Raw genomic sequence first — 136,617 nt, 5'->3', positions numbered from 1 at the left:
GGGTGACAAGATAAAACGTGGTGTTGTACTTCAGTTTCTTAGACGTCACTCCCCTGATATTGTCCTGTTACAGGAGACCCATCTGATAGGGAATGCGTGCAGGGCTCTGGATAGACGCGGCTATAGATTGGTAGCTCATGCCGGATTCACATCTGGCTCTAGAGGGGTCGGCATCATGATCAAATCCTCCCTGCCCCTTGAAATAGACGAAGTCACACTCGGTGATAGTGGCCGGTACGCCGCTGTCTCAGGGCGGTGGGAGGGGAAGGTGCTCACAATTGTTAGTGCTTACATTCCCCCGGGTCTTCAAGCTACCACCTACGCCGTTCTGGGACAGACTCTCCTAGGGCTTCCAGATGGTCTCCTTGTATTGGTTGGGAATTTTAACTCGGTGGTCTCTGGTGATTGTGACCGATTTACCCCCAGAGTCCTGCCGGCATCTCAGCTATGGCTTTCTGAGCTGCTGGAGACCTTTGGATTGATAGACGTTTGGCGGATGCTACACCCTAGGCATATGCCATATACATTCCACTCTGGAGCACACGGTAGTCTCTAGGATCGACTATTTTCTGATGCTGTCCGCCCACACTCCTTCGGTGCGTGAGGTCCGCCATCTTCCCAGGGGCATTTCTGATCATTCACCCTTGTTGCTCGGGGTCTCGGTGGGTTTGTTTAGCGAGAGCAGGGTTGCCCCTATTCATCCTTGGCACTTAAGGAATCCCAAGATGCGTTCCGAGCTTATCAAGGCTGTTGATTGTTACTTCAATGAAAATGTGGGGTCTGTTTCTTCGTCTGTTTCCTTATGGGATGCCTTTAAAACTGTAATACGAGGTTCTGCACTGTCATTGATCGCTGCCAACAAGAAGACCAAACAGGAGGAATTAGTGCGCCTCGAAGATGAAATTACTTCGCTTGAAAGCAAATTGGGTGGTAATGATACTCCTGCAGTCCTACACTCCTTGACGCTAAAGCAGGCTGACTATAGAGCCCTGGTGACCGACGCTGCTAAAGTTATGCATAGGAACCAGTTGGGCAGACTCTATGATGTGGGTGATAAGGCGAGTAAGCTTCTGGCGTGGTTAGATAAATCTGAGAAAATGAGCCAAGTGGTGCCGGTGATTGAACGGTTGACTGGTGAATGTGTGTCTGACCCAGGTGAGATTGTGGATTGCTTTGTGGATCACTTCCAGACGGTCTACCGATCGGTAAGCGATAGAGATGAGTCTGATTCCCGTTTGCTCTTGCGTGATATCGCACTACCCTGTATTTCGGAAGAGGACAGGTCCATTCTGGATGCGCCTATAACGGTGGATGAGGTCGCTACTGCTATACGATCCCTTCGATCGGGTAAGGCTATGGGGCCAAACGGTCTGCCCATCGAGCTCTACAAGTTGCGCCCTGGCAAGATGGCGGCAAACTTGCGAAATATGTTCATGGAGGCCTTTGAAACTGGCCTCCTCCCTCTTGATCAGCGTTTGGCCACTATTGTTGTCATCCACAAGGACGGCAAACCCTGTGACCGTTGTACCTCCTATCGCCCATTTCTTTGCTTAACGCGGAGCCCAAGATCCTGGCTAAAGTGCTTGCTACTCGTTTGCTAACGGTTATATGCGACCTGATCCATCCGGATCAGTCCGGCTTTATCCCCCATCGAAATACTGCATTCAATCTTCGGAGGCTTCATGGAGTTCTCGCGAGAGCTGCGACGTTGACCGAACCCGCCATCTTGGCTTTCTTGATGCTAATATGGCTTTTGACACCATCGAGTGGTCTTATCTCTGGGTGGCTCTCTCAAAGTTCGGTTTCAGCCCTAATTTTATCGCCTGGGTAAAACTCCTTTACGCACAACCATTGGCCCAGGTGGTGGTAAACGGCAGGGTGTCTGGTTCGTTCCTGCTTGGGCGTGGTACCCGACAGGGTTGTCCGCTCTCCCCCTGCTTTTTGCCCTAGCGCTGGAGCGGTTGGCGGAGTGGCTCTGGTGGGAGCCCTCGATCAGGGGCATCCGGTGGGCCCCTGATCTTGAGGATCGTGTCTCGCTATACACCGATGATATTCTCCTTTACTTCACCTCACCCCAGAAGTCACTCAATGTGCTCTTTGATGTCCTCACCTCCTTCGGGAAGAATTCGGGTCTCGTCATCAACTGGACTAAATCCTGTGTTTATGTCATAGCGGGGGAGCTTCCTCCACTGCCTCGTAGATTCCCGATCCAGGTGGTTGAGACTGGTTTCAAGTACCTGGGGATTCAAGTCTCCTTGGACTCCTCTGTCCGTTATGATCGCAACTTGTATGCTCCTCTCCGGCGACTTAAGTTGGACGTCCAGCGGTGGCGCCGCCTGCCCCCATCCCCATTGGGGGTTACGGCTCTTTTCAAGATGATGTCGCTCCCTATATTTTTGTATGCACTGCAAAACTTTTTGATCCGAAACCCTCCGGATACTTCCGTGAGGTTGAGAGCCTTCAGAGACAACTGATCTGGGATGGGAGGGCGCGTATCTCCTTACCCAAACTCACTTTGCCGTGGTACGATGGCGGCATTGCCCTCCCGGACATCAGGCGCTACTACTTGTCCTCCCAATTGAGCGCGGTTAACCATGTAACGTATTCCCCAGGTCCTGCTCCTGCTTTCGCGATGGACAAGCTCCTCCTGCCGGGCGGGAATTTCAACAGGGCACTGTATTCCAAGTAGCCATTCCGCGTTCTGACTGGACCCACGAAATGTGCTGTGCGTGTGTGGAGGGATGCGAATACTGCTATGGGCTGGGGCGATAGGTTGACATGACTGACTCCATTGAATGACTCTGATAGATTGGGTAGCTTGTGGAGAACGAAAGCGTTTGCTAAATGGGATACAATTGGTATCAGTAAGGTGGAGGATCTCTAGTCCAAGGGCACGGTTAAGTCCTTTGACGCCCTTAAGGTGGAATATGAACTTGGTGACAAGGAGTACTTTCGGTACCTTCAGGTGCGGCACGCCTTGATTTCGGTTTTCCCTCCGGGGACAGATATTCCCCAGTCGTCGCTGCTCGAGGATCGGATTCTAGATGGCCACGTGCCTGACAGCACAGTCTCTCTGATCTACAAAAAGCTTATTAATAACAGGGCTGACCTCACTGTGCGACTCAGGGCTTCGTGGACCGCAGACGGCCTGGAATTAGATGACGAGGATTGGCAGATGGCCGTCGCCTCCCCCAAGGAGGTGGCCATTCCGGCTCGCCTTCGTTTTGTACAACTGAAGATCCTCCACCGAGTATATATGACCGGTACGCGACTGGTGCGGATGGGTTACTCGATTGATGGGCTGTGTAAGCGTGGTTGTGGCATGAGTGGTACCTTTCTACATATAATTTGGAAATGCCCTGTGGTGTCCGCTTTTTGGTCTAGAGTGCATGCAATAATGGAAAGGGTCACCGGGGTCTCTCTCTTGCCTGAGGCCCGACGGTGCCTGCTCAACGTTTGGGAGCCCACGGACTGTACTGCTGCTCACACTTTCTGGGTCACTCTTGGTAACATGGTTGCCAAGAGGGATATTGCTCAACTGTTGGGTTCCCATAGACCGCCTGGGATAACAGCTTGGAAGGGGAACATGGACTGGTGCACCATACCATTAACTCAATACCACTTGTCTTACCCTCACTAAACGTCTATTGGTTCTAGTCTCTCTCCCAAAATTGACAAATATGCGGATTCTGCAATATCAAAAATTATATGTTCCATACTGTGTAGCACACCAAACACAACCACTCATAATGTCCAACGGATCATAAAACTACCAGTATTTTCTGCATATATTCATGATATCCAAAGAGTGATTTGATTAAAAGTAGTGGACAATGTCTAAGAGGGAGTGGGCGGAGGGGGGGGGACAAAAAAAGCATATCAACAGCGAGACTGTCGGCCCCTATGGCATTGGCAGCGAAAGGCCTGATGGTATTGACCCTCAATGTTAAAGGTCTGAATAACCCGGTTAGGAGGAGGGCAATCCTTTCATATCTGGAACACTCACAAGCGGCTGTTTGTCTACCACAGGAGACGCAGCTACAATTTAGAGACTGGCCCAGGCTTAAATCCAGAGCCTTCCCACAGCAGTACTTTTCCTCATTACCACACAAGGCGGCTGGTGTGGTGTTGTTGTTCTCACGCTCCTTTCGTGGGAAGGTGGGTATGAAGGTAGCGGAGATTAAAGGTTGCCTCCTGGGATATCGCATCCACTTTGGTTCTCACTCCATAATCCTAGGGTTCCTCTATTCTCCCAATGAGGGTCAGGAAGTTTTTTACATAGGGCAGTGGCGGATATCATGTCTACGCAGAATCGATGGGTGGTACTTGGGGGAGACTTAAATCTGGTGTTCCACAATGAGCTAGACCGCTTGAACAGAGGCAGGCAGCCACGGGGGTTGTCTGTCCGTAGGGTGGGCCTTCTGGTTACAGGAGATGGTATTGCGGGACCTATGGCGGGACACACACCAAGAGTCATGGGATTACATCTTCTATTCCCACGCACATACATCATATACCAGGCTCGATTATTTATTGGGATCCCGGGAGGTACAGGAGGCAACATGTCAGTGGAGATCGAGCCCCGAGCCCTGTCCGATCATTCCGCAGTCCTGATGCACCTCGCCGTCCCACAGCAAGACCAGACATCCCACCACGGGCGGTTCCATGAAACCCTACTCCGTAAACTGGAGATCGTTACGCAAATAGAGAAGGTGATCAGGGTCTACTTGGGGGTCAATGTCACTACTGAAGCACCGATTGCTATGGTCTGGGATGCAATGAAAGCGGAATTGAGGGGGGTATTCATCGCCATCTCTGCGGCGGACAACAAAGTCAGGCGGGATAAGCACACAATTACAACAAGTGCTGGAACACAACGCATACATCATCGTACTGGGGCACCTAGGGTCGGGCGACAATTGGAGGCTAGCAGGAAACAGATGGCTAGGTTGGACTAAGGTAGTGCAGAGTACTCCATGTTATGCCTCAAACACGCCCTTTACGTGGGGGGAAACAAATGTGGGAGAATGTTAGCGAACAAACTCGAAGGGTAGCGCCTGGCCAATGCGGCCAATGCCGTGCTGCCAGAAGAGAGGACTGTGGTTGGGGGAGACGAGATGTGGCAGACAGATTTGGCTCCTTCTAAAGGGACCGTTATTCAGCACAAGATCTCCCCCCCCCAAGACATCTTGAAGTATTAGGGAGGAGCCAATGTAACACGTTTAACAGCAGATTAGGCAGCATGCCTAGATAGCCCAATTAGGATACAAAAGGTCATATCTGCAATCTCCTGCTTCACCAAATCTGGCATTTATTGGGGATGGAGAGGCTCTCATCATCACTTACACAACAGAGGGACAGATTCTGGAAGATCTGGCAGCTGTTCATTACACTCCTCTCCCAGGAATTACCAGTACTGACCTGCCCTAGGTATCTAAAATATCTAGGCTTGATCGAGCCAACAGTGTAACTTCACCCGGGGTCTACCTCTGGGAGATATTTGCGTCATGACCTATGTAGAGATAGTAGTTTGGATGGGCACTCGGGGGAGGTAGGGTTTTTTTTTTGGGGGGGGGGGGGGAATTAGGGGGAGTTTGTTCAAAAGTTGCCAAGGAGCTGGCTGTGGCTGAATGTTGACGCCGCAGCGCCGCAATATAAAAATGCTAGATATGCTCAATATTGCAATAATAAAGACACATTTAAACATAAAAGTAGTGGACCTGAGTATCAGTAAATGCTGAATTTAGGGGCATTAGGGGAGTGTAGTGTCCCAGAATTCCTAAGTATGCCATAACAAAGATGAATACTTCTGAAAATCATGTCCACGTCAGTTTAGCCCACATTAGGGGTGGTATAAGCCTGGAGGTGGCAAGCCTACCTGACAAGTTAAATGTCCCACCTGTCCAGCTGCCAAAGGAGCTATGGACTAAGGGGGTCAGCTTCCTCTCCTGAGTGAGAAAGTGCCATCTTTCTTGCATTGGTATGCCCCCACTTTTTTCTGAACTGCTGATGTGCTTTGGCTGAGTGTGCCCTGGGTTCCTGCCAACCAGGTACCCAGGGCCTGTGTTCCTTTCCTAAAACTGTGTTGAAACTAAAACCCAATTGGCATCTCTGGCCACCTATCAGCCCATAGTAAATGGTGACCAGAGAAGACCCCTGAGGACTGCAGCACTAATTGTGCCACCCTCAGGGGCCCTGTACCCTGACACCCACACCCTGCCTTTGCAGGCGGAGTGTCTAAGTACAGAACTAAACAAAGAGTCAACATGGCACACATCGGCTGTCCTGTGATTACACCGACGTGGGCGGGGTAGGTGACTAGATGCCCGATGCCAGAAACTAGCAAGGTGAATTCCATATAGTCCTGGCCCCACCAGGTCAGTCTGTGGGATCTCCGACCGGGGACTGTGGTCCCAGGGAGGGCCTCAATGAAGGGTTGATCCTACGACATAATCCAGGTCGTATACTCGATTCCTCCAATCACTGGGGAATCGGTAGCAATTTTATGAGCACTTTGGTCCTGATGAATTGCCTTAGAGGCATGAAACATGTCGACCACACTTCAACTGAGGGTTGAATGAGGCTTGATTACCTTATCCGTCACGCCTCGATACCCCTCATTTTTCACTTTTAATAAAGCAGTGAGCCATGCTATTAAAGCTTCGCCTAATGGACTCTACTGACTTTTTTTAAAACTTCACTCACGCTCACTATTGCACTTTTCTTCCAGGCCCCTCACACTCACACACCCATTGGCAAAGGAATAAAAGAACTCCGCCAAAGTGCAGCACCCAGTGCTGCCCGACGTGCATTGCACCGCCAGCCTGCCGTAGGAGCAGGAAGCCAATGATGACACTGGACGGTCATCGGGTGGGATGACAACAGTTGTCCAACCGTTGACTTGTGTGAGGTATCCTTAAATTCCGCAAAGGGTGTTTCACATTCACTTTTTCGTCACACTCATTTAGAGAGAGGTTAGATCTAGTCACTCCAGTTGACCTTATCTGGGGAACTCTGTACAATTGTTGTTGATCCACACACCCCTGTGTGCCATGCCCGCAGAACCCACTGCCCTGGCATACTTCAGTCACCCCTCTAGCTGGGTGCCCTATGCCAGAGGTGTGGGCACAGGTGCATGAGCCCTGTGCCCCTACAGTACCCAGGGCCATTCCTGGGCACTGTAAGTGCAGTGATGCCATTAAGAGTATATGGAGCTGGGAGGTAGTCATTACAAACTCCACAGCACCATAATGGGTACACTGAAGACTGACAAGTTTGGTACAAAACTTCTCAGCACATTAAACCCGCACTGATGCCAGTGTGGGATTTAATGTAAAATGCACCAGAGGGCATCTTAGAGATGCCCCCTGAAAACCTAATCTACGATCAAAGTCTGGGCTGAGTGGCTGCAGAGGCTGCCACACAGCAGACATGTTGCTGGACCCCTTGGTGGAGAGCCCCCCCCCCTCTCCTGGACCTGCAACAGTGCACATCCTGGGCGAGGTGCTAGGTCTCCTCCATCAGGATGGGCAGGGGGAAGCTTCAAAGGCATGCCGCCTCTGTGAGCTTCTCCAGACCATTTGCTGTACCCAGCAACTGGCCCCCATCAGTCCTGACCCCCACTCTGGCGGGAAGACTGGCGGGAAAAACTACGTCAGGAAGGGGGGTGTGCCAGCCTGTGCCAACCCCACCCCTCTGGTGGGGGAGACCAGGTGAAGAATGAACCCGGGCTCCGGCCATATTGAAGATGGGGAGCCCTGCCCAATCACAGCTAGGCTTCTGCCCCCCTCCCACAGGAGAGGAGCAGGCTAGGGGGTGTATCCACCCCAGGACAGGGACCTATTGGTCCCTGCCCTTGCCCTACCTGTAACGCCCCTAAATTCAGTATTCAGGGGCTCCCTGAACCCAGGAGCCAGTCCTGGAACTACCAAAGTAATCTGCAAAGTAATAAACTGTGTTTATATAAGAAAATCCATTGAGCTCAATGCTAAATTGTGTGTAGAATTGTGTTGCCTACTGCAACCCCTGTACCTATTGTGTTTACAAAGTTTATTGCCTTTCTGAAAGTACTCATCTGAGACCTCTCATATTGAGAACAGTATATTTTGATACCTGTCGGTTCTATAAATAAAACAACTATATCTTTGATATAAAAACAATTGGTCTGGAGTTCAGTCTTTGGGTGTGTGAAACCTTTTGCTGACTGAGTGTGTACAACAAATGCTTTACACTGTCCTCTGGTACTGCCTTACTGCTCGACCAAACTACAACTTTAGAGAGTAAGGTCACACCTGGCTTTACCCTCTGTTATACCTCTGGGCTTTGTGGACTTTATACACACTGTACCTTATTCTGGTCCAGTATATATAGAGCCACTTTCTCACATCCTCTGAGGGGAGAAAGATTTCATTTCCAATGCGGCAGGTCTTTGGAGCTTGCCGGCTTAGAAAGGCTAATCAGCAAGTCACATATGGGAGGGGGTGTGATACCCTCTTCCTGGATAGGCTCTTGTTCTGGGTCTCCTGAGAGCAAAAGGCTCTCATCCTAGGAGGTACAACCAGTGTCTCGGGTGGCAGGCTGGCAGAAACCCGTCAGCGAGCACACCAGAGGCTGGTAGGTTTTCAGGGGCACCTCTAAGGTGCCCTGTGTGTGCATGTATTGGTAAATTCAACACTGAAATCAGTGTGGAGTCATCAATATGAGATGTTTGATAACAAACATCCCTATTTTCATTGAAGCCATCATTTACCTGGGGAATTCGTTACACTAGCAGTAATGAAACTGCCTAGCACAGGGCATATCTGCTCATGCCAACTAAGCACCCTGCAGTAGGGCTGTAAGGCCTGCTGTAGGGGTGACCTACAAGTGCTACATGCAGTGTTAGGGAACTCGGCACACAGGGATGTGTGTAAGGTCGGGTTTTCACTTTTGCCTGCACCAAAACACACAGCCTGCTATAGTAACGATGCATTAGTTTGGTGAGGGGACCCTTAAAGTGGCACAATATGTGCTGCAGCCATAAGTATCAGGTCGACCATTTACTAGACATGTATAGAGGGTGCTAAAGGCATTGCCGATTGGGGGAACAATTTACAATTTTGGGAAAGAGCTCTGGCACTGGGGACCTTGTTAGCAGGAACCCAGTGTACTCCCAGTCGAAAGCACATCATGTACCAGGCAAAAAGTAGGGGTGACCATGTCAACAAGAAGTGCGTTCCTACAGTACCTTAAGGGGAACATCCTTTACAACGTGGATGTTACCCCGCAGTGCTGTTACGACGCGTCTTTTACAACGCAAGTCGTTACTACGACTTGCGCTGGATGGCGCTGTGGGATAAGGAATCTTGTAATTTTATATTCCAACACCTTCCCTACTGTTACGGGGACTGGTGTTGGAATATAAAATTATAAGATTCCGAAATCCGCACCCTCCAACGCAAGTCGTTGTAACGACTTGCGTTGTAAAATCTGCGATGTAAAGTACCGCATTGAAAACAACCGCGTTGTACTGACATACATCCGTTCCTTAAGTATTTGATGACCCTTTTGTCATCTACTTCTTCTAGAGCATCGATGAAATCATTGAACGTTTCAATCTATGCAGTCCACCGGGCTCCAATATTTTGCTTTTTGGCGGTATTGAATGGCGGTGTGGTTTCAGACAGAAGCATTGCAGCTTGTGTTGGGACTTACTGACTTTGAGAGTATATGCTGTCCCGACGACAGTCGCTGTTCACTTGGACCTGCACCTTCTGTAAGCATCAGCTGATGCTTAGGTCTGGGTCATCATGCCCAGGCTGATGTTGTATGGGGACATCTTTTTTCTTGACGGTTAGTAACAATTTTGCTTTTGCAGATGTTTATCACTGCTTTCCACTTTGTGCATCGTACTTGGTTGTCATTGCCTTGAGCGCTTCTTTTCACCTGTTCATCTCTGCATTTAGCACTTTTGCTTTATATGGATGATGGCTCTGTGTTACGCTTTGGCGCAATATCTCTTTATTTGGCCTTACCAGTAGGCTTCCGACGGCCTCTCTGACTCTGCTTCTCATTTAGGGCCTTCACCTTCTTCGAGGATCTTGTAAGAGCTAGAGCAGAGCGTTGACTCCACATAGGCCAACTGTAGATTACTTCTTGTAGGCACATGGCACACAAGCAGTTTGCTGGACCATGGCAAACCCTCAGAGAGAGCAATCATTTCTTTGGGGTGCATATCCCCTTCTCATCACCATTTGACGCATCTACTCCAACTTTGGAGCACAGGAATGATCACGCCACACTTGGAGAATGGTAGCACACGTCTTTATTCTTCAGTATGCGATCATTAACTGAATGCATTACGTCATAAACTTTATTGCTCACACCCAGACACACCCCAACTAATTATGTTAATCAGTAAGGAGTCCGCAGAGGACCACAAGCGTCCAACTGCACACAATCATGCAACACTACAACCACATTATGCAAATAATTAACACTATTATGGCTGCCTTAGCATTATGTCAGAAATAGGTACTATAGTACTGAATTCCTGGGCCAGCATTACGGTTGGTGTAGGCCAGCATCATACCATGAATCTCCACAGTATGGCAATGATTGCAACAAGTATGCCATTGTTAGCAATATTCTAGCAGTGGGCACCATCATGAGTGCTATCAACAATGCTCCCAAATGCCAAGTGCAGCATTATGCCAGGTTGGGTACCTTAAAGCCACAGCCAACCACAATACAAAAAGATGTACCACCATCTTGACGGCATATAGACTACACAAGGAGTGGGTGGCATCATGTCTCAAATGCCCTCACAATGGTGAGAATTACAGAACTTTTGCCAAGAATCTTCACTATTACGCCAGACCCCAATTCCTGGAATCCATATTGCTGTGATTTGGGGTGTGATGTGGGCTGCCCAGTTACTGACAATCTGGGTGGAGGATGATTCAAGTCATCGAGGCTGGGTGCCACAAGTGCCGTGGGTGCTCTTGCTGCAGGAAAAAAGTTGGCTCTAGTGGATCATTTTTGGTGTAGTACTAAATGGCCTTATTCCCTGCAGGGCTTCATTGTGGGCGGTGATCCACAATTATATCGGCACCACCCTATGACAAGAACCCCAAAACCTTGCAGGTGTCACAATCTGGTAGATTTTCCTCCAAAGGAAACTGTGACGTATGCAGAGAGTAAGAAAACCAGGAAGTTTTTCTATCCCTTACTCTGAGTTGTACTTAACAAGAATTCATTGGTTTTTGAAGTCCTACAAGCCTGTCAGAGAGGGTCTTGCTTTTACCCGTAAAAGATAATAGGACCGTGCCTCTTTCCCCCTAAACAGTGCAATAGACACAAACTTTAGTTTTTTTTAATAGTATTTAATATGTACCAATCTTCCTAAAATCATGTGAATAAGCATTACCATTGTGATAATATATATTTCAGCAATTTCAAAACTACGGCAATCCAGCCTCCTGCATTACCTCCACACAGCAGTGCGAGGATCTCGCCACCTTCTTTATAGATAAGGTGAGAAAAATCTACGGTGCCTTTTCACAGGACTCCTCCGATCTCACTTACTCCTCTAACCCTTCTATCAAAGGCATCAGGCTATCACTCCTACCTGAAATCTCCCATGGTGATCTAGCCAAACTCTGTAGAAAGGTTAAGTCCTGCTCCCCGTCAGATCCCATGAGACCGGCTCAATTTCTTGAGTCTTTAGATTTTTTTCTCCCCTCCTTTGCCACGCTACTCAATCTCTCCTTCTCCTCGGCAGTGGTCCTGACTTGTTGGAAACAAGCATGGGTCACCCCTATTCTTAAAAAGCCGACCTTAGACCCCACAAAGTTGGAAAACTTTAGGCCCATCTCGTTGCTCCCCTGGGTGTCCAAGCTAGCAGAAGCTCACGCGAATAATGTCCTGTCACACCACATGGTCCAAAATAACATCTTAGACCCATCTCAGAATGGGTTCAGGCCAGGTCACAGTACAGAGTCTGCCCTTCTGTCCACCACTGAACATCTCCGGAAGATATTGGATGCCAGTCAGAGTGCTGCGCTGATTCTGCTTGATCTCAGCGCAGCCTTTGACACGGTGTCCCATAACATCTTGCTTAAACGCCTGGAGGGTATGAGGATTAGTGACCTGGCCCTTGACTGGTTTCGCTCCTTCTTGAAGGACAGATCCTTCCGAGTCTCAGCTCCTCCGTTCATTTCCCGGTCTCACTCCATCGGCCAAGGAGTCCCTCAGGGCTCTGCACTCAGTCCATCCCTTTTTAACCTTTATGTGCAGCCTCTCTCGGATGTGGCCAGAGAGTGGGACCTCACGCTGGTGTCGTACGCTGATGACACTCAGCTGGTCATCACCCTCACTGAGGGCCCCTCAATTTCAGCCACGAGATTTAGGGATGGCCTGGCTGCAGTTGCTCAGTGGATGACGGGCAACTGCCTACAGCTGAACGCAGGGAAAACGGAGGTGCTGCTCCTCGGAAAAAACTCCAGTTTTTGGAGCGACCACTGGTGGCCTTCCTTGCTGGGCCCCATCCCATCACCGAAAACCCTGCTAAAAAACCTGGGTGTTTGGTTGGACTCCTCACTGAGTTTTCAAACCCACACAAAGAAGGTGGCTGCTACCTGTGTGGGCCTGCTGAGGAGCCCCAACCCTATACTTAGTTTCTTTGATCCCAAAACGCGCCAGCTCATAATCCTATCCATTATTCTCTCTCGGTTGGATTACGCCAGTGTCCTATTCTTAGGCACCAATAAAGCAGAGACAGCAAGGCTGCAACGGGATCAGAATTCAGCGGCTAGGGCTGTAGTGGGTCTTCCCAGGAGGTGCTCCGCTAGAGCCACTATACAAAGACTACATTGGCTTCCTGTTGAATCCAGAATCCAATTCAAGACCCTCACCACTGCTTTTAAAATTCTCAAAACTGAAGGCCCTGAACTCCTTCGCCCGCTTTTAGTAACCTACACCCCTCAACACAATCTGCGTTCCTTAGGTCAACATCTGGTGGTTGTACCTCGAACGAAACTTTGTCGTGTTTGGGGTCGCTCCTTCAGAGTTTTGGGAGCGAAACTCTGGAATTCCCTGCCACCGAACATTCATTGTCTGGACAACTTGTCCGCCTTCCGGAAGGCAATCAAAACCCATCTGTTCCCACTGTCTTAGGCCATCTGTTTCCTCCTCCCCTCCCACTCAGTAGGTATTTTTTGGTTTCTCAGCGCCGGGACGCCTCGTTGCTGGGGCAGCTGTTTGCGCTCATTCAAACTCATAACATAACATAACATAACAATTCCAAATAATATTAAGATGAATGAAAATACAAGCCAAACATTGTTTATCGCACATCACTAAACTGTTAGTCTTAAACGTTCTGTCTGCTTTGTGGATTGAATTATTATTGTTTAGATTATTACCAAGATATGTTCCCACCCCGCGTGCCTCCACCAATGATGCCTGCATAGTAAGGCTTTAATTTGACCAGTACAGGGTCACACACTCTGAGGCACCAACACCGGAACATGGGCATGAGCAGTAAGCTGAGGGCTAGGGCGTGGCTCCCACTGCAGTGGAACTCCTGGAGGCCACAGGGGTCCGAGTTGTGCTGGGGGAAAGATGGGCTTGTTGGCTACCAAGATGAATCATTTATGTATGGATCTTTGTTAGGTAGTGGACTGAACAACGGCTGTCAAAGATGATGTAGACATCTGAAATAGGAGGTTAAGGCACTGAGGGACTCAGTGTCTAGACTTATGTGTAGTGCTACTTACGTGGAGGGGCGCCTGGAGGATTCTGAGGGGTGTTCCAGGCAAAATAAAATACATCTTATGGGTTTCCTGGAGCGTGCGGAGGGCCCCTAGGCTAAGCTATCCCTGGAACATTGGCTAGTGAACAAGCTTAAACCCCACTGACCCTCCAAGTTTTTTATAATTGAAAGGGCTCACAGGGCACTGGCGGCAGTTCCAAGGTCTGGGGCGCCGCCTAGAGCGATCATAGCCCAGCTCTTTAATTACTGTGACTGGTACATCATTTCACAGCATTTTCGCACACATAGCCCCTAGATATGATGACACACAAATATTCATATACCCCGACTACACCTGCAGAGTCCAAGATTCATGTAAAAACTTTCAGCCTGTCAAGAAAAAACAGAGAGACCGAAATATAAAGTACCGCTGGGTATTCTCTGCTAAGCTTGGAATTCAATATGATGGCCGAGTCCACTTTCATGAATCCCACCAAAAGATTCGATTTAGGCTGGACACTTTAGGCCAGAGCGGTACATCTGGATCCCCCAGACGGGAAGAGAACCATAACCAGCATGTGCGGTATTCTAGCAGGAACAGGGAAACTCCCCAGTGGCGAGGGGGGGACCGGAGGATTGTGAAAGAGGTTGGATCCTGGTATGCTGGGTTGGAACCCTGAGCCCTGATGCGCCAGGGTCATCCGACCTAAATGCTTTCTCACAAATCTGGCTTGTACCAGATAAAATGAGTGACAGTACAGAGGCTGGCTGGATACACTTGGCCTTAATGCGGGCCTGGTTGTGTAATGGGGGCCCGTCTGGAGTCACTTGCTCTATTGAATAGAACACTTGGAAAGAGTTGATGTCAGCAGTACTGTAAGTTTGGAGAGGATCTTGAGGTGCAGGTGGATGCTAAAGTTAGAGTGGGGGGGAAGTGGAGGGATCAGCATGCAGTGATGTGGGAATATGTAGCTTTTTAATCGCATATGTCTTACACCACATTGGAGTAGTTGTTTGTTGTAATGTCTCGTCTTGTTGATGTGTTTTGGTGGAGTGATCATGATCCTCATGACAGATGGCACTTTGGTATTTTACAATGGAAACCAAGGCCCAGGGGTAGGGCCCTGATGCCTACTGCCCCTAGATGTGTAGAACACAGGAAGTAAATACAAGTTCCTTATGTGGAACGTTAGGAGGCTACGTAAACTGGAAAAACGCTATAGAGTGCATGGCTACTTAAAAAGATATGGAGTTTCAATTGTGTTTCAGCAGGAAACTCACTTGTAGGGTGACTGAATTGCCAGTTTACGGAAAAAAATGAGAGAGCAGGTGTATTTCACATCTTATTCTGGGTACGCATGGAGGCCCTCATTTGGATAGCCCCTGGGGTCCCATTCTGGAAAACACAGTTGTGTGTGGATCCAGAGGAGAGGTATGTCATATTGTGTGGCACCCTGGACGCTCATGAACTTTTTTTTTTTTTTAATCAGAAGGTAGGGAGGAGGAATTGGTGTCTAGTCTGTTCCCCAGGGTAGTATTATTTATCATAAGTGGACTAAGACACTTGTAACTGCGTTGCACACAGTCATGTAGATAACCCTCATAAACGCTATGTATTAAGGTGATGCAGTTTATCTTGATTCTCCGCCCCACATAGACGTTATGGCATTTATCATTGGGTCATCTATTGTGCTGTATGCCTGCCTCAAGCCTGAGGTCAACTCTGGAGTAGCGCAGTAGTGTTCAGAGAAAAGGTGAAGCCACAAAGGAGGGTTAAAGTTAAAAGACACACCTACACCCAAAATTCACTTTTCTAGAGCGGATGTGGTCTGTTGTTAAAAGTAACATATGGGTATACAGTTGGATCAAGTTACTGGGTCCTTGTATATCACTCAAAGACAAACTGACAGCAAGGCTACACCCTGAACCTAGGATGGGCTGTTGCAAACCTTCACCCCTCTCTTAGGTTCTGGAACACCTTGAAACTCTCCCTGATGGGGAAAATGGTGCTGATTAAAATGGTGATGTTCACTCCAATTACTTTATGTGCTGCAGGGCACTATATTTGAGATCCCCCGTAGAGTATTCAGATAATTAGATCAACTCCTGGTAGAGTTACTAAGGGCAGGGAAAATGTGCGGAATGGAACTCTCCACACTTTAAGTTAGAATGGGGCAAATGAGGGATGGAGGTCTCGGACCTGAAATTGTACTACTTAGCGGCCCAGCGAGAATAATAAATCTATTACAAGTGATTGTTTTTAAAGATGAATTTAGAAACGTTCAACCCCCCCCCCGCCCCCCACCCCACGAGGACAATACTGTAGTAAATTAAGGAGCAAGTCAATTGTCATATGCACCCAATGAATGGCCTATATGTGGCCTATATTGCTATTATACGTGGAGCTGCATTATATTTTATTTAATGAATCAGGAGGGGTGTTTGTACTGAAAACATCCTGAAAGTCACATCCCTGAAGATACAGTCATATGTGATAATGAAGAAACAGTAAGCTCGGCGAAATAACAGAATTGCCTAGAATCACACAATTTAGTCAGCAAGGCAGCCCGGGTTTGATTGCGGATTTTCTGGTTTCACATTGTGCAATTCAGACACTAGGTGGGCAGCTTTTTCTCTCTCCCATATCATATAAATGTGTAATGCTTGCTTTGGTTATACTTATACATTTTGGTGAATGCGGTTAGAGCGTGAGAGGCAGCCAGAAGCCACATGAAAGCTTGGCTCGTTTTGGGATCGAGAGCACAAGAGGACTTCGAGCTGAGGCAAAGCCAAGCATCTGGCTCGATTTTTCAGTGGCTCATCCACCATTACCTGAATGGAGTGCAGGCCACAGAGCATACTCTCAATGGCACAGCTGACACCCTTTCGGCGACCTCATTAGGTGCACAATACTCCTTCAAGAGTGTATTGTGCCCAGTGTGCCCATAACATTAATTTAAACATAATGACACATGTTCACTGCTTGTTAATTATTATCCAAAACAAATGAGTTTAAAGTTGAGTTTATTCCTCAATAGAACACACGCAACTAAGCCCTGGGAGGCAAAGTTTGCTCCTCTCCCTTGACGCAGCCTACTGACTTCTCAGAGCTCCTCAAAGCTAAACAATCCAGACACTGAGAAAAGTCTTAAAGAAAAACAACTAAACAGAACAAGTGTGCCTGCAACCATATGAAAAGCATAACACTGTTTTGTTTAAACAGTGAAGACACATACATCGTTTTCATTTTGGCAGCAAAGTCCGTTTTCATTTGAGATGCAAAATGTATGCTCAGAAAACTAACATTTTTTTCATACAATTTCCAGACTCTTTTTTTCTGTATTCAGTGATACTCATGTTTTACAAATTACTTTGACGGTGTAGATTCTTCTACTGAAGTTTCACCAATCCGCTTCCTCGCTGGACAGTCCTCTGCGGCTCAGCCATTGGCTGCTGCCTAGCAACGCGCCCGGACGCTCACTCCGGTTTCTTAGACAGCCGTCTCCTTGACGCCCAGAGACGCTTTCTCCCCGCTCCGAGCTGTGGGCGCGCTCGTTTCTCGCCGCCGCGTCCAGAGCCGGTCTTTCCCCGAAGCCATGTCGGTGTGCTGTGTGCCGCCCCCTAGCGCTCCGTGCCCCGTGCCTCCGCGGCCGGTGCTCATCTCCCGCCCTCCAATCCCCCAGAGTGTCCCCCCATGCTCCATCCCGCCCCCGGGACCCACCGAGCCCGCCCTGCCCCTGCCCTCCTCCGGCCTGGCCACCGCCGGCTTCCGCACCGCTAAGTACCTTCCGAGCGAGTGGGCGGTGCGGTGCCAGGCCGGCTTCGCCCAGGCCTACTCTGACCGGGACACCTCGGAGCGCGGGCGGCATGACTCCAAGCGGATGGCGGCGGAGACCGAGGCGCGGTCCCAGCGCAGCCAGGCCGGGGTGACCAAGGCCCTGGGCGAGCGGCTGCAGGACCTGCACTTCTGGCGCTCCGAGCTGTGCAGAGAGATCGGGGATCTGAGGTCCGAGACCGACCTGCTGCTGGCCCAGAAGAGGCGGCTGGAGCGGGCCCTGGACGCCACCGAGACCCCGGCCAGCATCGCCAGCGACAACCTGCAGTGCCGGGAGCGCCGGCTGGGGCCCGACCTGGTGCGGGACGAGGTGGAGGTGGAGCTGATTAAGGTAGGTGGATTGAGGCGATAGAACGAGGCAGAAGCAGGATCTACGCTGCTTATCGAACATATCCAGTTCAAGCACGACACTGCTCTGATGTATGCCCGTTCAAGAAATGTTTTTAACTTTTTAAGATAAACTCGGTCACTGACCAAGGAAACTGGAAGTTCCCCCACAAACTAAACCAAGATTGGAGAAGTCCACCAGCCATTCGCCACATAGTGGTTTAAAGATTTTCAAACAGCTGGCATAAGGAAAGCTGGGGTGGTATCACTGACAAATAAGGAAGAGAAGAGGCCTTCCGTCACAGTTCCCCCTTTATATTAAAAAGGAAGACCGGTAACCCATCTCCTGCAGCCAGGACCAGAATCAATACACCACACCATTATTGGTGCCCTGCCTTAAACCCTCACGAAAGGGTGTCAAGCAATATTCTTTGAAGCCGGTGACCCCAAAGAAACGGCAGTCCTGAGGAAGGTGCTACAGTATTTTGTGTTCCTTGCACCGAAACGCGTCAACGCATTTTTTTGATATAGAATCCAAGAAAGGTCTAGTGAGCAACTGATATGCACATATAAGTTGTACTCTTGCCGTCACTCCTTGATCAATTTATGACCTCTGGATCCAGTAATTAATGGTGGTAAAGACATCAGCTAACCACATTCTGTTGGGGGTTGTGTATGTTCCTTATTGTGACTAACTGTAATTTTTATCTGTAAATTTCCTTTTACCTTGGATGACTAGGATGTGTAATACTTCATTTCAATTTTAGAATGTATGTGATGAACTGTAATGAACTGTTATGATTACTTGCTTTTTGTTTTACAAACATTTCTTTCAAAGATTTTTCTTTGAAATTTTAATTTGTCAATTGGTGTAAATTCTTCTATGTTTTAATTAAAAAGACTGTGAACGTTCGAATTTTAGTGCGGAAATTTAAATCCCTTTTTTATTCTTTACTAGTTGAGTTCTCTAAATTAGAAGATTGTATGCTTAGACAGATAGGTACGGAAGTATAGTAGTCCATACTTGAGTGTGCACCCAGGGATTTCCCTTTGACGGATTGACTACCGTAGACAGGGTAGACACGTCATTGATGGACACCTAGGTGTGGGTAACTCTTTGCAAGGACTCGAGACATCTGTACCGGGCATACCGTGCAGAAAGGAGGCCCACTAAAAAAAGCACATCGATTTTCAATGGTGTCAATGCAATTTTACTGACATATAGCTCACTAAAGCCGTTTGAACGATGCTATTCTATGTTGGTTGCATGCTAGTTATATTATGGTGGGTATAGGACGGCAAGTATACAGTTGACTACTTCATCAGTGATGCCTGAAAGAAGGAGGCTGCCTGTCATATTTACTTGGTTAGATGCAAATTCGTCTCTAAGCTTTCTCGGTTTTCAGTCCTATTATCAGTCGGTACTGATTTCTCGAAAAAGCTTTAATTATTAAAATGCGAGGCTTCCATAATCATTTGGCACAATAATTCCAATTAATATTGAATTCACAATTTCTGTGGTGACATCATCAACCTCACGCTCGCGATTTTTGTCAAATTCCCATCACTCTCTAATTACTGTTCAAATCTTGTCCTTCTTCAATCTTTTCTGACACTAAAATCGGTCTCTGGCAGTGCAGCTCCTATTGAACACTTAAACACATATTTACATCCAAGCGCTCCACTAACCGCAGTAGCACAATCAATCACGTCATCCCTCCTAGGTTAGACTTCGACCTTTCCTTCTGTACGAAAATAACGGCATCACAATCAGCACCTTAGAGCAAAATATGGATAAAACGTATGAAGAAACCATGACATGATACTTTATCACACCTGCATGGAGGACGATGCCTCTTCTGTGTGTGAAGGCTGACAACTGGCGCAGTTGAATGACACCTTGAAAGTTAGTATGACGTAATAACCATCTCTTATCAACGTCATAAAACACCTGCACAGAAACCGTCCTTGCAGTGGAAAACCTGCCCACTCTTTTTCCACAGTGACGTCATAACCGTCAATTCCACCATATAAGCAGGATTTGTTATCCCGTTTTTAAAGTCTGCGTTATTAGTAACCTTTTGATTTTACAAAAATTATACATAGGATATCATTGCTTATAGGGCTTTCAGCCAGCCTGCTTCATCTATTCTTCCGTTGTTGCGGTAATCACATTTTCTACCGCCCACTATAGCATACAGTATGTGTCAAGAGTCAGTCCACTTCTGCCACTGGCTAGCTTCTTTGTGAGTCACTGGCATTCTGTTTTTAGGTCGAGCATTCAAGACCTCTTGTCTTGTATATACTTTTGTATATACTTATTATATACGTATATGTGTATGTACTTTGTGGGCTCTGGGGATTAGCCCTATCCCATGTCTGCCTCTGCTTAGGGACTTTTTTTCTGTTCAACTGCCTCTATTTAACTGTCTTGATAGAAAACGACCAGCAGAGGTCAGTAAAATACCAGAATCACTTTAGCATTCACTAGATTCCATTCCATCGAAATTGTCTTGCACGAGCATCCGTAGACAATAATGTTTTTTTCAAATCTTATATTTTCAGTGATATGACCACGAAGGCCCTGATTTTATATTAAAAAGAGAGCTTTGGACTATACCATTTCCCGCTGAAAGGCAATATTTCCCTCCATGTGTTCCCATACCTGGTGTATCACGCAGTTTGGTGCTAACTTTCCCTCCATGTTAACCGCTTCGCTGCGGCGCAAATTCCGCCAAGGTGTGGCGGAATTTGACGCATGCGCAGATTGGAATGCCTCTGGCCGTCCGACGCACATGCCCACCGTGACGTCGGACGGCCGGGGGGCGTCCGACGCATCGTAGAGGTTAAAGGACAGTAGATGTTTCAGCACCCAGGCTAATGTGCTGCACAGCTAAATATATATAAAGTCCCAAAGGCGAGATCGATTGCATTGCAAATGCTTGTTTCACAAGCGGCACATCCACACGCAACGTAGTTCTCGTCTATCTAGGGACTTCTATAGCAAAGCATGCTTTTTGTGCCCCAAAAATGTTTTTGCTCTCTCCCATTGATAATCTTTGTATGTATATATATCCTGTCTGACATCTCGCACCAACTTTAATAAAAGTCACTGCAGCCAGCAGTGAACAAGTTAATTTTGGAGTCCGTGTTTTTCTCCGTTTGGTGGTTTCAATCGCCGGAGCGGTAATTGAATATATATATATATATATATATACTGGCAGCCCGCCCCAGCGTTGCCCAGGACAGAAGGGGGCTGGGGGCAGCATTTCAGGCTTGCGTGCACTCCCGCCCCAGCCCCCGCCCGCCACAACATTGTCCATGTCCCGGAGTCTGAGCCTTACCTTAGCCGCCGGTCCCGCTCCAGGCGCTTTTCCTCCTGTAATTCACAGTTTGCTACCTCCCGCTTCCCGCGCATGAAGCTGCGCCAGTCACTCCAGGACTCACCCCCGTCCGCGCACTAAGGGATTGTCCGGTCCCGCTCCAGGCGCCCTGCCCGCACAGGCCGCCACTTCGCCCAGCAGCAAGCAGGGCCGCGGCAGTCCTCCCAGCAGGTCGGATCTTTCGTCAATGGGCACGATCCGCAGAGCTGCACAGCCTCGGACACCCCGGGCAGCACGATTCGTCGCCATTTTAGGAAGTGTTGCCAGGGAGCGCAAATGATCTCAGCACGCACGTGGGCACGATCCGCAGAGCTGCACAGCCTCGGACACCCCGGGCAGCACGATTCGCCGCCATTTCAGGAAGTGTTGCCAGGGAGCGCAAATTATGTCATCACGCAGACGTCGCGGCCGGCGCTACTTGCAAGGGACTCCTTTATTTATTATTTCTAAATTTTTTAAACAACGTATATTTTTTATTTTTAATAGCCTATGTCCCTCTGCCTGCCCTGAGGTTTTCAAATATGTCTTGGGTGTTTGGATTGGTGGTGTACTTTTCGAGTTTACCTGGCTCAAAGGACACAGTTCTCTCTTTATAATAGTAGTATAAATATAGATGAAAATCAATGAAATTTTTATTGTCTCTTATTTAATTACATTTTTTAGAGATTTTAGTATTTATCGTTTTAATTGTATAATATCAAAGTGTCAATATATATTCAACTGATGGGCAGCCAAACTTAATACCAGTAATTGTATTATCATCCAAACTTAATCCTCAAACTTGAACCATCTACTTGATGTATTATGAAGAAAATCATATAGCTGGTTAGAACCACCCTATTGTTGTTATCATTACCAAGCACAGGAAATCAAGAATGATCAGCATGAATAAATGTATGAGACTGTATTCAAAATAAGGAAGTAACTAGTGAACAAGAATGATCTATATATGGTCTTCCATTTTCTACCTCTGGTTAATAATCAATTTTAACATTCATAACTGTATTGAGGCCCAACAGGGAACCTTAAGGGCATAATATGAACACAATGCAGAGGGAGAGGCAACTATAAGCAGCAACTAAGTAAAATGATTGAAAGGTCTGGGCTCAGTCCTTTTCAGTCATATTAAGTCACACATATTTTTAACAGCACAAAATGCACTTTTTTTGCACATTTACACATTTTGTCTTAGCTTAGTTGGATGGGTAAGGGTCATCATGTGACAGAATGGAATTGTAATAGGATTTAACCCATCATTTGAACATACTCAATGATAAAAGCCATATCGGGATTTAACCTGTTATATCTTTTTAAATCATGAAAAGGTGTTTTAAGCATGATTTTAATGCAAATATAAATATATATGCATGTAATTGTATTTTGCATTGATTCCGGTTACTGAAATGCTCAGAATTATTGTGAGTCTTTCTTCAATATTCATGCAAATGATGACCCAATCAGGAAGTAGCACTGTGCACTTTAAATATTCACTGCATATGTTGATGCACTGTCATGTGATCAAGGCTTTGTGCCGAAACGTTATGGCGACAGCTGAATAAAAAAGAACAGCATCCGAATTACCTGGTCCGTGTCTGAAAGGCGTTGTCGTGGGAGGACGATCGCGCAAAGGAGGCGGAGGTCGTTTATATATATATATATATTCGTGCCCGACGTGAGGAGCGCGGGGAGGAGCGCGTCCAGGAGCGCGAGCTGGACCGGCAGACATGGCGCGGGGAGAAGCGGCGGACAGGTGGTGAGGAGCGACGGACAGGCGGGGAAGAGCGGCAGACAGGCGGGGAGGATCGTAAGCGGCGGATGAGGTAGGTTATTTATTTGTTTATTTCGGAGCGGTGAGCGGCGGAAAAATGATGCAAAAAATGAAAATCGGGAGCAAGAGGAAGCAAACGGAGCATTACAAAAGTGAGCCAAATGGTGCATTACAGGAGGAAAAAGTTACGTGTGCAGGTTACAAAAGCGTACATCGTGAGCAAGAGGAAGCAAACGGAGCATTACAAAAGTAAGCCAAACGGTGCATTACAGGAGGAAAAAGTTACGTGTGCAGGTTACAAAAGCGTAGAAAGTAAACATAGAGGTATAGGAGGAAAAAGTGACGTGTGCAGGTAGCAAGAGGAAGCAAACGGAGCATTAAAAAAGTGAGCCAAACGGTGCATTACAGGAGGAAAAAGTTACCTGTGCAGGTTACAAAAGCGTAGAAAGTAAATATAGAGTTATAGGAGGAAAAAGTGACGTGTGCAGGTAGCAAGAGGAAGCAAACGGAGCATTAAAAAAGTGAGCCAAACGGTGCATTACAGGAGGAAAAAGTTACATGTGCAGGTTACAAAAGTGTACAAAGTAAACATAGAGGTATAATACTGCAATATATGGAGGAAGGCTCCGGGGGACCCACGGACAACGTCGGGGCGGGCGGGGGCCCTGAAGCCTAATTGCTCCCGGACAACGTCGGGACGGGCTGCTAGTATATATATATATATATATATCTTCAAATCCTGCACAGCCGCCACGTCTTGATTCACGCGATGCAGGCAAAGTAGGACACGGACCCAGATTTCGTGCTCGTTAGATTTTTATTTACCCAAGTGTCAGAGACGCGTTTCGCAGCGCGAACGCCGCTTGTTCACTCGACAGTTTGTTAATACTCAGGAAGCATTTTTAAAGTGACAGTGCATGAATTGGTGAATCACGTGTGTTCATTTCACTATAGAAATAGACAAAACACTCTCTCTGTATTTCGCAACTACGCTTTGTGCAAATTAGGCTTTCAGTTGATATACAAATATAAGTAAAATACATTTTTGTATATAAATCAACCATTTTTGTAATCACTAAATAATCATTATTCGATTAAAAATATATATATGTATATATCTCCAAACCGGTTCCAAACACTGCTACGGCAGGACAAACGGGTCTCACTCCTGTGGTCGCTTTTAGCAGTTATTTCATAACGCAGCAAAGGGCAAATCAGGATCCTGATTTGCCCTTTGCTGCGTTATGAAATGTAAAGAAAAATAAAAACTGCTAAAAGCAACCCCTGACACTATGTCAGGGGTTGCTTTTTTCATTTCAGGTTGGCTTGAGTTGGTATTTGACCAAATCAAAGCTGTATTACTGTGACTGGAGTGGTAAATGGCTTTTGTCATTTTACAGCTCGGCAAGGACAGCACTGTGCTAGTCCTATGCTTAAAGACTTTTCTGTAGAAATGGCAAAAGACTTTGTCCTTTTCTATCTCAGCGTGGATAGCACTTTGCTAATCCTATGCTTAAAGACTTTAATAGAAAAACAGACATTTGAGGTGAGCAGATCTAGAGTGTCGCTGGTGTTGAGAGTGCTCTAACAGGAGCTGCTTTCCACCTAAACTTGAGAACTACCCAGAGTCTCTCCTGAGTGCCCATCAGCTCCCCCATCAATAGAGTCAGTAAATAACATGAAAAATAAGAAACAATGACAAAGCCAAAAGGCTGGCATCCAACACCTGCAGTTGTTTTACTATCTCTCTCATCATAATCCTGCTCTTCCTGAGCCTTATGCCCTTTTCCCCAGACCCTGTTTGCCGAACAGAGATGTACGCGGGCAGTCTCCTGAGTTACCCGCAACACCCCGGCCCACTGCTGCCCAGGACAGTGTTAGCCCCCACGTAGCAGGGGCGTAGCTTCCATTTGTGCAGCAGGTGCAGTGACACACAGGTCGGGGTGCTTGAGGGGTCTACGAAGCTTGGAATATTGGTGTAATTCACAGCTCAATCAGCAGGCAGGAGGGATGTTTCCTTCCTTGTGCTAGGGCCTATGACCTACTGTCGCTGACCTGCAGATATAGGGCCAGCAAAAGTAATTCTCTACCATAACAGAAAAAGTCCGGCAGGCATCTTCTTTCTAAATACCCCTCTGCACTAGTTGAACACCTGCACAGTGTAGTATGAGTGCAGTATCTGCTTGACCTGCAAGTGTGGAAGGGGTTATATGACATGGGTTCAACCGTGTTTCAGTGCCTTAAATTCAGGACACAAGTCCTAAACGAAGAAGTGGCAGGGCTAACCAAGGTATGAAATTGACATAATGGCGTGTGATGGGTCAGCGCATAATGTCAGGGCACGTGACATCGCACATGGCATCACAGGAAGTGGCCTCACAAGAAGTGACATCAGATAATGAGACTTCATAGATATTTTTAGCAGGTTTTTCATGAGTATATTTAGGTGCATTTTGAGATTTAACAAATGAGATTTTGTGCTAGGATTATGCTAAAAAAGTGGCACAACCCTGATGCAAAATCTGGGCCTCAACTAATACATTTAAAAAAAAAATCTGCCACAAAGTAATTAGCAGCAATGAGAGACGAGGCAGTAGATTTGTTCTACTTAATTGGTTGCAATGTCTTCGTTTTAAAATATTGTATTGGGTTAAGGCACCTGCTGCAGAGATCCTTGTGTGCCCAGTAAGTTTCAGGGAATAATACTAATGGTAAGATAACTCTGAAGGTTAATGCATTTGTTGGAGTGACCTGTGTTTTGTTTAATCCCAGTTTTGAAGCAAGTAGCATAGAGAGTTAATGTGCCACCTACTAAGCACAGAATGTAACATGCAGCTGACAGCTTTTTTATGTTGTAGGTAAGTGTGTTACTGGTTTTAACACAGAGATGTTATGTTATGTTATGTTATGTTAATTATATATTGTGGAGAAGTGTGGCTCACCGGTTAGAGGTGGCAGACCCAGAAGCAGAGGTCGGCCCGGGACCAGGGTTCAATTCCCGGCGCGGCAGGGTACGGAACCAATGTCAGAGGGCTCGATAAATCTTGCCTCGGTGCCTCTCTAACCATGGGTCCCACGCTGCAACTCTGGGCAATAGCTTGCTTAATCTCCACAGCGGCCCCCTCACTGCCGGGCATGCCTGGTTTCACCTTGGGGATGCCCAATAGGGACCATCTCACAGGGAAAGCCCAATAGGGACCATCTCACAGGGAAAGCCAGGACGGGTTCCCCAGCGGTACACAGCGCCAAGAAACCCCAGGGTGAACGTGCGCTCTACAAATTCATACTAACATACTAACATAACATAGCGCACAGATCCCTATGTTACTTGCAGTTCATAAATTGTAGTCCCTCTAATACAGCACAGTGAGCTATGAAGAACGTGTGACTCCCACACATTGTAAACCTCACTTGTACATTGATTTACACACTTACATGATTTATTGTTAATGTATAATGTTTGCGTGTGGTGTAAAGCGCTCAGACACCCTGCGCTGGGGTGAGTAGCGCTATAAAAGAAATAAAATAGTGGTATTTTAATTCTTGTTTGTGTAAATACTGGGAGAGGTCCAGACATCTGACATTCTTACAGTACATGCTTATCTCTTGGATGTATGATGGAACCACACATGGAATTACAATGCATGCCTGTACAACACGTCCACTACCGAGCAAATGCCTTTATCAGGCGTGCCTTTACCACGCAAATCTTTACCACGTGTGTGCCTTTACAATGTGTTATATATATTATAACTTGTTGTAAACGCATGCATTGTAAAGGCATGTGTGGTAAAGGTATTGCATGGTTCTGACCATTTGATAAATATGTTTCCATATCTCTTATACCCAGGGATTGAAGAAAGTCAAACCATGCCTCCCTTAAGTACTTGTGAAGTGATGAGCTGTGTGCCTTTGTTTCCTCTCCATTGCATTTGAATCACAGTGTGAGGCACCAGGCCGCGCCCAGCAAGGCTACAGGAACAAAGAGGCCTGATGGCCCACTTACCTTTGGCCTTTATCTATGGCCCAGCTGGAGGTGAAAATAACAAGCCCCCTCGCCTGCAGTTTGCTGCTAGGAACAAAGCAGACAACTTGCAGGCACTGCTGAACGTGTCCCAGTGTTTCAAAATTACATTGGGACAAGGTTAGCATATTTCAGTGGGGCCCAACTTCTTGGCTGGGTGGACGGGGTCTACCCTGTGAAAATATTGGGTAGACGCTGTGTACAGCGTGTACCCCGTGTACCCCGACTTGTGCCCTGCTTAAATGTATTGCTATAAAACTCAATGAGGCTTTCAACAGCCCTTTTTATAGATGTAATGTAATGTAATGATGTCTTGTAAAGCGCAGGAATCACCCCACATGGGGTATCTCCGCGCTGTAGACCGCTGGGGAACCCGTCCTGGCTTTCCCTGTGAGATGGTCCCTACTGGGTATCTCCAAGGTGAAACCAGGCATCCCCGGTGTATGTGGGGGGCCATTGTGGAGATGAGGCAAGCTAATGCCCAGAGTTGCCGAGTGTGATCCCTCGTTTAGAGTGGCACCGAGGCGAGAATTATCGAGTCCGCTGACCCTGGTCCACGACCCTGCCGCGTCGGGAATTGAACCCTGGTCCGGGGCCGTCCTCTGCTTCCGGGTCTGCCGCCTTTAACCAGTGAGCCACACCACTCCACCACTGTTAAACTTGTTTCCTACTTTAATCCTACAACTAAAAACATGAAATTACTCAAACAGTTTGCTTTTAGCTTAATAGGAAATTGTGCTTTTGTCTGCAGGAAATGGAACTGATCCGAAACGTGCAGGAACTTCTGAAGCGAACTTTAGAGCAGACCGTCATGCAGATACGGTAAGGCACTCTGGGAGGGATCTTTTGTCCTCCACATGCATTGTTTAACATGTTTATCTGTTCCATGGTTACAAGAGCTCAGTTACCAAGGACTGCTCACTGTCAACCTTGGAGACCGGTTTGTACATTACAGTTTCAGGAGAGTGATGAGGTTAATTAAATGACTACATGCACACAGTGGATTCCCTGCATATTTGTGGCACCTGTCATCTAACAACAAGCTAGTTTGCATTCATTCTAATATGGGAAAATAGGTGAAAAACAACCCTTGGGTAGAAAGTTGAATCCTAGCCTCTGTACTTCACTGGCCCAGCCATTGGAAGAGCAAAATGTGGTCCATGCACCACCCATGTCTTCATCTTCATCAAGCTCTACATCACCCCCTCCCCCCCTTCCCACGGTCTGTGGTGGGAGCCCATGGTCCTCCTTTACAGAGGCTTCAATCTCCAGAGAGCGGTGCTGAAGTTAAGAGCACTATGGCTGGCCTGCATTTTCACCCAACACACACACCACAAATTCAGTCAATGTCTGTGGCCTCTTTATCTCAGCTGGGGCTACAGAATTTTACTCAGTCAGCCAGAAGGCAATTCTGACCTGATCCATCAACCCAAGGAGGATTCTAGGACCTAACCAAATATGTATCATTAATATTACCTAACTACATTATTTGGTAAGCTATAGCTCAGAAGCATTTGAGAAATCGTGAAAAAATGACCAGTAGAATGTTACATTGAAAAGGACATTTACAGACCCGCCTTCGACTCACCTACGTTTCACACAAACAGCCCTTTCCTAATTTTTTTCTAAGAAACAGTCAGCCACATTTTTTAATTTGAAGGTCCAGAGTTGTTTCTCTCTTAGCAAATGATTCATCAGGTGTAGCACCTGTTTTGTTACTGTCCATAGGGTGTCAGAGTTGCTGATTCCGTAATCTATGTGACTGTCTAAGGTACTGTGCATAGCAACATGTTCCAAGATTGCCGCCTTGGCATAGTAGTCCATTGGCATCATGCATATATCTGGGCCTCCCCCTCACTCAGTCATTTAACCCCTTCACTGCGGCGGCAATTCCGCCGCAGTGCTAGGGGGTGGGGGCGCGCGGCTCACCTGCGCTTGTGACGGAACCGCTCCGTCACGCGCCTCGGGTGAGCTGTGCTAGTGACGGAACGGTTCCGTCACAAACGCACCCGCTCAATAGAACGCGCCGCGCAGGCGCGAAATCAGCGCTGCGCAGGCGCGGCGAGCGGGCCGTGACAGAACCATTCCGTCACTAGCACAGCTCACCCGAGGCGCGTGACGGAACGGTTCCGTCATAAGCGCCGAACGGGTTAAAAACTAGTTTGAGGTGCCACCTCATGTGATTAGAAACAAAATAGTGATTCCACTCATCAGACCAAACAGTAAATATGTTCATTGTTCAACTCCATTATGTATCAACCGTCTGTATTTGCTGTTCCCATGACACACAGCACCACCGTAGTTTAATACCGCAGCCATTCATTTGGCGTAGGTTGTCCAGTCATTTTTCCCATCATAATGTGTAATAACACTGCCATAATGTGCAACATTTCTGTCAGAAATAATATTGCTGTATACTCAAGAATTAAGTAAAAAAACAAATAGGTATGTGGAAGTCTCATTCCATATTGTGTGCCAAATAGCCAATGTTGGTTGTTTAGGGGTCAGACAAACGTGATTGTTACCCTGTGCAGAGTATGGGGCGCCACTTAAACCTGTACTTTCTATTATGTATAAAGCCCATCTCCAGTTTTTACATCACTTGTTAGATAAGATGATCAGCGGACAGGGAAACAGTGTAATAGTGGCTGTGTGAGTAGAAAGAATTCAGAATTCATGCTTGGCAGATGTGTGGTAGAGTCAGGCACATGCATCAATGTTGGCTTTTACAATTCCTTAATTGCGATTTTTAAGGAATCGCAATTAAGGAATCCCAAAAGCCTATGCATGTAGAAACCGCTTAAAAAATAGCGATTTCTAAACCTTCCTTAATTGCGACTCGCAAATTGCGAGTCGCAATTAAGGAATACCTCCCCATTCATTCCTATGGGCCTAGAGGCCCATAGGAATGAATGGGAAGACATTCTCAAATTGCGATTCTCAATTAGAGAATCACAAATCGAGAATGCAATTTCAAGGGTGCCAGGGTGTCAAAACAACACCCTGTTGCACCCCTGAAATTGATCTGTGCACATATGTTGTGCACACACATGAAATGCATTTTACAAAGTTTTTGCAAATTACCATGAAGTTCAACTTTATAGTAATTTGCTCCCCCTATAGCAAAAGGGCAGATTTTTTAACTTTAATGCATTGCATGTAAGGAATCACAAAATGCGATTCCTTAAATGCATTCGCAATTTGAGAACTCGCAATTAATTGTGAATTCCCAAATTGCGATGGCCTTGACCCTTGATGCATTGCAAAAGATAATTTTGCGATCGCAAACGGCTGATTTTTGCGAATCGCACCGTTTGCGATCTCAAAAGGCTTTGATGCATGTGCCTGTTAGTGCTTAGCACACATGCTCACGTGAAAATGACACAGAAATGTCCTACTGGTGGAAGGCTATATTTTATGAATTTAGAAATAGGAATTCATTTATAAATAAATATTAAGGAAGAATTGAATGTATTTTATAATGGGTAGAAACAAAATAGGTAACATTCATACAATATCCCCAAACATTAATGGATTAAACACAGGGACATGACAACTGTTTACAGTAAGTTAAATAGAGAGAAGGGTTTTGAGCCTACGAGAAACTGACATACCCTACTGCAACCTGGATGGTTTGATGACACTGCATTTGAAGTGCAATTTTTATGCACCCACTCAAGAAGGTGACACGGACATTTTTGTAGTTTCAAATGATTTCTTGTTAGTCAGTTAATACCAACTATAATTCCAATACACAAAACTGAACAGAATTGGTACAGAATATAAAAAAATCTTGTGCATAAAAATTGGCTAGTATCCTACAATTCAGTCAGTCAGAATAACTTTATTTCGCCGACATGATGAAGGCATAAAGGTATACTACATGTATAAAAGGATAAAAGATAAAAACATTCCACATCCTTACAGTACGATAATTATTCTACAATTCTTAATGCAATTTATATGTATATTTATATGTGACTTAATAAGTCACCCTGTGCTCACCAACTAACTCTCGACCACAGACTTAGTGGAAAGTTAGTTACAGTGGTCTGCGTATCAGTAGCCCCACATTAATTTATATTTAATTGAGATAAACATTTTTGACAAAATCCACGATGCCCTTATCAAAGCCAATTATTGATGGCAAAGGTATATCACTTGGCTTGTCTGTCGCTATATAAGTCATTCTCATAATTTCCATCATTTCAAGACTGGAGGCCCAACCAGTTTTCAATGGGATTCTGTTTCTCAGATTAGGGCAACTGTTGCCGCCCTGTCTTGGTATATTCACTCACAATACAGGCAACAGTGTCCAATACCTTGTAGCCTACCTATTTGACTTCTGCGGTTCAAAGTGTCTTCCATGACTTTTTTAGGCGAAGTATGTCCTTGCTTGAAAATATGATGAAGTTAAATGACTTTTCCTGCTTTACTGTAATTTCACGTAATAGTTGCATAGCTTTAAAAAAATGTGATTTTGTTCTTCTTGAGGTCTTCTGGCACCCACACAACCTTGGGTAGCTGCACGCTCTAGAAATCCCTAAATCAATCAATCAACCAATCAATCAATCAACCAATCAATAAATCAATCAATCAATCAATCAGTCCATGGGGTTTTAACTTCAGTACACAACACTACACAATTCCAACTTAATAGGTGCACTCACAGTAGGTACATTTACAAAACGTCAAAGTGTAGCTAACTTTAAAAACAGGATATTTTCTCTGTTGATCTGGGATTGTCGCCTTTTGTTTAGGTCTTGCCTACAGACAGCTTTTTGCTGTCTGTTGTCAACGACCTCCTATGAACAATACCCATACTTAAAGTGTGCTTTGAGACAGTTTATACGACAGCCCATAACCTACCATTGGTTCACTTTCATATCAAACTCTCTTGTTTGTTTCATATTTGATATCTGGCCTTACTCTTTTTGTGTTTGTCCCTTCCCCGGAGCATACATTCTTTATCATCTTTTGGACGGGATGTCTTGTATTCTTCAATAGCTTCACATTGGGCATCAACATATTTTTTATTTCCGCTCTGTATGATTGAACATGTGTTTTCTTGTTCTCTCACCTGTGTGTTGTTTCTTTCTTGACATACCCAACACCTCACGTTCCTTATGTTGCTTCCTCTTCACAAGAGTGCCTATTTCTCTCCGCAAACCCCCATCATGCTTTGCTTTTTTGATCCCTTTTTTTCTGCAGCATGGCCCAAAAGCATTGGCAAAACCAAAAAGCCAAACCCCTACGTTTGTAAATGCTTGTTCTCACTTTGGGACTCATGAAGGGCATTTCTTTGAGGTGAAATTGGGCACATACTGATCTGGAAGTGCAACGAAGAGGAGTCCATTGATTAAATGAACTATATTAGGAACACATCTACGATAAATGTGGAATCATACCCCTACAAAATCAATTCTGCGTTTTCATGTTTGTTTATTACAGTTTTGTTCTGGCAGTCTATCCCGGAAACAGAACAGCTCTTCTTCCGGGCAGAATGTCCTCAGTCCAGAAGCGTTGGTATCAGAGTTCTGGTACTTATACCCATTTTAGTCTTTGGAGTAGGGAGACTTCAAAGAAAGATCTTTGCAATGCACAAGACCCTGCCCTTCCTGGCCCTGGCTCCAGACACACTGCAGGGGATATGCAGCTCTTTGTGTGGGGACAGGCACAACCCTATTCAGGTGCAAGTGCCAACTCCTCCCAATGCTCTAGCTCAAGAAGACCCCTCAGCCTGGTGATGTGTCATCAGGATATGCAGGACACACCTCAGCTTCCTTTGTGTGTGACTGTCTAGAGTGAATTCACAAAGCCCTACTGTCACCCTGACCCAGATGTGCATTTTAGGCACAGACAGAGACACAGACTGGCTAAAGTATGAAAACAACTTTCTGAAAGTCTAATTTTCAGACCTGCAATTTAAAAACCACCGTCACTAAATGATGTGGTTATAAATTGTTAGTCCACAGACACCAAAATTAATTTTTTTATCTGCTTCCAATTGGAAGGCTTTGCTGTAGTGAAAAACGAATTTAGTAGTTTTTCACAACCAGGGCATGTAAAACTCAAAAGCACACCTCCAAACTTTTAAATACACTGCACTCTGCCCATGGGGCTACTTAGAGTCTACCTTAGGGGTGCCTTACATGTAACATAATGGAGAGTTTTGGCTTGGCAAGTAGGTAAACTTGCCAGGTCAACATGACAGTTTAAAACTGTGCACACAGGCTCTGCAGTAGTAGGCCTGAAACATGTTTCAAAGGCTACCCATGTGGTTGGCAGAATCAGTGCTGCAGGCCCACTAGTAGCATTTGATTTACAGGCCCCCTCCACACGTAGTACACTGTACCAGGGACTTACCAGTAAATCAAATATGCCAATCATGAAAAAACTAAATGCAAATATATTTGAGACACAGAGCACATGCACTTTAGCACTGGCCATCAGTGTTAAAGTTCCCAGAGTCCTAAAACAAGCAAAAACAAATTCAAAAACAGAAAACAGAGGCGGAAGAAGGCAAAACGTTTGGGGTAACCCTTCAAAAAGAGCCATTTCTAACCCAAATGATTATTTTGAATTAAAACTGAAAGGGCTGTGACACTTCCCTGTGCATCAAAGGTAGGGTTAATATCCTCTAGAAAAAACACTGGACATTAATATACGTTTGAAATCCTAGAGCAGCTAGGAGCTAGGACTTTTGTGTGATTTTATGTAAAATCCTCTATGCTTATTCTTACCTTTAGTTCTGCTTTTGTTTACATTACTGATCATTCGCAATTACTGCCAACATAGCTAGAATACTTTTAAAGCGGTTCTATCTCACATTGTATATGTTTACATTTCAAAGCAAAAAATACCACCTTTTGAGGATTTTTCCCATTTTTGTTTAAAGGGCCTTAACATAGAAATGACGGCCAACAAGTTAAATACCAGCCCGGTGGAACCTAACAAGAGATAGCTGCTCTGGATGAACAGTGGACGAACTTGTGCAGCCTCTCATGACCTTCTAGTACACAGTAACTTTCTTTCTCCATTCTTACGCAGTAAAGAGATTGGGTGAAATATACACAGGGTGCAGTGAGGCTTCGTGCAGAAGGATGCAGACTCAGCACAGCACAAAATGTGTCTAATGGGCACATACATACTTTCGAAGATTTTATTAAGTATTACTTTTCAGTTCTTGAAAATCCATCTAGCCCCCCTGGAAAGTCTTAGGTACTCTGCTTTGCTCACTTACTCAGCGACACTGGTTTTGCTAACTCCTATGGCATTTATGTGGGGTCACCAAAGGCCAGCATTCCCATGTTGAAAATTGTTCCTTTTCCACTGTTCCAAGGTGTTGTTTCCATTGGAAGTTTCTCCAGCTCTGATCCAACCCTTTACCACCCTAGAAATTGTCGTAAAGTTACTCCCATCAAGAGAACCCCTTCAGAAGATGGAATGGGATTTTGTACAAGGGGCTCCATTCCCTTGTGCGGAACTGTCCCCTCTGTGTATAATTCCAAACAGAGGGGACAGAACCCTCACACTTCCACGTTTAGCCTGTAAACCTGAATCTGGCTCAGCTTTCCAGATGCACGTCTGTGATTCTACGTGAATACCTGAGTTGGGGACCATCAGAGGGAACTCAGGTAGAGATTCTGTTCTCTCGCCATAGTTGTAAATTTCATGATTATGACCCCATATTTGCTTCTTTCCGTAGTCTCTCTTCATGTCTGCCCCATCTACATGTCTGACCCACACTTCCTGGCATTGGAAGTTTAGCGTCTGCACTGACGGGCCATTACTACTGCACCACTCATAATCAATTCTCCAAATTATTGTTCCTATTATTTTCACATCCTCCCCAGCCTGTTAACATGCACATGACCACGCCACACACGTAGCACTGTAGTGCCCGTCTTCGCTCTTCAGAGTGCAACTGTTAATTGCATGCACTGCACCACACCTAGACACACCCAACCGATTACGCCATTCAGTGGAGAAGTGTGGCTCAGGGGTTAGAGGCGGCAGACCCGGAAGCTGAGATCGGCCCTGGACCAGGGTTCAATTCCCCGCCTCGGCGGGTCTTGGGCTCAAAAATTCCACGGACTCGATAATTCTCGCTCCGGTGCCTTCTCGACTCACGGGTTCACACTCTGCGACTCTGGGCAATAGCTTGCTTAATCTCCACAACGGCCCCTCGCGGCGGGATGCCTGGCTTTCACCTTGTGGATACCCTGCCGGGGTTATCTCACAGGGGAATACCAGGACGGGTTCCCTAAGCAAGCGCCGGGAAACCCTTTGTGGGTAGCTGTGCGCTATATAAGCTCAAATACATTTACATTTACATTCTCCTACAGGGTCCATTAAGGACCAGTAGGGTCCCTCGTTTCATATTCACAAGACACTACATCTCCCCCTTTGTTAAATAAAAAGTACAAATATTACATATAAACATTATAGTTCCTCAATGAGTCGTCAAGGTGTTCGATCCACTCTTCCTGATCTTGGGTACAGGTGATGCAGAGGCAGGTGTATAAGTGTGGCTGTCCGGACTCTCAGATGGAAATTTCCCACTTCTAACATCTGGAGCCAATGAACATCGAAGAAGGTGCTTGAAATGTGAAGTGTCTATTGTGATAGACTTTCCGGGATGTTGAGCTGTCACCATATTTCCTTTGCTTGTCAGAACCCTCAGTAGCCAAGATCAAAAGGAGCCTCAGACGTACATTTCCATTTATGTTTGACCAGGACCCGGTCTCCTTCCTTAACCCCTTCCATGCTGATGACGAACCCCAGCCGTCATGCACTACGGTGCTCGTGTGCTGATGACGGCTGGGGTTCGTAACGGCCCGCCCCTGTTCGTGTTGTTTACAGCACACCAGGGGAATCGCGGCCACATGGAAAGGGTTAAAAAACGTGCACCAAGCACAATGGTGTTGTCCACATTGGTCTTCATTCTGGACTTGTGAAAGGAATACGTTGTCCAGATCTCGCCAGCATCTGTCGCACTATTAGTGGTCCATTGTGGCAATTTTGTTCACATGGCTCTCCCAAACATTAAGGTGGTGGAATGTGAAATTGACCTGTAAACATGAAGAGTTGAACATAAAGCTGACTTGAGGTCACTTCCTTCTAGCGCAGCATGCTGTACTGCTCTCCAGGGTGCCCATGAATCATTCAACAATGCCTTTCGGCTGTGGCCAGAGAGGTGTACGTTTCGGATGTTTAACATTTATATCAGTGAGAAAGTACCTTCAACTCCAGGCTATTGAAAGGTGGGTCATTGTCAGACGTAAGAAGGAAGGGAACGCCCAATGTTGCAAAAATTTAATTTACTGTCCCAATGACTTTGTCATGTGTGGTTGATGATAATTCTTCCACAAGGGGAATCGAGAGTACTCATCAATGACTACCATGAGATGATGTCCATTGTTGAGAGGTCCAAAGAAATCCACTGCAATCATCTCCCACACTTTCTTTGGAAGATCAGACATAACTTGTGTGTGACGTGTTGTTTTGGGAGATAAGCAGCAACACAAATGACAGGCCTTTAATTCTCTTTCAACTCTTTCATCAAGGCAAGAAAACCACACTCGGTCTCGGCGAGCTCTCTTAGTGTCGACAATCCCATGATGACCCTTGTGTCTAGTTCAATTACTAGTTTTGCCAAACTCTCGGAAATGATAATTCTCATAACATAATTCATAATATAATGCCTTATTGAGTATCAGAAAGTTCCTCTCTCACATTTTTGACCTTTTGATATTCAAAGTAATCCATAAGAGGTTGATTATGTTTCCCCCAGGATTCCTGTGCAATAATGTCCTTGAGAGCAAGCATATCTCATCGGTGTTTGTAGCAGCAAGAATTTGTTCAGCAGATATGGCTGCAGGTGTGCTTCACTTCAATATGGAGTTAAGATATGCCTCAGCTGTTTTAGACGTTGTACTGTGACACTGCAGAGGTACACGTGAACAATAGTCAGCTAGATTCTGATCTCTCCCTGGCCTATGCACAATAGTGTAATCATACTCTTGCAGTTGCAATTACCACCTCTCGATGCAAGGAGGCATCTTGGCTTTCGGATTTTCAAAGATTGTGAGCAACTCCTGGTGATCAGTGACGCTGGGGATGTGCTTTCCACAAAGAAGTGTTCACAAGCCCACACTACAGCTGGGCCTTCTTTCTCAGGTTCTGAACAAGCATGTTCGATCTGCAACAGACTCATGCTCACATAAGCCAAAAATGTGTCTGTTGCATTGTGTCCATTTTCCATTGTGCAGGGCAAGGATCGCACCCAACCACACTGGACTTGCATCTACAACAATCTCAGCATCTCATTTTGAATCAAAATAGCCTATTTCAGTTGTGTTTTCAATTTCATGTCTAATTTTCGTAAAGCTCTGATCACATTCATGTGACTACTTCAACAGAGTGTTCAGTTTTGTTAAATCTCTCAATGGGACATTGATTGTGGCAAAGTCACAAATGTACCTGGTATAGTAACTGGCCATGCCAAGGAAAGATCTCAGCATGGCCATATCCTGTAGGGGACAAGTGGATGACAAGGCATGCACTATAACTGTATCTTGTGTCATCCTTTTTTCAGAGAAAATATGCCCGAAGAATTTGAGTTTTATTTTGTGAAACTCACACTTTTCTGCATTCAAAGTGAGACCTGCGTCAGCAAGTAAATGGCATACTTGTGCAAGGAGTTGTCATGTCCCTTTCGAGTCACCCCAAATAGCGGTATATCATCACTGTTATTAAAATCCTATGTGACAGGCTGTAATATGCTGCAAATTTCATCCTGAAAAAGCTCTGCAGCTGACGATACCCCAAAACTTAGGCCATGATTTAGATCTTGGCAGACGGGTTACTCCGTCACAACAGAGATGGATATCCTGTTTGCCGAAATATAAATACTATAATATCCTATGGGATTTACATTTCGGCGGATGGAATACCATCACTATTGTGACGGAGTAACCCGTCCGTGAAGATGTAAATGAGGCCATTAGTCTTTTATATCTGAACAAACCAGCATGGGTCGAAAAGGTAGTAATGTACCTGCAGTTTTTTTCTAGTTAGAGTTGATAATACCTCTTGTGAAGATCAAAGCGGGAAAAAACCTTGGTGCCATTGAGTTGTGTAATTATGTATGAAGTGTTGGGACCTGGATGTTGTTCTCTCTCAATTTATTTGTTATCTTGATGCATATCAGCACAAATGCACACATCCCCTCCACTGTCCTTCTGTGGCACTACCACTATTTGCGAAACCCATGGCATGAGACCAGTAGAGTGTTCAATCACATCATGCTTCAACATCGTTTCGAGTTCTTTCTCAACCACTCCCTGTAGATATAAAGCAATTCAACGATGTCTTTGAGTAACAGGATGAATGTTCTCATTAATGTGAAGGTGCTCTTTCATTGCCTTACGCTTTCCTAGTCCATGAAACAATGACTGGAACTGAATCCCTCTTTCAGCAAGTGCTTTCAGGTTATAATTGATGGAGATCAGCACAATGTCAGCATCAGCACTGAAAGTGAGTAAACATGCACTTGATGAAGTACCTTGAAGAACATGAATTGGTGCTTGTTCTTCAATCTACTTTGGTCGGATGGTTGCTGCAAATGATCCTTAAATTTGCAATGGCTATTCCAGCTTCCATATCAGCAGTTTGTCGATCTGCACTTTCCTCTGCTCTCATAGCCATCAGCATCTTCTCTAGACTGAGCGTCTCTCTCAGCATAAATCGTCTGAATGATTCAGACAGGCAACCATCAATGACTCTGAGACTTATGGATTCTTCATTAATGACTTAGTTGACCCTGCAATGCTTGATGAGGGCATCAAGTCTTTTGAATATGTCATCCATTGTTTCACCAGCTGGCTGTCTTGCCTGTTTGAAAATATACTTTTCATAGTCGACATTCGGCATTGTATTGAAATGTGTTTCTAATGCCTCCTTAATTTGACGGTAAGATATTCCATAAGCTTGTGGTATTTTCTTTACCACTTCTTTCACTCCGTCACCTGCAAGGCTCTTTAAGTATTTAATTAACTTTTTGTCACCTGACTTTTCTAACACATCGATGAAATAATAATATGTTTCGATCTGTGCAGTCCGTCTGTCACCAGTATTCTGCTTTTGGCGGTATTGAATGGAAGCAGTAGTTCCAGAAAGGCGGTGGTGCAATATTTGGCATTCGTCTCGGCAGACATTGGGACCCTTCGAAATCTTGAAGACTTTTTGAGTTGTGCTGAGCGTAACCAGCGACCTCGATTATTGCCGCTTCAAGTACCACTGGCTCTGTGCGTTCACTTGGATCATTGTGGATGCTACTTTCCACTTTGCACCCACTGTCCTCTGACCAGGGCTCGTCTCAATGTTGGACAACTCTTTCTTCTTTCTCGCCAATGAGTGCAGTTGTGTTCTTCACACTTGGTTGTGACTGCCTTTAGCGTTTCTTTGTGCCTGGATGCTTCTGCTTTTTCCACTCATCTGCACCTGGCTGTCGCTGCCTTCAGTGCTTCTCTGTACCCGGTTGTCGCTGCCTTTAGCGCTATCGTTCTGTACATATGATGGCTCTGTGGTATATTGTGGTGCCGTACCTCTTTATTTGCCTTACCAGCAGGTTCCTGGCTGACTGTTCATAAGCTTCTCTGTAGGACCTTAGCCAACATTGAAAATCTTGCAATGCCTGGAGTGGATCTTTGATTTCGCATACACCAACTGTAGGCTGCTTCACTTCAACTGAGGCGCATGTTTGCTTAACCATGCCAAACTCTCAGGGAGAATGAATGTGCGTGGGTACTGCACTCAGTATTCCGTTTTTATCAGAATTAATCCGATATGAGTGCTACCTTCGATTGGTGCCTGCTAACACCTATTGAAACATGTATTTAGCCTGGCACCTGAGTGGCTGCCAGGGCTCTTGGGTGCACTCTTGAATGAGTAATCTCTTAGTCAGCTTTTAACATTTCATTTCTTGTTTAATCTATTGTTCATACGATGTATTGCATCAGTGTATCAATCATATTCAAACATTGCATACATTTTTCGCCATAACTCAAAATAAATTTCAACACATTCAGTTAAACAACCAAAAAATGTACAGTATAAAATACATCAACCCAATGCATTTCGGGACCTTGCGGCCCCTTCTTCAGGGGTCTGACGAAGGCAAACATGATGAAAACAAATTAGTAGGGAGAAATAGAAAAAAAGAAAGAAAGAGAAAAAGAAAATTCATTACTCTCGATGCTTAGAGGTTTCACAGTTATTTGATATTCATCATTGTTATTATTTGCATGAGTTAAGCTCACGTGTCTTAAGATGTTATCTCCTACTATATTTCAATGGAAGTTGTGACAAGGAATAAATTATGTTTACACTAGTTTGCTTAAAACGTATTACTAGTTAAGCGCTAGACTTTCACTCAGCCTGCCTACCGTTGTTATGAGGTTGTTCACGATGAGGTACCGATTGTCTATAGAAAAACGAAAGATAAATATAAAGTAGCTTACTACATTGTACACAAAATCTTAATGTTAACTCGCGGTCGGTTCTCGACCTTTGCGGTTACCTGCGAGTCTAAAGGTGCTGCTTCTCACTCGCTTCCGTGCTCCGGGACAACAAATAATTTCTGGTGAAAAAAAGAACCTAATTGAGTTCTAGGTATGTAAAAGGCATACCTAGTTCGCACATTTGCGTTATATATCATAATTTACCTCTTTACGAAGTTTTAGTTGCGCCTTTGTGTTCTTTTGCTTGGCCAGTCTGCAACAACCTGTTTAAAAGTTGAAGACGCTGTTTTAGTTCGGTATTACTAATGAACGGAAACGCTACCTATAAACATGTGGGTTAGCAGATCGAAAATTGATGGCATCGTTTGTCTGGTGGTTTTTACCTGGAAGTTTTTACCTGCGTTCCTAGGCAACAAAGCTTCGGTTCCGCAGAGTTTGTTGGAATTCGTGGCCTGTAGGAATACAACCGTGTGTTACAAGGTTGTAATTTTAAACTCAAAAATAGAATATCTAAAGACATTTTAACGTTTTCAGGAGGCGCTCTCGCGTCTTACCGGGTTGTGTGCTGCAAGCTTCGTTTTGCGGGGTTCTCTGCTCGAAAGCTTCGTGTCCTCGTCGGGCTCTTAGTCCTACCTCTATAATAGAGTCGATCATATCGTAAAAACAATAGAAGGACTTTCAATCATTACGCGGTGTCCATCTTTGAATGTCTGGACTATAGTCCTCCATCTATGCTAAAGTCGGTCCTATCATAGAAACAATTGGAGGACTTTTGATCAATACGTGGTGGCCATCTTTGAATGACTGGATCATACATTCAACTTTGTTTTAGGTTAGCTCTGGAGTTAATTGTTTCTATAGGAATTATGAGTTTTTGCAATATGCGTCATAAATAGAAGAGAAACAAAGGGTTAGGAAAAGTAACATGTGTTAGTACAGTAGTTCGCTCAAATAACAAAAATTAACAAAAATTACAGAATGTTGCTAAGAATCTACCTCATGCTCAACCATAACAAAACTAAAAAAACTTTTTGCTTTGTGCCTGCCTATTTACAAACTAGAGCTCTACATATCACCCTGTGATTTCAGACCCGCGTTATATTGAATAATGAAACACACACATAAGGTTCGAGGAATAACATACAACTACACTTTATCTACACTCAAACAATTCATATAAAATAACCATATGTAGAGCTCTAGTTTGTAAATAGGCAGGTACAAAGCAAAAAGTTGTTTTAGTTTTGTTATGGTTGAGCATGAGGTAGATTCTTAGCAACATTCTGTAATTTTTGTTAATTTTTGTTATTTGAGCGAACTACTGTACTAACACATGTTACTTTTCCTAACCCTTTGTTTCTCTTCTATTTATGACGCATATTGCAAAAACTCATAATTCCTATAGAAACAATTAACTCCAGAGCTAACCTAAAACAAAGTTGAATGTATGATCCAGTCATTCAAAGATGGCCACCACGTATTGATCAAAAGTCCTCCAATTGTTTCTATGATAGGACCGACTTTAGCATAGATGGAGGACTATAGTCCAGACATTCAAAGATGGACACCGCGTAATGATTGAAAGTCCTTCTATTGTTTTTACGATATGATCGACTCTATTATAGAGGTAGGACTAAGAGCCCGACGAGGACACGAAGCTTTCGAGCAGAGAACCCCGCAAAACGAAGCTTGCAGCACACAACCCGGTAAGACGCGAGAGCGCCTCCTGAAAACGTTAAAATGTCTTTAGATATTCTATTTTTGAGTTTAAAATTACAACCTTGTAACACACGGTTGTATTCCTACAGGCCACGAATTCCAACAAACTCTGCGGAACCGAAGCTTTGTTGCCTAGGAACGCAGGTAAAAACTTCCAGGTAAAAACCACCAGACAAACGATGCCATCAATTTTCGATCTGCTAACCCACATGTTTATAGGTAGCGTTTCCGTCCATTAGTAATACCGAACTAAAACAGCGTCTTCAACTTTTAAACAGGTTGTTGCAGACTGGCCAAGCAAAAGAACACAAAGGCGCAACTAAAACTTCGTAAAGAGGTAAATTATGATATATAACGCAAATGTGCGAACTAGGTATGCCTTTTACATACCTAGAACTCAATTAGGTTCTTTTTTTCACCAGAAATTATTTGTTGTCCCGGAGCACGGAAGCGAGTGAGAAGCAGCACCTTTAGACTCGCAGGTAACCGCAAAGGTCGAGAACCGACCGCGAGTTAACATTAAGATTTTGTGTACAATGTAGTAAGCTACTTTATATTTATCTTTCGTTTTTCTATAGACAATCGGTACCTCATCGTGAACAACCTCATAACAACGGTAGGCAGGCTGAGTGAAAGTCTAGCGCTTAACTAGTAATACGTTTTAAGCAAACTAGTGTAAACATAATTTATTCCTTGTCACAACTTCCATTGAAATATAGTAGGAGATAACATCTTAAGACACGTGAGCTTAACTCATGCAAATAATAACAATGATGAATATCAAATAACTGTGAAACCTCTAAGCATCGAGAGTAATGAATTTTCTTTTTCTCTTTCTTTCTTTTTTTCTATTTCTCCCTACTAATTTGTTTTCATCATGTTTGCCTTCGTCAGACCCCTGAAGAAGGGGCCGCAAGGTCCCGAAATGCATTGGGTTGATGTATTTTATACTGTACATTTTTTGGTTGTTTAACTGAATGTGTTGAAATTTATTTTGAGTTATGGCGAAAAATGTATGCAATGTTTGAATATGATTGATACACTGATGCAATACATCGTATGAACAATAGATTAAACAAGAAATGAAATGTTAAAAGCTGACTAAGAGATTACTCATTCAAAACTCTCAGGGAGAGCAGTCTTGCTTCTTTGGGGCACGCATCCCATACTCGTCGCCAGGTGTCCCTTCCTCCCCAGCCTGGTAGCATGCAAATGACCACGCCACACACACACCCAGGGCTCGAGTCGGGGTACCACGCGGTTGGACCGCATTCCCCCACTTATTTTAACAGGAGCTCGATTACAGGAGCAAATGGAGCCACACATTCACTCTTTGGCCTCTCTGGGGCGAGTTCGGAGCTCATTCAAAACGCTGGTCACGCGCTGGCTTCTCCGATGCAATCGCATCTAAGGGGTGAGCGAGGGGAGGCAATGAGTCTGATGGTGCTAGCCACCTTTCGTGACATCAGCGTCCCCCCACTTCTTTTTTTTAGGACTTGTGCCCTGGACACACCAACCCGATTGTCATTCTCTTGTGGGGGTGCATCAAGGACCAGAAGGTTCCTGCTGTTCATATTTGCAAGACGCTACAGTTATTATGCGATTGCAAATTTCATTCTCATAGGCGTGACAATTTGTAACATTCCTTATGTTATGCTGCCTCCCAGTGGCAAAATACGATCGCAGCAATTTTAGACTGTGCTTATTCTGAACTGTACTTACTGGTTCTTTGTAGTCAGTCGTTCTGCGCTCTGTCATTATTAACTGGTTGCATTTGTTTCTCCTTCAGTCTGTTTTCGTTTCCATTATGTTCTCAGAAGTAACACAGGCCTTAAATGGCACATCGGTGTGTGTGTTTAATTTGTATTTAGTGCAGGCCAGAACAATGACAGATAATGGGCCAGGCGCACATTAAGTTTGTAAGTGTATAAAAGCCCATGAAGTCAGAACAATTTGTAGGAGAAGAGACAGCTTTCGCATCAAGAAGATGTGGTTAAAGCAGCACACCTCAGACTAAAAATTAAAGCAATTTTAACCAGGCGGTGAGGAAAGCACTCTTTCAAAGCTATGAAACCTCCTTTAGTTAATTTGGGCATTATTATAGTCCTGTATTACATATGGTATGAGACAGGCTGCCGCAAAATGTGTAAAGAGTTTTCAAGATAAAATAGGTGCTTTCAAAATATATATTTTAGTAATACCCAGTCAGACTGTACACAGTGCGAACATTTATATAGCTCTCTATAAAATGGACCCACGCCAGCACTCATCTAGTAGCAACTTACTTGAATGTATGACTTTCCAATGCATGCAGCCCCTTTAAACGTTTATTTTCTGAGGGACCCCCAATCATCTGTTCTTAAATGACTCTTTACCGCCCTTTACCACTAGTCACATATAAATCCTAAAGTTACACTTACCTCCCTTTCCTGCTACTCACCCCAATCCCTAAAATTATCTTTACCTCCCTTTGCTACTCACCACTAAACCCTAAAATTACCCTTACCGGCTTTACCTCTACCCACCCCTTAATCCTAAAATTACCCATACCTCCCGTTACCCTCCCCTAAACCCTTATATTACCCTTACCTCCATCTACCACAACCCTACCTCAAAACCTAAATTGACCCTTATTTTCCTTTACCACTCTCCACACTTAAATCTTTATTTTTAAACAGCGTAATAATTGTTAATACAATAAATACTTGCCTGGTTGTTAAAGGTATGCGCTAAAAAAGGGTACAAATACTTACCTGTGTGCTACTTAGTAAAGACTGCGTTGTAAAGGCTGTTTCTTCCCATATATTATCTAAAAAAGAGTGAATCTTTGTATCCATTATGACTCAAGTGACTTCATCAGTTATTTACAGCCTCTGCTAGTTCCCCAGGAACCTTTGCATTGCTGATTAACCAGCTGAACACATTTACATATCTGTGAGGTAGCAAGCACCCTGACAAGAAGGGTTATTGTTTCTTCCTCAGCTCGCTGTCCCTTCCTTGATGTCACAGCACAGACGAGTCCCCCTCCTTTCACTTTCATCCAGAGACACCTCTGGTTCAGCATTAACCGTCCACCAACGGTTGCTTCTTTACAAAAAAGTATGGGGACCATTTTCATAAAATTAACAAAAGCTTGGGACACCATTCCATATAGATCCCACTCACTTCGACCTCTCTGTAACAACAGAAAACATCTTTTAGCTATTCCCAGCTAGGAAATTGCTTTAATCCTGTAGAGATTCCTCTCTGTAGAGAAACATTGGCTTCAAAAAGTGACTAATAGTAATAGTGCTGAAGGTGTAACTTGTTAGATTTCTTTATAGAAAGTTTAGGTGTAAATTGTTAGATTTCTTTATGGAAAGGTAATTAAAATAATTATATTTTATAAACAGCATTTGTACCTATGAAATAACACTTAAGGCTCTTGTGAAGTTGCGCCTATTTACTTCTCTTATTTACAGGCGTAGCTTGTGTCTGACTCAAGGGATGTTCCAGCATGTTTACAATTCAATAGAAATAGATATGCATGACTTTTCATAGTCCTACATGTGCATATTTCTTGATTAAGATTGGGAAAATTACACATTTTTAAATTTTTTTTTTAATGCTTTCTACTCTAACTTTAAACTATTTTTGCTTGTGTCCTTTTTTTTTAACTCAACACAGCCCCCCTTCCCTTTGAGTACTGAAGTAATTTGTTCCCTTTCAACACTTCCTGCAGCAGTTCGTCTGAATCGTTCACAATTAACTTCAGTGTGCAGTTAAGTGTGAACAATGTAATAAAACAATGTAAATTTAAAAAATGTTTCACAGGGGGGGGGGGGGGGTGCCTCCTTTGGGATTTCCCTAACACCGGTCCTGACTCACGCCTAGAGATTTTTAAAAGTGACTCTTAAGACAAAACTTCAAAGTACATCAGTTTCTCAGGCTTAATTTATTAATTTACATTGGTTTATGAATATTTGCACAAAATACAGTCACTATTACAATAAGCTACTCTACAAAATGTACTCAGCAGCATGAAGTCAAATTATGAAAATGATTATTCTCTAAGGTGAAAATAAAGATTTCACATAAATGCCCAAGGTGCTTATTGTTGAATATAGGAATGACATGTATATCTTTTTAGCCACAAACATGACTGTATTTATTCGAGGGAGAGAATAAGCTGTCTGTCATTGGCGGATCATATGGAACCATGCTTGACCTTAATATCTTTGCATACAATAAAAGACAGCCACCCACCCATTTCATGAAGACAAGCACATGTTTCTAGCTAGTGATAAAAATGTAGGACGTTTTATATAGCGCGAACTTGACCCGAAGGTATCCGAGTGCTTTACATAGCACCAGTTCTATTACATGAGAGAGCAAAAGAACCAACTTGTACTTCAAATAACTTTGCACATCAGGTCAGCATAAATAATGAACAACTACCACCTTCCAATTGGAAAATTCTGTTCCTTTCTGTTACATTTTGTGCATGTTAAATGCAGAGTCTGGGATTCCATTCCTGGCTCAGTATATTTGTCCAAACTGGAGATTCTACGGTAACTGGCCCATCCCTAGCCCAGTATATGTTATTAAACTGTAGATTCTCCATCTTTTGGAAACTGGACTAGTGTTTTCTAATTTGAATTTTCGTGGAAAGTGCAAAAAGGTAGTGTCCTTCTGTCAAACAATGACAATAAATAACTACGGAAATTAATATTGTAATGATATGTTCAAGAAATAAATGTAATTGTTCTTTCATTCAAAAAGTGTAAATATGTTTTCCTTTTTTGGACTCTCCACCAAATTGTAACATTTATTTTTAGAGTGCCTCAGGAAGTTTTGGCACTAGGGTTGTTTTCCTAGGGGTTTGACACCCTCTGGGTTGAGTCCAGCGGGGCCATATTTACCGAAAACCCCTTGGTTTTTGTATTAAAAAAAAATGTATTTATGAAGACCGAGGCAAAATGGGGGCTGATTCTCATATTGATTTTTCGAATTATTAAGTGTTTGAAAGTAGGTTTTTTCGAATATTTTCATAACCAAATATTAATGAACGTATAGTAAGGAACAGTTCATGGAACATAATGTCTATCACTTTTGGAAAAACAGGACAACACTCATTTAATTTGAATTATTCTAACAATATGTAAGTTAGGTGTTTTTTTTGTTACATCTCCAGACTTCCAGTTTATTTAAATAACGCAGGTACTTTTATTTAAAAAAAATTGTCAGCTGAAGATGCTTGATTTTACAAGTTCTAAATAAATAGGTGAACAATAATAGGGTAAACACTTCTAAAACAAATATTACAAAGGCATTGTTCTCGAATGCTGTATTTTGCACAGAATATCAACCTGAAGAAATTATAAAAAAAAGTTGTACAATGAATTATGAAGAATGTGAATTTGCATTATTGAGCCCATTTTTCCTTTTGTAGTCTAGTAAGGAATTTAAAGAGAATGAAACCAGATGACCTTGATTTAAATTCCAGCCTCCCAACTTTATTAGTTTGTGTGATCCTTATGCTCTTTAGGGCACACCTGATGCTTCAGTGATCATACTCATTAATTTAATGTGATATTTTAGGTTTTCCTCATTTTTACTCCAATTAAATCACTGTCAATATCATTTAGTTCTTTGTATTTTTACCTCTCTATTCCGACCATCTCGAAGCTCCCAATGGTGGCATTAGATGCTTTTTAACTTCATAAAACATGTCTCAAAACAAATTATTACCATTGAATCTACAATTCTTTTGTTTTTCAGGTTGAACCGGGATGCCAAGGAAACTCTTGAGATGGACTGGTCGGATAAGGTTGAAGCCTATGACATTGATGACAAGTGTGGCAGATACAACAACCAAAGCACTAACATCCAGTTTCATCCAAACTCTTCAAAGTTTGAGGACTAGTAAGATATATATGCTGTCTTTTGCATGTTCACAGTGAGTGACAGAGTTTGCTTGAATAATCTTAGGGTTTACAATCTTTCCTTCTTAACACCTTAGCTGCGTGTAAACATTTCTCCCCAGTGCTGCGCTGTCCATTAGAACTAGTGCTGAATGGACGTTCAATGGTCGTGCGCAGCACTGGGGAGGTAGCGCTGCTGACGACCATTGGCCGTCAGCAGCACTTAAGGGGTTAAACTCTAGAATGAGCCGATGCAAGCTTTCTATTGTGTATCTAATGGTGTCTCAGAAATGGGTTAAATGGGATTCATCAAGTCTTCTCTACAGTTGTCCCTTTCAGGCTGTGCCTGAGGTTATAACTTTTGTAGCAGGCAATGAATATTGTGGTCTTTATTTCTCTAGGGGTATTTGTTTTTCCCAAGAGGCCCATTCTTTCGAAATTCCTACCTTAACCCCTTGCATGCTGCCGCGATTCTGCGCCTGAGCGGCAAAATCGCGAGTGGGCGGGTTTATGACGGCCCCCAGCCGTCATCAGCACACGAGCGCCGTAGTGCATGACGGATGGGGGCCGTCATCAGCATGCAAGGGGTTAAAACTGTGTCAATGTCTAGAATTTAAAAAGTATTCATATTGATTCTTAATCAATTTAGAATGTACACATTGGAGCGTGCTTTTTAAAAATTATTGTTATTTTTTTTAAAGTTTAAATTTTTCTAGTTTTCTAAATTGAAGAGTTATTTTTCCAAAATTTAAAGCATTTTATTCCCCATCATTATACAACAAAAGATCCCAGAGCGCTTTTGGAGCGATGCTTTGATGTTTACAAGGATGTTAGAGTTGACTCACTGCAAGTAGTTCACTCGTGCCAGCCTTTCCATGAATATTCATCGTATTATCAATAAACTCCAACTATGAATATGTTTTCATTTTTTATTTTGTTTCCTTATATGGCATGAAGTTTCCAAATCCTCCTAATCCTTTTCGGGCAGTGGGGGTATGCCTTCCCAGAGTGGGTCAAACACTGGTTGTAGCCCTGTGCCAAGAGGGTTGTTCCATTAATTTATTATGCTTGGCTCCACTGGGAATCAATTCTGCTTGGAGATTGCAATAGGAGTGCCAGTTCTGAGTAGAAATCCTTTTCGAATAGAAATTGGGGATGTTGATTTCTCAGACTTTTTCCATTATCTGGATCTTGGCATAATATGGTCCAATGTTTGTTATAGATTTTTTCGAATCTCACCACTTTCCTAGCTGTATGTAAGGATTAATTTTATACTTTATTATAATTTTTTCCTAAAATTTGTTCTCTCATTGTTATCAATCCCTCTGTACGTTTTTTCTCTTTAGCTCTATGATCATATAAGCAGTCCAAAAAAAAAGAAAGCTAAGCCATCACTAAACATTATATAAAGTACCACGTGGGTGACTGGAGAACTATGAGAATTCTATGGGATTGATTTGGCTAGGAAAAGTGAATGAGGCAGAGACAGTACACAAAAACGTCAACAACTTGAAACCAAATACATTATCAGACTAAGGACAAAGACTTCATATAGACTTACCAATGTTGAGGAGCTTTACGAGCATTTATAATTGAACACAGATCAAATTGTATTCTTCAGTATAATTAGGGTGACACTTGAAACTCTATGAATAATCTACATTATTTAATTACACACTTATGTTTTGAAAAATGAGTAAAATGGGCAGCCACTGAGGCCAATCTCTTAGGGACTATCAGGCAAATGCATCAATATTGCTTTTTGCGATTCCTTAATTGCAAAAAATAAGCAATCGCAATTAAGGAATCTCAAAATGCAATGCATCAAGAAAACTCTAAAAAAAATTGCGATTTCCTAATGTTCCTTAATTGCAACTCGCAAATTGCGAGTCGCAATCAAGGAATACCTCCCCATTCTAGAGGCCCATAGGAATGAATGGGGAGACATTCTCAACTTGCGATTCGCAATTAGCGAATCGCAAATTGAGAATGCGATTTCAAGGGTGCAGGGGTGTATAAAGGACACCCTTGTTGCACCCCTGAAATCAATCTGTGCACATATGTTGTGCACACACATGCCGTAAGGGCATGTGTGTGCGCAACATGAAACTTTGAAAAATGCACAAAAGAGCATTTTTCAAAGTTTTCGCAAATTACCATGAGGTTCAACCTCATGGTAATTTGCTACCCCTAATTGCGAAATCGCATTTTTTTTAAAGTTTCATGCATTGCATTTAAGAAATCGCAAAATGTGATTCCTTAAATGCAATCGCAATTTGAGAATTCGCAAATATTTGCGAATTCTCAAATTGCGAGGGCCTTCACCCTTCATGTATTCCAAACGCAGATTTTGCAATCGCAAACGGCCGATTTTTGCGATTCGCACCGTTTGCGATCGCAAAATCCTTTGATGCATGTGCCTGTATGATCTTTCCAAAAACGTTATAAAATACAACACTGACGCCGTTTATGATTTGAGGGAAGGGTAAAATCATGATGTTAGAACTAATAATGAGTGGACTTATTAGTAGAACAAAATGTAATTCCTTATTAAATGGGCATATGACTTTGGAGAACATAGAACTAAACCACAGAGGTTGAATGACTGGCCGTAAAAAAAGGATGGTTATATGGGAAGTTTTGTTGAATTTTGTTAATACATATGTTAAAAACTACAAATCCCAGAACACACCAGAACATGCTGGATGGACATGGGTATACAATCGACAGTGAGAAAGGAGTTACAGATCGTAAAAAAACTGGGACGGCCAAGATGCTTTGGTTTTTAGTTGGTAGTTCCATTAAAGATTTCTAATTTGTCTAAGTCTTGAAGTGCAACATTTACTTTGTATACTGAATGTGTGTATGTATACGTATATACACACACACACACACACATATATATAATATATATATACATATATATATATATATATATATATATAGAGAGAGAGAGAGAGACAGACAGATATATATATATATATATATATATATATATATATATATATATATATATATATATATATATATATATATATATATATATATATAGAGAGAGTTAGATATAGACATATAGGCTTTAAGGCAATTTTGGCCTAATCCAGTATTCGGCCTCTTAGGAATCAGGCAATGTCAGAATGCAATAGAAATATGTTTGAGTGGGACTAACGTTTAGTCAACATCGAGAGTTTTGAAATTCCTGAAAGAGGCTTATAAAGTCATGCATAGTAATGCTCTGCCTGTATTGAATTCATTTTAAATCCAGTCCTTCGTATGTTTAAATACAGTATTATACCCCCACTCTATTTTTCTGCGCTATAATTACTGGTGTGTGATTAAAGGGGTTTAATTCAGTCAATTTTTGACCCTCACTTTATGTAAACATACCACTAAATTCTCCTGGTTTTCCATGTGGCACATTGCACTTTACACATCGACCTCCAGTAGTACCCGGTAAGTGACCAGGGCCACAGGATGGGGTATATTACGGCATATGTAGAATGAGAAAGCCCAGTTAAGCACTATGTACCTTATGCACTAACAAAAGAACAGCTATTCAACTTCCTCGCACACTGTTTCATGACTACAGTGTTGGAATGAACAGCTTTTAAAGGGAAAAGTTTTAATTATGCCTCTCTTTAAGAATGAAGTTTGTGCCATGTGTATATTGTTTTTAATATGTTAAATTATTACGGGTTTAAATAACTAAAAACAATAACATTCATTATATATATATATATATATATACACAGAGAAGAATGGAGATGCACTCACGGACATGTTCAATTAAGTATTCTTTTATTCAGTAATCCACACGGGTCATCATTATTCAAACCAACGCGTTTCGGTGTCCTCCGACACCTTGATCACGGTCCGTGGAATGCTGCTGAGCTGGGGGATGATTTCGTTGATCGGGACCTGCATGTGCTGAACGAAATTCGTTTTGCTTTGTTTATTTCAAAGCACATGCAGGTCTCCATCAACGAAATCAGCCCCCACCGCAGTGGAATCAGCCCCCAGCTTGGCAGCATTCCAAAATGCCCGGTAGTCAGTCCGGCCCTGGCTTCCAGTGCGGAAAAGGGTGATTTTTAAGGCCTTGGTACTCGTTTTCAAAGTCTTTCATAATGTTGGAGCCCCCTACATTAGGAGGAGAAGACAGCCATATGCTCCTATTAGAACCTTGCGATCCTCAACTCAGAAGCTGACGGTCGTGCCAAAATTGATCCCTCTCGGCTGGGCAGTCGCTTGTTTCAGGTGACCACTACTAAGCTGTGGAATAGTTTACCGCTGCTTCTGAGAAAGGAACATGTACTTCTCAGTTTCAGAAGAAAGTTAAAAACCTGGCTGTTTCAATGAGAGTGGAGTCACCTGTAGTCGCTGCTTTTGTTCTGTCAGCTGGGTTAGTTAGCGCCGGGACACTCCTAGGAGTACAAATACCCCTATAACATAAATATAACATATATCTCTCTATATATCTATCTCGATAACTATATCTATCTCGATATCTATATCTATCTATCTCTATATATAAATCTATATCTATCTCTTGCTCAATCTATTTCTATATCTATATCTATCTATATATCTATCTCTATATCTATATCTATCTCTTTATCTATCTCTCTATATCCATCTATCTCTCTATCTATATCTATCTCTGTCTCTCTCTCTATCTCTATATATATCTATCTCTATCTCTATATCTATCTTTATCTCTATCTCTCTATATATCTATCTCTAAACTAAAAACAGCACTGAAATTCGCCAGATATAGTTATTTCTGTCTCTAGTGACAATAGCTTGTTCCCTAAGGTACCTATACTTCACTCCCCTGTCATGCACGTTCTCATCAATGATTCCATTCCAAATGTTGCAGTGATGTTATCAATGTTGTTATAGAGCATGTCATGTCATGTCATGAGTGATTTAATATGTGGGATAATTAGATGTGCATGGCAACAAGTTATAGTTGCTTCAGGGTACAAGTTACAGTTTCTAGAAATAACTATAACTGGTGAATATCTGTGTTTTTTTAGTTTAAAACATTGCGTTGTTGCAGAAATTTTAACCTAGCTATAGTATCACTTTAATCGTTGTTTGTTTTTTTCAGTGAATTTCTAGGGTTTTTATGTCAAGAAATATTTTATTACCATACATAAAGTAAACCCACTCCTCACATGGTCCAGGCCCTGCGCTCAATGCCCTTCATGGGCAGCCAACCCCATACTGCGCACGGCCTCTAGTCATCCCATCCACAGGCTGTCAACCCGTTGCCACGCACGCCCAACTGCCAGCAGCCAACCCTCTGTGCACAGCGTGGGCTTAGCCTGGCCTCTGAGCAGTAAACCCTTCACCATGCACAACCTTCTCCTAAACCATATATTAAAAGTGAGCGTATTCTCAAGGGGTGAGCATATCAATATATATAAAGCAGATCTATCATCTTCCTTCAAAATTTGCCAATAATTCTAATCAAATATATGTTTCAATAATTTACATAATGAAATATTTATTAATGTTATTATTAACACTCAATATGTTTATTAATATTGATTTATCATTTTGTTTATTAAGGTTGTAATAAAAAAATGTCTGTGACTTTGTTTTTGCATAGTTTTTATTATTACATTTCGTGGGTGAAAAATGTAAAAACTAGATTATCAGAGACATATATATATATATTTTTCTTAACAAAAAACAGTTGTCACTAATTCTTTCTTCTTTTAACATTTATCTAACCAGAAAAATCAATCGTAAAAGCAACCACAAGAGGGCCTTGCACTCCAGCTGAAGAATATAAAGCGCCAGCTACAAGTGCATTAAATAAATATGGTACGTTCTCTTGGGGTCAGGGATTTAATGACCCAGGAGACCTACTGTTTTTTGTTGGTGCTGGGGGGCTACTAGACACCCGTCAGTCTCCAACAACATTACAAAAGGGCTAGGTGGTGCCACTACCTATTCTAGGGGCACCACCAAGCTAAATAAAATGTAAAAATTAAAGCCCTTGCAGGGCATTATCGTGCTTTCCTTCATAGGACCAGTGAATCATATATGAGCGGCTCCTCATTATTATTTTTTAAATAATTCATTCTGGATCTGTGGATGTTCCGGTGCTAATCCGGGAAACTCATATATTATTTTTATAAGGGGAGCGGCATGCAACCCGCACCCTGAGACTTTCCAGGCCCTGGGGGCTCATCCCCTGGAATGTATTTTTTCAATAAGGAAAGAAGGTAAGCGACCCCCTCCACAAACTACTAGTGGCCTGAGGACCCCATCCCCCGGGGCCAATGGTGCCAATAGTGGGAGCCCCAGTGCCCACTTGGGGCACCAACAAAGCATTACATTGGGTGTCTCAAAAAAGGACAAGGATATGAAAAAAGTGGAACGCCTACCGCGGACATATATGAGAACCCCCACAGGATAGGTCTGGGTCAGACATTAGTGACTAAATACATTTCAACATATAAAGATTGCAGGATGTGTTGCGGTTCATCTTTGGTTCCCACTGCTGTAGATGGACTAATGCCTGAAGGTGTCAAACAGTACAAAAGTTTATGTACACTATGCCACCTTTGTGTAAGCACCGTGAAAGATTATTGTATTATGAGAAATTGCTAGATAAACAAAATGCCAATAAAAATAGTGTTAATTAAAATACAAAATAAAATAAAAAAAGGGGTGTCTGTGTAGGGTCGGAAGCTGTGGCTATAACTTTTGTTGTGAGGGGAGTCTCTCTCTCTCCCCTCACTTCATCCACATGCAATCCCTTGTACACAATCCTCCAGCCCCGAATGCTTTCTATTGCCCGGTGCCCCACCAGCTCCACCAGAAGCCCCAGGAGTTCTTTGTTACTTGCCTTGAACCACGACTTGTCTCCTGGGCAGTGGCGTGGGCAGCAGGGGTGTTTGTCTCGTCCCTCACTTTGGGGTCGATTAGGATAACGGACGCCGCCCGCCATCTTGTCTGGGACAGGGACCGTCCACCACAAGGGCGGAGGTACCGTGCCCCGAATTAGGATGCACCCGCCACAGTGGCGGGTGCAACCCGCATTTTTAACATTGCGGCCGACGGTGCTGAAAGCACCGTCCGCCGCAATGTCAAAAATGCATGTTGTGCGTTTCACAGCACAACATGACAGGCACCGCATAGGTACCCCCCATGTGCACCCCCCACCTCCCCTTCACGGGCCCCCAAAGCAAGGACTGTATGCCTTTTCGTGGCGCCATTGCCGCCACGGAAAGGCATTTCCTTCATACCATCCTAATATGGCTGGCAGTGTCTGATTGACACAGCCACCATATTAGACCTTTTCCGCCGAGGTCGCAAGGCAACCACGGCTGAAAAGCAGCGGACGGTCTTCCCATCCGCCACGGTCCCTCCGCCATTGTAATATGGTGGGGGAAATAGGCTGCGGACGGGCAAGGATGGCGGACAGATCGCCACCGCCTGCATGGTGGTGGCAATACGTGTGCCATCCTAATCGGGCCCAGAATCGGGGTTGTGTCCAGTGTAACACTGTCGTCCACCTTTGGCCTCCTCTGTCCTGTCATCTTCAGGACTCATGTACTATCCCGTAGCACCGTGGACTGTGGCAGGTGAGCCTTCAGAAACCTCAGTCTTCTCTTGTGGTCTTCCATTGTCCGCCTCCTCTCCGTCTTCCGCGCTCTTCTTGTTGCTCCTCATTTCCTGATCCTCGCACTCTTAGTTTTGTCCCTCCTAGGGGAGTGGCTGCCCTCCCAAGCCCGACTCCGAGAAGGCTGGAATGTTCTCTGTGGGTGAGCGCGGTATAGGTTGTCAGCCAACGCTGGAAATCCGCATCTACTCACACCGAAATATTGTGAAGTTTTTTTCTGAAGGTTTTTTTTTAGTTTTTAACAATCTTGATGTAAAGGCCGGATTCTCGGACCAGATAGGATCAGCTCCTCAGAGCACCTCCAACCCAGCCGGAACGTCATCACCTCCCTCCTTAGAACGTATTTACAATAGGTATGTATATGTCTTGTACCTAAGGATGGGGAATTAGCAATATACATGCATATGTTTTCTACAATGTCCCACTCATACCAGTTAGTCTTGCGGCAACTTAGAATGTAAATGTAAATGTAAACTTAGGCCCAGACTAGTCTACACTAGGGCAGTTCTGATTAGTTACCATTACACACTGACCACAGTCAGTGCTCACTCGGCAAATCGCAATCCTGCATGCCTACACACTAGTTTCCCCCCTAGTGTTCTCTCCCTCACAGCCCGGTCCACAATCCGGCGGACCTATACACTAGTTTCCTCCCTAGTGTTCTCTCACTCACAGCCCGATCCGCATTCCGGCGGACCTATACACCAGTTTCCCACCTGGTGTTCTCATTAACGCTGCTTACCAACGACGAACACTTTCCTATGAGTACCTTTGGAAGGAATCTCTCATTGGCTACTCGGGATATGATACTACAATATTAGGAATTACCACAACTTACCAAATTAGAGGATGTGCAATCTATTCTTCACATCAAGGGGTCCCTCTCTCCCTCATTGCTCAGTCACCTCTTACCTGACCGGGAATTACATCGGTTCATAAAAACAATGCCTGACTAGAAGAACAGGTTACCCTGATGGAACAAGAATACGAGGCACATGTTGGTTCACTAAGAACTGGGGTATTTTATTACAATGATCATAAAAAAAACACAATACCACACTATAACATATATCCTGCAAAGAAAAGTGAAAGATTACAATGTGCACACTATAGAATATGGGCAGAAGTCACCTTATTGACGCGAAGTCGGGGTTCAGCAGTCATCTAGGTTCCCTTCTCGTCTGTGCCTTGGCTCGTCTTAGAGTCACACCTCAGCAGTCACGAGTACACATCTGCACCGCTATGCTTTGTCTTCTCTGCTTCCCTCCAAGTCAATGGAACCTTCCTTTTTTTAGCAGCTGTCTCTCTCTCTCTCTGGCCGTTCTGCTCTACTCCTCTCTCCTCTCCAATCTTTCTAAGAGAGTATCAGCTTCGTGATCTTTCTCGGACTTCAAAATGGCGACTGTCTGCCTGGAAATAATTAATGGCATTGATGCTAACGGCTAGCTGCCGCCTACAGACTGACTGACTCACTGCCTCATGCTTTCGCTAACCCCCTTTTCTGATTCGCTAATATGGAAGCTTGTCCTTTCATGGAAAGTTACGGCCAGTAACCTGCCGCCCACCAAATTCTTGTACCTCCCCGTACCAAGGACACGTTCCCAGCCGGCCAGCCTGATGTTGTGTCTTCGGAGTGGAGAAAAATACAGTCTTTCGATAAGGGCCAGCCTGAGCCGGTTCTCTCCAAGCGAACAACACTTCGAAACTAAAACATTACACTTGACCTAGAAGCATCTCAAGCTGCAGGGGCAGAAAGCAAGATGGAGTCTCTCCCGTTTGAGGCCTACAAGGCCCGAAATAAGCATAACTCCATAGAAGGTATACTAACACTCTTGCAAAAGGACGGATTATCACTAATACTAATGAATCTATCCCCTAATATAAGTTTATAAGCCCTGATCTAAGGAAAAGGGTACGAAAGTGCATTACTGTGCCTTATGAATAGGCCCTGTCTATAGTTCTAGTCCTTGCACTAGAATGTTAATAGACTAGAGTCACTTCCGATCATCTTCCCTCAAAGGAGGGCCGAAAAAGTCGGTCAGAACACTCGGAGACGACGTCGTGATCATCGCAAATACATCCCGAAAATGGAAAAAAAAGCAGACACTCAATGTCCACAAACACTTCCAAAAATAATATGTAAACAAATGAAATGAAATGAAATTTGATTTGTAGAGCGCATGGCTGCCCGAAAGCGTCCCAGCGCTTGCTTAGGGAACCCGTCCTGGTATTCCCCTGTGACATAACCCATTACTGGGCATCCCCAAGGTGAAAGCCAGGCATCCCGCTGCGAGGGGCCGTTGTGGAGATTAAGCAAGCTATTGCCCAGAGTTACAGAGTGGGACTCCATGATTGGAATAGGCACCAAGGCGAGAATTGTCAGGTCCAGGGAAATTTTGAGCCCAAGACCCGCCGAGGCGGGAATTGAACCCTGGTCCGGGCCAGACCTCTGCATCAGGGTCTGCCGCTCCAACCACTTGAGCCACACTTCTCAAATCCATTCTGAACATTGCACTACACATATTTCTATATACATACTTCTTTCAAAGCATGTTTAAACTCATATTTTGTACTCTTTCTTTAAAAACCATCTTTCAGACCTATTTTCAGTTTTTGCAGTTATTCGGGACATCGCGATGACATTGTTAAACGCAATGATCACGTCTTTTCCATGAAGTCTAAAACACATATAACCACACATATTACAGTATTTTACACACTAGTGGTTTCGGTTTCTTACAGTATTCTCTAAAGTCATGTTTTTCTAGAGAGTTCCTATAAAAACCATCTCTAAAACTTAATTTCTGTTTTCGCGGAGACTCTGGAGATCGCTATGACATTGGTAATCGCGATCCATGCAGATACGTAGCGGAAATGCAAAGCAAAAGCGGGGAATCAATAGCTGCCACCACATTCAGCAATTATAACTATCTTACTAATTATAACCATCACACTAGATAAATCACTATCTAATTTACTCTATAAACATTTATCAATATCTCAATATCTCTATAACAGTCTGTAATAATGATTCACTTGGTTATGTGAATTCATGCATAAGTCTGTCAGTGGGTCTGTCACTGCATATATAAGTCTATGAGTGGCTATCTGAGTAGACTCAAGAGTCATTCAGTTAGTGTGTCACTGGCTGCATAAGTGTCTGAGTGCATCTCTATCAGTGAATGTATGCGTGTAAGTATAGGTTTCTCAGTGACTCTGTGAGTAAGTATGTTATTGTCAGACTGGATCTGTGACTGAGTCAATCAATGCGTGTTTCTGTGAAATTATAAGTCTCACAGTGGGTCTGTTAGTCGATGCATGAAGGTCTGAGTGAGGATCTGTCTGGGTGTGTGAGTATCTTAGTGGGTCTCTCAGTGGATGCATGAGTGTGTGACTAGGTCTATGAGTGGGTGTATGAGATTCAGACTATGTATGTGAATGTGTACATGAGCCGGTGACTGGATCTATGAGTTGGTGCATGAGTGTCTGAGTGGGTCTCATTATCAGTGGGTGTGTCCGTGGTAGCAAACGTCTCACACTGGGTCTGTAAGTGGGTTTATGAGCGTCTGAATGGGTCTGTATATGGGTGGGTCACTCTCAGGTGTGTCTGTAAGTGCGTGCATGAGTACCTGAATGAGTATGACAGTGGGTACATCAGTATCTGAATGGGTATGTGACTAGATACCTGTGTGTGAGTGTATATGTGAGTGTATAGGTGTAGAAGTGTCTGAGTTTGTGAGTGTGTACATGAGTGTGTGACAGTGACCGGCGAGGGTTGTATGATGTTACAAAGCATTCCGTTGCAACGCATGCCTTTACCATGCATAACCTTTTCCACGAATATTCCTTTACCACGCATACATTTACAACAATTTTTGTTGTAAATTCATGCATGATAAGGGCATATTTTTGTTAAAGGTTATCTCAGTCCCCTTGACCTTTTTATTTTTGAACATGGAGTCCTACACAAGCTCTGCGTTGTGACCCGTTACCTACTGTCCATGTTGAAGCTTTATTTGTAACACGCTCAAAGTGATTTGCATTTTTTTAAGCACACTACCGTAAAACACCTCCAGTCGCAAGACTGCGGCACGTAGTGACGGCCGCACCAGTTGGCTTGCAGGCAAGACGCGCTTTATAACGTTGCAGAGCAGCATGTGAGATGTGAAAACGTCACAGAAGAACACAGTGCTAATGCAGACATGTTCAACACCTGGGGAATTCGATATGGACGTAAGAAACTGCACGCGACTATCATAGAGAACAAAGGTAGGCGCGTGCGTTCCATTGCTCGAGAATCTTCTAATTTTAAATTCCGATAAAATGCAGACACTTTCTACGTTGTGCCCACATCTGTAAATTAAAACCCTTGTGCATTTAAAACATGGCGAGTTTTTTTGGGGGTGGAGACCCACCAGGCCCCCTTTTATTTTCGCATGCATTTTTTTGTTATTGTTGGGGGGGAGACCCCCCAAATCCCCTTTTTAATTTTAGCCTTTACCACACATGCCTTTACTACGTATCTCTTAGTAAAGGTATGCGTGGTAAAGGCTATTCCTGTTAATCGCGTATGTTTTGTAATGCATGCATGGTTAAGGTTATGCGTGGAAATGGCTGCGTTTTAGTGTCCGTTTCCCACCGGCGAGTCGGTTCAAATATATATATATATATGTTTATATTTTCACCAATGTTTGTGCTGTCTATGCAATATTCACAATGTCTCCATAACGGTACACAGGGTGCTACGCTGGTGGTCGCGGCATCGTCACGAATATCGTGCTGGATGAAAAAAATCTATTTGGACAAATAACTTGTGCCACTAACACCTGCATCCCTCAAGCATGGGGTCAGAGTACTTTCACTCTGACCCCCTATGTTAGCTTTTTCAGAAATTTTCAGCCCTGGGATATGTTCCTGATCAAAAAAATGACAGTCACAACTTTCTGTTCAGGTTCTGTCCAGCCAATCAGAGCATTCCCGTTGGCACGAGTATTCGTGATTAATCACAGAATCGTTGCAAAATATCTGTGGCCAGAGATATCACTATAAATTTTGGCTTGAATTTCTCAAAAACGTCTGAACAGATTTACACCAAATAGGCAAAAGGCACTTCCTTGAACCAACATCTACCTCACTGCCAAATTTGGTGTAAGTCCATTCAGCCGTTCGGGCTGTAGGTATGGATAAAGGTTCCTATGGGATTTACAATTACAAACGCACCCTTATTTCGTGCACCAAATTCTTGGACCCCACTGCACGGATCACCCCCAAACTTTCCAGGACAACCAGACAATTTCATGACGATTGGTCAAACAACGCCAAAGTTATAGGCTAGTCAAAAAATGCTTTTCCTATGGAAACTAGGTCCTAACTATAAATACCTACTGGCAATCGCCAGTAGGTAATAAATATATATATTCATTCTGTTAGGCCAGTAAGTGCTGCAAATAAAGCCTACATGCAGTTCCTTGGATATTCAGTAGGTGGCAGAATAATACTACATAAGCCCGTTGCTTTCACATTCAAGACTATGCGGAGACTCAGCTGTACGGAGAAGAAGCACGGACAGAACACTTACCACAAAATGCATGTGATTATCTCCCCTTTCATCCTGAAAAGGAAACGCATCCAATTTGAAACACTTTATTTATTAAAATGTGCACGTACAAAGCAGCGCCTGAAAGCTATGAGTAATTTATAGTTATTCTGAGGAATGAAAACATATGAAGCATTACTGTGGTTCAAACTCTGCTAGCTTCATCAGGTAACCTGCTCATTAAAAAGAAAAAGAAAAAAAATAAGCAAGAAATCATCAATTTTCCCACAGATTACTGATAAATCTAGTTAGTGTTTCCAATAATCTAAATATCCCTCTGTGTATGCAAAGTAGTATTGTTTTGCGCTAGTGAGATGGCGGAAGTCACGCAATGCCCATTGGGTCAAAAGAGTTTCAGCCCCCGCCTTTGCCCCATTGTGTGTTGTAGCCTAGGCTGCAGCTTCATGGGCACTTGTCTCAGGGAGTGCCTGGGCAGAGTACTGTTTGGGAAACATGTCTTTTTCTTTAGAAAGACATATTCAGCTTGTGTGCTGCTGGAAAACACCTTCAAAGAATAGGTGGAGGTTACTGGGGGTCTTGCTATGCTGGGCCAAGTGCTTTGGCATTCCTCATTGTTTGAAAGGCGAGCCAACGATTGCATAACTGATGCAGAACCTACAATTGAAAAGCGATCTCCGCCCTGTTCCCAACCCACTGTTCGCCTGAGTCCATCCTAGCAAAAAAGGTACAAATCACAAATTATATTGTATGTAATTGCACTAATAAAACGCTGACTACCCATGACAAGGGGTAGCAAGCGCTATATGAATACAAAAAATGGGGAACCTTTTTTTCTTTTTAAAATGGTGTTACGTTGAAATGATTCAGTTTCCATCAGGCAGTCCAGAATTATTTACCAACAGCATTTTACATTCTGGGGGGTGCAGGAATTGGCCATATTTACAAAGATATGGTGTATTTCTGCTGTCTCCTAGCGCTGGAGCAGTTGTGGCTGCCTAGCACCAGCACAGTCACTCCTGTGCTAGGGTGTAAAGTACCTGCATTACAGGCCAGATTGTTTTTGTGCAAGAAAGATTACCTTATTGCAGAAAAACAATCCTTGGTTTAAAGGCATTTCCTCTTGTAGGTGTGCTGCAACACACCTACGAAGAGGAAGTACCGAGGAAAAATGAAGAAATTTCTCCTCGTTAGGCCTAGGTCAGGAAGGCGCACCACTTTGGCGCAATCCCGGTTTACAGACCTTTGTAAATCTGGCGTTGTGTCGAAATCCATGGGCGATGCGTGGGAATGCCCACATGCCACCCATGGAGTGTGATACTTTGGATTTACTAAACCACACAGAGCCACGCAAGTTGGCTTTGCGTGGCTTAGTGAATCCCACTGAAGGACATGCGTCACGCAAGGGCAACGCAAGTCCTTAGCAAATCTGGTCCTTGGAGTGTGAAAGTGTGTATTAACGAAGTCCAGGTAGACGTGATGAGTTTCAGGAGGATTTATTCAGGAAAGTTACAGGATACAAAGATGCGTAGTACAAACCCCGCCTGGAGCAGCCAGCATGCTGCTCAGCCCACTCAACTGGGACTTCTCTGACAGATTCCCAACATTCTGAACAGCATCATCACAGCAACATTCTACTGGTGGTAAAATAGCATTGCATTTACAAGAGCAGGATATACCAAAGTGATATTGGCAAATAGGGGTCTGGGCAGCAGTTGCGGTGTTTCGTTGATTGATGGTAGGTGGCACCAGCATTTATCTGTGCAGGCATGGGCTTTTAAAAGATGGCCCCTCAGGCAGTGTATAATGTTCCTAGTGCCTGTTCTATCCAAGAAGGAAGGCCAGCCATAGCCTATCAGGCAGTATTTGCATCGGAGTGATGGCTTAACAATAACGTCATGTCACACAGTTACTTTCACAGTCATGCATTTTACTCTAATAGTCGGTACATAGGCAGCGGAGGAGAGCCGCCCGTCATTGTGCTCCTCTACCTCATTTTAGGTAGAGTGGGACATGTGCACCACATTAAGGACACACATAGGGTGTAATATTCCACTGTGCAATGCCTCAGATTGATAGGTGCTGATTACTCACAAGCCACCTCGCGTGTGCCCCCTGCCCTTCGTATTTGGTAGCAGAACATGTAATAGACTGACAGAGAGGATCAGCATGTCCCTGTGCATCGACAGCAGTGGGCACTGCACCCACCAAAGCTTTCTGTTGCAGCAGCATGGTGGGCCCCAAACAACACTGCCCTTGTGTGGTTTACTTATTCAGCCTACTGTCTACAAGTGGAAGTTGGTGGCTGGAAAGCATGGTGATAGGGCGGCCAGCTCTAGGTCCAACACACAGACACATTTCAAAGGCTCAATTGAAACACATCATAGGTGTGCAATCTCTGGACCTTGCTGTCTCTCAAGCTCACCCACTTGTGCAGTCAGCAGGTGCTGCCCCGGTATTCTACTATCCTATGCCAACTACAAACCGGCAAATGTATTAGTGTCTTTTAAAGCACCTTCTTCTTCTGAGTCACAGTCCAATTGCCTCCCCTCTTTTGAACGTCTGCCTGAAGAGGGGAATTTAAAGCTCAAGATTAGTACCAGAGACAAGAGTTTACATTTGACATTGGTGAGGGAATCATAGAGATTGAGTGGGGTTGACATATGGGTGAACATACTAAAACAACCACATTCCCCACCCCAGCATCAAAGCAATGATGTAGTCTGACCACCAAACTCAGTTTTGAGAATTAAACATTCTTGGGCCTAATTTATTTTCCAAAAGACACATAAATACAATTGTCTGTCTGAAATCTCTCAAAATCATGGTTACCAACTTCCTGGCCCTTAAAGTACCATCCCCTTGAAAATGTGATTTTACCCCCCCTGATTTTCACTAGGGCCCCTACTTAGAACTTGACAAGGTGAGCTCACCTAAGGCATGGTGTATCTAGAGTGTTGCTGCGTAACATAGCAATCAAAGGGTCGGGGCTGCCTGGAATCGAGAACCACATTTCGGTGCTTGTTTGATTAAGTGGAGAAACCCAAAGCTGAATTTATTTGCTCTTCTAGATATGCACCTGAATACCTAGAAGACACAAATGAGTTCCCTCACAGATAACATTTGTTCCTCTGCATGCTGAGAGAGTGGTACTCTGTCATGAACAGATCCCTCTTGTAGAACATAGCTCATTTACAGATTAAGCTGATTTTCTTTTCACAGTTAGATGGTATCCTTTTCTCAAACTCTCCTCTATTGTCCCTCTAACCTGGTCTGATAATTTTGCTGTGTTGGAACTAGGAGCAGAGGCGGGATCTCCCTCTCCAATCACAGTTGTCAAACGCTCTTGGCATACAGTTCTTTACCTTTAGTGAGGGCTGGAGGTTGATCAGGTCCTTAAAGTTCAGAGGATAATCCTTGCCCGGAAGCACACGCAGGTTAGTAACTCAGAAAATCTTTCACCTTGACTGAGGCTTGCCAGGTTCATCAGCTCTTAAGATCGGAGGTACACCACGTTTGAAAAAGAAGGACTTGACAGGTAGCACTCGGAGGTTCTTTTGGTCAACTCATTGCCATAAATTTGTAGTAACGAAGTCCAGGTAGATGTGATGAGTTTCAGGAGGATTTATTAAGGAAAGTTACAGGATACAAAGATGAGTAGCCAGCATGCATACAAATTACTCCTGAATGCCTTACGCAACATTTGAACCTCTCTAGACCAGGTCTGCCCTCAGACTTGGACGAGGCCACAAAAACGTATCATAATTGGATCACTAAAACACTTGACTCCATAGTGCCCTTTAAATCTATAACCATTAAAAGGACATCCCCCTCCGGTTTGACAAAAGCCTGAGACAACAGAAGCAAGTATGTTGAAGGCTGGAAAGGAAGTGGCGCTCACACTACGAAATAAACGACAAGCTCATATGCAAAAAAGCCCTTGTAGGTTATAAAGTAAAAAAATTTAACTAATAAGAAACAATATTTTCCAAAATAAGAGCTTCTCCTAACTCCTCCAAAGAACTCTTTTCAACGGTACAGAAATTAAGTAAACTTCCTGCCCAGAAAAATACTGGAGAAAATCAAGATTTCTGTAATCAGTTAGCATCTTTCTTACCAGCAAAAGTGAAAGCAGTTGCAGACTCTGTTGCCTCAGCTCAGGGAAGAGGAGGAGTGCTATCCTACAGTCCCTTAATTTTCAAGACTGAGATCTCTTGTGAGGTTGGCCTCTCAGGTGACGCAATCATAACTTCAGTAACATCTCGGTAATGCAGGATATAAATATGCTTAGTCAGATGAGAACAGGATCACCCTGGGACCCTTGCACCCTAAAATCCTCCACCTGACCCCAGAGCCTATGGCCCTTTTCCTTACTGGGATCTTCAATCAAATGTTTTCTGCTGGGTACTTTCCTACTGCTTAAAAGAAGGCATCCATTCTTCCGTTAATGGAAAAAATATAAACTTGGATTTTCAAGATGCGAACAGCTAGAAGGCCTATTTCTCGTCTTCCCCTGCCTACTAAGATTGTTGAGAAGACCATGAATACAGAACTCACCAAGTTTCTGGAGGACAACAAGCTATTAGACTGTGCGCAATACGGCTTTAGGAGTCAACACAGCACCGAGTTGGCCCTAGTCAATGTGTCTGAAGGAATCAGAGAGATTCTGGATAAAGGCGGGAAGTCAGCGCTGATCCTATTGGACCTCTCGGCTGCCTTCAACACTGTTGACCATAACCAGCTTGTCAATCGCCGTTTCTCCATGACGGTCAGGGAAAAGACTCTGGCCCTTTTTAAAGACTTTTCTTACTGACAGAGAACAACGGGTGGAGCTTGACGGGCACAGCTCATCCTGGTTCACCCTGTCTTGTAGATTGCCACAGGGCTCCTCATTGAGCCCAACACTCTTCAACTTATTTGTTACCCCCCCTCTGTCTGCTCCTAAAATCCTTTGACTTCAAAACAGTGTTGTATACAGATGACACAAAAATCGTGGCATCCTTTTCTGGAGACCACACGGACACTACATTAAAATTTCAAGAGTGTCTGCACAATGTCGGACAGTGCATGGCCCATAACTGACTCAAACTGAACGCAAAGAAAACCGATGTGCTTCTTTTTGGAAATGATAACTCTTTCTGGCAACCAAACTGATGGCCACAGGAAATGGGCGAAGCTCCCACTCCTTTCAATAACAATAAGGTGAAAAACCGTGGAGTTCTTTTTGAGTCTAAACTATCCTGTGAGGGGCAAATTAATGCAATCGCCTCCTTTGTTTTTTTTTATAATTAAACCACCTGAAAGAGCCTTCCTCTTATTCCACGAGATCACCAGAAAGCGGTGGTGACAGCGCTCATATTGTCCAGACTGGACTATTGCAACGGGCTGCTCCTTAAAATACGCACACACTTTCTCAATAAAATGCAGGTCCTACAAAATGCAGCAGCCCGTCTGCTGCTTGATATCCCGAAACATCAGTAGGTAGCACATTCCTTACCCTCCTTGCACTGGGTACCGGTAAAAAAAAGGATCAAATTCAAGACCCTCAGGATTGCCTTTAAGGCGCTCCATGGACTGGGCCCGGATTTCCTGGCAAACAAATTTAAATGGTATCTTCCTGGTAGTTTTAAAACAAAAGCCCAGGTGCACCACAATTTAGTACATAGGGAAATGATACATTCAATCTATTGTAATTTACCAAATCGGTAATTTAAGGAATTGGTAAATTACCGAATTCTTAAATACTGATTTGGTAAATTACCAAATTCCTAATGTATTCCTAATGTAGGGAGCACTTAAATGAGTGCTTATCCCATGTTAGGATTCGTTATTTACCACCAACTACAAGTTGGTGGTAAATATCGAAAACCCCCAAAAAAGCAATTTTATGCAAATTGCTTCAGTGCTAAGTTGGCGACATACATGCCCTTAGGGCATGTATGTCAGCAACATATGCACCCATACACAATTGAGGGGTGCAACAGGATGTCAAAGTGACACCCTGCCACCCTTCAATGTTTTCCCCCTTTTACCAAATCGGTATTTACCGATTCGGTAATTGCCATTCATTCCTATGGGCCTCCAGGCCCATAGGAATGAATGGCAATTACCGAATCGGTAAATACCGATTCGGTAAATACCGAATCTTAATGATTCTGTAATTTTTACCGAATAATTTGCTACATAGCATCTACCGATTCGGAAATACAGAATCGGTAAAATTTGGTATTTACGAATCTGTAAATGCTATTTACCTACATCTGGCTCTGCATTCCTTGCACTGAACGAGAGCAGAATCCCTGTATACATCGAGCTCCGCCCACGCACTGCATGAGCCGTGTTGATTCATAGATTGTTTTGAGCCAGTTCAAAAACAGAGTTTAGCTCTTTCAATGTTCATAACTACAACGTAAAATCTGAAATTGTGTGGGGACTGAGATACTAATTACCCACTTCTTAGCTGTGGGAGTTCACCAGGCCTCTCACCCAGGTTTGTCTCTGACATAGCCTGTCTCTGATGGGGGGTATGGAGGAAAAGGGGGGCGGAGAGGATGAGAGTGAGAAAGGACTAAGGAAATACATTGGGGAGAAAGAGAGACTGAGAGATGAGACAGAGAGAGGAGATAGAGAATAGTGACAGAAGAGAGAGAGAACGTGTGAGGGAATATGGAAGGAAGAAAGAGGAAATATAAATGGGAGGAGAATGTGACTAAGATGGGAAACAGGTAACATAGTGAGCGAAACTAGAGATGGCAGAGTGAGCGATGTGTGAACAAGCAACTTGCAGTGATACTACGACAAACTTTTCTGCACATTTTGCCTATTACTTTGCTCTGTTCTTCACCAGATGTCTCACTGTCACCTTGTGGACAGTCGAATCCACTGCTGGTTGTGGATTGTGCGATTACAAAGAAATATTTTTGAAAACATTACTTACGTTTATTTTTTTTTTTAACAAAGAAAGCAATGGGTGGTGGTGAAGTGTTGCACACATAACATACCACTTGGCAGCCATGGTTTAGAACTGTAGTAGGTGGCATAATCACTTTTAAATCTCTGTTTTACATGGGACATCAAGCATTACCCTTTCGCATATTTTGGTGAGTTCAGTCTTTTATTAAGATCATGTCTAAAAATAAACACTGACAGATCAATTTTCTTTAGATTCTGTAAAGGTAAATTCTCAAAAGGATCTCTAAATCATACCACAGGCCCATCATGACCTTGGCAGCATCCCTAACACAAATAAAAGGTAGTGTGCACGAGGCAGCAGAAGGTGCTGTCAAACAGGGGAGAAATAAAAATAACAACAATTGTGAAAGGTTCCAGGCAGAACAGGTAGAAGACGAGCAACAGTGGACACGTGTCCCTCTCTCACAGGCCAGGAACAACAGATGAGACACCAGCAGTGCAAGCTTTGCTTTCCTATAAAACATGTATGTGCTGGGCAGCAGAAATGTAAGCTTTACTACATATCGGCCCCAACAGTGCAAGCTTTCTTTCCTCACAGAACAGGTACTCCTCGACAGCACCAAACATGCTTCCCTCATTCTTAGGAGGTAGCAGCAGTGCAATCTCAACTTACATTCAGAACAGACACACCATGCCAGCTGTAGTGCAAACTTTTATCGCAGACAGAAGCTGTAGTGCAGAGGATGTAGGTTACACACTGTTCTTTGGAGAGGGTGCCAAATCCAATAAAACTGGTATATTTTTGAAAATATGTGATGTTACAACGCAAACAAAATGATCGCGGTATGTAACATTGCAGTTTTTATAACGCAAGTCGTTACGACTTGCGCAGAAGGCCACCAGACTTAGGAGTAGTAAGATTTACTATTCCAACACCAGTCTACGTACAGTAGGGAAGGTTGTAATGCCAGCGTTCTAAATGCATCGCAGTGTAATCACTGTGATGTAAACACCGCGATGCAAAGGATGTTTCCCTATTGTTGAAGGTGTGAGTGCTACAGCCACTCTCACTGCAGTGGTAGTCTGACAGTAGTTGTGTAGTCACACTCATGTACTTAAGATGCTGATAGAGATGTGGCTGACTTCTGAAGCTTATATCAACAAACAATAACTGTGGGTCTATGTGAAACTAAGGTCTCTGTGTGCAAAAAGTGTCAACCTTATTATTATAGTACACAGGGACTAATCACATTGTGATATATGTACCCATCAGTTACACACTCTGAGCCGCCCTGTTGTCATCATTTGGGCGATTTCATAAGGTGGTATGTCCACACTGTACATACCACTAGTAAACACGCAGTGGTAACCGGAAGCAGTGCTCAAAATAATATGTGTAAGTGAAAGTGTAAAGGTAAAAATGGATAGTGGAGACACAAATAATTTTAATGAGAGGCAACCACTTCCAAGATTAAAAACCAAATAGGTGCAAAGTATCAGTAGTTTTTAACAACTATCTACTGCATGATATTAAAGTCGACATGTTTCTGCAGTGAATTGACCCAACCGGGGTCTCCTGCTTCCTCAGGACCAGAAATTTACTTTGTGACTGCTTCTAAAGTGAATAAGTGCAACAAAAAAATTTAAATAAATTGGGTATCACCTGAATAAGTCCTCTCACTGTTCTGTTAGAGTGATGCACAGGTGTTGAAGACACATATAGAGGGAAACAGAGATAATAGGATAACATATTATTAACAAAGTTATCTCTCCTTAGTTTCAAATAAAGTCTAATGACTTATAAATTTGTGCTGTGTACATAGCATATTGCCCAACCATACATTAATTGGATGCTCCTCTCACTCACCTGAAGAATGAGGGACCAGCGCCACTCCTCACCTGGCTACAGCTCAGGAATAGGGGACACCGCTCTAGTTGAAATCATAGAAACGAAAGTGAGAAAACCCCACTGGTCAGCTGCTGTTCCTGGTCTGAGCAAAGTCATCACTCAGTTTGCAACAATACGATGACAACAGTGTCTGGTCAAAGCCCAGTATTGTTCACTGTACAATTGGTCTTTAAATATTCCCTTGGACCCTACTCCCTGCGTGTTTGATATTGACTTCTGAAGCTGTCACATTGACCCTGCTGTTCCTACTTCTTTCATATCCTGGAACCTTGCTGTTGTTACTGAGTCTTCCTTTTAGTGTCTGCAGGTCTTATTGGTGCAACGCCCTGCAACTCACACTCTTTCCATTGCTAGCAAGTGCTGCTACTATCATATACTGTCAGCTCCTGCTGCTGTCACTCTGAATACTGCAGTCAGTGGATATAACTCATACCAATGCCCTGCTTCTTCAGGGCATCATGCACAATGCTGTCATTCACTGGTGATCCAGCTGCCAGTCCTTCTGCTATAACCTCTCCCGGCATGATGGCTGCAGGCACACCCTAAATTGAGTGGATGGATGTGTGTAGAGTTTTAATTTATTTATTTATTTTATGCGTTTTTATATAGCATGGACTTTACCCGAAGGTGTCAGAGCGCTTCACAATAGGAACAGTAACGTTACATAAGGAGAAAATTACAAGTGGGCATTTTTCAAAAACAGACGTTCCGTTACATGAGGAAAAAATGACAATTGTGCATTTAACAGAAGCAAACAAGATGCAAGAAGAGGTACCAAACAATACGTTACAAGAGGAAAAAGTGACAAGTGTGCATGTTACATAAGCATACAAGATACAAGTAGAGGTGCAAAATTGCAATAAGTGGCAGTCACTCAAAAGACAAGAACATACTAGGAAGGCACTTCTATAGGCACGGAGTACAGAATTACCTATAGTTAAAGTTATAGTTAAAGGTATAGTTATAGTTTCCTATAATTTCCTGTGGGAGCAGGTTAATCTCAAGGGTCCAGGCGGGGGGGATTTCCTTCAGCAGCCTCTGGCTCCAATCACGGTTCCCTCAGCAGACAAAAGGCCTAGCACTACCCAAGACTGCTAGCTATACCTTTGATCTTCCAGTGAGAGATCATTGGGCATCTGCTCAGGTGTAGAAACAGGAGTTCCTCGCTGGCTGGTGGTGCAGGTGTCTTCCACCAGCTGGAGCTACAGGATCTCAGTGCACGGGGGCAGCCGGCTCCTGGGCATTCTCGCATATTCCCACATACATGGTCTATGCCCAGGCCTCCCTCTGGTTATCCCAAGATCTCTCAATAAAATCCTGCAGCAGTGTCTTGTACTGTTGACGCTCACCATAAAAAGATATAATCAATTTTTTTCCACAGCTTCAGCCCCTTAAAAAACATGACTGGCAACATTATTTACCATAATGAACTTCTGGTGCAGCATGCACACATTTAAATGTTGGCACCTTTAGCCAACCCTCTTTCATTAAGATAATGTGTGATAAGTTCAAGTTTAGCCTAGGCATGTGTCTACATTTTGTTTAAAGATATTTAACCTGAAGATTACAAACAGAAACTGGCTTTGCTAGTTGTAGTTTGCAATATTGGCACTTTTCTATCACAGCAGGGCATAGCCATTTCAAGAAAGGAGGATTAAAGGGCCAATGACTGAAAAGAAGATTCAGCAACCCTTTGTATACTCTTTTATAGCAATGCCACAGTACAAAAGAGATGCACACATCATCTGGACCATGACATACATGTTTTATAAGTAGGGCTCCCTGTTCCACCCTGATGGGGACACTGGAGATAGGTCACTATTAATAAATCATTACATTGTGGAGAAAAACTTAAATATTTATGTTATATACCATGTTACACTTTAGTCCATAGTTCATATGCAAATAGACAACCCTGAACCTTAAGCCAATGTAATTAAGGTTCGACCCCTGTATAATACCTACATACCACAATAATTTGCACTCAGTCTACTCACCAGACAGCACGGGAAACAGAGCATAATGCCAATGACAAAATTGCAAAAGAATATGTGTTCACAAGGATTTGTGAAGGTGAACGTTTGGAGCATTTTCAATGCTAAACCTTATTTTGAATGTTTGATTACACCAACTAAGGAAGAAGATTTGGTGTGGTGACTAAGTCAACCTGGGTGCCTGGCTTAGAATCCAGCTTGGAATCTGACTGAAAATTGTGCAGTTCTGAGCAAATCACTCCATCTGTGATGACGGTGTAATTGTGTGTAACTGTGGGCCAGATGTACGACCGTTTATCGAGTTGGCCATGTACTATTATCATTTTGCGAGTCGCTAATTATTTGCAACTCGTAAAATAGGAATAGCGAGTCGCTATTAGGAAGGGGCGTCCCGAGGGCGTCCATTCCTAATAGTGGGTCCTCCAGGTATGTATGACTCTTTTGTGACCGCAATTGCGGTCGCAACACAGTCGCAGTTTACCCCTTCCCCTTTGGGAATGCAGGGGAAAATATTTTTTAAGGGCAGGCAGTGGTCCAAGGGACCACTACCTGCCCTTAAAACATTAAACGAAAACGTTAAATTTTTTCTTTTTTAAATGCATCCCGTTTTCCTTTTAGGAAAACAGGCTGCATTTAAAAAAAGAAACAGCTCTATTGAAAAGCAGGCCACCATCCCTGTGAGGATGGCCATTCCCAATGGGGTCGCAAATTACGAGTGGCTCATGAATATTGATGAGCCTCGCTTTTTGCGACCCCAGTGGGAATTGCTAACAGTGTCTCTGACACTGTTGTACATTGGATTTAGCGCCTTGCCATTTGCGACTCTCAATTTGTCGCAAATTGCAAGGCGCTAAATCCAATGGTCGTACATCTGACCCTACGTGTGATTCAAAGATTTAGGCCCCTACTTGATGTATGCATTCTTGCTTCGTCTCCATCACTACCCATAATCAAGGCTGTCGGTTTTATGGTATATATTTTTTACCATTTCTATCTGTATTAATCCATATTTATTTTTTAACCCTTCTGTTTGTTTATATCCATATATATATAATAATGTGTTATAATAACCTTTTTTTTTGCTTCTCGTCTAATTTGCATCATTTTGGGTCGGTCAAGATGAAAGATGAATGATTGCTGAGACCGTACTTGTGTTGTTTGAAAAAAAACTTCAAACTGTTTGTTTCTGGACTAATCTACAAGCAGAAATATACTCCCTGGCTGGAACAGTCTGGAGGCACACTCTTGCCACGCACAATCTTTCCCCTTTACGAATGTCTTTGGGAGGCACAGACCAATATTTTCAGTGAACCTTTTCTAAGAGGTCAGAATTTCTACACACTTTAAAAACACATGCATGAAAAATCCATTTGATACAGTTCCATACAGATGTTTTCAAAATGTATGTGGGATTCTAGCCCCTAGAGCAGGCTATTGCATTTAAATACAGGGAAAGGCTGGAGGGGAGACATCGTGTAGCCAAACAAAGAGGGTGGAGGAAACGAACTCTACAAGGAGGAATCCAGGCTGATTTGTTTTAACTAAGATCTCTGGCTCACTGGTTAGAGGCGGCAGACCCGAGAGCAGAGGACGGCCCGGGACCAGGGTTCGATTCCCGGCACGGCAGGTTTCTGGACCAGGGTCAGCGGACTCGATAATTCTCTCGCCTCTGTGCCCACTTTGATCAGCGATCACACTCGGCAACTCTTGGCATTAGCTTGCCTCATCTTCACTAACGGCCCCACCAGACCGCCGGGGATGCCTGGTCTCACCCTGGAGATACCCATTAAGGGACCATCTCTCAGGGAAGCCAGGAAGGGTTCCGCAGCGGTCGAAGCGCCTTGGGACCCTACGGGTAAGTAGTGCGCTATATAAATGCCTATACATTTACATTTACATACATTTACTTTTCATCCAGATAATGGTATTAGAGTTTTTCTTAAACAAATGGAGCCTAGGTTCACCCCTCTTGGCAGCCTACAACTCATACAAGGGAGGAGATATGTTCTCATATTTTAAAGTCCTCTTGGTGAAACCGGATATAGATGGTAAACACCAGTTCACAGCCACACAAGGTTGTAAAATGCTCTACCTTCTTCCTTTCATCCAGTGCCTCTACTCCAGAATCCTGGGCTGATTTTACTCACAACAACATCTGCAGGGCAGAGCATGAGAGGATGGCCTCCATTAATCTCCGGACCCTAATCGACAACATTCTCCAAGACATAGCGGAAGACCTGCGACAGCAGTGCGCCGCCGTGGACAGGGCCTTTGCCAAGCGCGTTGAGGAGCTGGAAGATGCCAGGCACAAATTTGTAAACCAGTTGACAAAGGCAAGTGTTATCTTAAATTTCAGTGGCTGGAGGACCGGGGAGTTATTATCATTAGAACAATAGATCGATGACTCAGACTAAAGCACCATTAGAAACTAGTTGATGCACAAGTTTCCAAATTCAGGTGATCAGGTTTAGGGTGCTGCACATTTGTGACTTTTAGGGCCTGGAAGTGGCCTAGAGCCAGAAACTCTGATCTCCATCTTCAAACTTCAGGTAAGCAAACACTCATCAACACAGTCAATATCTACTGCCACCTCTAAATGCTATCGATCACTGGTGCTGACCCTAAAATACACTCACTTGGTTAATATATCCAATATAGAGCTGCAGGTGACTATCACACCTAACCACTATGCCCAACTTGGCTATCATTACACAAACAACAACTAATCGGAAAATTAGCACGCGAGCAGCCCACATCCAATTCCAGATGGAGAAATTAACTCCCAGGCCACTATCTAACCATTCTGTTACCAGCAGCAACTGCATGTACCAACTGGCAGCTCCACAAGACCCCAGATCTTATAACCAACACTCGCGCAAGGACTTAAAGAACTCAATCCAGTACCCATACCTCGCATAGTTTCATCTTCAATGAAGCCAACCACCCACATTTATACTACTCAACCTATTAATCCATTTATCGTGGCAACAATTCCGCCGCGGTGCGGGCGTTCGATGGAGTGGGCGGGGCTGCGTCGGCCAACGGCTGTGCGCAGCACCCAGCAGGTAGTGCTTGCGCCGGCCGACGCGAGCACGGACGGGGTTAAAAACAGTACACTAACTGAAAGACAACAACCCAAACGACTGACACACACAAGGTCACATGGCAGGCGTAAATTAAAAATAAATGGGAAGGTGCAACCAAATGATCTCTAGCATACCCGATCGTGCTTACTCTCAGATCCCTCCGCACCACATTTAAACCACCATATAATGCTGCAGCTACAGCACCTCCACAAAAAACCCTCACAACACCCACCTCTCAAACCTCAGAATTCTCTAACCCAAACCCACCCCCTTTTTCTCCTCTGGCTAAAAAACAAATTCTTTCCATAACCCACCTCACCGTTTTTCCTGTGCCTTTGCTGCTCCTTCTTTACTGGATTACACCTCCGCAAAGCACCATCACATCAAGAGGAAAGAGATGCAACAACTAAAATGCTTAATCTTCACCGAAAGATCCATTTGCAAAAACTGCTTAAACATATTTGATTGGCTCTCAGGAACCATCCTATGCCTCACCCTCATTGCAGAAAAATAGCCAAGTGAAAGTTCCACATCCAAATACCACAAAGCCATACCATCTGACTTTGGCATTATCAACAAAAATCATATTGTCGAATTTGAAGGAGAGCTGGCAGGCACCAATATACAATCACTAAAAATAACATACGTCAAAACCTCACCATGAACACATATGAATACTTGCTGATAAGACGTTACCCCACTCCAACTCTCACCTGTTCCTTTTTCTTAATATATAGACCACCACCCAGCAAAGCAAAATGTAAAGAAGTCTTACTAGATACAGTGTCCAAGATGTATCTAAACCTCCCCAAGCCATACATTCTAGGGACCCTCTCTATATGGTTTGAAAGGAAGACTTTAACTTCACAATCAAACTTAAAGCTGAAAACCTCTAACAAATTGTTGTTGGCCTAGCCCGCTCCACTGGGCACACTCCGGGCATCTTATTTGCCCCCATGGGACTAGCTACAGTGACAAACAACTCCCTGGTAATATGGAGCAATCACAGCATCATTAACTTTAGGATTAACATGTCTATCAAGAATAACACTTCATAGAGAGCAACAACCACTACCAACAGATGCACACACAGGAAACACAAAAATATAGACCTCAAAATACTCAACTCCCATCTATGAAGAATGGCAATAAATGTGGGACCTAAAGACGAATATTTCTCCTACAACTAGGCACCTGATTTACTAAGAGTTTGCATTGCCCTTGCTTGACACATTTAACCCGTTTAGCGCGTCGAACATTCCGCCCCAGTGCGGACGTTCGATCGCACTAACGGGATTCGGACGTCCAACGGTCGTGCGCAGCACTAGCGAGGTAGTGCACGCGACGACCGTTGGACGTTCGCAGCACTTAAAGGGTTAATCGCAAGGCAACTCAAGTCCTTTAGTGGGATTTACTAACGTGTGGTTTATTAAATGTAAACTAAAGCAAGGCAGTGCGTATTGCTACCTTGCTTTACCTTGTGGCAGGGAGGCGTTACATGGATGGAGTATGGGTATTCTGAGCCATCCATTCACAATTTTTGACACAATCCCATATTTTCAAAGGTCTGTAAACCTGGGATTGTGCCAAAATGCTGTATTCTGCAGCATGCATTCTATGAGGAAAATTGCTCTAAATATTATTTTTGTGCAGGAAAGTGTCCCTTCCTGTGCCAATAATATACTGCCCGTAACGTAGGCATGCTTGCACCATGGCACATGCGTGCCGCATTTGTGCTAGGCAGCCACAAGTGAGCCAGCGCTAAGAGACAGCAGAAATACACCATATGTTCGTAAATAAGGCACAGTTTTGCTCTCTCCCTTTGACGGAATGCAGCACAGCAATGTGTCTTGCTGCGCATTGTTGCGTGAAAGAAAATTAAATATGCTCCTGGGTCTCCACTCCATTGGATAATGAGATACTGATAAAGACCCTATCAAGGGTACACCACAAAGGAAAACCACATGGATCAATGACAACATCAGAATAATTAAAACACACCTCTCAACAAGAGGAGAAAATCAAGACATGAAAAAGACAAAATTATATTATGACTATAACAGAGCCTGTAGAAGAGCCATCAGAACCCAAAAACGACAGCACATATGCATAATTGAAGTCAACTGACCATCTAATGATCTTTACATGATTCTAAAAGAATTCCACAACACAGAGTGCCGAAACTTTGAAACACCACGATCATAAGCCTTCTGTGACAAAATATTTGTGGTACTGATCTAAAAAACATAGAAAATTACCTTAAACTAAAACCCCTGGTGCATAACTCAAACGCATAGAACAAAACAAAAGCAATCTTCCACCACTTAATACTTTCAATGCGTTCTCAGAAAAAAATATTTTCTCACCATTATCATTGGAATTGCAAGCAGACTCTCGGGATCAGCTTCAGACAAGACACTCCTAAAAGTCTTTAAAGATATTCTTCATACAATCTGGGCAGGGGTGGTAGCCAAAAAATTACTCAAGTCCTAGCTGGATTATTTCCCCAAGTTGAACACCACCTACATTAGACCATTTAAAGAGAAAAACCTAGATCCATCTGACCCAGCATATTACAGACCAATATCTAATGACCTATTCCTGGGAAAAGTGGTTAAAGATTTTTTTCAAACTTTTCAAGTTTATGGAGAAAAATGGCGATGGAATCCCACCAATCATGACTCAGACCAGTTATGGGAACAGAGTCAACTATCATATTAATTTAGGATGACTTAAAATGTATAGTGGACAAGACTGGAGTGACTGGTCAATTGCTTCAGGACCGATCATCAGTATTTGACATTGTCCACCATCATTTTGGAATAGGTGAAAATGCTCTTAAATGGATTGCCTCTTGCCTAAGAGACAACATGTGGTATACCTACTAGCTTTCACATCAGTTTGTTTCACTTAGTGCCTTCAGTTGCTCATCATCTTTCCTCTATTATTCAATGTTCGCTGAACCCTCTTATTGACCTGATTAGATCATTCAACCTCACCTGTTATAGCAAAGCAGATGATAGACTGCCCAAAGACATCTGTAAATCAAAAATTGTTGACTGTCCGTGCATAGGAAGTACATAGGCAAAGAGTAAACCACCTAAATCCCAACACCAGCAAAGGAACTTGAGGCCTATCTTACGACACCTGGAAAAGTAAGAAACCCAGCTATAGCCATTGACTCAGAACTATCCCTGATACTATGTCAACAAGGTCACAAAAAGCATCTTCTACACAATGAAAACACAACGATGCCTCCTCGCTTACCGTGTATGCCAACAAAAGCTGCAAGCTATCTCAACACTTATAATATGCAAGATTTCCTCCACTGACATCTTTTACATTGGCGTCCTCAGTTTCAGCATTCACAAAATACAGCTAATTAAAGACACATCTGAAAGACTCCTGCAAGAATCCTTCTCCGCTTCCAGCCAAGGCAGCACATAACTCCAGTCCTGCAGTCACAACATTGCCTACTGGTAGCTGGAAGAGCAATGTTCAAGGCACTCTGCATCATGGCGAAAAGACTGAACTGCTGGTGGTAGGGGAAGCAGTATCAGCATGGTCTCATATGTGGTGGCCCACTGAATTAGGCAGTCCTCCCATTCCTGTGGATTCGGTAAGAAACCTTGGCGTAATGCTGGACTCAGACCTCTCTTACAAGGCCCATGTCAGCAAGGTGACTGGTAGATGCTTCGGCATATTGAGGGTTCTTCGGAAGGTACTAGATCTCCTCCCTATGGGCGCCAGAAAAACTATTGTTCATGCCCTAGTGACTCCGCACCTTGATTATGGGAACGTTCTGCTGATAGGGCTGAGTAAGAAAGGCCTCCATCAACTTCAGTGTGTTCAGAATGCCGCCGCACGCCTTGTGCTCGGACTTTCGCAAAGAGCTTCTGGGAAGACCGCTCTGGCCAAGCTCCACTGGCTCCCTGTAAGGGAGCGGATCAAATTTAAAGCTCTTTGCTTTGCACACCGCATTGCCCAGGGCAAGGGCCCAGATTACTTAAAGAATCTCCTCACTGTACATCGCCCCATTCGGAATTTAAGATCGTCCGGTGCGATGTTGATTAAACTCCCCCGTGTCATCAGGGTCAGAATGGGTGGCCGTTCTTTTAGGTACCTAGCATCTAAACAGTGGAACGAACTCCCACTCCATCTCCGAATGGAACCCTTCGAATCTAGATTCCGGGGGAAACTCAAAATATTTCTGTTTCCTATCACGTAATCCTTTTCTTCCCCTCGGCTTGTTTAACATCTGCCTACTGAAATCTAGCAGCAGTTAGCGCGGGGACACAGTTTTGTGTAGCCAGGCGCTCTACATATGGCTTATTATTATTATTATTATCCAGAGAGCCATCAAGGAAAGAGACTACTCCACCTACTAGGTACATTTAAGCAATGCAAACAAAGTAAGACACTGAGCTCATACCACCTTACTATTAGAAGTACATAGGGGGCATGACGTTCTCAGTACATACCTCAAAGCTCTGCAACTGCCTACAAACCAAGGTTCAAAGAATTCTCAAGCATTTACACTTCAGAAGAGAGGTGAAACCATGTGGTCATTTCCATAATTACTAATTCATACCATCACACTGAAATAACAATTGCTCCTCCAAGTACCATCTCCAGTCTACAATTCACAATTACGAAATAGCCCAACCTGTATACAACTTTCTATGTTTACGTAGGTTAGGAAGGGCTGACATACGCCTATCCGGGGTATTACATAGTAATGTGAATTCATATATAATGCTCCTTGCTCACACTAATACGGATGCCATAACATTCAGCAGTCGGGAAGCCAATTGTTGATCAAACAGGCTGCAAATAATTCCCTTATGCTGCTTAATCTTCATCACACAAGGCAGACCCCTTACATGTCATGTTCATCCCCCAGTGCTGTGCGAATGCACAGCAATAAACCACCCATCACCAACCCAAAAGGTATGGAATAAATGAAGAAATCTGCCACATACTGTAGGCTAACGGAGGACTCAAATGTTGTCCATCACTACAGTGCCAAACAGCTGCACACTAAGACCGCTTCATGACATCTCACAATGACAATCATATATGGGATTAAAGTAACAAAATCCATCTCAGCATATCTTCCCACCATCTCCTCCTCCAACTTTCCCTGCTCGGCCCATAAACCTTAAGAGACTCATAGTGTGTTACCCAGTGCACTAACTAGCTAAGTGGAGTATGATCAAAAGAAACATTATAAAGGGATCTACAGACCTGTTCAAAGCTGCCCACTTAAAAAACAAAACCTAAACTGCATGCCTAGATCTCAGCAATATCGATATCTATATGTCATCCATTGAGTTGCTAAGCACTGCCCCTCATAACATGTTATCGTCATGCACAACATTGATACGCTTCCCAAACAAGACCAAAATAAAAACATCCTCCCAAACATACACCCTACATGGTGTAGCATACTACTCATTTGGGAAAGTGATTCAGTGCCCCATATAATGGCAGAAAGGTCTATATCAATTATATAATACAGTCTATGATGGACTAGCTCTGGAGTGACTGCACATCAAGATCTGAGGGATAGGAGAACATCGACTCACCTGTGATGTCCATGATGTGCTGGCTCTAGACATGGTGGTGACGGGGCACAAAGGAGTGGAACTTGAGGTAGAGGGAAAGGCTTGGGAGGGCTCACACCATTCATTTGCCTTCTTATACATATTGAAAGAATCCTTCTTACTGCCCCTTTGCAATTTTTTTCCCCTTCACATTTCGTCAGGAAAAACTGGGGCGCCGATTCACAGAACTAATCTGAGATAAAATCCTAAACTTACTACTTTTGGTATTCACAGAAGGCATTTAGTAGTAGCAAAGTTAGGAGTCCTAACTTTACTACTAATAAATGCCTTCTGTGAATACCAAAAGCAGTAAGTTTAGGATTTTATCTCAGATTCGTTCTCTGAATCTGCCCCCTGGTGAATTGTGAATGGGGAGAAATGACTCAAATGAGGTTAAATCTGTGGTGATTGTGAGTGCATACTCATTCTGATCATTGAAAGCCATAATGGGTAAGTAGCACAGCCCCCGTGAATGCTGCACTCTGCAGTATTGGTATTACCAGTTGCATTATCACCTCCCCAGACACTGGAACTCTCTTAATGAGGCCCAAGTCTTGCCTAATGGACATGATGAGGATTTCCCGGGGTTATAGCTCATCTGTTATCGCTAGAAATGTGTTTCAGAAAAAGAAACAGATTACATGGGCATCTGATGTCCTTTATCCTGGCCATGCCTGGGTGTACCCTGGAATGCAAATACATTTCTATGACCTGTGCTCACTGCTCGTTGCCAGCCATGGTTTTTAACGTCTATTCTTTCTGCAGACCCTTGAAGAGATTGGCAAGCAGGAGATGAACATTGCCTCTCTGAAGCAGGCCATCAAGGACAAGGAGACCCCACTGAAAGTGGCCCAGACCAGGCTGTATGAGAGATCCTTCAGGCCAAACGTGGAGCTCTGCAAGGATGCAGCACAGATCAGGTAAAAGCAGAGCAGATCTTCTCTGAATATGTGATCCTTGCGTGCTTGGACACTGCTTCACCCTCGATAATTACAGGTGGTAGAGGCTTGATGCTATCATAGCTTGGGGCGGTCCGTGAGTTTTCCACCCAGTGATGGCCGGTGCAGGTAAGAGCAAATGGGGGGGGAGTCAACAGATGACGACAAGGGAAAATAAAATGAAAAAAAAGAAAACCATTTACAACAGGCCCGAACTGGCTGTTGCGGGCACCGGGCAATCCCCCGGTGCGCCGCAAGGGTGGGGGCCGGTTAGCTGCAAAAGCGGCCCTGTAACAAAATCGGTCGAAAACCGACCCGACAAAGAGCTCGGTCGCACCCCCCGGGGGCTGGCCGACCACTTTGCCAGGGCCGGTTTTGGTTCTCAGTCCGCCCTGCTTGCGCTTGCTGAAATTGCTGATCTGTGCTGCTGCCGCCCAAAAAGGTGCCACCTGGGGTGGACCGCCTGAATCCCCCTCCCCACCCTTTCCCCTCGGCTACTCCACTCCTGCTAATTTATCTGCAGGAGTTCACTCAGTTTCAGCACAGAACGGACAAGATAAAGAGTTTGTTCACCTTATGTTTGGTACTTTGGAAAAATGCTTCAGTCTCTTCCTTTATCGGGTTGTGGTTGTTCATACATGATAGAAACGGCTCAGAGGCATACCAATTAATGCCAGGTTTATTATTATCACACTCCGTGGTAAGCATTAGCCAGTGTTGATTGACACCGAGCCATATGCAGAGGTTTCGCCACACCATTTAATTCCCACTGTCAGCTCCCCTGTAACGATACATTCAACACAACAGCAAGCAGATGGATGGTAGCCAACTCAAAATATACTCTAATATTATGCTTAAACCTATTGTCCAGGCGAAAAACAAATCTAACACAAAAAATATCTCATTACAAAAGTCATAACCCACATAAACATGGCGCTAATCCACATATAGTCTAAAAATGTGAACTATGCCCAGTGCTTAATTTCTGCCAGGGCCCTCATCAGGAGGCCATTGCAGGTTGCACCACCTATTGCCCCTGCTATCGCTGCCAATGACAGGGCCAACCCACCTATTAACTATCACATTCCTACAAGTATGCCGATACAGAGTATTCTAGAACCCAAATCTATAAGAGTGGGTTGGCCGGCAGGTATTAGTAATTTTCAGTGTATCTTGAGTTAATGAATAACTTTTGTTGCTCTCATCTCCAAATTAGACAAACACTACCACCATATGGCAGACTTAAATAAGTGCTGGTGTTGAAAATTAAGTGCTGTGCCGAGCACTGGAAACCACAGGTTCAAATTAAACCATGACTATGTCCTAAGCAGAGTAAAAAAAGGAGACCACATCAATAAGGCAACCAACTGTACTTATATGGATCCTACCTTTCATCATGTTACAAAATCAACCATTTCTCACAGAATTACAGGTTTTGAAAATACTGCCCTACCCATACAGCATCGTAGCACATTTTAGCATATTTACCTAGTCTCCTTTAACAACACTTCTCTTTTGCCCCTTTTCCTGTTGCCGTAATAGGACTTAGAGGTTTGTTCATGCACTGACAGGTTGATTAACCAAACCCGTGGAGCCTGACCACCACATCTGAAGATCCGTTCTGGGTCCGTAAGAATTCAATTGCCAAAAGTGCTCCAGCCAGCATGGTGGACGGGTTTTGTAAAAAAGTTCAATGCTGGCCACTCCATCTGTATGTCCAGTCATGGGTCCTGTGCTTTCTTTGCCACCGGAGTCAAGCTAGCCTGGCTGGGTGATGTCTCGAAACCGGTCCGAGGATACTTGTTTCCAGTCCAGGGAGGATCTGACCTGGCACCTCGGGTTGGACTGTTCCCATGAGGCACAGGGTCAAGACTGCTTTGCATATGGCTGGGTCTGAACTGTATTGGTACGGGGAGCAAAAAAACGATGGATCTAGGTCCAGATCCATGTACTGGGGGTGGGTGTTGGACATTGTGCAGCATTCTGTCCATCAACTGTTCTTTTTGCATTGACCACTCCACCGTGTCATGGTGGCATGACGGGCTGTTCAGCATTTTTTTTATTCTCAAGCATCTCCCCTCAAAGCAGCGGTTTGTTTTTGAAAAACAAATTGTATTTCCTAGATGCATTAGGAGTTTTCTCCTGGTGTCCTTGCCATGCCATATGTGGGAGACCACGGCAGGAAAAACTGTGTTCGAGACCCTGAAATAAATAGAACCTTTGGTGGTATTCAGCTGGGGACCTGCAGCAGCTAGCCTGCTCCAAGGGAGTTTCGGCACCAGAGCCATCTGCAAATCTAAGCTGTTCCCACACCAATAAAGTAGATCTGGGAACCAGGAGGTGGGTGCACAAGGCATCCACTAGTTCCTGGGACTTACCCCTTTCTCACCCACATTTACAAGAGGGCCTTCAAGCGTTTCTCCTTGGTCGAGACAAGCAAATCATGACCATCCACATGGCCCCTCCTTCAGTCTTGTATTATGTGAAAATGTATACCCAATAACAAGAAACCCATCATCTCAAACCAATTTTCATTAAAATGATGACCACTGTTTTTTATGAGTGGCTTGGCCAAGATGTGGTCAGCACTGGTATTTGAATGTGCCGCGAGAGGGTGGATTGGGGGCTTCCCTGTGAAATAAAGTGCACAGTGTTAACAAACACAATTAATTCAATGTTGTGATATTATCTTGGTACTGGATATAAGGTAACAGGGTTCTTGGCTCTTGGTCCATCCTCAGAAAATGCCCCTGAGAACCACTCCTCTCCTATGCGTGACTCTAATGAAATGTTCCCACTGGTTGAATGCTTTGTGGTGTTGACACCCAAACAGTATTTAGTTGAATACTACCTGCCAATCCAAACTGCAAGCAATCGTTACCTATCACTTTACTTCACCAATCATCTGGCTTAGCCCTGGGGTTATACAGCACAGCACGGGGTGGCAAGAGGCGCAATGGTCCCTAATGAAGCAAGAACAAAATGGGCCCAGTTAGCATTCCAGGGCAGTATTAAAACTAGGCAATAGTTGTATTTCTTAGGTTGCTGAAATCCTGCCAAAGCACTTCTGCACTAATGGCAGCTATACCTCTGCTTATGTGTTTCTGAGTTTCTTATTCTGCCTGTCTTTTACTCTTTTCTCCTTATCTCGATCAGTCTCTTATCTTACCTCATTCTTTGCTTTTACTGTCTCCTCTCTAACCCTGCCACTTTTTCTACATCCTATTCTCTCACGCACCCTAATTTACTTGTATCCTTCCTCACATTTTTGTCCCATCTCTTTGCTATCCTTTACCTTCCTTTTCCCCTTTCCCTTTCCCTTTCTCCCCACTTCTTCCTCATCCTCTTCTTTCTCTCCTTCCACTACCTCTTACTATTTCCTCAGACTTCCATTTAAACCTCTTTGACCTTTTACTTTTTTTCTCTTTCATTTCATATCCCTATCTATCCAAATATTCTTTAACAATTTCTCCCAACTTCTCGCTCATCTCCTTCCTTCTGTCCTCCATAACACCCTTAATTCCCCCAATCCGTTCTTCTCTCTATCTCTTTTTGCTAGTTCTTAACTACTTTCTCTCTCTCTAGCAGTTACCTCTTTTCTTCTCTCATGTTTCTAACATTCACCCTCTCCTTTATCTCCCCTTCCATGCTGTTCCTCATGTGAGTGCTTTTGCCTGAAAAGTTAAGGGCAAGACTACCGGGCCCAAAAGGGACCCGTTTCAATGTCCATTGCTTATATCCTTACAAAACGCAAGCAGTCTGGTGAAAAGACCGCATCCGTGAACACAGAGCTGTGGTACATATTTTGTTTTCCAATCTACCCATCAATCAGGCATTGCAGTACCTCCAGGATTGTTGCACTGCCCCACCCGTAAAAAACAATGCTTTTCAAAGAAAGACAAGAAAACAAAAGTAGCTCTTCACTGGCACACTCTGTAAAGTGGTGCTGATGTGTTTAGGTGTGAATAAAATCAATCTGGCCACTTTAATACCACTCTTGCTTTATTTAGTTATGTATTTCTTTTTCATATTTTGAACCTTTTATTTCTTAGGCTGCACTTTGGAATAGAAAAATGTCAGGAAAAAAAGAAATTTCTAGCAAAAGTGTTTTTCTTTTTTGGATCCATTTCACAGGGGAACAAATAAACGAAAGGAGGAAAGAGAGGGTGAGAACCCTTTCTTGAAGTCACGGTAAGTGAGGAGGAGCTGCTAGACAGAAGAGGAAGAAAGAGAGAGGGGGCAGCTGAAGTGGTAGAGCAGGAAGAGTGAACAGTGACTGTCCTTGACTTCTCTAAACAAGAAGGAAAAGAAAGAGACATTTTCTTTCTCTGCCCACCCGCCCATTCCCGAACGGCCGCGAAATGCTGATCCCGCCCACTTCGACCACTGTTCATACATATCACTATGAACTGGAATTTTGGAAGGTACATCCCAAACATGCCCCTTCCAAATACCAAATCAGCATTTGGTCGCAAACCCAAATTGTAATTCGGTAATGAGTTCCCAAATCACAATTTGGTGTTTGTACATTTAAAAGTTCATTTTTTAAGTCACAAATGGTCCTATTCTGTGAATTGTGCTGTTAGGGACTTGAAAAATGCTTTATACATCTGGCACAGAGTTCTGAATTTCCATATCCATTCGCTGCCACCAATACCAATAATAATAAACCAGACACTGTCAGTGTTATCACTTGCTCTCGCCTTAGAAAGCCCAAGGGATGTTCTTCCTTCACATTCACAATGCCCCTCATGGTCTGGTGCATGAGTTTGGATCTCATTCTGTGCACTAATGGAGAGGTGAGTAGGAAGTGTGTAGAAGAACACTGCAGTAATCAAAAACTCCACCCGGTAAGCCAACCAGCAGGAAACTGAAAGTAAAAGACAGTACCCAAGTATGTTCCACCTCAACATCCAATTCCTAAACATCTCCTACATCATGCTACTGTAGAGTAGTCACCACAGCAAATAACTTGTACTGTCAGGCTGGGGTAAATCTATGCACTTCTACAACAGTGATTCGAAAAGCCGCGAACTGCTAGTCCTCGAGTGCTGGGACCACCAGCGCCGGGACCCTCCCTGGAGTAGCCGCGCGCTCTACAAATACCTCACAACATAACCACATGGACAAATCTTTGGAATTCTTGAAAGATTAACTTGATTATGGATTTCTGAGTTGGATCAGAAAACAAAAAGAAAACAAAGGTACAACAAGTGGATTTGTGAAATCAAAAGGGTGCAGCAAAGCAATACAGAAGTGGGTGGTTCGAATCATGTAGGGCAGGAGTGGGGACGATACAGGACGGGGAAGCACTACAAGGGCGGGGAGAAGCAATACGGTAGTGTAGGAGGGATCACAACATGAAGGTGGGAAGCAAACAGAGAGCAATGTGGAGCGGGAAAAGCAAACAGAAGAGAGAGGACAGTGTGGAGTTGGAGGGAGAAGCACACGGGTGAGAAAGCAATGTGGGGAGAAGCACACCAGGGCATCACAGAGGGCGGGTGGGAAGAAGTCATGGTCAGATTAAGAGCAACATGACTGCGGCGGAGGGGAAGGGTACACAAGGGAGACAGCCGAAGAACACAAGTACTCTTGTGGAGTGCTTACACAAAAAGAAAAAAGTAGTGGCTGAAAGGGAGCAGGGGAAGGAAACAAGCAATACTCCATGCTCAAGGAGAGGGGCAAATACGCATACAGGAAGTAAACCCCACACAAGATAACGAATAAGAAATAAATCAGAGGGACAACAAAGCCAACCAATGATAATCAATAAACAGGATTTAAGCCCTCTGTGTGCTGACAATATATCTTGCAACAGACAGCGCTGTCTAATACACAAAGCTCTAATAGACAAGACAGGAATAGCCAAGTGGGCCGAACAGACAAAATAGGCAGCTATGGGGCAGGAGTGAGGATACTTACACCCTCTATTAGGAGAGGGCTTTAGGAAAGGTGGTTATAAACAAATGAGGGCTGCCTTTTACTTGACTCACTTTAATGGATGAGAACTGGAACAATGAAGATGGACATAGGCTAATACCAAAAAACTCAGCCCTTGTCCCTCTGGCCCTATGCAACCCCACCTAAAATGGCTGTAAAGGAAGCCCTACAGGTCTCTGTATTGGGCACTAGCTCACTAGAGGCCACTGGAGGGACATTTCTCGTAGGAGAACTGAAATCTGAGTTGTACATGAGGACTTGGGGTGATGAGGGAGCCTATCCCATCACACTTCACATCCACAAATGAATGCATTGTTCTGCTGTCATGGATTGTTTTGAATCTTTTGCAAATGTGTTTTGTTTGCTTCAAACTTCAGATTGGTCAACGAGGTGGAGGAGCTGACGCAGTCCATCCGCTGCCTGCAGCAGAAGCTGGAGGAGGCGGAGCAGTCGCTGATGAACATGGAGGACACCAGGGTGTCCTTCGTGAAGGAGATAGCCATCAAGGAGAACAGTCTGTTCATTGACCGGGAGAAGTGCATGACCCATCGCACCAGGTATCCAACCCTAGTGAAGATGACGGGCTACCAGTGACATCACTTCCGGGAGAAGAAAGGAAGGGGAAAACTCTACAAAGGTTTTGTGCAATATCTGTATGAAATTACACACAATTGAATATTAGGATATAGTCCCTATAAGGCACTGTTTCTCTCTATTTTAATAATGGTATCTTGCACAACAGAAAGTGTGTCACAAAATCCTACGGGTCTTATAAATATAATTTAAAGTCATGCAGCACAGATACCGGAACAAAATAATAAATGTGACGCTAAAATGAGTTGCACAAGTGTGTGGTTTCCTTGTCGTTCCTTTTACACCCCACAGCAAAGGCGTCGCCTATACTTCGACATTAATTCACAATGTTAAACATCTGAACATCTCCACACTAATGTTGGACCCCCTCCAACCACAAACACACGATGCCACTGTCAAGACAACAGCAGATGCACATCTGTGTCTTCACAAATGGCTTCCCTTCCAACCTGGACTAATGGTTCTTCCCAGAAGAAAAGGGTTCATTATGTTTTCTGTATTCTGCAAACCCGTGTGTCCTGGTCAGTATCGAGAATAAAGGCCCTGTGCAGTGGCTCATGTCATCACTAAATCTGGTTAGGGTTGTTTCTTTTCTGGGTTGCCTTAAAAAAACTTTTTTTCCCTGGCTGTTTTTGGCTCAGATTTCACAGACTCTTGTTGACTATCCACAGGAGGATGCTTGCTAGGAGTACTATGGCCAAAATCGGAACCAGGAATATCATATAAATGTATTCCAGCTGATTTGGAAGCCAGAGTGTATCCAGTATTCATTCATAACGTATCGTAGCTTGGCGACTGTGAACAATTGGTTTATTATGAACTATTCGTTTATATATATATATATATATATATATATATATATATATATATATATATATATATATATATATATATATATATATATATATATATGTCAAACCTCCGTTTCCCTGGCGCTGCCGTCTCTCGCTCAGCCACGAACAGGAACCAGACATGGACCAAAGTCTTAGGATGAAGAAATTACTTTATAGCTGTCGCCTTAACTTTTCGGCTCGCATGAGCTTTGATCACATATATATATATATATATATATTTCCACGAAAGTCTGCCCCACAAGAAGAAGACTTGAGGCAGCACTCGAGGTCCGTTCAATTCTTTATTTTAAATTTTCACCATGGGCATTAACGCGTTTCGGGGGTTTACTTTCCTTTGTCAAAATGCCCCCCTGGTGAATAAGTCGCCACTGCTGCTAACAATCCCTTCATCAAAAGAGTGTGTCCTTCCCACCACTTAAAGTAGCGTGGGTTGCCTCCAAAACACGGTCTGGAATCGCCTCTGTGTTCGCAGGTGAACCACATTTCCCAGCATGCAACATCATTCCCAAGCTGGCGGCGACCCCATCCATCGGTGCGTTTGTCTGGTAAGTGACCGATGGGTTGTGTGAGCAGGCAGGGAGTGTAGCTAGTTTTCGGGGCATTTTAAAAAGTCAATCACGGTCCTCTCCCCCTCCCATGCACTTCCATCCGTCGTGGTGCAGAGAACACCGTTGAAGTAAGGGTGTAGTCCCATAAAGTATGGACTGCGCATCCGCAGCTGTGTCCACTCCAGATTTCGTGCGGGGCAGTCAGAGGGTCTTCCATGTAGTGACCCCCTTAACACTTGCGGGGGGTGCCAGCCCAGCGCGCAGCCACATTCAGAGTCGCATGGCTAACCACGCCATATGTTTCCACGAAAGTCTGCCCCACAAGAAGAAGACTTGAGGCAGCACTCGAGGTCCGTTCAATTCTTTATTTTAAATTTTCACCATGGGCATTAACGCGTTTCGGGGGTTTACTTTCCTTTGTCAAAATGCCCCCCTGGTGAATAAGTCGCCACTGCTGCTAACAATCCCTTCATCAAAAGAGTGTGTCCTTCCCACCACTTAAAGTAGCGTGGGTTGCCTCCAAAACACGGTCTGGAATCGCCTCTGTGTTCGCAGGTGAACCACATTTCCCAGCATGCAACATCATTCCCAAGCTGGCGGCGACCCCATCCATCGGTGCGTTTGTCTGGTAAGTGACCGATGGGTTGTGTGAGCAGGCAGGGAGTGTAGCTAGTTTTCGGGGCATTTTAAAAAGTCAATCAGGGTCCTCTCCCCCTCCCATGCACTTCCATCCGTCGTGGTGCAGAGAACACCGTTGAAGTAAGGGTGTATATATGTGATCAAGGCTCTACGGAGTTGAAACGCGGTATGGCGGATGTACCTTGAGGTATTAATCTAATTGAATGCACCTAGTTGTTGTCTGTGCTCCTTTCCTCAAGAATTTGAAGCGTCAAGCAGCAGGGGAGTGTTTTAGATATATATATATATATATATATATATATATATATATATATATATATACCTACAGCATTCCACTCCACATGGAAGAGGTAGAGGCCACTCGGGGAAACGTCGGGAAATCTTTACATAAACAGCTCGTGCATAATGCATTTCGTCCATTTGAGCCTTCCTCAGATGCCGCTGTATGCAAGGTATTACTCCACCCCCTCAGCAGCAACCCATGGCTTGGCTTGCACTTCATGGCGGGCCGGAGTCATATCAATAACTTGAAGATGAAAAGACTGCAGCAGCAGCAGGTGCCAGTGATATATATTGGATAAATTACCCCCTGCTGTGCATTATAAGGATATTGCAAGTCACTGAGGAGTTAAATGAATATAGAGAGGAACGAGACCGAAGGCCTGTTAATCTCATCTGCTTAGCATGTTTTATTCCATACTTCATATCATTTTTTCTGAACACTTATACAATGGGACGTGGCTGTCGATCATTCTCTATTGTGCGCTCTACATGCCTGAGTTGCGTGTTGGTATTTATTTCAGCTTTTGTCTTGGGAGTTCCTCTTCTAGTGCTCTCAATTCTCTAGGTGACCAGTGTCTTTTCTATTTTACCATTCCTTAAGCCCTCCCGCATAAGACCACTTTGTAATCGTCCCACAGTACTAGCGTTGAGTCAACGGATCCCATTTTCTCATTAAAACAATGTTCAGTTGCCTCTCTTGATTGTATGACTATAGCTGAGTCTTTAGTGCCATGGACAACAAGTGATCCTTACTAGAGAATGTGGCATGCACCCCTGAGAAGTACAAGTACTGTGTGTGTGACTATAGTGTCGGAGCCTCAAAGTGTCTCTGGGATCCGATATATTTGCAAATTTCCCCTGCTGCTTCCCTCTCCCCCGTCACTGGACTTATTTCTTGTGTTGTACATAACTGAGTTAAAGTCCCCTCCTAAAACATGCATGAAGTCTAAAGTTTCCTCGAGTAAGATCCTCAATGTTGGAGCAAGTGGCACTAACCTTTAATATGGAACAGAACTTCCACTTGAGGGATGAGTATCTGAGGGCCACAGGGACACAATCTGGGTGAATGTTTGTACCGAGTAATGGTACCTAGGGTGCTCTTTGTTCTGTGGGATCTTGGGGGGCACTGTTGGATGGCTCACTATTGCTGCTAGTGGGATCCCACATGAAAGTGGGGCAATATTGTCTGGTGGGGGGCCCATGTGGTACCCTGAGTCCTACACAGTTTTGTGGGTTACTGCTATTGTGGAGGCAACCGCACAGGAACCTGGAGTATATTCAGCAGGGCGGTCTCTGTGAAATATACTGACCTTGTCCTGGTGTAACTTGCAGGCACCAAGGCACATACAGCAGTGACCACACTCCAGAGAAGCAACCTACAGGGCTGAGGGAGGCTTTTATTTCATGTAGAGCTGAGCTCAATGCAAATACAAGGACCATCACCATTCCCTTTGTTCCTCGAGGCTGGAAGCTACCAATAACCTAAGATATTGAGGCAAATTCTATGGAGGAAAACACAGACACTCAACTTGTTGGAATTTCAAAACTGCCTAAGACTCAAACAGTGATTGCAAAGCAGGGTATTGACTTCTCCAACTCTAGTATGTTAGAAATACACATGACTGTAAGAATGTCAGATATGTAGATCTGTATCTATTCACAGCGTAGGGTGTCATAGCACTTCACATCACACAAATACTATATTAAGGTCCATGAATCATACACGTAAGTCAATGTGCAGGAAGTGTTACATAAGAAAGAGGTACAAGGTGTATGAGTCGCATACCCTCAATACTGGTCTTCTTTTTTTGCAGTTTTATATAGAGTTTGACCTGAAGGTATCGGAGCGCTTAACATGAGCACCGGTTGCATTACAGATGGACGCATTCATTTTTAGGCATGGGGAGATTAGGTGATTCACCCAGATTCCCATGATGTTTGAGCCTCCTGCCAGACTCACACCTGGCTGTGCCAGCTTCAAGGTCGGACGCTCTAGCCATTAAGCCACATAATCTGGTTGGTTGGCATTGTCTGTTAAGAATGCTTGTTGACGAGAAACAGAAAGTCAGGATTAAAAATGTGTTTGGGGTTCACTAGACACAGTGGGTGGAGTTATTTATACTGATGAGTCTTTATTACTATTCATATAAACCCATTTTCAGCAACTTTTAGGGTAACGAAAGATTGAAAAAGACACAGTAACGTTCTAGCAGTTTGCATTCCTTGATGCCGCTTCATAAATGGCTTCGCAACAAAACAAGGACTGTAAATTATGACCTTCAGGTAAAACAAGGATCGCTGCAACAAAAGGAATAACGCCTGAATTATCGCCATGAAATACAAATCAGCGACATGCCCGTTAAATATTCTGCTGTGCTGCAGACGCATTAACCCTCCATGTTATTTTATAGTGAGTCAAACCTACGACATAACCACACCAGATCTCTCCAGCAATTGCATTATCCACCAGAGTTTTCTTACTGTTATTATATTCTAGAAAATTCGGGGTACAACAAGATCTCGCCAGTAGTTGCCTTAACCCCATAAGTTATTTTAAAGTGCAACCTGTCTGTTAGCAAAGAAGCCTGAACAGATTTACTGTTACATTTGTCCTTGTTAAAAATTTCTTTGTGGCACAACTTTGAAAAATTAAGGGGCATATTATCAAGACAGGCGATAGAATTATCGCTGTTTTAGCGGCAGAAAGCTGCAGCTATACTGGTGATAATGGGCTTGATAATATGCTCTATGGAATTGCAATTGAAGCCCATGTTAGATGTGAAGGACATCTAACATGGGCTTCAATTGGAATTCCATAGAGCATATTACCAAGCCCATTATCGCCGTTTTAGCAGCAGTTTTCTGCTGCTAAAACGGCGATAATTTTATCGCCTGTCTTGATAATCTGCCCCTAAGTGTTTTTGTTGACTTTCAAAAACTGATACACATGATTCCGCCCTGCGTGACTCCACCCTCTTTCTATTTTCACACCTTGACGTTTTTCCAGCACTGTTCAGGAGCTATGTCTGTTGTCCCATTTCTCCCAAGCCCATGTCCATTCATGTGTTCCATGATGTGCGCTCATCCCATATCTGAACAAAACAAACATTTGATGTCTTTCAATTCTTACAAATTATGAAGGGGGTGTTAGACCTGTCAGCCTTAGGGTGGTCTTCTCCCAAATGATTTGCCTTCCTCCTCCATTTTTGCTGTTCTTGATTTTGCTTTTAGGTCTCTGTGCACTTTACTACTGCTAACCGGTGCTAAAGTGCATATACACATTCCTTTAAACATGTTAACATTGGCTTATTCCCAGGGGCCTGCAGCACTTATTCTGCCACCCATGTCGACCTGGCAAAACAAACCTTATGTCAGGCCCAAACCTTCCTTTTTAATGCATATAAGTCACCCTCAGTGGTGGTCCATGCAGGTAAGCGCAGTGGGTGGGGAGATGACACACGAATAGGGAAAAATAAATAAATAATTTTCAAACTCCCCTACCCCGCTGCACTTACCTGCAAGGACCGCTGCTGTCACCCCTAAGATAGACCCTGGACAAACCGGAGGGCCAGGTACATTTTATTTAACATGTAGGACATGTACTTTTAAGTTTTACATGTTCTGGTTGTGAAAAACTCTTGAACTCATTTTTTCACTATTGCAAGGCCTGCCTCTCCCATAGGATAACATTTGAGTTACCTTATTGCACTTAATAAACTGTAACTTCTAAATGGTAACAGGTAACCAGTTCATTTTTGGTGTCTTTGGAATTGTGAGGAAACATTCTGTCTTATGGTAATGTCAGATTTTAAATTACTCTTTTCAAAATGCCACTTTTAGAATGTTATATACTCATAAGTATCCAGTAGCTACTGTTAGAACTTATACAAAAAAAGAGCCAGTGGAATCAATTCATAGGCTCTTATGATGTATTTCACAATTTCTTGGATTATTCCATATATTCAATGACATTCAATTAATGTCAAACATTAAGGGCAACACAAACATATAAAATATACATAAACAATTAACACATACAAACAATCTTTAAAAATGTGTATAATTCATCACAAAATCACTGATGTATTATACACATTTGTAAAGATTGTTTGTATGTGTTAATTGTTCATGTATATTTTATATTTAGATCATAGTGCCAGTTCACTTGCTGAACTAATAATAGTTGAGCACCTAATAGCTCAGCACACAATGAAACAGGTGAACAATCCACATTTCAATTCATTGTCCCTCCACCTACATATGCATACAATCACATAAACTCTTCCACACTCAGGCCCTGATTCACAAACTGCACTTTGTAGTATGTTTTGTAGTACTACAAAACATCGTACAAATTGCAATTAACAAATGAACAAACTATGTGTCGCGTATTATGCCGCCACTTTACCTAAACTCAAGTGTTCAGAGTCCTTTGCCCCAAATGCGGAGTCTCCTCACAAGTAAGTATAGGTTTTATTAGTAAATGTGGCAGAAACACAGGGAAGTGGCTTAATGAAGGGGCAGACTTACTACAAAAAGGGATGGAATTAGGGAGGGGAAAGGGGGATTGAAGGATGGTCAGGGAGAAGTTTAGTTAGGGACATCACCCAACCACACAAGGGGAAATAAATTGCAAAACTTAGGGGGTGGAGGCATGTAACTTACACTCTTGTAGTATATTTAGACAGAGTTTGTGAATACTGAAAGTAGTAACCTTACTCAAAAGTGTAAACGTAAATGTAAAAATAATTGCCTATGTAAATTAGGCCCTCAGTCTCTCAATCACTTCTCATTTCCAATTTCACAAACAATTGCAGGGGTGGGAAGTACGATTAAGTAATTATGTTGGTATTGCAGACAAGATTAAGAAGTACCTTACCTTCTTCATTTCAATGTTGGTTTTCTGTTGTAGCCACTCCTTACATCTCTAAACCTTAAATTAATTTTTAATATGGAATATATATTATAACTCCTACATGTGGTTTGTTTATGCACATTCCACAACATGGATGAGTTATTTTAATTTGCTGAATTATTGTGCTCGGTGATTATTTCATAAAAAGCTAGCAGCCGCTTGTATTCTTTTCACAACAAGGCAGTTTGATTATCTCTTCACACCATATGCTTGGCTTTTTTTTTCTAACTAATCATAAAAAACATCATGTTTATAAAAACTGAATTACAGTTGGCAACAATTTCTCTATTATCCAGGTAGCCTCTGAGAACCTAAAGGTACTATTCTCTGGGATAATGACTCTATTCAAATGTTAATTAAGAACTACATCTGAAGATTTAGAGTAGATTGCCATATGGCCCGCTCCAGCCGACTTCACTGCAGAGTTTACAATGGGATGCTAATGACTGTATCATGTCCGTGATGGATCTGGGCTCTTAACTCCTGTAAGCATATTTATTGAACCAGATGTTTTCATGTCAGACCTGCTGCCAGGTTTACCTCTGGAGGGCACCTGCTTCCTAAAACAGGTGCTTGAAAGCGTCCAGCTATACAGATGTCAGGATACAGTATGTGTCGCCATTTTGTGTACACAACAAACATTTCGCAATGCTAAAACAGGAATTATTTGAAATGTATTTAATGGTGGCAAAGATCATTGAAACTCAATTGGTTTAAAAAAACAGGCTAAATTATATATATTCATTATGCAATGAGAGTGTTGTTAATTTTGCTATCAGAGTTTATTCAGGTTTATTATTGTAGCTGCAGCCTAGTCAGAGATGGTTAAAGGACAGCAAAGAAGAGCGGCTTCAAGCTTAAACTCTATGGAATCACGACATTAACACTGGTGCAAAAAAAGGCAAATCTATTTTCATTGTTTTTGCTGAGTTCTATTATATTGCTTGGATAGAGTATATCTTATCCACTTCTGCAGGCCAACCCCATAAATGACAGTCTTCACAGGGGAGGTCACTCCTGCAGCATCAGGCCAACCCAATAACAGTCTGCAAAAGGGCAGTCATTCCTTCAGATTCTCTAGTTTCTGTCCTTGGCAGGACACCTAACTCACAGTGCAACTTAAAACATATATTTCAACTAAAATTATATTTAAAAACAAACTCAAAGACAATATTCCCTAAAAATGTGACATTCTAAAATTCAGAGTTTGTAGTGCAGCCAGTTGTCACTGCGGTATTGAGCAAACGCAAGTCCTATCCTCACCGGTGACAACCAATGTTAGAAATGGGGATCTCTGGTTGGCTAAGGCTTGCACCAAAGCCAGGCAGAGACCACCACTCTATTCAGGGAAAGGGAGTTATACACAGTTGGGCTTATACCGCAGGCGATGTGTAAAGCATTTGCACAACACACACACAGTGACAACATACTAGGCACACCACAAAAGGAACTCCACACAAGGTTATATATAAAATAGCATTTGTATTATCATAAAACATATTAGATGTAATCACACAATATACACTGTGTCAACTGGCACGGGCAATATTTACAGGGGATTATTTACACATGACAGGGCCACATGGGCCACTGCCAGAATCATCACTTGGTAAAGATTAGTAAAAGTAAGAATATATCAGGAACTTAGAACACAGCCAGAAATCACTGGCAGACACTATACTCAGCGTCAACCTGTAACATAAATCATAACATGCACAGCATCACATAAGGCGAGAACTCTATTCTGCGCCAACCTCATAAGTCTAAATACAGTAGACCATAATCTCCTAAACATAACTCGCATCAGGAAACAAACTGACTAACATAAACTGCAGTAGGGAATAAATCAAACCTAGACCATAGTAGAGAATCAAATAAAATATAAGACAGTAGGTTAAACCTAATAAGCATAAAAGCACATCTATAGGCATAAATCAAGGTGCATAAAACATACTATAACCATTACATTTCCTAGAACCTATAAAAATCAAAATAGGGCCTTGCGCCCTATGAACCTAATAGTCCGAAGGGCCAACTGGCCATCTCTAAGGGGCTCAAATGCCCTCTGTCTGAAGTCAGGGCGCGCTGCCAATGCAGCGCCAGTCAAGGGTGCGCACTTGGCGCAAAGCTAAATATTGCAGCTGCCCACTACTTGCTGGGCAGCTGTGAATCCAAAAGGCAAGGCCTAAACGTAGCAGCTGGCACTAAGTGCTGTGCAGCGAAGGACTGCGTCTCACTCCTGATTTCAAAACATGTCCCCTAAAATGAAAAAGACCTAAACGGTGCAGCTGCCTACTACTTACTGGGCAGCTGGGATGTAGAAATGCGGCATGGGCTCTCACTGGCCCTTAGAACAAATGTGTCCCCTTCGTTGGAGCCACAGGGCTCTGAAAAGAATTTATGCCATGCATTGGGGCAAAAGGCGGGGGAACATCCTGGGCCCCTCTGGGCTCTCACTGGGCATCCTAAAACGACCTGCCTGCCCTGTTGGAGCCATCTGGCTCTGAAATAATGAGGCCAACAGTGAAGAAAACACTTGTCCCCAGCGTTGCAGCGGTAACCAAATGGTGCCCCCCAGGCCCCCCCACAGGGACTTTAAATAAATGGTGGGCATGTTGGAGCCTCCCGCTAGCTAGCGGGCCGCTCAGGGGACCATTGAAATGTTATGGGCCTAGGGGGCAGGCACCGACAATGTGCCCCGACACCACCCCTATCATTGTAGCATTTAGCCCGCACTCACCGGGGCTTTGCAGGCTCTCTGCAGGCGCTGTCTCCTCATTGTGGACTGCGGGCGGGACTCTGCCTCCAGGGCTCCCCTCACTCATGGGAGCCCCGCCACACACAATGCCTCGCTATGGGCGGAGGCGCATTTTCACCCGGTCCCACTTCTTGGGACCGGGACTTGGGCTCGGTACGGCTTCTCTCCGGCCGGGGGGAAGCGGAAAAGAAGCGCCCTAGGCCCGCCCCCAGTCAGGTAAGGCCGCCTGGCTTACGGGTCTGGCCGGCGCAACACCGGCGGCTTCGGCAAGGATTTAGAACGCATCTCGGGTCGCGGCGGTTGAACGCGGGGTGGGCTCCCGCTTAAGTTATAAACTTCAGAATGGCACAAGAGGGGTAGGCTCCCTTGATAACAATACCAGGAGAGCGGGGTGGGCACCCGCTCTCTCAATGGAAGCAAAAGACGCAAGGTGGGCACCCGTATTTAAATAGGAAAATAAGCAGCCATAATGCAGGGTGGGCACCTGCAGTTAAATATGAGAATAAGTGGGGTGGGCACCCGCCAGGCAGGCATCACGGGGGAATCCCTATGAGAGGGGTTCCCTCACCAGGGGCTGCAGCTCAGCGCTGCGCAGCCCCCAGGTTCTCCTCCTCTTGGGGGAATCAAATCAAAGCGCTCCCGAGGCGCTAGTGGAGGCAAAAATCCAGGAATAAAGAGTCCTTAGGAATGAAGGGGCAAGGCAGAAGGGTCCCAAATTGAAGTCCTCCAGGCATCCAGGGACAGGGCAGAGCCCAGGGAGGCAAGCCTTCCCCTGAGGGCCTAGCAGCAGCACACCCCTGGTAGATTCAAGTGGACAAACAAGAACATTTTACATGGGGTCACAGCCCCATCTTATACAACAAAATCATTTGTCTCAAAGGTGCAGGCGAGGGGAGAACCAGATACAACTGGTTCAGGAGCATTTTGTTTTGCCTAGCTCCTCTCTCTATTCACAGGACAGACCAGGGACATCAGAGGCACCACAGGAGGTGGAGCCAGCATTGTGGAGGGAAAGCACAGCCCTACTCGGGTCCCAGGTGCAACTCCTCCCTCCCATCTACATGCAGATCTCCCTATTCACCACCTGGCAGACTCATCCTGGCTCCTGAAACCAACCACACCAGCCAGCCCCTGTCACTCACAAGCCAGACAGGTAATTCACATCTCACAGAACACAGAAATGCCAACTTCTGGAAGTGGCACTTCTCCACTGGTCACAATAAATCTGCGCACACCATTGCGCAGCATTTATTCTCATGAGTGCGCACATACTAAACTCGACCCTGCACTCCCGTCATTTCAGGAACTACCATGGACACACATATCCCCCATGCATTCCTATGGGAGGGCAGGCCATCTCACCACACTCACTCAGAGTGCACATGGCCTTCTCACTGGGCCACAGTACTAAAGTGCACAGAGGTCTAAAATCACTACTACTATGCCAGAGGCTAAAGGCAAAAAGTCTAGGGGTAAACCTTCCAAAAAGGCCCAAGTCCAACAGTCCTCCACCTATGTCACCCCCTCATCCAGGCCAATAAGAATTATGTCATGAATGTGGCCCAAACTCCCCACAGAACAATGGGGACAGGAGCTAGAAAACACTAAGCCTTGCACCAATAGTGATCCAACGGTGGCCAATGACCAATTTAATAATTGGATCGAGAGGACGTTAGACCAGGTTCTCATGAAAAAACTCACCCAACTTAAAGTGGGACCCAACAGGACACCATGGTATTCCCCAAAGCTCTTTTCACTAAAACAGTTGAACAAGAAATCTTAAAGAGCCTGGAAATAGGACTTCTTGCCAGACAAAAAAACTTAATATAGGGAAGCCATAAGAGCATATAAAGCCGAAATTAAACTTGCCCAGGCCTCTTATTATGACGAAAGAATTTCCCGGGCAGCTAAACCCCCTTCTCAAAATCTTTTGCATAGCGAAAACATTATTCAAAGCTCCCTCACCCCCGGGTAAACCTGATACCACCTGCCAACGTTGTAATGAGCTCGCAAACTATTTTCACAATAAGATCCAATCAATCTATGCCTCATTTTCTCCGGTGGACAGTAAATCATTTCCACTCAGAGGATAAGGATCTACACAAAAGAGACCACATCCCTGATGGACTGTGATTTCCTGCATACCATCTCGGCACTTGTAAAGAGCGGTTCGCCGACAGACCCAGCTCCACTGAATATATTGTGTCAAGTGTCCGATATAATCATTCTTGACCTTATCAAAGCCTCTCTCTCCTCTGGAGTGGTCCCACCCCTTTGGAAAAGCGTGATGGTTAAGTCTCTCCTGAAAAAGCCTTGATACGGATATATGGGAAACTTTAGCCCCATTTCTCTCTTCCCAGGGATTAGTAAACTAGCTGAGAAATATGTCAATGTTGAATTCTTGTCATTTCTTAAGTCGCACAATCTCCTTCATTCCTCTCAAATGGGTTTTAGCCCGTGTGAAGGAACTGAAACGGCATCACTGGCAGTTGGCGAAGAATATAAAAAGATTCTTGATGCTGGAGGATTAACAGCAATTATCCTCTTGGACCTTAGCACTGCCTTTGACACGGTCAACCACCAAATTCTGATCCATCGACTCAGAGGTTTGGGGATGACTGGGGTAGCACTGTCATGGTTGCAATCATTCCTGGACGAAAGATCTTTCCAGCTCTTTGAGGGTGTTGTCTCCTCAAAACCTCTGCCTCTCTAATGTGGAGTTCCGCAGGGGTCATCCTTGAATCCACATCTTTTTAATGCCTTTATGACTTCACTTGCAGATTGTGCTCCCATTTGGGGTTCATATAGAGACTTACGCAGACAACACCCAACTGGTCTTAGCACTAAACCACGCTGACAAGTCCTCTATCAGCTTCTGTCTCTGCCTAGAAGAGGTAGTCAAATGGATGCATCAATCATACCTAAAGCTAAATGGTGACAAGACCAAGTTGAAGCTCCTTGACAACCCTTCCCTCTTGAGGGTAGATGTTCTTTGGCCAGAATGTATGGGCTCGTCTCTATCCCTAAGACCCAGATGAAGAGTCTAGGCTTCTTGCTGGACCAGGATCTTAGCTTCATGGTCCAAGCACGGAAGGTTGCGGTTTCCTGTTTCGGCATCCTAAGGATGCTCCATAAGGTTCTCCCTCTTTTCCCTTGTCGACAAGAAGGCTTATGGTACAGGCACTTATTCTTTCCCCCCTGGACTACGGGAATCCCGTTTACATCGGAGCTTCGGTTACGACCCTCACAAAACTCCAAACGGTGCAAAACTGCGCTGCAAGAATGCTGATGGGGATTCCGAGCCGGTAATCTGCAAAACCCACCTTGAAGTGGCTCCATTGGCTTCCTGTTCGGGAGAGAGTCAGCTTTAATGCCATGTGCATTGCCCATGAGACGCTAACCGGGAATGGCGCCACGATCAACCACTCCATGATCCAGCCGTATGTGGCAAATAGACAGCTGCGCTCTGATGACTTACATCTGGCGGCTGTTTCCAAAATTAAGAGGGCTAGGAGTGGTGGATGCCTATTCGCGTACAACGCTGTTAAGATGTGGAATACTCTTCCCCTCTGCCTACGGAGGGAAACTAGCCATTTAGCCTTCCGGAAATCATTGAAGCCCTGGCTCTTCCCTTAAGTGTGCTTTGCTGTCCCTCTCTGCTTCTGTCTTAGTGCTGGGATGCCCCAGGTTAGCCATGTGTTCAATAAATGTTGCTTCATTCATTCATTCATTCATACATTCAATGGTGCTAGGTCATTCATCCACTCTTTCACTATTCATTTAATCTGCACACAACTCATCAAGCATTGCCACCACATCAAAACTGGGGGACCATCTTGAATGGTATTCTCCGTAGTCACTGTTTTACTGATCGAAGCGGACCTGCACATTTAGAGGCAACATATACACCGTTTTGGATTGGGATCTTAATTAATCACTATAAACAACACCATTCCAACATGGCCACTCATTGCTACGTTTCATTCTTTACTTACTCTTCAATGCAAGCACACATAACCCGCTACGTTTATGCAGTAGCATTTTTTCAACTTTATTCTTTTAATTTATCTTGCATGTGTTTGTTCAGATTGTGTCTATATTTATTGTGAATGAGTGTGTTGGTACAAATATTTTTTAAAATATGAAGTCCAGGTGCTCAAATGTTTGTAAGAAGCCACATCCTCAACTTGCACTGCTGAAAGTCAGATGTAATACCCAATCTGAATTTTAGCAAGAGAGCCTTCTGACTCTGAAGCAAATAAGTGAATAACATCTGAGCCTGTACAATTATCTAAAAAATGCAAAAAGAAAAATTGATGGACAGAATGCAGAACATAAAGCTATGTCTGAATTGGGGTGGCAAAGTGAGCTAAAGAATGATGATGGATTCAACCCAGATCTATGACTGGGGGTGAGTGTTTGAAAAGTTTCAGCACTCCAGCCATCATCTCCTTGTGTTTGCTTTGTTCGCCCTAAGTTGGAAGGGTATGCCCAAGCATGGGTCCTTTGCTCACTTTGCCACTGGATTCAAGCTAGCGTGGCTGATGAAGGCTGTTAGCCCGAAACCAGTCATAGGATGCTTGATTCGGGTCCAGGGAAAACATGGCTTGGCAGTTCGGTCTGGACTGTTGCCTTGAGGTGCAGGGTCAAGACTGATTTGCATATAGCTATGTCTGAACTGGGGTGGCAAAGTGAGCTAAAGAATGATGATGGATTCAACACAGATCTAAGACTAGGGGTGAGTGTTTGAAAAGTTTCAGCACTCTGTCCATCATCTCCTTGTGTTTGCCTTATACAATTATCTAGACAATAGCGTGATATTAAATGACTAGTTTAAATATTAGAACCATAAAAGGTGATTACTTGTTTTTATAGTAATTCCTAACTGTGGACTTTGTCTTTTTAAAGCACTCTAAATACTAGGTGTTACTATTCAGTGGATGTACTTCAAAAGGTTAAGTGACTGAGTGTGATGCTTTCAGATTACACACACAAATATATACACCCCACTCGACAGGTAGAGCATATCTCACTGAGTTATCTTCCCAAAGACGCAGTGTCGGTCACAGTTCAGGGGTGTAACTTATGCTTGACTTGTTATTCACAGTATCACACCTTGACATACTTTCTGTGAATGTGATGCTGTAGGAAAGAGAGGAGGCGGACCTCCCACAAGGGCGCAAAGGCCACCTGGTGCCTTACCATATCTGAAGGACAAGAGGTGTGTGCACTGAGAGCAGGATATCATAGACATTGATAGTGATCGATACTTAGAGTAGTACCTCAGTGGTTTGAACTCTGTCTGTAGGACCACCTCTGAACCTCTGCTGATTCAGTCTTTCATCTTTCCAAGAGAAATAACCGGAGCGTCATTGCGTTGAATAAATTAAACACCTACTATGCAAGTGCCAAGAGGCGATTAATAATATGGTGTGAGCTGTATAAACAGACAGCAGCGCATTCAAACTTGCTTATTCCTCTTTTCCCGTTGTAAGTCCTCCATGTGTGACTGGTACCAGAAAGTACATGTTGAGAGATTTCCCATTTGTTTGTGAACTACTTGTAATATTGAATAAATTATGCATTTCTACAGTTTTTTGTGGTTTCTCAGATATTTAAATGGTCTCTATTGTCTCAGCAAAACCCACACAATTATAACAACTCATTCAAATCAACAGCAAAACACCAAACATACCATACCATACAATACTACACTATACAATGACAGGCAATACCAAACAATGACAGGCCTACCATACCATTCCATACTATACAATGGCAGGCCATATCATAACCTACAATGACAGGCCATACCATACCATACTATACCATACCATAACAAGCCATACCATGCCATACGACAGTCCATACCATACGACAAGCCACACCATGCCATAATATACTATGCTATACAATGACAGACCATAAAATATTGTACAATGAATGAGAAGCCATATCATACCATACAAAAAATAAAAAATAAAACAGTAACAAAGCCAATTGATCTCGCATAGGCAAGACCTGCTGCTTTGCCAATGCTTGGTTTTTCACTAGTGCTCATGAGTTTCAGGCATCAGGACAGTGGGGCGAGCATGTGACCCAACAGGATGCCAGTGTGAGAGCCCCTCACATTTAGACATCCTTGCAGGGTGGTGCGGCCTGGTGTACCAGGACCACGGACGAGCTAATGTATGTATGTATATATGTATATGTATGTGTGTGTGTTCTTATATAGCGCTCGATTTACCCTAGGGCATCTCGGCGCTTGCATTGGGAACCCGTCCTGGCTTTTCCTTGTGAGATAACCCGTACTGGGCATCCCCAAGGTGAAGGCCAGGCATCCCGCCGCGGGGGGCCGTTGTGGAGATTAAGCAAGCTTATTGCCTAGAGCTGCATAGTGTGAACTCGTGCTTAGAGTGGGCACCGAAGCGAGAATTATCGAGTTCGTGGACAATTGGGCTCATGACCCTGCCGCGTCGGGATTCGAACCCTGGTCCCGGGTCTGACCTCTGCTTCACAAAAGACTGGGAGTCAGTGATTGGCCGATGCCAGTGTTGCGTGCTTATTATCACTTTAAATCATGGCCTTTAACTTTAAATCATTGCTTTTAAGATGTTCTCTGGAAAAGATGTAAAATACACAGTTGAGAAGGCCATTAACTACAGAAACGCTCGTTGAATGCTACAGTTACACAGCACCACAATTAGCTTAATTAGTCTGGGAGAAAAAGTGCTGCTTAATTTCTGTTTCAAATAAAACTTTGTGCTTTCATGGGAGAGTATAATTAGTCCTAAATAGCAGAATCAGGTTTTAGGGTAATGCCAACACGATCTTCATTTTGTAGCTGACTCTTATGTAAAATTGCCATATAGGACTTCAGGCGTTTCTTACTAGACACTGCTCAAATGGTCTGAACATCAAATGAAACAAATGTGCTATTAAGAAAGATGCATTAGAGTTTCGTGTTATGTTATGCTTCCAGAATGTGTTTAGCGCCCTTCCATCACATTGGTGGGTCCTAAGTTTCGCCACTGACCGGCTTTTCCTGTTACAGCGCCCAGAAGCGGATCCTGCTTCCGGTTTTCTCAAGGAGGAGTCTAAGCTCATGAGTTGAAGGAGACTTCTCAAGACCAGGCTTTTCCTTGGTGTTTAACGATCGTTACTCAGTACTTGAAGCGTGAGTCCATATTTGACCCGTTTTTAGTGCCAAGATACCCCATGGAGTGATGGTTGAGCTCTACAATAAAACAAAACATAAACATAGGGCAAAAACTTAAAAGTGACCACGCGCCTGACTCTCTAGTATCGCTCACAGCTTCCGCTTCTTGTCCTGATCAATCATGACTATCTCTCTCTCAAGCTATGAAGCCCGACGAGAGATTGAAAAGGAGCTTTGCGGTCTGGTCACTGGTGTCGATTGAGCTGCTGACGACGCGAGTCATGGGAGGTCGTGAGGGAGCACTTAGGGTAGTCACAGTAGGATGAAGTGTGGGCAGGCCCGAGCCTCACACGCTGCAGATTGTGCGACACTTTGCAGAACTGTGAGGTGACGTGTGTTCCGCGCTGCACTGCAGGGCTCTGAAAGGACCACGGCCGCAGATGAAAGGGTTTACTTGGGACCCTTGTAATTCCGATAAGTCAGTGCCTGTTGCCCGCCCTCCTAACCCACCACGCCCCCCCAAAAAATCAGCATTGTTTTTTTGGGCAACTTGGAATTAGGCAAAGCCAGGGCCGGCCAGGCAATGATTATGATGGCATATTGGCAACTTGGCATCGATAGTTGCAGTGTTTAGTACTAAACTTGTCTTACCGTTATCTGCTGGGGCGGCCGGCAGGGACTCGACGACGCACAACAGCCTGCAGTGCACTGCCTTAGTGCCCATACCGTCATCAGCTCCCACCCAACATCATGCACCTCTGCCCCATAAAAGAATAACCTGGACACGTAATTATGGGTAAGAACTGCTGCAGGTTTATATTCATACAACAAGCGTATGACGTTTGGTGGGTCATCTTACGGGCAATCCAAAGCAGGCAGCCCCTCGCTGTCCTGCTCTGCCTAACGAGCAAGCCAGCACAGTGAGTCGATGCTCGGACAGTGCAGCACCTTGTAGATCCTATCTTATACTCCCGCCCCCCCTTTCAGGGCGGAGCGGTATGGCACACCCCCGGTCGGTTCAGGCCCCCCGACCGCCCAAAGGACTAACTGGGCGCCGTCGCGGTCTCCCGGAACGTCCTGCGGCTCCAGGTCCTTGGCCCAGGCATCCTTACTGTGCCAGGCAGAGGTACCCTTACTGTACCAGTCTGCTGCAGAGGTACCGTTACTGTACCCGTCTGCCTCCAGATCGCCCTGTAACTCCGCCTGCAACACAAAAGACAACGTTACAACATTCCCTCACTTTCCACCACCTGTCGAGCCGCTGGGTAAGAGGATAGGGTGGGTGCAGCGCTCAGGCGGGCGGAAAGCGGAAAAAAGAGGCCGAGCCAGGGGCAGCCGGGGCTTAAGTAGGGGCACACCCCCCCTCAGGTAGTCCCTCCACTGGCCGCACTTCATGGCGACCATGGGGAGGAGCAAGCAGCCCTCAAGCCTCCCTTCCTCGCCCCATGACAAAGTCGTGCGCTGCGACGAATGGCCACTAGGGGGGGCTGCTCCGCCAATGTCCCCCTGTGTGAGATGCGGGCAGCGGCATTCTAATAACTGATTAGGCAGTACACAGCAGACAGACAATACTACTGGCCACCGATCGATACCCTCAACATGCCACGGTCGTCGGGTGGGGCCGACTTGGCGATGACTTGTCACTCGTCATGGTGGCAGGTGGTGTCGTCGCGCTGCGCGCTGCAGTAGTTCTGCTGGGGCTTGGCATTGTGAAAAAAATCTGTGCATATTGCCGCCCGCAGCCCGGCAGCTGCACAGCCCTGTCCCATCAAAACCAAAAATCCAGCCCAAATTTCGGACCACCCACCCACCCACAGGCAAGTTAGTGGCACTGGCAACACTGAAGCACTAAGGCAGTGCCGCGGTGCGTAGCGCAGTGCGAACGCAGCCATTATTATATTTAAATTTATATAGATATTTTAATGAAATGAATAATGCAGGAAACTCTTCCTCTTGGGCTCAGGGCATGCTAAAGTGTTAAAGTTCCACCAGTGTCACAGCAAGTCATTAACACTGTTTACTTTTAACTGCCGGTGGATTACTGGCTCGTTCTATCGAATTGAGATAGCATTGGTTCCTTTTGTGGAAATACTTAAGGTATTATCTGCTGCTTATTCTGACATTTTTCTTTGCATGTTGATATAATTCAGTGGAGATGATAGCTATACCTTCTAATGTCACTGCTTAGCAGGGCTTTAAGTGGGCCAGGTCTCAAGGGGTCTGAGCACCGGTAGTTTTTTAAAGGGGGTCTCGAAAAGGGTCTCTATGGGGCTCTGTTTTGAGCCCTGGCATACGCGGTCTGTTTTTTTCCGGACTGCAGCCCGGAAAAAGTGCCAGGGCACAAAACTGCCAGATAGAGACCCCTTTTCGAGATAACAAGCACATCGATGTGCGCTGCCCACACTGCTCACTTCTCACTAGTGGAGAAGTTAGGCATGACGTCATGCCAGGTGAGCGTTATGGAGGAAGGGAAATCCTTTAAAGAGTCATTTTCTTTCTGGATTTCCCTTCTCTTTCTGAAACGCAAGAGCAGCAACATTGTGGTAGTGTCACCAGGGCTTTAATTGGAAGCTTTTTCAATATTATATGTAACAAGCCATAGTTGCAGCTTATTTATCTTATGCAACTAATAACTATTGACAAAGCCAACAGTCGTGACTTGTTGTAGGTATGATGTTACTTGTTGTATCATATATCTGGGTGCAATGACAGAAACAGCAAAATACAAGTCGGGCGGCATACTATGCTAAACACAGATGATTTTCAGCGTGTTTTAAAGCCACGCCCCTAATTACACTGGCCACGCCCCTATGAGAGACCCCCCCCCCCAGTTTTTTCATCCCACTTAAAGCCCTGCTGCTTAGGTTCCGTTTTTGATTCATGTTTTCATATAATTTTGAAAAAACCCGGCGCTGACTACTGACTCGCTCGAGTCCGGAGATCAAAACACGCCGGCCTGCAGCTGCCCCTGCACAAACGTAAATTGAAAAATGTGATGTACGTCACTGCGTGCACAGCAGAAGCGTGTAGACTGTAAACCCGGCCCTGTCAATTCACCAGCACAAATTAAGCCCTGTGTGGTTGGATGAATAGACGCGAGTGCAAGGATGAGTGACAGAGTGCATGTCTGATGAAGCAATCAGTTCCCAAACTCACCAGTAACTGAAGAGGCACTTTCAGATCTAAGGGATACTGCCAATGCTTGTTTTCTGTCAGGTACCTAGATGATCATTGGCAACCCACTTCATTTCCCCATGCGTCACTCAATTAAATAACCTGTCCAAACTGCAAGATCTCAGCAGAGGGGCAGACGTTTTCATCCCAACATTCTCTGACTCCTGGCCTAGTGTCAGATTAATGAAGCTCTATTTCTTTGTTCCTCCAATCCGAGTTTTACTTTCGTTTATTCAATATGTGTGATTCATCCTGCCCAACACAGTTCTTTAATAAAACAGTTAATTCATATCGCTGGCTGAGTACTTGCATTGAACGACGCATTCAGCTCTTCCGGAATTGAATTGAATTTGCTTCCTTAATTCTAAGTCATTACCGCTTTAAGGTCATCTTTATACTTGCCCGAGTAAATCAAGACTGATTGTCGCTTCAGCCTTCCTAAACTGAAGTTCATGCGTCAGACTGTGCGTGGAGAGGATCAATCTTCGCGCCCGCCTGTGCTCTTGCTACCTTAGATAATGTGATTGACCATGTCCCTCCGCTAGAGGCGCCAGAGCCCAGACCATGGCTGCATCATTGTACCATACTATGAAAAGATGTTTACATGGCAACATTCTGTAAGTGAAAAGATGCAGGAAGTTTCATGTTTTAAAACAACTAATTATCAGGGCCACTGGAATTATGCGGCAGGAGAGGGCCAAATTATGTGGCAGGGTTGACTTAATTATGGGAAAGAAAATGCAAATTATGCGGCGTAATACAGCACATTTTTTGATAGTTTAACTGCACTATTTTGCCATTTTTACACTTGTTAGCACTGCCTGGCCATAGGCTACATCTCATTAGTTTCAGTTTAACACTCAAACATAGTAATAGGTAACAGAAAGGTGACCAGTCAAACTTAGCAAATGGCCTTCCACTGCGCTCATTTTAGTAACTTTTGAACCGTTTGAGCTAGAAATACATTATATTTTTATTAAAAATCTTCAAATTATGCAGTTGATGAAGAATTATGCGGTAAATATGGCAGATCCATACTTTTGTGAAAAACGGCCGTCCAGTCGCATAATTCCAGTGGCCCTGCTGCTTATTCATGATGGTGGTATTATCGCAATAACATCACATGACCTTTGGTCTGATGATGACATCAGAGGAAGTCACATGTCATAGAACCGAGATACAGGAAGTGGTGCAGCATCATTATGAGAAATTAATGAAAAACTATTTAGAAGTGAGCACTATGGTCAGCCTTAAACTTAAAAGTACATCAGTGCATCAGCAAACATACATGAGAAGTGCAGTGCGGACAGTTAGTAACTCCATCAGCCACTGCAAGGCATGGATTCCAAAACTCTTCCATGAGCAGTTGGAAAATCTGCTGCTCTGGAGGGAACTGCAGTGCTTAATTTGAGCCGGTGCTTTCCGGTGCTCGGCACCTGCACTTAATTGCCAGCACTGCACTCGGAACAGCTGCTCATTTAAAGATGAGCAGGAAAACAGTTATTTATTAATTCAACACATGTTTAAAACAACTAATACCAGCCCCCCAAACTATTTTCAAAGCTTGGGGGCCTTGAACAGTCTGAATTCTCGCACTTGTAGCAGTGTGATGGTTAGTAGTTGCTTACGTTCTGTTATTGGCAGCGCTGGAAGGGGAAATGTGTGGCGCTCACTGAGGTGGCCTTATCCCAAAGGCCCCAGCACTTATTTGTTTACAAATTAAACACTGGGTAACTGCCATTAAAATCTCAGCTGGTCCAATGCGCAGCCTCCTCAAAAGCAGTGTGAGGACTCAAATAAATATAAAGGCTGTAGTGTTACTGTGAAATCAGCAGTGCACTGCCAAAATCAGCAGGGTTCAGTGGTGGAAATAGAATAAAAATATTCACGTAATTCATAAATTGAGTAAAGCAGAGTGCTGAGGTCCAGGACAATGAGGGGCAGTGCTGCGGACGTGGGTGTGGCCCCAACACGTTTGAGGGTATAACACTGGTAATATTACTCTGGTGGTTAAACCTACTCCTCCCTGGCTGCACAAAAGTATCTAGCTTTGGGTTTTGCCAAACATACAAAAATTCAGTTTTTAAAGTACAGATTAGACTTGTTGCCATTCACAAAGCACTTTCCATATTGGCTGAATAACCAATCTGATCCCAATTGTCGTCCATGTGATACACCGTAGGAAGATATATTGCATCTCCTCTGCATATGCAAGGAACTAACAAAGGGCTTTTAAAACCACTTTTTAACCAGAGAGGTATTCGCACATGGAGACAGGCTGTGCTGGCTTGTTTTGCACACGAGGACACAGGGCTTAACTGCCGCTTTGTAAAATTCTTAATACAAGTGTAGAAGAAAATGCCCAGTCAGAACAGCAATACAGCTGACAAGGAAAAGCTGGACGCTGCTAAATAACTGCTTATTCCTTTAATGTACTGTAAACACATTTGGTTATAATGTCTTTTAATTGGTTTTTAATATTTTTAATAACTGATGACACGTAATGAGATATTTTGTAGCAATGGTTTTAAGTAACTCTGCTAAACAAAATAAACTTGAAACTCTGGTGGTTAATGCATTTACTGGAAATATATGTGTGCACTCTCTGGCCACAAGAGTGAGTCATCATAAAATATCCCGAGAGTTGGGGTGTCTCCTGCAAAGCATAGCATGTAAGTGTAGGTCACACATTTGTATTTTAATTAAGACCTGGGTGTGTTGATGATTTTGTTGCTGAGTTCTTGTGTTACCTGTAGGTTGTAAGATACAATCCTGCCTAAGTAGCATCATTAATTTTGTGCAGGATCCAAATGGCCCTATTAACGCTTCAAGGCACAAGGTTGCAGCCATGCAGATTTTAAATCAATCCTGTTATTTTAAGGTGGATAAAGTGGGTTCCAAAAGAGAGTGAGAGATGCTTATTATTGATTGCAATTTGTATTCTGTGATTTATAAGTGATTATGATGGGGTTACTAACACCTCCAAAGAAAGACATTCTAGGTATTTCTAAAAAGCATGTATAGATCTACATATCTAACAGACTCAGAGCCTGAGAAAATAAATACAATCTCTGTTTATTTCTTAACTACTTTTGAAGTTACTGTGCATGCGGTGTCTTTGAAGGTCCTTGTGGATTGCAGGGTGTGGGCCATGTGGAATGGTCCATCCCAGATACCATTGTCTTAAAAATATCCTCAGTCAGGATAACACCTGGGTCAAAGGAGGTAGAGCTTTCATGAAATGTGGCCTATCACGATGCATACCTGCCAACTTGAACAAAAATCTCACTGTGTGAAGAGGGGGCGGGTCCTTGAAGGGAGGGGGGGGGGGGCTAGTGCCCAGAACTACCCACGAGGCACTTTTCAGCCCCAACACAAAGCTTGCTGAAGGTGGTGCGGATGATCTGGAGTGTTTTCACTCTTAATGGACGTCTGCAGTTCAAAGCCCCAGAAAACGAGCTGGAAAGCCACTATTTACAGTGATTTTCAGCTTGTTTTCCCTGCCACCATGTGATATCAGCAACTCACCATGTGATCGTGTGTTGGGTGCCGATATTGTGTGTCACATTGTGGCACAGTGTTGTGCCACATTGTGGCACCCTGTGAGTTGGCAGGTATGTTGAGGGAACCAAGTATTTAAGTTAAAAAGTAAAGGAGGACCCCGCACAGGCTTATAGGGGACTGGGGGGATAGTGAATCTTAAAAGACAGGGATGTCCCCGCGAGAGAGCAGTCTTAGACTGAGTTTCACACCTGGTTCTTAAATTCTAGGGTGAACATTTCATTCTAAAAGAAAAATATTTACGAAGCATGCCATTAATATGGCGGGAGAGGTAAAGTTACAATGATTTGTACTCGACTTCTATCAGTGTATGGTAAGACCAACTACTCGCTTATATCACTAAAGATGCCAAATTCAGAAGGAGATGACTGTTATATACCCTTGTTCAAACTGCAGTTATTACGTATTCCCCACCATGAACACAATATTTGGTTGTTAAACAAAAAGAATAAACAAGACACAATGTCAATAATGTAAAAGATAAAATGAAATAAAATTTTTCACACCATGAGTTACTCTGTCAAACATTTATTGTATATACACATTGTTAAAAATTTCATTGTTACACAGTATAAAAATTTTTCAAAAACATTTAATACATTTGAATAAACACAGTTAAAAACAAAGAATCACAGGTCGACGCGGCGTTTCGGTTTCTTGGATTAGTACCTTCTTCAGGACAGATTCTACATCAAATTTAAAAATTTAAAAAGACAGAGTTACTCTAAGTTGCATTGGTGCAGTCTATTACATTTTCACAAGTTTATGATTAATCACAATTGTGGTTACTCCAGTTAATCTTTAGGCATCTCTAGTACAAACAAACATCTATTTTACCACAGTGTTTTCAGTTTACACACTATTACTATTTTAAAATGTCTTATTTAAACATTATTCGCCCCTTTGAGACATTGAGTTATGCGAACATATTCACCATATTCTTTCTGCCCATACACTTTGAACAAAACTAATACTGTTTACCTCTCCCATGGACTTGAGTGGTCCAATGCTTACGGAGCTTAGATGAAACAATTCCTATTCATGCACTAAAGGTATTTGTAAATTTATTGCATACCTTAAAACCAGTGGAATAAATTCCCCACCGGACAACGTTTTCTGTTCAAAATCTTGCTGCCGTCTTACTTATGGGCTTAATATTTGGTATTTCACCTTGGATAAGAAGATAGATATAGGAAAAGGATATTAACACCTCCATTTTTACATGAGGTGTCTGCGTATACAGGGTCGAAATCTCCCTGACTCCAAATATTGTATGTGAATGTTGAAAATTGATATATACCTTTCATTTACACTTGGTATGCTTTGTCTTTGACTACCAGGAGGAGCCACCGTATTTTGTCCTATTTGGGTTTCCTCAATGACCCTGGGAGATATTAGATTATTTAATTAGTACTTTATACCATTTGTTCCAATACAGAATATAGCCTCAAGATGTTACTTATTAGTGGCTGATTTGTAACTCACCAGAAAAGTATTTCTGCTTATTGCAGTTCCTTGAATGTTCTGATTCTCAGTTCCTTTTATGGATATCAGGGTTCGTGGCTGTATTAAAAAATAATGAAAGCTTTCTTTGTATCTTAGTGAATTTACGCATGTTTCTCATTTAGTTGTTCCCAAATGGGAATCTATTCTTATACATGCTCTCAATTTTTAGTTGTCCATACAGGCATTTAATAGGAAAAGCCATTTATGTGTCTTCCTCAATTTTGGCAATTTTTCTTCAGTTATTACCAGTCTAGGAATCTAGACAAGACATGAAGTTGGGCAAACTTTTGGGGCAAAAAGGACTGTTTTGCTTAAACGGCAGATGGGAAACCGACTGTCCGGCAAAGCAGACCTTTAAGTTTGGTTCCCAACTTTGTCCGATCGATTACGTATTTATGCAAGCCTGGAATTTTGACCTTATCAAGGGGTTTCAGATAACCCCTTGTGACGGTAGTGACCACAATATTTTGCAATTTTCATTAGCATGGGGACCCCCAAGCTTTAGAGAACTGGTGCTCCCTCAACAAGTAGAGTACCCTAAACGGCTGACCACAAGATTAACCGAGCCGTATATGGAAAAGTTGGCAGGATTCCAACATAAAGTGGGTTTGGAAGACGCAAGGACCAAGAAAGTGCCGTGGTTCGAGAAAAAGATAAAAGAAATGGCGCAGTGCCTTAAGGTAGACCTAAAAAGCAGGAACTCATATACCACTACTAAACAATCAAAGCAAGGTAAACAGCCAAGTTGGTTCAATGAGGAGTGTCTTAACAAGAAAAGAGAAATAAGAAGAGAAGAAAGAACCCTGAGGAAAAAATATGATCCAATAAGGCATAAAAATCTAAGTGACATGAGGAAGGATTATAAAATGTTAGTTAGAAACCTGAAGAGGGTATTTAAAGAGAAATGCTGGGCTAACTTGCTGGAAATTATTGAATCTAAAAACTTGCGTAAGTTTTGGAATCTGATAAAGGAAGCATCCGGACAGGCTAACGGGGCTATGCCCTGTGTAGTAGAGGAAGCCGCTTGGGAAGAATATCTAGGTGAGTTATATGGAACATACGCTGAAGAAGAAGGTGGGGATGTTGGTCCTTGGACAGAGGCGGTAGTAGATTTAAAACCTTTGTTTACAACAGAAAAGGTGTACTCAATTATAAGAAGTTTAAACCTAACCCGTGCTGCAGGTCCTGATAACCTGCCAGCAATTATTATAAAATCCCAGCAAGATTGGTGGGCGCAATTTTTCTCCTACATGTTTCTGGCTATATTGGAGTCGGGCATGATCCCCGAAAAGTGGAGGGGAGCAGTAATCAGACCGATCCACAAGAAAGGCGATAGAAAAGCACCCAAAAATTATAGACTCATTAATTTGCTGGATGTTGGGGAAAAGGTATTCTCCAAAATAATTTTGGGCAGTTTGAATGACTGGGCGGAGCGATGGTCGATCGTGCCAGTGGAGCAAGGAGGCTTCAAGAAGGGGCACTCCACGATTGATCACTGCTTCGCATTGTGGGCGGTTGCAAGGAAGTCTGTGGAAAAGCAGGGGAAGTTATGCTGCTGTTTCGTAGACTTCCGCGCAGCATTCGACTTAGTAGACAGGAATTGCCTGTGGGTGTCCCTACGAAAACTTAATATCCCCGAGGGGCTCTTAAAAATTATCCAGGAGTTACATAAACATAACTGGGCGCAAGTCATTAAAGATGTAGACGGAGCCTTGACTCCTAAAATATTGATTAAGAATGGCCTAAGACAGGGATGTGTGTTAGCCCCCTTATTATTTGCAATATACCTAGCTGATCTTCCATCTATTCTAGAAGTGAGTAGAAGTGCTAGCCCCAAAATGCATGGGAAACATCTGTCCTGTCTGCTGTACGCCGATGATTTGGTAATCTTTGACCAAACAGAAATCGGATTGCAAAGGAAGCTAGCTGCCTTCAATAAATATTGCTTGGCTAAACGCCTGACGGTAAATATGGATAAAACTAAAATTCTATGTTTTGGGAACAAAACCCTGAATTTTAATTGGTATCTGGGAACTACTAAACTAGAAAGTGTGAATGAGTACAGATACCTCGGTATTTGGTTTGAAAAGTCTTTAAAATGGGATATTCATTTAGTAGCCCAGACTGCCAAAGCCCATACATCAGGATGCGGGCTAAGGAAATTTAGCCAAGTTTACGGGGATATGTCACATAGACCATTACTGAAAGCCTATAAGGCAATGATACCCCCACAAGTGCAGTATGGAGCCGAAGTTCTATATTTGAGCGGGAAGAATAATTGGGACATTGAGGAGGGGAAGTGTGTAAAACCGTTGATGTCACTACCCGGCTCCTCCATGATTCAGGCAATCCGCTTGGAATTAGGCGTGACCTCATGGAACATACAGGTACAAGTGGCCCTTTTAAGATTTTGGAAAAGATTGGGATCCGAGGAAGTCACAAAAGTGTCACAATGGTGTAAAGAGGAGATCTTGCACAGTGAATTAAATTGGGCCAGCAGGATCAGAATGAAATTGTGTGCACTGTGTAAAAACTTAAATGTAAAATTTGACCAGGCAACTCTGTCGGTTGAAGCCTCCAATGCGGAGCTTAGAACAGCAGGAAGAGAAATATCCAGGCAAAATGATATGATATATTTGAAAAAGAAAGTGTCAGTCCATTATATGATAAATAGCTGGGAGAATGATACATGGTATCCCTATTTGGATACACTACCTAATGCTGGATTAAGAGCTGAGGTGCTCCGATGGAGAATAGGGATTAACTGTTGGGTTTCTTTGAGAAACAGAAAAGCAGAATTGGTACAACCGGATGGTAAATGCCGCTGTGGATTAGGTACCAAGTGTGATAATCTACATATCTTACTAGACTGTCAAAAATGGGTGTCACAGCGGAAACTGTTTTTGCGACCCTTGTTTTTAAAATATGGTATAACTGAGCGCCTCTTAGCAATTAACCTACTTACCGACATGCCAAATCTTGATATAGCAATCGCCATGGCAAAATATATGAAGGCGGTAAAAAGGACTCTGTTGGATCCAAATATAGTTGGATAGAAATTGGCATGAAGTAATAGTAGGTCACGCTCTAGAAAATTGTGTCTAGGGCGGAACGCTATCCCTAAGTTAAAGCTTCATTGTATTGCTGATTACAATATGGGTGTAGTGCTGTATGAAAATTTGTCTCTCTTAAAGTATGTGCGGAATTTTTTATACATGTTTTTAAACTATTTATTGTAATATGTATTCTGTTTGGAGACCAATGGTCTAATAAACATACTTTTACTACTACTACTACTACAGTCTAGGAATCTATTTACAATTAAAGTATCAATGTTTGGGATTCTTCCTAATTTTTCATTATAATTACTTTTTCTTTTTTTAAAAGGGTTTAAAGCTCGCCTACCCTATTGGTGATCCTTACCTTTTAATTAGCAATCGGCCTCCCTGCTCCTTGGTCCTGGCAGTCTATTCTGGCATTTCTTCGTCGGTCTGCTCCGATCCGGTAACAAGAACTGAATGTGTGTCCTAGCGCGATGTTCTTATATTAGACGCGCTTTGATTGGGTTAATATGTCCCCTTCAGTAATTGGTTGCCTACCGGCCAATCAGAGTAAGGTTGCCTAAGCAACCGAATGCTTTTGGTATGCAATAAATTTACAAATACCTTTAGTGCATGAACTCTGTCTTTTTAAATTTTTAAATTTGATGTAGAATCTGTCCTGAAGAAGGTACTAATCCAAGAAACCGAAACGCCGCGTCGACCTGTGATTCTTTGTTTTTAACTGTGTTTATTCAAATGTATTAAATGTTTTTGAAAATTTTTTATACTGTGTAACAATGAAATTTTTAACAATGTGTATATACAATAAATGTTTGACAGAGTAACTCATGGTGTGAAAAATTTTATTTCATTTTATCTTTTACATTATTGACATTGTGTCTTGTTTATTCTTTTTGTTTAACAACCAAATATTGTGTTCATGGTGGGGAATACGTAATAACTGCAGTTTGAACAAGGGTATATAACAGTCATCTCCTTCTGAATTTGGCATCTTTAGTGATATAAGCGAGTAGTTGGTCTTACCATACACTGATAGAAGTCGAGTACAAATCATTGTAACTTTACCTCTCCCGCCATATTAATGGCATGCTTCGTAAATATTTTTCTTTTAGAATGAAATGTTCACCCTAGAATTTAAGAACCAGGTGTGAAACTCAGTCTAAGACTGCTCTGTCGCGGGGACATCCCTGTCTTTTAAGATAATGTTGAGGGAACCTACATAAGTGATTATAATTGGTTTAGTTTTATCCAAGAGCACTGAATGTGCAAGTGGCACTCCATGGGTCCTAGTGGCAAATCACTGCACCTGGACATCTGTTTGATGAGCCACATAGGCCTGTTTCCAGCTCAGAAATCGCTGCTGGATCCCTAGTGTGGCCCGTTTCCACTCTACGCTACCCCTAGAGTCAGTAGTGGCCCATCCTCTGACAAAGTGGCGGGGTGGGCAGGAGGAGGGAGGGAGGTGGGGAGGGGGGGTTTGGAGATAAAAAATTAAAATTAAAACAAATTACCTCAACACTGCTGCCAACGCCGCCGTCTCACCGTGGTCTTCCTGCTTCTGGGCACAAGCTCCCAGAGTGCACCGTGTGATTGGCTTGAGTGCTGGCAACTTGCAGACTGGGAGCCTGGGCCTGCTCTCTCTAGCTTCAGCAACGCAGCTGGGGCTGGAGATAACTTCACTGCGCATGCGAGTTTGGCTGGCCTGAGGCTGCTGACCAAACGCTAATGCGCAGTGAAGGGAGTGCGCTACCACTCCCCCACCAGCAGTGTCATCCCCTGGGCCCGCCCCCAAGACTTGTCAGAGTCCTGGGGGCGTCCTACCCTGTCCCTCCCCCCGCCTCCCCCATCTGTCATCCCCTCTTTTGTCTTTTGGCGGCTGCCACTACTGCACCTTTAACAAACCTAAACTCAGCTTTAAAACAAGCATTTACAATGCAATGGTTTTGCCTTTGTTAAAGTTAGAGCTATTGGCATTGCTCTTGACATTTTTTTTATTTATGTTTTTTTTAACATAAATAAATGGCATTGTCATTTACAATAGCAGGGCAGGGCACAGGGAAGGGGGGCGAGGAGAGACGAAGGAGAGCTGCGGGCTCTTGTAATGCTTGCATGGATGAGTTGGTGGATGCATGCATGGGTGCATGCATGAATGGGGGTATGGATGGGTGTATGGATAAATGCATGGATGGGTGGATGGATAGATGCATATATACAGCCAATCCCTCAACAATTTATGCAATCCACCAACCCATCCAACCAACAACCCATCCATGCATCCACCCATACATCCATGCATCATGCATACATCCATTCATCATGCATCCATCCACCCACCGTGTCTCACTCCGAAATGAAAGGGCCAAATTATGTTGCAGGGTTGGGTAAATTATGCAGCATGAAAAGCTAAAATATGCGGTATAATGCGGCACATTTCATAATGATGTTAGTTAATCATTTCATCATTTTAAAACTTGTTAACAGTGTATGGGCATTGGTTGCACCTCATAAGTATCAGTTTAACACCTAAATAGAGCGCTAAGCAACAGAAAGGTGATAAGTCCACCTTTGCATAGGGCGTGCCACTATGCGGCAACACGTGTTGATGCACTTTTAGCAACTTTTGATCCGTCTGAGCTAGAAACACATGTTTGGGGGTTAAAATCTGCAGATTATGCAGCAGATGATGGATTGTGTGGCAAATGCCGCAAACCTATAATTATGCGAAAACATCTGCAGACGCACAATCACACAATTCCAGTGGCCCTGCCTAAGACCTGAGTTCACAGTAACAAGCAGCCTCTGCTCTCTTGCCTCAGCAGGGCACCTGCTTCCACACGTAGGAAACTTCATGTTGACTGAAAAGCAGGTCCTTCTCGAAGCTTCCTCTTTCCTAGAGATTAGGACTAATCTGCTGCCTAACGTTTCACGTGCAGCAGCAGCGTCCCCAGGCACCAAAAAGTCATCCCTCTACCCACATACACAGGCTCGCGCGCACAGCTGTATGTGCACGACTTTTCAGAAATCAGTACTTCACTCCACCAGGCGCATGCTTCCAGGTGCACCACTGGGGAATGAATATGACCTTTGTCGACATTCATTCCACACAATACACTGCGAGTGATGAGGGGATGCGTGTGTGTGCGTGTGATGAGGGGATGCGTGTGTGTGCGTGTGATGAGTGTATGCGTGTGTGTGCCTGTGATGAGTGGATGTCCACATGCCCTGTCCATACTCACACGCTGGACCTTCTAGGGATTCAGTTGCACGTGAGATGCCAAAAAGTCGATGGGACATATCCTAATGGGTTTGACATCTAATGTAAGGGGTCTGTGCAGCATCATGGGTGTGGGGGGGCCGGCACGAGGGAAGCAGCTGGAATCTGAAGTTCCTGCTGACACTTGGAAGCTGCCGGTTCAGCCACATCTGTTGGCATCTGAGGCTGAGAGATCTGGCAATGAGGCTGGCTCCGCTGCCTGCGGGTGGCCCGGCACCCCTCCTGCAAGTGACCCATCTTCATCCCAGCCAGGCCAGGCCCACTGTCTTTATCAGGAGGCGCTTTGCGTGCGGCAACACTTAGCAAGAGAGGAAACAACACACTGAACACACGCATGGAAACGAGAGACCGGAGGCAGCGGGCCCTGAACCACACCTCGAGCATCGTCCGAGCTCCAGCGGCATCGGCTGAAGGCAAATGAAGAGTGTCTGCATTATAGGGGAGAGTGCAGCGGGAGGGGGGCGGGAACGGCCACACACTGACAGCGGAGGGGGGGGGAGCGGGAACAGACACACACGGACACACTGACAGCGGAGGGGGGGGAGTGGGAACAGACACACACGGACATAAGGCAAAAAAAACAAAGCACTCACGCAAGCAGGAAGGCGGGTGCCGGCTCAATGCCGGACCAGATTCGGGGGCGTTCCCGAGGGCTTTTGGCTGATGTAGCATGACGTCGCCAAAAGCCAAAAATTCTCGGGAACGCCCCCGAATCTGGTCCGGCATTGACGGACAGGCCCGTCTCCCAATGGCTAGCCTCCATTTATGGAGCTAGCCAATGGGAGACTGGGGCGGATACCCGACTGCACACACTACTCATAAGGTTTTTTGGCGCATGCGCACTATGTGCGCATCGCCAGTCAAAACCTAAACAATAAGAAAATCTGTGCAGAGAGCGGGAATGTGGGTAGACGAGCTACCCAGCTGTCGTTTGTTTTCCTCCTTCTCCTGCACTCTGTGGAACCATCTGAACGATGCGCAGCTGTGCCCGCGCCCCTCCCCCTAAGTGCACTCAGATTTGTTGTCATTTGAGGCTAAAAATGGCCAGAGCTTCCTCGTTTACGTTTGTAGATTTGCCTGGCAAATGCATGCAAATATCTGTCTAGGGGAGGGTGCGTGCAATGCACACACATTCGCTGCAGATAACACACAGGAAGGGCTCCGAGTGATCCGCGTGTGAATGACACTCCAGACGCCTGTCCAGAATTTGGTAGTGGAAACAACACAGAAATAAAATAATAAATAAAACAGTAACAGTGGCTGTGGCTGTGGCTGTGGGAGCTGAGGGGCGCTGTTCTATGTACTGAAATGCTGCAGCCTGTACAATACAAGTACATGTGTGCAGAGCATCTCTACGTCCGCATGCAGAGACTGCTCTGAGATGTCAGTGTATGAAGACCTTCTCTGCTGCCCACAGAAACCCAGTGAGATGTCTATATACATAGAGCTGCTGTCCACAGAGGACCCCCCTGGGAATTCTGTATACATGAAGAGATGCTGTCCACAGAGTCCCCCCTGGGAATTCTGTATACAAGAAGAGATGCTGTCCACAGAGACCCCCCTTGGAATTCTGTATACAAGAAGAGATGCTGTCCGCAGAGACCCCCCTGGGAATTCTGTATACAAGAAGAGATGCTGTCCATAGAGACCCCCCTGGGAATTCTGTATACAAGAAGAGATGCTGTCCGCAGAGACCCCCCTTTGAATGCTGTATCCATATCGAGCTGCTGTCCATAGAGGTCCCCTGAGATGTCTGCATACATGTACAGATGCTGTCCATAGAGACACCCCTGAGGTGTTTGTGTTTGAAGATGTACTCTCTCCCCCGATGCAGACACCCCCAGAGATATCTATATACACGTGCAGCTGCTGCCACAGAGACCCCCAGAGATATCTATATACATGTGCAGCTGCTGTCCACAGAGACCCCCTGAGATATCTATATACGTGTGCATCTGCTGCCACAGAGACCCCCTGAGATATCTATATACATGTGCAGCTGCTGTCCACAGTGACCCCCCGAGATGTATGTATACATATAGAGCTTCTGCCCACAAACACCCCTTGAGATGTTTCTATGTGAAGATCTACTCTCCCCCCTGATGTTTGCAGAGACCCCCAAGATGTTTGCAAACAGAAGGAGAGAGAGTAGGGGTCTATATGCAGAGCCCCTCCCCCCCACCCCGGGATGTTTGTGCATGGAACCCTGCTTTCGCCCCTGCTGCTTGCAAAGACCCCTCTGAGATGATTGTGTATGAAAGGAACGCCTGCTCGGTGCCCCTGCTGCAGTAGAAGCCCTCCGGTAGTTGTGCTTGCAGACATGTTAAGCATCGCTGCTGTCTGCACGGAGCACCCAGAGATGTCTCTGCGTGAAGACCTTCCCGGCTTCCACAGAGTCCAACTGAGATGCCCTGCTGCCACATAGACAATATGAGGTGTCTTTGAGGGGACCTCCCCTGCTGCCTCTGAGACCACCTGAGATGTCTGTGTGTGAAGACCTGCCCTGCTGCCACAGAAACATACTGAGATGTCTGTGTGGAGACGGGCCTCCTGCCACAGCAAACAGATGAGATGTCTGTGTGTGAAGACCTGCCCTGCTTCAACATAGTCCTCTTGAGATGTCAATGTGAAGACTTCCCCTGCTACCACAGAGACCACCTGAGATGTCTGTGTGTAAAGACCTGCCCTGCTGCCACAGAATTATACTGAGATGTCTGTGTGGAGACGGGTCTCCTGCCACAGCAAACAGATGAGATGTCTGTGTGTGAAAACCTACCCTGCTGCCACATAGACCACCAGAGGTGTCTGTGTGTGAAGGCCAGCCCTGCGTCCACAGAGACCACCTGAGATGTCTGTGTGTGAAGGCCAGCCCTGCTTCCACAGAGACCACCTGAGATGTCTCTGTGTGAAGACCTACCCTGCTTCCACAGAGACCACCTGAGATGTCTCTGTGTGAAGACCAGCCCGGCTGTCACAGAGACCACCAGAGGTGTCTGTGTGTGAAGGCTTACTCTGCTGCCACCGAGACCACCCGAGATGTCTGTGCGTGAAGACCCGCCCTGCTTCCGCAGGGACCACCTGAGAACTGTCTGTATTTGAAAACCTACTCTGCCTCCACGGAGACCACCTGTGATGTCTGTGTGAATACCTTCCTTCCTGCCATGGAGACCACCTGAGAGGTCTGTGTGAGGACCAGCTTCCTGCCACAGCAACCAGCTGAGATGTCTGTGAGTGAAAACCTGCCCTCCTGCCACATAGACCACCCGAGGTGTCTGTGTTAAAACCTGTCCTGCTTCTACAGAGATCACCTGAGGCGTCTGTGCCAGCGCCCAAAAGCCCGAGCCCTCACGGCAGGTGCGGGCCCCTGCCTTCACCCCAGGCCCCTCCGAGAGGTCCGTGCCCTCTGCCCCAGGACCCTCACCTGAAGGACCAGACGGGCCCCGCCTGCTTCTTGGACTTGCTGGCCTGCCGCTTGTACTCCATCCAGCCACTGACCAGCTCCTGCAAGATCACCACGTACAGGAGTAAGACCAGGATGGCCGGGTCTATCCGGGGCAGCTCGGAGTCCAGCTCCTTGGCCATGGCAGGCGCTGGGCTGGGCTGGACAGCGCTCGGGCAGACGGCGGCCGAGGCAGCCCATCCGCTGAGCGGGACTCCTGCTGCCTGAATGAGGAGCGACAGCTGAGCATGTGGTGGAGGGAGGGCTGAGGGAGCAGTGAGGGAAGGCAGCAGCATCAGTGGTAAAGACCCCCACCCATCTCCGAGCAGTGGGGGAGGGGGGACTTATGCATCACCGCAGAACTGATGCTTGAGTAGAACTGACACGAAGTGAGCCCCTTCACCCCCATTCAACGCCCCCCCCTTTTGCGGGCTCTCCCAGGCAGAGGACGACGGGGGGAGGAGGGGGAGGGGGGGTCAGGCAGGAGATGTATTAATGCATCTGTGTAACAGCGACCCCTCCCAACAAATAGAGAGGTCCGCGAGGTAGTGTCTGGGGAAGGATGCATCGCTGAAACAACTGAGGCCAAGCAGCAACTGTCCGCTAGGTCGCCCACGGCGAGCACAAGGATTGGTCCTTGAGGCGCGAGGCAGGGGGTGTCATTTATGCATCAGTGAAAGGTGCCCGAGGTACCTTTCATCACAGGAGGGGGAATGCGCCAGTGCAATAGTCCAGATCAGACAACGCAGTCCCACCCACGCCCCAGACAGGAGGATGGCGAAGCATCGGTAAAACATTCATTGAGCCCTCCCTCCAGGAAGAGCGGCGCTCTCTGCTCCTGTGCGAGACTGTCGCCTTGTTGGACAGATTCCCAGTGAAAGAGGAGCAAAGGTCACAGCCTTCTAGGTGGGGGCTGTTGCTGCATCAATAAAATACAGATCCGAAGCCCACCCTGGCGTCCTTCGGTGGGAGTGGGGGTAAACAACACTCTGAGGTGAGGGTGCGGGACACTGTATTCTACAGAAATAAAGAGAGGATGCTTAAATGGAGCCCCCTCCCCGCAGGATGGGGGCGGGACGCCTGCAGTGAGCTCTACGTGAAGAACGGGGCTGCATAAACTGAACACCTCAATCGGAAAAGGGGCGGACATTGGGCTCCAGAGGGAGGAGAAATGAGTGCCTTAGAGGGAGACGCCCGACGCCCGCCCACCGACGGACAGACAGGGGGCTGGGGCGTTAGGTTCAACAGAGGGGAAAATACGCATTATCAGAACACTAGAAGACTAGAAGGGGGGTGGAGCAGAGCATTCTACCGAGAGGATGAGCGGGAACAGAGCATTCTACCGAGAGGATGAGCGGGAACAGACACACACGGACACACTGACAGCGGAGGGGTGAGCGGGAACAGACACACACGGACACACTGACAGCGGAGGGGGGGGGTGCGGGAACAGACACACACGGACACACTGACAGCGGAGGGGGGGGAGCGGGAAAAGACACACGGACACACTGACAGCGGAGGGGGGGGAGCGGGAACAGACACACACGGACACACTGACAGCGGAGGGGGGGGAGCGGGAACAGACACACACGGACATAAGGCAAAAAAAAAAAGCACTCACGCAAGCAGGAAGGCTGGTGCCGGCTCAATGCCGGACCAGATTCGGGGGCGTTCCCGAGGGCTTTTGGCTGACGTAGCATGACGTCGCCAAAAGCCAAAAATTCTCGGGAACGCCCCCGAATCTGGTCCGAGATTGACGGACGGAGCCCTCTCTCAATGGCTAGCCTCCATTTACGGAGCTAGCCAATGGGAGGAGGGGGCGTATACCCGACCCACATACACAACTCAAAAGGTTTTTTGGCGCATGCGCACGTACGTGCGCATCGCCAGTCAAAACCTAAAAATGGCATCTGAAATGCTTAGTGTCAGTAGGCATTAGAGGACATGAGGACTGATAGTCTTCAAAGCAGCCAACGTTGTAGGGGCTCTTTGGTGTCAAAAGATCAGCCCTAACATTGACGTACAGAAAATCTTTAAAGGCCTGTTAGTTATTGCTGCAGCGCTCCATACAATTTCCAAAAGATATATGAGGAATTGGATCTGATCTAATCCAGTTCCAGGAGATTGGATGGAGACCAAAACCAATAAAAAAGTGTTAAAGACACTCAAGAAGCACACTTCCAACCCACCAAAGCTAGCTGCTTCCTCTAGGACATTTCCACACTGGAAGGGAGAAGGAGCAACAAATTGGTAGAGAAACCATTTGTTGCTTGAAGTCCTACCACTTCCGGCATGGTTATGATCTGGACTGTCAATTTCTGAGTGATATTTTGTCTTGCGCCGCCTCTTCCATTCTTTCGACCTTGAATCATTTTAACTGGTTCCATGCTCATGACGGAGCCGTTCCGTCATGAGCCTCGGTTGAGCTGTGCTCCTGACGGAGCGGTTCCGTCATGGCCTGCTCGGCGCGCCTGTGCGGCGCGAATTCCGCGCCTGCGCTGGACGTTCCATTGAGCGGGCGGGGCCATGACGGAACTTCTCCGTCATGAGCACAGCTCAACCGCGGCTCGTGACGGAGCGGCTCCGTCACGAGCATGCGAGCGCCGCTCGGCCCCCCCTCCCCCCTAGCGCTGTGGCGGAATTGCCGCCACAGCGAAGGGGTTAAGCATCCATCTGGTTTATTTATTTGAAGAGTTTTATATAGCGCTGGCTAGACCCAAAGATATCAGAGCGAGTTACAGGTTACATAGTTACATCACTTAAATCAAAGAGTCACAGGGGAGGAGGAGGGGGAAGGGAGGGAATACACCACGGGAAAAATGAGAAAAGCAAAGCCATGGTTCTTCATATTAAAAAAAACAAGAACTAAACTAAAATAAAAATAGGATGTGCATTTGAGACCAGAGAGCACACATTCTAAGCAAAGTGTTTGTTGTTACCGAGCAGAACCCAGCTCTACACAAAGGTGTAGGGTACACATGGCACATCCGTGCATAATGGCCAGTTATGGGAAAGGGATTTTAAACCTGGATATGAGGTAGAGAATTGCAATAGAAATCTATAATGCAATAGAATAGTCCGCCACCCAAACTAGATTTAATTCACTCTTTGTTTCAACAACAGATCTCCAGGGCCAGCTTGACGAGGATGTAGATTGCCCAAATCTCAAAGAGCGGCTACAGGTTTTCCAGAGAAAGGAAAATATAAGTTGGCACCTCCATCAGGGCTACACCAGCATCCACAGGAACCTCCACCTTGTGCTGTAATCATTGTTTCTCGCAGAGCACAACATTCACCCATCGCAATAACACCACATGGGCGCTAATACATGTCCACTGCATACTCATTATAAACGCCACAAGATCCAACCCACAGCATACACTCATGATACTGCTTGAAGAGCCAGGTCTTGAGGTGCTTCCTGAAGCCGAGATGGTCCTGGGTCAGTCATAGGTAAGTGGGGAGGGAGTTCCAGGTCTTCGCTGCCAGGTAGGAGAATGATCTTCCTCTGGAGGTGGTTATGCAAATTTGTGGAACGATGGCGAGGGCGAGGCTAGTGGAGCAAAGCTAGCGGGTGGGGGTGTAGAACAAGAGTCGGCTGTCGAGATAGTCGGGGCCTATGTTGTGGAGCGCTTTGTGTGCGTGGGTGAGCAGTCTGAACGTGATCCTTTTGTTGACGGGGAGCTTAGGTGGGTGGATATGTGGCTGTGACGAGGGATGTTGAGGATGAGACGTGCGGAGGCGTTTTGTATGCGCTGGAGCCGAGTCTGAAGTTTGGCGGTGGTTCCTGCGTATAGGGTGTTCCCGTAGCCAAGTCGGCTGGTGACGAGGGCCTGGGTGACTGTTCTTCTAGTTTCAGTGGGGATCCATCGGAAGATCTTTCAGAGCATTCGCAGGTTGTTGAAGCATGAGGATGAGACGGCGTTGACTTGTTTGGTCATCGTGAGGGAGGAGTCCAGGATGAAACCCAGGTTGCGTGCGTGGTCCGTGGGTGTTGCTGCGGTTCCCAGTGCTGAGGGCCACCATGAGTCGTCCCAGGTAGATGGGGATTGTCCGAGGATGAGGACCTCCGTCTTGTCTGAGTTGAGCTTGAGACAGCTGCGCTTCATCCAGTCTGCTACCTCTTTCATTCCTTCCTGGAAGTTGGTTTTGGCGGTGGCTGGGTCCTTGGTGAGGGAGAGTATTAGCTGGGTGTCGTTCGGTGTAGGAGATGATGTTGATGTTGTGTTCTCGTGTGATGGTGGCGAGGGGGCTCATGTAGATATTGAAGAGTGTTGGACTGAGTGAAGATCCTTGAGGTACGCCGCAGATGATCTCAGTGGCCGCGGACCGGAAGGGAGGGAGGCTGACTCTTTGGGTTCTGTCAGAGAGGAACAAGGTGACCCATTCCAGGGCCTTTCCTTGGATTCCAGTTTTGCTGAGGCAGTGTATTAGGGTGCAGTGGCATACGGTGTCAAAGGCTGCTGAGAGGTCCAGAAGGATGAGGGCGGCTGTTTCACCCTTGTCTATCAGGGTTCTGATGTCGTCAGTGACTGCGATGAGGGCGGTCTCGGTGATGTGGTTGGCTCGGAATCCGGACTGGGAAGGGTCGAGTAAGTTGTTGTCCTCGAGGAAAGCAGTCAGCTGTTTGTTGACGGTCTTCTCGATGACTTTAGCTGGGAAGGGGTGAAGAGAGATGGGACGGAAGTTCTTGAGGTCCTTGGGGTCTGCTGTGGGTTTCTTCAGGAGGGCGTTGAACTCTGCGTGTTTCCGGCTCTCAGGGAAGGTTGCTGACGTGAAGGAGCTGTTTATGACGTTTCGCAGGTGGGGTGCGATGATGGTGCCGGCTTTGTTGAAGTGATGGGGGCATGGGTCGGAGGGGGAGCCGGAGTGGATGGGGATCATGACGTGGATGGTGTCTTCACTGCTGATGGGGGTCCAGGAGTTGATGGTGATGCTGGGGGTCGCTGGTTTGGTGTCGGGAAGTGGAGTTTGGGGTCCGAAGCTGTCGTGTATGTCTGTGATTTTGCGGTGGAAGAACGTGGATGGGAGTTGCAGAGGTCTTGCGAAGGGGTGATGTCGTTGTTGCTGGCATTGGGATTGGAGAGCTCTTTGACAATGCTGAAGATTTCCTTGCTGTTATGGGTGTTGTTGTCCAGTCGCTATTTGAACAATGTCCTCTTGGTGGTCCGGATCTGCTGATGGTATTCGCGGGTGGCAGCTTTGAGGGCTGTCAAGTTTTCAGTTGTCTGTTCTTGGCGCCAGGTCTTCGAGTGTTCGGCAGGATCCCTTTGCGGCTTTGAGGGCGTCTGTGAACCAAGAGGGTCTTCTGGTGTTGGTCTTGCTGTGGGGGTTTTTCAATGGAGCGAGGTCATCGGCGCAGTTGGTGATCCACTGTGCGAAGTTGAGAGCTGCGTCATTGGTGTCGGGTATATTAGTGTCGGCAGGGGGGTTCTGGCTCAGTGACGTGGTAAGCTGGTCAGTGGTGATTTTGCTCCAGCATCTGCGGGGGATCCGATGCGTGTTGTGGTGAGATGTAGTCTTCTTGAAAGTGAAGTGTATGCAGCTGTGGTCAGTCCAGTGTAGTCCTGTGGAGTGGTTGAAGGCGACGTGGTTACTGGCGGAGAAGATGGAATCGAGGTGTGGCCAGCGAGGTTAGTGGGGGTGTCCACCAGTTGCTTGAGTCCGAGGTTGGCGAGGTTGTCGAGCAGGGTGGTGGTGTTGTTGTTGCTATTCTCCAGGTGAAAGTTCAGGTCTCCTAGGAGGATGTATTCTGGTGAGGCTAGGGCGTGCGGGCTGATGAGGTCGGCGATGGTTTCACTGAATTGTGTGTGTGGGCCCGGGGGTTTGTAGATGAGTGTTCCTCTGAGGGTGGTCTGGGGGTCGTTGTGGATCTGGAAGTGTAGGTGCTCGGCGGAGGAGATGGTGTCTTCGGCGTTGGTCGTGACGCTGATGGTGTTCCTGTAGATGATGGCGATCCCTCCTCCTGTTTTGTTGATGCGGTCCTTCCGGGTGATTTTGTAGCCGCCCTGGATGGCTATAGCGATGTCGGGGGCTGAGGAGTCGTTCAGCCAGGTTTCCGTAAGGAAGGCGACGTCAGGTGTTGTTGTGTCAAAGAGGTCCCAGAGTTCGATGGCGTGCTTGTGAACGGAGCGGGTGTTGAGGAGGATGCACTTGAGGTGGTTGTTGTTGCTGTTTGCTTTGGCGGGCGGGGTACGGGGTCTGAGGCAGGTGAATTTGCAGGCTTGACAGGTGGAGGGTCCGTGGGTCTGTCTAGGGGTGGCTTGATAGCAGGCGGGCGGTCGTCCGGTGTTGAGTGTGCTGAGGGTGGCGCTGTCGTATTTCAGTCGGTTGGTCTGGGTCCGGCGGGGTCCAGGGGTTCTGGCACTGGGCGCGGTCCAGGCGCGGAAGGCATAGACAGGCTTGCCTTTGGCGCGCCTTCGGCGCGTAATCGGCGCGCCCGGTCCGCGCCTCCGCTGTGCGTCTGCGCAGACTCCTCCATATATGGCGAAGTGGGAGGGAGGAGCAGCTGGGAGGTGGGAGCGGGGCAGCGAATGGCTGTCGGGGAAGCGGGTACAGAAGGAAAATAGGGGCGGGGCCGCCGGGGAACAGCGGCGGGGAGCAGGGGGGCACAAATCGGGGAAAAAACAATACGGGTAGAGCAAAAATGAATAAAGATACAGGCAGAACAACAGTGGGCACAAACAAATGCAAAGGGGCACAGAACAGCAAAACACAAAATACTTAGGGTGCAGGAGCAGCGGCAAACTTGCGGAAGCAGCGGTGAAGTCCTGAAAACACACGGGGAGCCGTGAGGTGCGTGGAGCGACCGGCCCTGCAAGCAGGGTTAAGGGTCACAGCTCACCACCGCGCGGTCTCCTCCATATATGGCCAAGTGGGAGGGAGCAGCAGCTGGGAGGCGGGAGCGGGGCAGCTAATGGGCATCGGGGAAGCAGGTACAGATGGAAAAAAGGGGCGGGGCCACCGGGGAGCAGCGGCGGGTAGTGGGGGGCACAAAGCGGGGAAAAAACAATACGGCAGGGCAAAAATGAATAAAGATACAGGCAGAACAACAGTGGCCACAAACAAATGCAAAGGGGCACAGTACAGCAAAACACAAAATACTTAGGGCGCAGGAGCAGCGGCAAACTCACGGAAGCAGAGGTGAAGTCCTGGAAACACACAAGGACCCGTGCGGTGCGTGGAGCTACCGGCCCTGTGAGCAGGGTCAAGGGTCACACATTAAAACAATGACAAGCAAAGAAAGTAGTGATTAGGAGAACCTGCAAGAGAGACATAAAGAGACAGGAAGTGTAGGGTGAAGGAAGAAAGATGCTTGAGGTTAAATAAAGACTAGGCAGAATTGGTATTCGGCAACCCTGGCACTTGGCAGTCCTGCCACAGGCTCCTTTAAAAAGCTTTGGACCCCTGCACTTACAGATTCACAAATTAAGATGGAACTGCAGCCCTCCATACTGAAGGACTATCTTTGCTTTGGGCCTGTCTCATGAGGTTCCACAGTAGCCCTGTTTGCTTCAGTAGCCTGATGTCACACACTTCATCTAATCTTCAGAGCCCCTTCTCGACACATGGAAGTCGAAAGAAAGCAGGTAGCACAAGTAAATTGAACCAGCTGGCTAAAGTGAAGCCCAAATTCATAATATGCTTTCTAGAGACCTTAATGGTTCCTTATGAGAGCAACATAAACCAATCAGCTTTATGGGGCGGATGCAGTAGCAAGGGGACATGCAGTATCCTGTAATTGTAGTTATATGGCGCTTACTACCACTGAAGAGGCATTGAAGCACTTTTCGGTGAGTAGCACCCTACTCCGGAACCCAAAGCGAATTACTGGTGGATTAGTATATGGAAATAAAAGTTCTTAATTGGAGTGGTGGAAATGTGAGAATTTTAGTTGGATTGAATAGGATAGAGGAGGGAAGAATCTAGAAAGTGTTATTTTGGAGATAATAGTAGTAAAATTAGGTTTGGGGGTGAGTCAACGAGGGATAGAGGAGGGAAGAGTCTTAAAGGGTTATTTGGGAGATCTTAGTTGTAAAATGAAGTTTGGGATGAGTCAAAGGAGGGATACAGGAGGGGAGAGTCTAAAAAGAGTTATTTGGGCAATGAGAACAGAAGACTTGGACAACAGGTAGTTAGGCAAGCGCTGTACCATGTCAACCCTAAAAAGTGCCCGAACCTGCTGCTGCCCACCTTCACCTTCCACATTGCTTTTCCTGAAGCCCAGCGTGCATAAATCTCTAACTCACATCAAATGCTGCAAAATATGGACTTCTTTTTGCATACATGCCACTGCAGCATGCAAAGAATTCATACTGAGTGGCATTATAAAACAGCCCTATTAGCATACAAACCAAATAACTTTTTCACAGCTTCTTTTTATTTATGGCATTGCTAATGAGATAGTAGAATTATAAGGGGTAGGGGATTATATCCATGCCATATTTATGGAGCCATTTGCTTGTGGCACTTCGAATACATGAATTTAATACTAGATTGCAGCATGATGAGGGAATGTGTGGTGATAAAGGGTCGCCTCTGGCTCTTTCATTAAAGAACAACCCTTGAATGTGTATGAGACTCATTGATAGGGATGGGACTGCGGCTCCCTTGAAGCTGCCCATGGGCGGCCCTGCTACAGGTAACTACAGTTACGCCATGCTGTTTTGAATATTTTAAAGACATTTGCAATATCCATGTGCAACACACTGATGCTGTGGACAATCATGGGCTTGATAAGCTGAAAGCGCAACGTGTTCAGTGCCTCTCAATGTTCCCTCTGTGATCCTAATCAGCACTGCGAAACAAACATCTTTGGTTTAGAGAAGTGACTACCATACTGTGGTCCAGGGACCCCTGGGGGTCCGCAATGACTCCTCAGGTGGTCTGTGACTACTTAGATAATTACATAATACTAACAGATTATGAAGCACTTCCATTTGTCAAACGGCCCCCATCCGTCCAACATCACAGTGGGCATGTGCGTTGCACGGCCAGGGGCCGTCCGATCTGCGCACGCTTCAAATTCGCCCACACCGTGGTGGAATGTGTGCCGTGGCGAAGCAGTTTAAGTGCATATAAATAAAGAATCTAAATGTAAAATTGAACATTTTAGAAGTACTATAAATGCAAAGGAATTTGAAATTGGCGGCTAAAAATTAAATAAGTATCTCAGATTGATTTGTGGGACCAGTGCGGGGTCATCATACAGAATATAGTATGGACGATGAGTGGCTGAATTGAATTTAGAAAAGCTCCAACTTTTCTATTAAAATTAAATGCTTTCAATGTGATTAATATGTATTTGCGAATTAAATAAAATGTGTCAACATTTGTGTTTTTGTTTGATGAATGCTTTTTTCTGTATTTTTTGTGTATTGTTTTATGGTTCAAATCATTGACAATGCTTAGGCCAGGGTCCCCAGCTACCAGTAATGACTCATAGAGGGGGGGTCCCCGGATTCCTATAATGATTCAGTGGAGGTCCCCAGGTTCCAATAATGATTCAGTGGAGGTCCCCGGTTTCCAGTATGATTCAGTGGAGGTCCCCGGGTTCCAGTAATGATTCAGTGGAGGTCCCTGGGTTCCAATAATGATTAAGTGGGGGTCCCCAGAAGTCAAAAGTTTGGGAACCACTGGTCTATATGTGTAGTGGTAAGAGACCATAGGAGCTGTAGAGAGCTGGTAACAAGACAAAATATCAAATTCAAAATATAGAATTACAAAAATATCGAAGTCAAAATATAGAATGGACAAAATATCAAATGGAGAGAATATAGTGGTGAAAAATATTGAATTCAAGATAAGTAATTTAATATCGAATAGTAATTTTTACCCCTACGCTATCCAACGCTTTCCCTATTGTTGTACTCTCTGGAGTGGGAATAGTAATTTTTACCCCTACACTATCCAACGCTTTCCCTACTGCTGCACTCTCTGGAGTGGGAATAGTAATTGTTACCCTTCCGCTATCCAACACTTTTCCTACTGTTGCACTCACTGGAGTGGCAATAGTAAGTGTTAATTAATTATTTCATTAATTTTAAATTACTTTTAAGACATTTAAAAAAAATCTATATTTTGACTAACTACATTTTTTAAAACTATATTTTTAATTCGATATTTTTGTACTTACCTGTTTGCAGATAGGAATTCGATATTTTTGTATTCTATACTTTTTCTTTGATATTTTGGTAATTCTATATTTGTGAATTCGATATTATGTCAGTGATCCCATCTTTCATGGGGAGGCGCAGTGGACAAACATCCCAAAGAATGACACATCTACCCAGATTGGAGTGCTGACACTCACCACACATCTAAATACATGCAGATAATACTTCTTAAGCAGACTGTAAGCAAAAGATACAAAGGTCATCTCACAAGACATTGATGTCCTAAATGTGTATGAAATTCCTCAGTACTGCATTTTTCAAGGATGGTCCTTCGACCACAAAACTAGAGACTGATCAATATACCTTTGTAATGTTTAATACTGGATACCCAGTGATTAATTTGTAGAAAAATAAGTGCCAGGGTCCTGGGTATATCTCAGGAGTCCACTTCTGCCTTCAGTGCTGCTGAATGCCACCACTCCACCACACTCCTTTTAATGGGATCAGATAAGCTCCTTATGGTCGCCTAAAGTTGTGTGTATATATATATATATATATATATATGTATGCACATGCATACACACACACACACATACACCTTGTATTTTCAATTGATAAATGTTCCACTGTTGTCCTGTTCTCAATTGTAGTAAGACAGCGCCAACATGCAGTGGACAGTCATAAACAAGTGCCGGTGTAGAGAATGAATTATCCCAGCACCAGCAAACACCTCCCTTAATTAAGCCCTTCAGAGTCCACAGCTGTGACATTTTATATTGCTGTAATCAGCAGTTGTTAATTTACCCAGCTCATTGGCGCTCATTGTATCTACCTCAGAATGAATAGGGGTTAACTCAGCAGTGCCAGTGGCTGTACGCCAGAAGATCACCTTCGGAAATATTGCCTCATATAAATATTGTGCCCAAAAACAATTTCAAATATATCGTCCAAAGGGGCATAGATTATCTAGTATTAACTGACTTGGAGTAGTATTTTTGTAAACGATAATTAGAACGCCATATTTATGTCAGACAATATTCTGATGCTACACCTGGCGGGGTGTTCAAGCCAGGACCGGGCGTCTAGTATGGAGCAGCCGCCAACACCCTGGGACAGAAGGTATCCAGATGGGTGAGATACAACTATTGTTTGCTGAGTGTAAAAGCACAGCACCAGTCTGAGTCAAGCCAAAACAAAAGGGCATATGTACAAGGCCCAATCGCCACGGGAACGTCACTTTTTGAGACCTTTCCGTGGCAATAGGGGCTTCGCCTTTTTTACAAGGCAGCGTTAAACCATTTAACGTGGCTTAACGCTGCCTTGTAAATGAGGCCCCCTTATGAGGTGGGCAGTGGTGTTGCAGGGGGTGTTTCACCGCAACCCCCATTGATTTTGTCCCCTATTTACAAGGGCAGTGTAGTAGGAGGGAAAACCTGGTCTTAACTTGGCAAAACGAGGACAAATGCTTTATTTCTGCTCGTTTTTGCTTCTTCCATGTGTGCTGCCTTGTGCAGCACAAGTGGAAAAAGCAAAATGCCATGGATTGTTTACATGTCGGAAGGTGTCCCTTCCTGCACATAAACAATCCTTAAAAACATGACATTTTGTAACTTCCATGTGCGCTGCATTAAGCAGCACACATAGAAGTTACAAAAGGGCATTCCAGGATTGTTTATGTGCAGGAAGGGGGACCTTCCTACACATAAACAATCCTCCCTTGCACGCAGACACCCTTGCACTATGGTGCAAGGGTGCCTGCGTTGGTGTTACGCTGCCAAGTGTAGCGCCAGCGCAGGCGAAAACGCAATGCTCCACCATATCCTTGTAAATATGGAGCAGCCGTGCGTTTGTGAAGTGGCGGAGTGAGGCGTTGAGCCATGACGGCTAACACCTCATCCCGCCACTTCTTTGTAAATATCCCATTAAGTGTGTCTGATTAGCCTTTGATAGAGCATTTTCTTCAGGGTACAATGAAACAAAGCAGCTGTTATCACAGCTCGAAGTGGATGTAACAATAGACAGCTCTACCTCATTGAGAAAATGTGTTCAGGTAAGTAGTACATTCAAGGCAGAAATCAAACTAATTTGTATGGCCAACTAAAACTGGTTGATCGGCTTGTCATCGTTTACATCACAAGTCACCTGTGCACTTCAAATGTTCAACTTGTCACGTAAATTAGTGTTGAGAACTCAGGGCATGTCTTACTACAAATGTTTGTGTAGTTTTTCAAACTCCGAACTTATCTTTCCAGTTTCCAAACGTAGGTATTAGGGGCCCGATGTAGGTAAATGGGTTTTTCCGATTTCAAAATACCGAGGCGGGCCGAATCGGTATTCAGAAATCAGAAAACGAGATGTAGGAAAAAAACTCTGAAAAAATACCGAATCGGTCGGCATCGGTATTGTGATTCGATACGTACCGAATCGGCACGGACCGATTCGGAAAGTACCGAATCGGCTATCACCGAATCGGAAATTACCGAATCGGCAAAATCCGATTCGGAGGTCGGAATACACCCCCATGGCCAAAAAGCCCATAGGAATGCATTGAACGATCCGAATCGGTAAAATCCGATTCGGTAAAATCCGAATCGGTAAAATCCGATTCGGTAAAATCCGATACAGCCAATGAGGTGGATCCACCCTCCCCCACCCAAGCAGGGAGTGGCAACCCAGGCAGGTGCAGCTCATTAAGAACATTCTGGAGAGCCAGCCTGAGCTGAACACTCACAGTGAGCAGCAGTGGGAGCAGGAGGCAGAGAACTGTGGAGAGCAAGATGGCAAACACCAGTGAGAGCCAGAAGGCTGGCCAGAAGAGAAAGCCAAAGTTCAGTAGCATGGAGCTGCAGGTGTTGGTGGAGGAGGTGGTGAGGGTGCACAGGCAGCTCTTCGGGAGGCTGTCCCTCACTGTGCCGGACAGCACGAAGAGGAGGCTCTGG

At 44.7% G+C, this 136,617-nt stretch overlaps 1 protein-coding gene across 1 annotated transcript; it reads left to right on the top strand.

Moving 5' to 3' along the window:
- The first annotated feature begins 17,259 nt into the window (after positions 1-17,259).
- On the top strand, positions 17,260-88,633 carry LOC147684705 (tektin-4-like). Its single transcript, XM_086942385.1, has 6 exons — positions 17,260-17,898; positions 27,821-27,891; positions 48,075-48,218; positions 74,336-74,558; positions 81,683-81,837; positions 88,173-88,633. The coding sequence occupies exons 1-6, from the start codon at positions 17,329-17,331 to the stop codon at positions 88,387-88,389; spliced, it is 1,380 nt and encodes a 459-aa protein (XP_086798511.1). The 5' UTR covers positions 17,260-17,328; the 3' UTR covers positions 88,390-88,633.
- The last annotated feature ends 47,984 nt before the right edge of the window (positions 88,634-136,617 follow it).

The sequence above is a fragment of the Lissotriton vulgaris genome, chromosome 10 (assembly GCF_964263255.1).
Source record: "Lissotriton vulgaris chromosome 10, aLisVul1.2, whole genome shotgun sequence".
Lineage (NCBI taxonomy): Eukaryota > Metazoa > Chordata > Amphibia > Caudata > Salamandridae > Lissotriton > Lissotriton vulgaris.
This window is presented reverse-complemented; position numbering and strand designations above follow the sequence as displayed.

What these genes read in the sequence shown, in the direction of transcription:
- LOC147684705 (XM_086942385.1), top strand. Translation starts at nt 17,329, where the DNA reads ATGTCGGTGTGCTGTGTGCCGCCCCCTAGCGCTCCGTGCCCCGTGCCT. An exon ending in TCTTCAAAGTTTGAGGACTA is followed by an intron (nt 48,219 to 74,335) that starts GTAAGATATATA and finishes CCTTTCATCCAG; the next exon opens with TGCCTCTACTCCAGAATCCT. An exon ending in TTGTAAACCAGTTGACAAAG is followed by an intron (nt 74,559 to 81,682) that starts GCAAGTGTTATC and finishes TTCTTTCTGCAG; the next exon opens with ACCCTTGAAGAGATTGGCAA.